At 40.0% G+C, this 144,179-nt stretch overlaps 1 long non-coding RNA gene across 1 annotated transcript; it reads left to right on the plus strand.

Moving 5' to 3' along the window:
* Positions 1 to 34,901: 34,901 nt before the first annotated feature.
* LOC140711565 (uncharacterized) lies at positions 34,902 to 103,552 on the plus strand. Its single transcript, XR_012092842.1, has 3 exons — positions 34,902 to 35,406; positions 53,761 to 53,889; positions 101,786 to 103,552. It is a non-coding gene; the product is annotated as an uncharacterized lncRNA (long non-coding RNA).
* Positions 103,553 to 144,179: the final 40,627 nt, after the last annotated feature.

Consider the following 144,179-nt stretch of genomic DNA (forward strand, 5'->3'; position numbering starts at 1 on the left):
TACCACAATCCACCAAGTCACTGGACTAACTACAGGTTTTCCTTACACGTGTGGGTTCCTAACCTTGCAAATACAGTCAGAAACTGAGGTGTGCCATAACGTTTCTTAACAATAGAAGACCCTTGTCCATATGCCAACCTAGAATCTGCTTTCCACGCTTGCTTTTTTCGGTGCTAGGAAGGGACTGAAGTTCTGAAATTCTCAGTTCTAGCATTGGAAGGTCAAAAGGCTTTGAGATTTTGGTTGGCAAAACTTTATTTTACCCTGTCACTCTGATAATTATCTAATTTATCTATTCTAGATAACTCATAACAGATTCCAAACAAAACTTTGAAGCCAAACCCAATTCTAAATCAATCAGTGCTCAAAGAAATTAGATTCTTTAGTACATACCCGCTTCACTTCTTCCTCAGTAGAAACAATTTCCAAATTACTGCCAAATAATTTGGTTTCAGAAATATCACTGTTAGGTTATGTCATGAGAATCAATGAGCAGCAAATGGGGATCACGTTAGAGATGCTATTTGAGTTAGACATGCACCTATAAGGTAAAACAATTTTAAAAGAAGGCTTTTAGCATTTACTTTGTGCTTAGAAACAAAATTCATACTCCAAAGGGGAAGAATTTAAATATGAATTCTCTCTACAATTAGGAAACTTTTAGCATTGTATCTTTCTGAAAAACATGTATCATTTGAAGCCATAAAGAGCTCTAACATCTTGGAAATATGAGACGTACAATTAACATGGTGAAAGCCAAGACATTCAAAGGCAACAATAACTAAAACTGAGACAACTGTCAGTACTCACTAATCACATAAATAGAAACACAATTTCTTAAGGCATTACTTCAAGTCACATAAGAACTTTTATGTGTAAATTTTAGTATTCTATGTAATTACAATGTAACTTAGCTAAGCTATATTTTAACCTGCTTCCAGAAAATTACATTTTGAAACCCGGGAGTAAAGTTTTTCCACCTCACCCTAACCTATGTGCTCCTGTAAGGCAAGCAGGAACCTCCCATCCATCTCACTGACCTCACTCTGAACCTAAAAGAGCTTAAGATGAGAGCACCCCATGCTCAAAGACTACTGGACCTTCCTCAAACTGTTAGCTGGGTAGGAGACCCCTTTCCTGCCATGCTATGTATGGTAGACCTAGATGAAAGATTTATTGTCTTAACTCAGAACTGGTGCTTGTCTTTGGCAACTTGATTGTGTTTGCAGAGAAGTTTGTGAAACGTGGGGCCCTTTCTCTTCCTAAGCTCTCATGGAAAAGTTTCATATATTGCACTACCAAGAAGTCTTATGGATTCAAAAGCTAGCCGGTGAGGGCTCTTTGCATCCCTCTTGACTGAAGTAGTGAGGGCCTCTCAGTAGCTTAGGTGCTGAGGGAGGAAAATAGAATCCTATGATCCCCTTCCCTACCTTTATCTTCCCATAATTACAACTTCAAATTCTCATATGGTAGGATTAAACTGCATACTTTCTTGGGGGAGATTTTTAAAAATTACTTACAGGTAAATGGTTTGCAGAAATAGAATGTCATGTATGACTTCAAAATATTTTTAAGAGTCTTTCATTTTTTGCCTTTGTCATTGACAGTGTGTGGGATCCTTTACTTTTGACTCACTTCTTAGAAGTTCTGCTCACTTCTGGGTCCTTAGATTGCAGTCTAGCTTCTGTCTGAAGTCAACAATGTCTCTTTTAAAACAACTGTAATAAGTCAAATTTTTTTCCATGGATGTGGAATTGGCAGGGGGGCCCAAAAAGCAGAGGGCAGTTCTCTTAAAAAGCAAGGCACATCCAGATTTTCCTGGTCGGAGTCCTTCTTTGGAAATTCTGTCTCCACTCTGTGTATGCTGGAGACAATTTACAGCAGTCAGTAAGACAGCCAGAAAAAGTTCAGGTTTTCTTTCCTAATATACACAGCATGATCACTTGGATAACTGAAGACTGTTTTTTCCTTTGGCCAAACTTGAACACGTAAGAAAATAAGTGGAATTTAAAAAAAATCGGTGACCCAAGTCAGCAATGAAAAACAGCTCTCAGGTGGCAGGTTGGCAGGCTGCCTTGTTCCAGGCGCCAAATATGGAGGGATTGACCAGGTGGCAGCTGCCAGACCATTCCCCAAAATGAGACAATCCAAAGAGTATGGTTTGATCTTGGGACCTGATTCTCTTCTCTAAGCTGCAGCACAGGCATAGTCGGCATGGGCTGCAAGATAGCTTTGGGAACATTGATTTCACCTTGGAATCGGCTCAATGCCAAACCATCTCGGAGTGCACCAGCAAAACCAGCCCCAATTTGCACTTCTTATCACATATTCTCCAAAGTTCTTCTGAATATTAAGCAAAAATTCATAAGACCCTTTTACGTCATGTGCCACTGTCTTTTCCATTGGGCCAGAAAGGGAAGTGTTTTCTGTTACAAAGTATAATTATGTGAATCGGATCAAATGACACTACTTATCCAAAGGCTATTGTCCCATAAATTGAAACATCCGGCACACTAATGAGAAACCAGAACTGAAGAGTTTTCAGTACCTAAAAATTGATATTACATGCTGCATGCACTGAAATTTATGAACTGAGATGAGACCCTGTGCCCTTGTTCAGAGCTTATGCTATAAACATAATTCTACTTGTTTCATTGGTTTGGAATATAAGGACAAAGGAAAGAGAGGAGCTAAAGAAGATAACTAGGCATTAACTGCTAGAATGTAAACTCCATGAGGGCAAAGACTTGCTCTGTTTGTTCACTGCCAAAGTCCCAGGACTTACATTAGTGTTGCTCACAGAGTGGGTGCTAAGTACTATCTGCTGTTAATTAATGAGAGCAAAGGAAAACATTGGCTTTTAGGGAAAGTCGGCTAGGGAATCATAGAAAAAAGAGGGAGAGGAAGCAGAAAGAGGGGACCTCATAAAGCACACTAGTCTAACAGTTTAAGGGAGCATCAAACAACTCTACTTACTTTGAAAGTGCTTGATGACATCGTTGTCTTATAGCTTAGATGATGGTGGTGATGGCATTTATTATCATAACCCTAAATCAAGACATCAAACTAAGTCAAAATGCATTCACCATCCTCTTTCCGAGGCACAGAAAAATGCAAAATATTTGAGAAGTATTTTCCAAAAATGTTTGTAAATGTTTTAAAATTTAAGTTTAAATTTTTACATTCACAACGTAAAATAAAACTTACCCAAAGACAGCAGATATAGCGAATTAAAATTATATCACCAAGGGCACCTATAGTACCTGTTACATCATTGACTTGTATATAGTGAAAAGGGCCACGCCCTCTGACACACCCCTAGTATTTTGTACATGTGGCCCTATGTAATATGGCTGACCTCTAAGAGGTGTGAACAGTGCTGTGTCCTACAAGGGACTGAAGGTTCCTCTGAACGTTGCATGTATGGAGCAAGTTCCTGAATTTCTTTGAACCAATGTGGGGATATCATATGATATCAAAAGCCAGAGGTCTAGAAATGGAGGAAATTCCCCCATGTTAAATCATAAGTTGAGCTGGTTTTGGTTTGGGCTTTGCTTTCTCTGATTAATGCTAATGATACTTGAAAGAAAATTTTGATAGAAAAATTTTTATGTTAAATCTAGTCAGGTGTGGTGGCTCATGCCTGTAATCCCAACACTTTGGGAGGCCAAGGCAGGTGGATCACAAGGTCAGGAGATCGAGACCATCCTGGCTAACATGGTGAAACCCCATCTCTACCAAAAACACAGAAAAATTAGCCAGGCGTGCTGGCGGGTGCCTGTAGTCCCAGCTAGCCTAGTCAGGAGGCTGAGGCAGAATGGTTTGAACTTGGGAGGTGGAGTTTGCAGCGAGCCGAGATCGCACCACTGTATTCCAGCTATCTCAAAAATAAAATATGATTTTGAATCCCTGGAAAGAATTAAGCAGAAATTAAAATCTGAAAACCCCCCTAGGTTCTGTCACAGAACACAGAGGGACAAATATGTGTGTATTGTCCTCAGTTTACCAATGAGTCTTGGTTTACTAACAGTTTAGGGGTATCTCAAAAAGTCAGTTGCAGGGCAATGTGAGGAGAAGCACAGTACTAAGACATGAGTTTTCCCTATATATTTCCTAAAACTATCCTTTGGAAAATCTGAAAAATCAAGCATTTGTCTGAAATTGGAGTGAAAGAATGAGTGAGCCTAGAGGACCCCTGTGGCTGAGTGGAGCAGCCTCTCCAGGCTTCAGTATTTCCATGGTAGGGAGGGGAGAGTAGGGACTAATTGGAAGCCATTTGTCTAGGAACCCAGAATGCTAGAAAAGAAAGTGACTGTGGGCATCTTGGAAGTGGGATCCTGTCACCTAACAAAGTGGGAGAGAAAGAGAAGGGTCTTGGTGCCAGGACCGTAAGGATGGCTGCAGGGATTGTAGGCCTCTGTTCCCTTACTCTGTCCAGTGCCTTCTTTCCTCAAGGGAAGTGCCTCACACCACTCCAATATGGCCCTGGAGGGGCCGAACTTGGTTTCTTTCTCTTCTAGTTTGAGATTTCCCAGAAGCAAACCCTGAGACAAGGATTTGAGTGCAAGCAGACACTGGAAAAAGAGTGGAGACCTGACCAGGACTAGAAAGAAATCCAGTAAATGCTGTGTCTTGAAGCTGGTTACCACTGGGAGCAAGGAGATCAAACCTGCTGGGAAAGCCTGGGGAGCAACAATGTGTAAAGCATGAGGCTGTCACTGGCCCAAATGAGGGTCAAGAAAGTTGGGGTCTTTGTACACCAACTCCCTGGTGGAGGGCTGATCCCAGGCACTTCTGGTCAACCTTGCAAACAGGCCAGACAGCAGAGCCATTAGGCAAAGAGACACAGGGGCCAACGCTTGAATGTGTGGCAGGTGATCATGAAAAGAGGAAAGGGTAGGGGATGATGATGGAGTACTGACAGCATCTGCTCCACCCACTCTCTTCCCCTGCTAGACACTGGGTCCACCAGAGCACAGGCGATTGGGCTGGCTTGGGCACATGACCCATGCAGTGCCAATGCAAGTCCTCTCGTTTCTGTGCATGAAAAGATGCTGTCTCACCACTGTGGTTGCTGAGTGAGACCATGTCAGGCTAGAGTTGCTGCTTATGCACCTTCCTTGGTCCCATTGGGAAGCTCAGTTGCAGGGGGAAAGAATGAGGCCAACAGACAAAAGAAAGATGGATAAACGAGAGAAAGAGAAGACAAATCACTACATTATTTTCATCTGAACCCTTGAATCCAGCTTTACCTGAAGCCACCTTCACATCTGTGTATCCTAAACATGAACCAATACATCCCTTTTGTCTTTTTGCTTAAGCTGGTTGTTATTGGTTACCAAAAGAGTTTGACCTAATATAGGGGTGAGTGTCTTCTGCCTTTTTCTTCCCCTACAACACACACAGAGGGGGAGTCTTGGTATATCACTGAATTACATACCTGGTAGAAAGCTGAGCCAGCTACCTCCTAATCATGTCATCTGAAAGTGGTTAAGTAGTGTATCCTGAATTGAAAACGGGTGGGCGGGGGATACAGGGACACTGCACTGTGACAATGAGTCCCCCAAGAAAGTTAAAGGATGCCCTGGAAAGGAATTGAGAGAACACCAGATTCCATTCTGAGTCAACGCAGAAAAAATAATTAGGGATTATATTCAATTCCCTGATTGTTGAGAGGACAGAACTGACATGGCCAGTAGGAAGGAATTCAGGAAGAGTAGAGCAAGGCCTTGAATCAGGCAGAAAGGGGGCAGGGCAGGAAGAACTGGGGTGCACCTTGCAGGGGGAGCACTTTTGTAGGACATGGAGATTCAGCCATAGGACAGCCAAGAGGCTACCCAGGGCCACAGCCCCAGAGACTGGCTGGGCATTCAAGGTACGTGGCACAGAGTAGGTGGCTGATTCTCTGTAGGTGTTGCTGTGCTTATTGGTGGAGGACACCAGAGTGCAAGGTGGCAGAGGATACCAACAGTATGAGCAGCTTTGGCAGAGCCCTGGACACAGGCTGCAACAGAGGTGAACACAGGGAAGGGGTCAGGGTGCACTGGTGAGACAAAGCCAGTTCTTACCACCTCCCAAAAGCCAATTTTTAAGTTTTCAGAAATTCTGAGAATGTCTGAAATTTTCTGTAACACAGTAATTACTATAATCAAACAGTTAAGTCATATTAAGAACAAAGCTCAAATACTTAAAACTCCTAATTATTTTACTATTCTCTGTAGTCTTGAGGTTATTTCTTTTGTATCTGCCTGGCAAAAATACTATATAACTGTGTGTGCTACTACTCATCTCTTAACTCTGTTTAGTGGCATTGTTATTGGTGGCTTGCCAAGATAAGAGTAGAGATTTTATTAGACATTAATAAGGGCTTAATTTATTGTTGATTGTTTAACATTTTTCATCACATCCTTAATTCTAATGTGAGTGAAGCTTTAAAAGCATGTTATGTCTGTAGTTTTTAACATTGTGGATGGCACAAAACACTGGCAGAATACTCTTCCAGTATTGGAAAGCCATAATCAGATTCATCCAGCAAAGACAGCACTCTCAAATCTAGTGGTGTGCTGGTAAATGGTTTACAATCGGCTCTCCCAAGAAAAACATATGTGCATATGTACATAACTTTAAATTTTACTGGTGTGAAGGTTATGTAGCTCACAGTTTAAGAAAAACAATAAAATACTTAATATTCTTCCATAAAGTCGATGCATCCTCACAGATTGCGTTTTGCTTTTTATGAACTCATATCTTTCTGTATTCAACCTACAGTATAACTATGTAACTATGCAAGTATGGTTTCTACGTGAATATTGACCATATTCTTCTCAGGTTGAGTATGATGAAAGTAAACCAACAAAGACATGTTTCAATACCACTAGATTTGGGATACGATACTCGTCTCTATCCAGTGTTCCCAGAGGGGTAGCAAAAGAAAGTCTGCTCAAAAAAGGAGCTTCATTTCTGCCCAGCAAGGAGTGAATGTCTTTGTAGCGTAGGAATAGTTACTTACAACAAGTATATGGAGACCATGATAGGTGACAGACCCCAGCAGCTGCAAGAACTGCAGCGAAGGTTAGCCTCCCACCCCACACCTTACATTTGCACATTCCCCTCCCTTGGATTTTTCTTTTGTGATTTTAATTCAAGTCACATGTGTAACTTGAGAACCTATAAATTACAAAGGGTCTTTCAAACAAAGTCGGTATGTAAATATAAAATATAACATTAAATCCCCATCATTAATATTGAAGAGTAAGTCAATATTTAATAAAAATCGCCTCAGGGGAATGTGCCTTCCCTGCCTGATTTTATGCCTTGCAGACTTATTCAATTATTATTTAATTACCTGGTTAAATGTCATGGCTTACAAAGCAGGGATTATATTAATAATAGCTTGAGGTTTATTTTAAACCAGCCCAACATTCGATAGAGCTGATTTTGTTTTACCCTCTCACAGAGCACAGAATTCACATTAGTCTTCTGCACCTGGTTTGGAGTGAATTGATTCTATTTAAGCTTTTTTCCCCCTCCTGCTTCCTCTTAAAAAATCTTCCTCCTGTATTTGTCATATTTTTCCAGTCTTTCAGCTATTCTCCACCCCACCTCTTCTTCTGCCCTCTGGGAGTCTTAATTCCACAGTAAATCAAATACCTTAACAAAGGATTGTGTCTGAAACCCAGAAATAGAAAATAGATGCCGGGTCACAGAGAACAATCTAGTTTCAAAAGAAGGTGCTGTACCACGCGGGGCAGCTTTCCAGCCAGCACCTTCTGACTGAATGGTTTGCTGTTGAATTCATCGCTATAAATTTGCTATAGCAACCGCTCTATCAGAAGGATTTGTTGGCACCTAGATGGACTTTATTTCTCTGACACTCGAAGAGGAGGATGAAGACAACATTTAATGAGAGGGACTGAGTGACATTAAATCGCTCTCCTTTCAGTTTTGTCATATTGGACCAACATTTGTGATATTTTGAGCATGGCCTTTTGTCAGCCCAAGAGCAGCAGAGGTGCTCTCTGGAGGGGAGTGAAGATGGGGAGCGGGAGCAGACCCGGGAGGGTTGGATGAGGCTGGGAGAACAGCTGAAACGTGGTGGACCACGCCGGCCTTTTGTTCTCCACCATCTGTGTGCTGTGGTTTTGGGAGTGGAGCCAAAGCTCCGTTACCTGTATTGTGCTCCTCGGAGCTGGGGCGCCGCCGTGGTCCTGCCTCAGATGCAGGGGCCTCTCATACAATGACAAGGCCATAATAGCCTGGCAAATAAACTATTTGAACATTTGGCTTTATGAATATTGAGCAAAATTCTTCAAATAAATTATGAAAATGACTCTAAGTGAACAGACATCTGAATCCCATCGCAAGCCTAGGGCCACTGATTTGTAATGCTAAGTATGATAATAGTTGTATAAATGGGGAATACTTTTCAAAATGACTGAGCTTCAAAACACTGCTGCACTAAAAGGGATATTACTTCTAGAGAAGAAATGGTCTGAGTAAATTCAAAAGAAAAAAGAAAAATGGGTAATAAATGATTGCTCTTAAGAACATTAATGCCTAGGATGTCTAACTATATGGCTGAATAGAATATATGCAAAACATGTACATATAGTGCCTTTTCAGATATTGAAAATAAAAATCAAATTATGTAGCCTTGAAAAATTATAATTTACAAAGCATCATATAGCCAGCCTTTCAGAAGGTCAGTTTGGCAATTTATCAAAACCTTTGAAATTGTGAATAATCTTTGACCAAGCAGTTTCACCTCTAGTAATTTGTCTTAAGGTAATAATTGACATATGCAAAGTCTTAGCAATAAGAAAGTTACAGTGTGTATAATAAGCCTTCAGAAAAGCTCTAAATGTAAACCATAGGGAACTATTTAAAATTATGGAATGTGCATGTACCAAAGTACTTTGTAATCATTAAAATGATGGCAGAAGTATATTTGATAAAATGGAAACAATAACAGTACTGAAGGGAAAAAAGCAGATTTCTATGGAAAACATATATGGCTAATTCCATTTTTAAAGAGTATGCATTTAAAAACCAATTGAGATTCAATAAAATACTAATGGCCATTATCTGCATGGAGTGGAATTATAGATGATTTTATTTTCTTATATTTTCTGGGTTTTCAACAATGAGTATTTTCCTGCTATGTCAAAATGTTGTAAAAGTATTGTACAAAGAAAATATACTCTTTACACATTTCTATTAATCACTTGGATAAGAATTACATAAGTTATTTTAGAGAAGGAAAATCCTGGCCAGACACTCCAACTTCATATGTCCTGATAAGCTCACATCTACTCTGGGAATTAATGGACACAGATGTCCAGGTTTTCTTAAATGCGGGCAGATGTGGTATCAAACCCCTATACTGGCAAGTCTTGGTTCTGAGATCCATAGTTCAACAACCCCCCCTGTTTTCTGGGAGAACCAGATTGCTAGAATCCGTGACACAGGATGGCAAGAATAAGGAGAAATGAAGGTAGTTCTGTAAATAGCAGAAAGTGTTGTAAATATAATGAAATCATGAAATAAGACTGGTTTTATAGCCGTCCTGTAGAAAACAGCCTCTCCAATGTATACTCCTATCCAATACGGTACAGAAATAGCCCAGTGAAGCTAGGCAGAGCCTCACCTTTGGACAGGAAGGACTACCTGGGGATGATAACCCTTACCTTCTTTCTGCCCATCCCCAGGAGGCAGGACTATTAGGACTCTGGTCCCCTTCTCTCATGTCTCTCCCACCCCAGCTCAGGCAGTCATTGGCACTCAATCAATCAACTGGAGTTTGCATTTAAACTGGGACCCAGTATCATTACAAAGGACCATACTCTTAATCTTCCTCCATTGCTCTGCACTATGACAATACAAGAGCCTGGAACACCTTTACAAATCAGGTATTTTAGAACTCAAAAGGCAGTGCATTTATTGCATTTATTCTAGGAATAAAAAATCATGTAATAGATTTATCCTAACTTGTCATAACCCCTGAAAAAGGAATATATAAGAAGCATTTTCTATACTTTGTTACATGTGCTTATATTAACCTTGGCAACACTTGAATAAACTTATTACATTAATAGAGTTACATGAATTTGATTTTAGAAAAATAATCTATTCTTGGAAGGGAAGTGTCATCACCTCCATGTAAACAATATTCCTCTGCACACAATGCCCTTTATTTTGGCAACGTGTCTTTCCTGCCATCTGCCTCAGGAAGCACTTGCCAGAGTTGCAATAATAATTGAGTTACAGAGGGAATTAGGTGTAATGGAGGGGAAGGAAATTGATTGCTTAATTTTTATTAACAGAAAGAGAATTGTGGCGCCCTGCTGTGAACCAAAATGAAACAGAGGAAAGATACAGAGAGATGACTCCAGGTGGCAGGAATGTTCCTGCACAAACAGGAGCAATCCTGCGGGGAGGGTGAGAAGACGCCAATGCTAACCTAGCTGAAAGAGGCAACTGGAAGGGGGGAAGCAAGGGGGATAAGTAGCCCTGGCTGAGCTGATGTGGCTTTGCACACTGAAGGAAGGACACTGACACTTGGAGACCATTCACTTCTGCTGGGAGGAGTAGTTGAGCTCTTACTGCATTCTGCCTGTCTGAATGTCAAGGACCATATCTTTGCCAGGCTGGGGCATGTGTGCATGAGTGTATACAATGAGCGACTTCTGAGTTTTGCCCTCCCTGAATGTGACAGTGCCACCGAGGGAACTGAACAACTATAAAGCCCTAGATGGATTAATGGAGGTCGTTCAGACTTCACCAGAAATAGACTGCATCCTCTGGGCAATTGTGTCCTGGCCAGTGAATAGCACAGGCTGCTGGAGCTGAGTTGGACCCCCTTCTGATCCTGGAGGGAGCCCCACTCCACCTTCCTATGAAGTCAGTTTCCTTCCTCTCAGGGTAGCTGCTGGCTCCGATAACCTGCGTGTGCCTCCCTAGAACTCGGTGTAAGCTGGATATCAGTTTCACATGTTTGGTCTGCGGGATGTAGGAAGGAAGTGGACCTCCTGGATATCGGGTGAGACGAGCAATTGGCTTGGGGAGAGAGGCTCAGATGGTATCGCAGGATCGTTCAGTGTACTTAAGCCTATGCCACACTGTCAACTGCACACAGAATGTGGCTGTGTTTGGTCCTCCGTTGAGATGCACGGGCTTGAGTGTGGAGTAGAACTGAGGCAGTGCCTCCAGCCCCTAAGGATTCCCATCCCCTGAGCTCCCTCCTGGCAGACACAATTCTGGGTAGCAAATTCCTGGGCTTTTCAACTGAGAGCTATATAAGCAGATTCTCAACACAATTGTGAACAGACATGTTTGCTAAAGAAAAGGCCGTAAATCACAATTTGCCCTCCCACAGGAGAAAAACAGGAAAGAAGCATACAGCTGTATTCTGTATTTACTAATGAGGATAATTTGTGTATGTTTAAATTATAACTTGGGGGAGAATCTGATAAAGTGGAGCCCAGCAATGCAGCAAGGTAGATAATATCTATAAAATGGGATAGGAGGAAGTTATACAAATTGGACACATGCATGTGATACACTAATAGATAAAAGTAATGCTTTCGAAGTCTAAATACGTGAAAATCTTCATGATATGAAAGTTAAGAGGATTTAAACTGCTAGCATACAGTATGAACCCAGTTAAACTAAGTGAAACAAAGATAAACATAGGTGGAAAAAAAAATGTTAACACAGGCTAAGTGTGGATGATGGGATTATGAATTTTGTTTTCCTCCATGCATTTCTGATAATCCAATTTTTCTAAAAAGATCATGTGTTAAGGGTCAGCAAACGTTTAATGCCATTAGGTCAGAATTTTTTTATTACCAATTTTTGGAAAATTGTAAAGAGCAATGAAAAAATGTACTAGATTGCAATAGTTTCAAATCTGTAGTTCTGTTTCACGTAGTTACCTGTATGATTCAGATATGATTAGGCTTCCTGGGGCCTCAGTTTATAGTGTTCTTCCTTGTACTCTGTGACTATCAGGTTCTCCAGTTTAGTCCGTTTCCTTTGGTTTTCTGAACATGATCAGGTATGCAACTGGATATTTTCCAAAGACTAATGACCTTTAGAACATTTATTTAGGTAGTTCTTACTTACAAACCATGCCATGACTTAAAATATGTAGTTTAAAATGCTGGCCATTCAAGGTTGCCTTCAGCTAAGCCTTCCCCGAAATGTTTACTGTAGAGAACAACATTGAATTTGTGGTTATAGAGTTTTACCTCAAAATGTAATCTACAGACCCCAAGATTCCCATCTTCCAACTGTGTCATGAAATTTGAGTGATCTAGGCCATTAATTATACTGTTCCTAATTGTCTCGAAGACTTCTGATTGTAATGTAGACTTCCCTGTGGGGCAGAGACCAAGATTCTTGGCCTCCAGAAGACATTGTGCTCCCACGAGTTTTTAGTAGTATCTCACCGCATGAGCGGACCCATATCCCTTCCCACCTAAGCTTCTCAATGTGGACGGTAGTTATGTGAAGTAAAATTGGCATCATGGGCTTCCTAGGACTCACTGACTTTACCTGCTAACTCAAAGCATCCACAAATGTCCCCCAGTTAAGTCCAGCTTAATCCAGGACAGAGGCGATCGTTCTCAAGTCCTAATTACTCAGCACCTAGGGTGACACTTCATCAAAAACTTTTTAAAGTCAAGGTATATGACTACTCATAGTACCACAAAATGGAAACCCCCATGTGCATCAGCTGAAGAATGGATAAATAAAAATTGCCATTTTCACACAAACAGCAAGGAGACTGATAGCAAGGAGAATGAATGATCTACAGCTCTGTGCAATACCTTGGATGCCTTCCACAAACATGATACTGTGTGGAGAAATCAGAACACATAGGTATTAGCTTACTTATATATTATAGTGTACTTATAAAGCACAAAAACAACCAAAGCTAATTATGGTGATGGAAGTCAGGATAGTGATCATTTTTGTGGATGGGGAGCAAAGAGGGACTTCTGGGTAGTGTTAATGTTTTGTTTCTCAGGCTGGGTGCTGGTTAGTACAAGTGTGTTCAATTTGTGGAAAAAAAGTCTTCAAGTTCCATACTTAGAATATATATACTTTATATATACACATGTATATTAAATATATACAACATATGCAATAACCTAAGATTGGGAAGTGGAGGTTGGACCGGAGCAGGTGCCACAAATCTGGTTCTTCCATAGAACACTTGGCTCCAACTCTGCAGGGTTTCCCTGCAGCTTGTGGTGGCGACCATTTTGGATGATGGAGCATTTTCTACCAAAGAGCAGAAGCTTCACTTGCAGGCCTCTTTCATTCTCCAGCACTGGGCAGGGCTCACCACCCTCAGATTACGTCAAACAGGAGTTTGGTGAGCACTTTCAGAGACAACTGCCTGAGTAAGTGGACAAACGCAGGAGAAGGTACTGATTGTCTATACAACAAGACTCCCTGTGGTTTCCTGGGCTACAGAGGCTTGCTGCCCTGTAAGCATCAGCCCCTGTCATTGGTACCTTCCCTCTTGGCTTTGGAGCTAGACTCAGCCTAATTTAAATTCCAGTTTTCCTACTTACAAGCTTTGTGACCCCAAGAAGGCCATTTACTCCAGGCCCAATATCTCTAAGATGGTGATAATATTATTAGGAGTGCTTGGCCCATGAGATGCTCAATCTACACGATGCTCAAACCAATAGTAGCTCTTAGTACTATTATCCCCATTCCCTTTCCCCGTCAGAAAGTGATCTTTCTGGCCCGAAGAGCCGAGTATATGGTCTCACAGAAAAGCTGGCTGTCAGGAGGTCAGGGAAATTAGAATGTACCTTCCTTTTTTGCAGTGAGCTATGAGGGAAAATGACCCAGGCTCTAAAATCTAAAGAATGATCCCAGGACTTCTCCCCAGAAAACAAAAGCCAAAGCCCAGGGAAAAGTAGTATTTTGGGACAATGGATACAGACTTGCGAGTCACTGGCTTCCTTGGGCTTCTCCCTTATGCGATAGACTCATGAGAGACAGCGGCATGTTACCATGAGCGACTCTGAGAGACAACCACAGGCATTGTCTGTCAGGGTGCCCATATCTATGTTGAGGAGGGTAGCAATGAGCCCCCGACATTCTCAGAGAACAGTTGAATAATTATACTACAGTTAGATGCAACCGAAGCCAGCTGTACATTTGCCTAGGAGGAGAATGGAGAGAGGCCTTTGCAGAAAGGAGATCTTGGAGCCGAATGCTGGGCCAGACAGCCATGCCATGAGCTCACTGTCTTTGGCAACCCATAGAAACAGGGTTCCAAAAACAGCAGCTGCCAGGAAGCTCTGCAGGAAGCAGCACCACCCACAGCATCAGGAAAAAGCCAAGAGGGTCAGGGTGGGCCCAGGGCAGGATCCTCAGCCTTGGTGCAGTCAGGACACCCTCTGATCACTTGCCTTGTGCTTCCTTTGGGTCTGAAGATGCCCAGAGCAGCGCTTGACTGTAACTTGCAGAAGGAGCAAAACTTGCTTCATATTACTTAATTATGAAGCAGAAAGTGCTAACATTAAAATCTCTTCTACTTTAATAAGATACTAGGGTCATTAATAGTAATCTCCCTTCTCCAAAATCTTGAATACATGAAGTGATTGCATTGGAAGGGGACTTGATTGCTCGCATCTGATCTTGCATTGTATAGATGTGGAAATGAAAATGTGATTAATTGCACCCAGTTGAATAGCAGAGAGGGTGGCAGGAAAGGGACTCAAATCCAAAGTGATTACTGGTCAAGTTTATACTCTATAATCCCCCACTGCCTCTTTCTCACTTAGCAAATAAAACACCTACAATTAAGTCATCAATTTCAGGGATAAAATGTCCTCAGCGCAAATGGGACCTCCAACCATGGTGGGCCGAGGGAGAAACAGAGCTGGCTCAACCAGTCCCTTTCCGTCCCAGTTGGGGCACATTATTTTACCTCTTGGTGCCTCCACTCGAAAGCAAATATGCCCTTCAACCATAGAAGAATAACTCGAGGATTAATAAGCTAATGCAGAGGGCGATGAACACTGCTTCATGGTGTGTGGCTTTGTGAGTGAACTAAATCAACATCAGCAGGCACTGCAACCACGGAACATGAACCCTGATGAGATAATTTCCTTCTTCACCGAGAAGGCCCTCCAACCTAATGAAAAGCTATAGATCCCTCCTGGAGACAGCACAGTCCACAAAAACGCTATAGCACTTATAAAATTTGTAGTGACTCTGTACACATTTACTAAGAACATTCCTTCTCCCCACCCTACCCCATTATTCAGAATAACATGGCATAGTTATTAAGCCCTATTATGTGTCAGGCACTCTCCTGAGGGATTTACCTGCATTTTCTCATCTAATTCTCCCCAGAGTCCTGTTAGGGAGGTAGTATTTTTATTGCCATTATACAAATAACAAAACGGAGGAAGTGTAAGCAACTTCCCCAGATAACAGAGTTGCTAAGTGGTGGCGCCTGAATGTGAGCTCAGGTTAAGCCTGAGCTCCCAACCAGGACATTCTACTGCTTGCTGTCCCATCCCCTTTCAGCACCATCAGTTATTCTCCTTATCAGGGTAATGACTGCCAGCTAGAAAAGTGGAGGCCTCAAATCCAACAGCAGGGGTTTGAAGATGGCCTTCATGTTTTCACATTTTTAAAAAGCTGAATGGAAGGGCAAGAGGGAAGATAAACTTAACAAAATATTGATAACACAAGTGCATGGGAGGATAGTGCAAAGGAATAGCTCAGGAGTTTTGAAATTCATATCCTGTTTAGAACCAATATACTTCAAGCATATTTCATGGTATTAAAGTTATAGAACATAAAATTCAATCACTCTTGTGAACAATTGGATGAAATGAACACAAACACAGCATATTCCCTGAACAAACATTCCCCACATGGTGTGGTTCCTGTGGAAACAATAAAAATAATCCAATTTAGTTATGCACAGTTCACCTTCCCCTGCCTGTTATTAGTGCTTCTGCAATGAGGGAAGTAGGGAAAGGAAACTAATAAACTGCCAACATAGAACCACATCTGGTCCCCTGTGAGGACCAATTCTCTCTCTCATCTACAATTTCCACCTGTACCTCTTATTATAGACATCTAACCTCCCTTAATCTACTGAGGTCCCTCGCCACTAATCCTGTGATTCATTTCCATTCCATAGCCTAGTGCATAAAATAGATGCTTAAAAAGATATTTGCTGATTGATCTGGCCTGTTTTTGTTTAGCATTTGTGAATTCATAAAAGGACTCTTGGTCCAGGAAAAATGGCAGAAGCTCGAAGCTGAAAACTAGAGGTTCTAAGTGAATGTCCTACATTCTAGTGAGAGGTAGGCATCTCCCTGCAGGTTTTACCAATAGCTGACAGGGCAACTCCTGTTAACACCAGTCAAGAATCCCTACCCGGACCATAAAACAGACTGGAAAGAGAGAGAGTTTGCTGGAAACCTACATTTTATGGGGCAAGAGTGTTTAACAGGGGGAATGAATTTCTTTCCTGAAGTGGGGAGTAGGAGAGCACCAAGAGAATCATTTTGAGAGACTTTGGTGTACCTACAGGAAGGGGTTGCTGGCATTTCATATCCCGCATGGGACATTTGCTTACTGAGGAGTTGGATGCCCCACCTTTGTGCCATCATAACAGGACAAAAAGACTTGGAGAGAGATGCCAGGTGGGAGGAGGGGGCATTGGTGAAGCTCTCTACCCTCCTCCTGTCATGTGAGGTTCGTGGGGATCTCAGGGGCACACAGCAGAAGGGAGCTGAACTTGACCTGTATTGTCAGTCTCTTATCTAAGAGGATTGCCTGCTGTCCAGGGCATTTCAGCAGCAAAGAGCTAATGAGAAGACCAGTTGTGCTGAGAGCTAAAAGTGGCCAAGCTGGAGCTAGGTCTTACACGTCACAAAAAGGCCTCCCAGTCTTCTGTAGAACTCACTGTGCAACTCCATCACAGAGCCAGCCTCTAGACACTGGCCATGGAGACAACTGTGACAAACCAGTTCTTCCATTTCTACCCCAACTGGGATGCATTGCAATTCAGTTCTGATGCTCATCACCTGGAGTTGGTATCAGAATCTACAGGTTTGAGGATATGGTCCCCAATAAGACTTCTTTCACTTCAGATGTCAGTTGCACGTGGGGTCCCCAGGCCACTCACATTTTTTATCCACTAGTTACAAATTAGGTTCTCACAACTCCCTCAGGTTTGATAACTTACTAGAATGTCTCACATAACTAAAGGGCTGTACTTACCATTACAGTCTTATTAGAAAGGATACATATAGGGCAAATTCCGAGAGAAAGTGTAGTCAGGACATATCACCCTCCAGGCACATGATGATACTCTAGTTATAGCTATTTATGTCAGGCACATTAATGTGTGTTTACCAATTAGGAAGCTCCATTAAGCATCAGTGTCCAGATTTCCTATTGGAGTTTCATTACTAGATACAACTGCTTAAGTCATTGACCAAGTGATTTAACTGAATCTCCACCTCCTCTCACCTTCCTGGAGGTCAGGTGGTCTAAAGTTCCATTTCTGTAGCAATGTGGTGGGGGTCTCTGGTGACCAGATCTCTTATCCCAAAGCTATCTAGGGACCCATCAGAGTCACCTCATTAGCATAACAGATCTTCCTATCACTCAGGAAATTCCAAGGATTTGTGAAACTGCCAGGAAGTGGGGACAAAGAGAAATATTCCCCATTATACCACACCAGTTGTAGCCAGAGAAATAGCCACACCAACCAGAGATGACTGTGACCTTACATAAGTAATTAGCAAGACTTTTCAAAAAAAACTCCTTCCCTGTCCCCAAACTAGAACCAGAACTAGACAAGGAAGAAGAGGGTGGTCTGTAAATGGGTGCATCTCCATTCTAAGACTCTTAAGCCATAGGTCTAGTCTGGACTGAATCAAAGACTGATATTTAAACTGAGCCCAACTACATTTTAATAACGGAAAAAGACCCAAAAGTTATGAGATTTTTTCCCCCACCATATGATTAAGTGATAGGAAAGTAGGATTTGACAGCATGGTTGAGGGCAGGAGCTAGAAAGGTAAAATGGCTTCACGTTTAAACCATACTCAGTTTAACACTCACTAATAGCCATTTATAGCTGCTAGGATGGCTAACATAAAAAAGATGGAAAACATCGTGTTGGCAAGGATGTGGAACTGCCAGAACTCTCATACACTTCTGGAGAGTGCAAATTGCTACAATCACTTTGAAAATACTTTTGGCAGCATCTGTAAAAGCTGAAGATATGCATACCACATGAACCAGCCATTCCACCTGTATGGATGTACCCAAAAGATACCCATTCATATGTTTATACAGAAGACATGTACTACAATACTCATAGCAACACTATCAATAATAACCCCCAATTGAAGAGAATCCAAATGACCATCAGTAGTAGAATGGATAAAGGATAAACTGTGGCATGTTCATAAACGGAATACTACACAGCAATGAGAACAAATAATCCAAGGCTACACGCGACAATGTGAATGCATCCCACGAACATAATATTGAGACAGAGAAATCCAGTCACCAAAGAGTACCTGCTAATAGGCAAAACATATCTATGTTGTTGGAGACAGGATAGTGACCTGAAAGGTGGGAGTTAGCAAAAAGGAAAGGAATAGGATAGAGGCTTCTGGAGGGTTGGGTGCTGGACACCGGGGTGAGTTCCATCTGTGAAAGTGATTTTTACACTTTTCTGTACATAAATAATAACAATTGTTTTTAAAAGGAAAGAGAAACTAAAAGGGGAAGTTGCTGAGAAGACATTTTCTACTGAATCTGAAGCAGGAGATCTCTGGGGGTCTGCAGTAGCTCCAGGGACTTGCTACTCCATTTCTTTCACATGTACTGCATGGCCTTCCTCATAAAAGCCTGTGAATATCTGCATCTTTCTCCTTTTACTTCTCCCTAGCCTATTTCTTGAGCACTTGGTAGCCCCAATTTTTTAGGGGATCTTAGTTCATTTATCTTGGCTAATTGTCAATGTTTCTAGAAACAGTTTCTTGTTGGTCATTAGGGATCAGGACACTGCTTATCAAAGGCAGGGACTCTAAGAATGAGGCAGTTTCAGCTTAAAAGGGGATGTTGGGTATGGCGATCCTTACAAAGCAGTCTCTAGTGTGCCCAATATACTTGCCCACCTCACACGGTGATGTAAGTTTCTAAGAATATCATGGATGGAAATAAAGGCTAGCAGTTGTACTTTTCTATATTCACTGATGGAAAAATTAGACTTATGCAAAATTTCTACATAGTCAGTGAATCTTTGTATATTGTCTGTTGAGAGACGATCATTAGTCTGTTGTGTTTCTGAACATCTTGTAGGCAGAAGAATTGGCAACTTTTTTAATGGACTATTTCAAGGATGATGGTATAGCAATCAAGTCCTGAGGATACAGTGTTCCCTCTGGAGCAAGGGGCAGAGTTGTTTGTAGCCCACTATGAGGACTCAAGTTTCCTTCCTTCAAGAGAAATCTTGACAATACCTCTCCTGAAAAACAATTTACTGCATGTGCACGTGTCACCTGGCCCTTATTACCTCACCCCTGTGGGACTTACAGCTTAGGGAACTGACACAGGAAAATGACACTCAAGCTATAGCTATTTATAGAAGCAACAAAATGTCTTTTGTCTCTGAACCAGGAGTCTTACGTCCTCTGGCAGCACCATGAAACTGTGGCAGGCTAAATTATCATTTTGCAAGTTGGGTAAAATCTCAGATCCTTTATCATTCTTGATATCATCATGCTTCCATGTGCATACATTGGAAAAATAATGCATCTGTCTATAGATAACATTGGCAGGCAGGGGGAATTGCAAAAACCCACTTACAGCATTCTTTCCTCTGGCCTGGATATAACCATATATTTTATATTTTTTCTGTGCATCAGTACTTTAAACTTTTTCAGTGTCAATTACTTCCATCAGCTTACCCTCAGGTGAGACCTGCGCAACCATGCTACAATCCACCCCACTGTACCTTTTGTACAGCATCTGCCAGGGCAGTCAACATTGTTTATATGTCCTCAGCTGATCATTCACCATACATCTCTAATCTTTCTGCAGAACTCCACCAACTGCTGCTCTGCTCTAACTTTGATTCTTTTTTCATTAACATTGTGCAATTTGTCTTTTTGTCATCTCAATTTACTGGTTTGTCCCTTTCTCTAATCTGTTAAACGTAAGCTATATTTAACCTTACCTTTCAGTGCCCAGGCTTCTCTTTACAGCTTCTCTGTAGAGGGGCTCATTGGGTGCTTTTCCCAGATAATGTAATGTTATTTGGAATGACACCTATGGGCCTTCTATAGGTGTCACTTAATTCTCCACTCCCGTTGACAAGAGATCTCTGATTTCTTGCTGATCAGTTTTAACATTGTGGTCATGTATTCTTATTTCCTTATGAGAACCAAGAGCCATCCTCACTTTTCATGTGATAACCAGTGTGCAGTTCTAACAATGGAGAGTACTTACTGGTTTTCCCAAACCCCTGACTCCTACTTTATTGCGGACCCTTTAGTATTTCCTAATAACGTCTCAGGTTATTTTTAAAGTGCATCATTTGTTACTGAGGTTCTCTTCCATACCTTTTCTTTTTTTTCTGTTCCAGCTATAATTGTCCTAAATTTCTCACTAGGCAAAAAAGGTGACAGTATCAGAAATGGTGTTTTACCTTCCCCTCAAAATGAGTAATTAATCTAATTATACTCAGTATGGGCTGGCCTAATGCTTCTGAAGTAGTTTCAGTTTGAACATTTTTTGAGTCAATTTTTTCATATACATAACAGCCTTTTCCAACAAAAGATAAAGCTTTCATATAACTTCCATGTCTTAGACTTGCCTTACAGTCCTGTAGGAATTAGTAATAGATTTATAAAATTAGAAATGATATCTGAGACTTCAAGAGTTGATATGGGCCTTTCCTTGCCTACCACCTCAGTAATATTTAACTGCTGTCAACCCCTATACATTTGAAATTCTCCCCTCAGGAAGTTAGCTTAATTTGCTGATGGGCTTAAGAGACCTGGCTGCAGTGCATGCTGGGACTCAGGCAAGCTGAGTCTGAGCTGAGCTCTGGAGTCCCGCAAGTCTGGAGTCCTGTGTTGGACTAATATATACTCAAGGGTAAAAATTAAGTCTAGTCCTTGGTAGCTGGCCAGTCTGTTGCACAGGGTTAAGCTGGGGATGCAGACTGCAAAGCTCCAGTTAGGCTCATGATGTGCTTCCTATTTATGCCGTGTGGTATGGAAACTGCTGCTAGGGTTTCTTACCGGAACATTTGTCTCAAGTGTACTTTTTAGGTGACTTTTAGCAGAAGATACATTCATGAAAATAGGTATAAATGACATTAATTTGGGGCCCAAATTTGAAAACACATTTCTCCACTCATGTTTCAATATCTTTGAGTATTCCATGTCTCTGAGGTTCATCTTTAACTAAAATCATTAGTAACTGGCTTTTACTATGATCTTATGGTACACGGGATCCCATTACAACGTACTGAATCTCAAAGTAACCAAGCATTTATCCTGAGAGAAAGGTGGAAGAATTTTCATATATTCTCTTGGGGTTTCTTGTGTCTAAATTTCCGGTGTCCAAGACTTCTTATAATTTCCTTTCCATTGTGCAGCTGAGTTATAGCGGGGCCTTGAAAGATGTCTTTTGTTGGAAAGTCCTATGGATACACAAAAAGCCTCATTAAAGTCAGGCTGTAGAAATCTGAATTACTGAAGAGAGTGAGTCACCTAGAGCAGCATGATGCTGTGATATCTCCATCATGCTGGGGACACCATTACAGTGGCATTGCATCTCCTTATCTCACTCCTCAGCGGTTAGGAACCTCTTGTCTTCCATAGATCCTTCTGCAACTCTGGGCAACTGTGGTAATTACTGAGATAGTCTGGGAGAGCTGGCAATGAAAATGCCATCCTTGAAATGTGCCCTGATGACACATCACGAATTGGTAGTGATAAAGTAGCATATTTGCATTTCAAAATGGAACATTGTGTTTGTAACTTTTAGCAGAATATACATTTTTTAATGTTAATTTTTTTTCATGTGGAAAACAACAAAGGAATGACCTTTTTCCTCCATTTTGGGGACAAAGTACCCATCAAAAATATTCTACTAAATTGATTCAACTCATTTGAAGGCAAATAAAGGAGCATCCCATAGTTATTTGATTACTATCTATGATATGCTCTTATGAAATAGTTTCAGAAACAAAAAAAAGTTAATGAGTACTATTAAGTCAATAAATATGATAAATAAGTGCAAACATTTCTTACTAGACATGAGAAACTAATAATGTGGATAATATGCTAGCAAGAGTTGCAGAGTGAATATTCCATTTTTCCATCACTGTAGATATTGAAAAAGAACTGAATCATTAAGTGTCTTCTCTTGGGAATTATATCTGGTCTGGAGTACATAGTCAATAAATATTTGTTGAATAAACCTAGAATGGGAAGCAAATAAATGTCCTCCTCAATTATGACAACAAATCACAACTTCTGATCTTAAATACTAACTTCCATGCCAATCTCTTTGCCATGCCCCTAAGACTGTCATTGAGAAGGAATACCAAGGACTGCCCCATCGCTGAGCTCAGCACAATGGAGAGGAAGGGGCTATTCTAGGGAATTTTTTGAGGCGAAATAGTGGCAAGATTTGAACCCAAGAAAGGTCAAAGATAAGCACAAGTAGAGTAGATAATTTTGTCCTCGCATAGTTGTGGTGACACTGAGTTTTGTCTGCATCAGTTTAAGTTAGAAAGGAATTTGTAACCAAACACGGATTCTAGTTCATGCCAGGAAGGTGAATCCTGGCAAACTCTGGACATCAAATTTTGTTTTTAGCACTGAGTTCTACTAAAACCAATGCCATGTTAAATCCTAACCCTGTGGTTGTAGGATTCTTATATTGTGAACTGATTCTAGGATGTAATAAGTGGCTGTCTTATGAGTTATAAAACTGGACATATTGCGTAGGCTTGGCCATTTTATTCAAATCAAGGTTATAAAGCAAGTATAAATAAACCCTGTTATAAGATGACATCTTTCTGCTTACAACTATGTTTTTAGTTATTTACTCGATGATGATGGGTTTTCCTAATCCAGGTACACTTCTTATGCTCTTTCCTTGTGATAAACAATTTACTTGTGCAAGGTAGTTGGCTTCATATTAGGGTATTTTCTGTGGTCATTAATATGTGACTGGGCCATGCCATACTTGATCTCATTATCTTGCCCTCCTCAGGACAAAGTTTTAACCAAAAACTTGGGCCAACTGAACTAATTGCTGTTTCATGTCTACCAAAGATTCCAGGCAATAATTAAATAGCTCAGTGAAATATGTAGCTTCTCATACTCAGCGGCTGAGGATACAACTTAAAGAATTAATTGTCATAGTCAATTCCTTAATTTATTTTTATTTTCAAGGGCCAGTCCTTTCAGCAGCTGTGTCAATAACTAAAATACTTACCAGAGATGTGGCTCCCGGAGATTCTTCTGTCCCTCTGATGAAGGGTCTATGAACAAGCTGGTAGATCTGGGATGGAGCAGAGGTATAAAGCAAAGAATTTGCATTTGAGAATTATTTAAACTTTGAATAATCTGGAGATTCTTCATTTGAAGAACATAGAGCAAGGAATGCTCTATATTTTTCTTAAGGATGCAGTTTTCAGAGGGCATTGTATTCTACTTCTGTTCTTCCATATGCATCACACACTCAAAGCCTAGAGGGACCAGGCAGGTGATGTTAACCAGTTGAAGCTGAGGAGGGGCTGTGGCAAACTATAGAACCAGAAAGCTCATGTTCATCTGAAGAGGCATCCTGACCTCAGATCCAGGCAGCAGTCTGGTTTACTATAACCAGATTGTTCACTGATCAAAAAGCTAGGAATCTTTTTAATCAAATCACCCGAGTTTTAAATGCTAGTAAATAATTCAAGAACATTTTAAATGCTCTATGGGCCAAATAAAACATGAGTATAGAATAGATTCAGCCCATGGGCCACCAGCTTGCAACCTCCGACTTAACATGTCCTTGTAATTTCTGCTGACACCCACGTTTCACTCTTTTTCAGACTTGCTGTAAGTTGCTATTTAGTGTGAAGAAAATGAAACGTATTGTTACCATGGTAGCCTAAGCATTTTCAATAATGAGTAGAGATGATTTATATTTAAACAATGTGGATGTGGAATGATATAGAACTCATAAGTTAAAAATATACCAAATTACTATTTTTCTTCGGAAAAGCAAGCTACTCTGCTTTAATTCTATCCTATATAGAATCAGTCTTAGAAACATTTTTGATTCAATAAAATCAGAAACTGTATAGCATTTTCCCTTTAATTTTAAGCCCTGTGTATATCTAAAGGAAATACAATATATCAATTTCTGGTTCATTTACATTAAATCATTAAAATGTTTTATATAACCCTTTTGATGTCTAAGATGCTTTTGGAAGTCTTTCAAAAAAATGTTCTAATCCTTTTCCCCTGTAGTCATATTTTGACCAAAATAAAAGTTCAAACACCAGAGGATTCTACTTCTAGGCTATAACTCAGAACTTGCAGAGTCTGTGAATTCTGCACTATAACCCCAAACTTGCAGATTCTGTGAATTCTACACAGATAAAAAATAATAATCTTTCTCTAATTATCACTGTCTTCATTTATTCCATCCCAGAGAAATGATGAAATAAATTCATCAAGTAAAGAATTCCACTTATTCATCATAAGACATAGAATCTATCCATTTGAAGTATGGCTCTGAGTTGAGGTCAAAGTCTTAGATTCTTAAAATAGAATGAACTTGGTCATACAGCTCAGCTACTGCTAGCTGTTCCTCTGAACGCACATATAACTAGGCCTGAAAAGATGTGCCATATGGGAAAGAAATACATATTTATGAGATGATTCTTTATGCAGAGAGGACATGCATTGCTGTATGCTCATATTCAAGCAGACAAAATAGATCTTCTGTGAGAGATGGAGCTATCCCCACATTACCAAGAGCTGTCACTTAAAATACAATTTTGATTAATGTCATTTGCAAATTGAATACTGACTTTGGTTCTTTTCCTTCCAACAGGAAATGCAGATCTGTAGGGATACAGACAAAGAACATATGTAAACCCTTGGGAACGGACAATGATGAAATGACCCCAAACATGATTATTCCTTGCTACTTCCTGAAATCTGTTCCTCAAATCCCCAAACTAACAGTTCCCTGAATTTATGGTTCACAAAAGTGTTCAAGGGTTTTCAGACCCTTCGCCTGGCTCCACAGAAAGTGCGGAAGGGAGGGATTTTAAAGATGTGCACAAAGTGGGTCAGCCAAGGTTCACTTCTTGAGATCTTCCAGATATTTATTAGGAGTTCATGGGAGGGGATGTTCATTTCTGTAGACACAGGATGGATTTTTCAAAATGTAAAGTGCAGGTACTTTTAAGTCTATGGCTAGACTGAGAGAAGCATGTCTGCTGACGATGGGATTGTTCAGATGTAGCCTGTCTAGTTTACCCAGAGGCCACCAAGCAAAGCTGGAGGAGCAGTGGGAGGCATGCCAGGAAGTTGACATTGAAGGGACTTTCCCGGGCTCCAGAGGCAACAATCAGGTGAGTCCATCCTCTCCATAAGGAGGGTGATGCTAACCAACTAGAAGCTTGGGGAGTGTGGGCTAGCGTGGGCCAGCCCAGCATCAAGGGGAGAAGGCCATTCTAGGGGAGCATGTGAAATATGTGCACCTTGATGCCATCATGCTTGCTTCCTAGGCTTTTAATGGGGCCAAGTCTACTTATAAACACTCAGTTGGATAATTAGCAAATGTTTATTTGCTATTGTGTGTGTAAAGCACTATGCTAGACACTAGGGCCATCCAGTGCAACCTGGCTAGGGTTGTTTTGTTTTGCCCTTCCACCACCTATCCTGATACGTTATGTCTGTCTACATATAGCAAGAAAAAACAAATGTGTGCTCTTTTCTTTCCAGGATCTCTTCTTTGTGGTCCTTTTCCTAAATCAGTCAGAGGTATATGCATTCTTTGGAGAAAAATTTAAATTGTTATAAAAAGAGACAAAAATTTGTTTCTCTTTAAATTTCCCAAATCAGCTGTTTTGCCCTCTTATTAAATTGAGGTATGACATGCCTACAGTGAGTGCACTAATCTCAAGCATATGATTCAGTGGATTTTTGCAAATGTATATACCCATACAACCACCACCCAGATCAAGATATAAACATTCCCACAAACTCCAGAAGGCTCACTTGGCCCCTTCCCAGTCAACACCCAGCCACTCTGGAGAGTAACTTCTATCCTAACATCTATCACTGTAGAAAAATTCGTCTGTTCCTGAACTTCATATAAATACAATCTTACAGGATGTACTTTTTTTTATTGGTTTCTTTCATTTGACATAACATCTTTTAGATTTATCTATTTGGAGCAGTAGTTCATGTTTTTAGTGATGTGTAGTATTTCATTGTATAAATATGTCACTATTTATCATGGTACTGTTGATGGATATTTAAGTTATTTCCAGTTCTGACTCTTATGAATAAAGCTTCTGTGGGCATTTTTGTGAATGTTTTTGTTTTGAGGTAAATGTTTTTTCTTTTTTGGTGTAAGTCTAGGAAAACAATGTATGTTTAGTTCAAGTAGATGTTCCAAGCAGTTTTCCAAAGTGATTGTACCATTTTCTACTCCCACCAGTGATATGTGAGCCTTCAGTTACTCCCAACCTTTCCAAAAATTGGTTTTGTCTATCTTTTAAAAATTATAGTGTCCTGGTAAGTGTGTAATAGTATTTCATTGTAGTTTTAATTTATATTATCCTGATGACTAATGTTGAACAATTTCCATATGGTTACTTAACCATATATATATATATAATATATATATAAAACAATATATATTATAACTATTATGTATATTATATAATTATATATATTATAAATATATGGTTAAGTAACCATATGGAAATTGTATATATGGAAATATATATTATATATGGTATATATATATACCTCTAAGTAAGTATATATACCTTACTTATAGATGGTATATATATACACCTCTAAGTAAGCTTCTAAGGCTAAGGGCCTCTCTTTACCTTCTTTGTAATTTGTAAATCATTATATATATATATATGTGTGCACGTGTGTGTGTAAATATATACACACACATATGTATATAACTATATACATATATATATGTAATGCAGTACCTGTTCAAGAATATATTCATTTCTTTTTCCTATTGATTCATAGGAGTTCTTTATCATGAATGTCCGTCTTTCAATAAGCATATATACTGTAAAAAAATACTTTTCCAGTCTGCAGCTTGCCTTTTTACTTGTGCCTTTTGATGAACATAAGTTCTTAATTTTAGTGAAATCCAATTTATTATTAGCATTGTATTTTATGGCTGGTTCTCTTTGTGTCCCAATTTTTAAAAATTGTTGCTTGTCTCATGGTTATACAGATACTCTTCCATGTTTTCTTTTAGAATGCTTAACTTATTTCACATTCAAGGCTATTGTCCATCCTGAATTAATATTTAAGTATAATGTGAGGTTGGGGTTAAGGTTAATTTTTTATATGGATATCTAATTATTTCTACATGACATAAAAAAGATCCTTTTCTTATTGTGCCTCTCATACGTCAAGTGACTATACACACACACACACACACACACACATATATATATATATGGATCCGACTCTGAAAATATCTCAAGAGAAATATTTGATGTGCAGTTTTGGTCTTACAAAGTAAGCTCTTGCAGCCTTTACCAGAAACAGTTGTTTTTGGAAACCAACTTTTTTTATTTGTTAGAATCAGGTTTTCTCAAGAGGAAAAGCCTTTGAGAACTGAAAGGAAACTGAATGGTGTGTTAGGTTGGAATTAGACGGTAAAGGGAGGTTCTTAGCCCTAGAGGCTTACTGGACTGTGGGTGGGAAGAGGGAGGAGAGTTGGATATGGGGCACATGCAGCCAAAGACTGGGAGATTGTTCTGAGGGAAGCACTATGTAGGGAGAAGAGTTGGCACGGAGAGGGAGAATCACAAGAACTGCATGGGAATCAGGTGCTTGTTTGTGAATGTGAAATATCTGCGCTGTTCCAGGGAAGACGGTCCACCACCAATGCTGAAGAGCCACATGAGCCATGAACAATGTGAGGGCTTTTCCCTGACTACTACTTGCAAATCGCCTACATACTTATCGCGAAACACAAATGACAACCCAAGCCCCCAAGATCTTCTGAAACTTGAACATTCTCCTTTATATGGGCCCAATATATGGAGAGTATTGTAAAAGTCATACCTTCTGGCAGTTTTGTGGCCATTAAGACAGTGGCAAGGGGAAATTTTTCAGACTTTTACTGTGATGGGACTAGATATTGGTGACACCTATCTCCGTTAAACTATGTTCAGCCTCCTGCACTTGAGGAAGAGAATCACCTCCATCACTAGGCATTTTACAAATCAACGGGAGAAGTACTACATAGCGTTTATCAATATTCAGTAACGTCCTTGCCCTTCTAAGCCTATTCCCTTGTTTCACATAACTGGATGCTGAGAAACTACATTTCCCAGACATCTTTGCCAGCAGAGTTCTGGTTCACATTCATCCAACAAAAGGCACTGATGTGAGATTTAGATGGCAGAAGAGAACAAGCCATCATGACTCCCCATCAGGCAGCAATAGGTGGACTTATGGTAGATGTGAGGTTTGTCATGGCTTCCAGGTGAGTTCTATGATCTATCTGTTTTCGAACTGCCAGAGGCACTTAATAATTTCCTGAAAGGCTGCAGAGGCTCTTTGTGACTTTTACTTCCCCGAGTCCTAATTGCACATAATTACATGCTTCCTAATGGGCACATAATTCCCTGAATTAAATTCTTTCCTGCTAAAATATCTAGAATGACTTTCTGATTTTCTGACCAAACCCTGACTGATTTAGGAGGTCACTCTCTTTAAAAAGTTTCTTTAGTGAGCTGATCCAATCCATTATTCAACTTACCAATTAAATGTTATACACATGAAGAGTACAACTATTGGGTGGATGGTTGTAAATCAGTTTGTCCACCTTTAGTCTTGCCATTGGCAGCTATTCCTTCATCACACCTGATTTTGTCCACACAACAAATATTGATTGAATGGATCAATAAAAATTTGAGGGGGCTTAGTATGGTAGAGCATAGAATTTGGAGTCAGAAGCTTTTAATATAAGTTTTAACTCTACTACTTATAAACTCTGATCTCAGATGAGTTATTAAGGTTTATATGTCAGATAAAATAAAAGCCTCTGTTTTGTCTGTCACAGGATTTAGTGAGATAGTGAATGTACTGTCTTACAATTACAACATGTTACAATTTAGCTAATAGAAATGTCATCTATTTTTATTGTTAATGAACACTCTTAGAAAGGCTAGCATTTCAATTGTGGTATGGATCACTACTGTGAAGTGAATACCTTCTCTGTAATAAAAACTAATAGCTAGCACTTGTTAAAGGCTAAGCACTATTCTAAATTCCTTAAATATATGAAATCATTTAATTCCCACAATAACTCACTAAGAACTATTTATCCCTTTTTAATAGATGAGGAAACTGAGGCACAGAGAAGTTAAGTAATTTGGTCAACACCAAATAGCTCATAAAAATGTGGGGACAGGATTTGAACCCAGACAGCCTGGCTTAGAGAGTCTGTGCTCTCAGCCACTAAGGGAAATTTGGAAATTGGAAGAATGTAAAAGGAAAAGTTGAGATAGTTCAACTCCCCTCTAATAATGTTTAATTCAACAAGAAGACAAAGAGCCAGTCAATATCAGCTGTCAGTCCGCATTCTTGCTCTTGACATTGGCATGGAAAGTGACCATGGAGAACCGGCTATGAGCAGCAGCAGCTGTGGAGTAAATGGGTGGGGAAAGTAGAGCATGGTGTGGAAAGGGCCAGAAAGCACAGAATGTGCTCAGACCCAGCCAGTAACAGTACAAAGCCTAAGCCAGGTTGTGATCAAAACTCTAAGGCAGACATTGCAGCAGCTATGCTTGGTGACATCACTGTATTCTTAGTGCCCATCTTCATGTGGCCATGCTGAGTGGAGACCCTGTACCACATCCAGGAGAGGTACCATACCCAGCAACCTGTTCCCTGGGATGCTGGGAATGTGGGAGCAGTAGCTTTAGGTCACTGGCCTCATCTCAAATTGGCATCTGGTGCTGGAGTCCTTGCCTACTCACCATCTCAGCCAACAGAGATAGTAGCTGCCTTCCTTCAAGCTTTTTCCCACATCCATCATAATCTTCTGCTTATAATTCTGCTTTGTTCCTTCCCCCAGAAGAGCAATAAGAGATGGAGAAACACTTTCACCTCAGTACTAGGGAATAAACAACTCTTATGAAAGCCTCCCAGTCCTTTGAAAAAATATTTACTAAGTTTCTTACAGTAACTAAAATTACAAAATAGAATGATTGGGTTGAAAATGGACAAGTCTGGAGACAGACTTGGTTTGGGGGAAGGAAATGAGTGAATATGGTATCAGTCATTGTGCTTTAGGTGAAGGCAGAAGGACTGTCGGGTGTGTGGCCTAGAGTTTGTATATCCAAGGTTTAGCAGAGATCAAGGCTGAAGAGACCGATTTGAGCATCACTTTTTGTAAGAGTGTTAGTTGAAACTATAGGAGAAGATAAATCTTAAGGACAAGATAGTAGCTGGCAAACCCAAAGTATCAAAGACGAAGTCTAGGCAACTCTTTTCCTAGCTCTCTAAACATTCCAGTAGAAGCTCTCCTTGGAGCTGATGGGACAAGGTGGTACTCAAAGACGTCAACTTACAATGTTCTAGTCTACTATTATTTTTCATAGCTCTCTTGGGATGCTGTTTAAATCAAGATTTGGGAAATTGGAGTAAATGTGGAATAAATAGCTTTTTAAAAGATCCACACCAACATATTGTTGTATTTTATGTACTGTATTATTCATTCCCTGGCCTTTTAAATTATTTGTTCAGAACAGTAACCTCACATGTATGTCATTTTTCACCAATTTACAACTTAAAAATTTATCTCTATATATAATGGAAAATATATACCTTAATTTTTCAAAATGTTACCCCAATACACTAGGATTTTCTCTATTTGTGCTCCTAGAGTAGAAGTCTTATAAGTACTGTAGAATGAACTTCTGAATGACATTCGTACAGCCAACAAACATATGGTAAAAAAGCTCAACATCACTGATAATTGGAGAAATGCAAATCAAAACCAAAAGGAGATACCATCTCATGCCAGTCAGAATGGTGATTAATAAAATGTCAAGAAACATATGCTGGTGAGGTAGCAGAGAAAAAGGAATGCTTTTCCACTGTTTGCAGTTCAACCATTAGTTCAACCACTGTGGAAGACAGTGTGATGATTCCTCAAAGGTCTAGAAGCAGAAGCACCATTTGACCCAGCAATCCCATTACTAGGTATACACCCAACAGATTATAAATCATTCTATTATAAAGATACATGCACACATATGTTCATAGTAGCACTAGTCATGATAGCAAAGACATGGAATCAACCCAAATGCCCATCAATGATAGACTGGACAAAGAAAGCATGGTACGTATACACCATGGAATACTATGCAGCCATAGAAAGGAATGAGATCATGTCCTTTGCAGGGACATGGATGGAATTGGAAGGCATTATCCCCAACAAATAGGAACAGAAAACCAAATTCCACATGTTCTCACTTATAAGTGGGAGCTGAACAATGAGAACACATGGACACATAGGTGGAACAACACACAATGGGGCAAAGGGAGGGAGAGCATCAGGAAAAATAGCTAATGGATGTTGGGCTTAATACCTAAGTGATGGGTTGATTTGTGGGGCAAATCACTGTGGGACTCGTTTACCTCTAACAAACCCACACATCCTGCACATGTACCCTGGAACATAAAAGTTGATGAGGGGAAAAAATGAGTGAACTTCTGAAGTTTGTTACCTCACTGATGTAGATTAAGGAAAATGCTTACACGAATTCATTTTTAGTGTCTTGACTGGGCTAAAATCTTAGTTTACTAAATATGTATTTGATCTTGAGAAGTGCTGAATATCAATACCTCACCCTTTTCTGCCCCCATCCCACCTCACTCCTACTCCCAAATCTACTGGTAGCGATGGATCAACTTGGAGGCAAGTTCCTGCCTGAACCATGTCCTCAATGAGATTCAAATGTGTGCAAACATATTTAGAAAGGTGAGGTGGTGGGGGGTGCATGGGTAGAGGGGAGAAAGAGTAGATTCCTCAAGGGAAAATTCAACATATGGAATTAAAAGGATAAATATGGCTTGACCAGCCAGACTCAGCCACAGAGTCAGCCTGCTGTTTGGAGTGGAGTTGGGATTTCTGGAACACACAGCATGGTATCTGGGTATGGAATCCTCACATCCCTGCTGCCTTGGTGGCATTTCTCCATTCCTTGAAGAATAGGGGCTGGGAGTGTGAACTGACAGGTGTTACAATCAACCTGGCAATAATCTGAGGCCCAAGGAGCCATGCTGTGGGACACACCCATCTGAAGGTGACATAGAAGCAGTGAATATTTTCCTTTCTAATTTACACGAGACTGTGAGGTTGTCAGGGTCCTGTGGTGACTGATGGTGCTGGTGGCCAGAGTGAATTAGCTGAACCTGGGCCAGGCAGAGGCCCTTTGGAAGGGGTCCAGGTCAAAGGGAAGAATGTGGTTTAGGGAGACAGAATCTGCAGGAGACTGCAACTACTGCAAACAGAGGCCAAGGCAGTTGGTGGAGGTCAGGGCTGTGGTGGGAGAGGTAGCAGAGGCCCTTTGGGGCCGAACTTGGCTAGCAGAGGCAGTGACAGGCAGCACTCCTAAGGTGACTCACAGATGGATGAAAATGACTCTTTGGGAAGTTCCATATGTATATGGGGGACCTTGCAAGGTGCTGTAAGAACAGTTGGGGGCTTGGTGTTTCCAAAATATGTGCAGTAGTGGTCATGCCGTTTCATTCAAATCTATAGATGCAGACTGGGATGTTGAGGATGTTTGCGGTATAAATGTGTGAATCATAGAACAGTTGGAAAGCAGTCATTTACTTATTTTAACAATACATACATTTTAGAAATCTTTATATGTTAGCAATTACACACACATATTCCAACAGTGCAGAGCCTGCAATTAAATGCAAAAGCATTTGCAATTAATCATAAATTACTTACATATTAATGGATGGTTTTAAGATAATTGAGCAGTTTGTCCTCAAGCATTTTAACATTTAAACCCACTCCTTACCTCCCTCTAATCTTATTTGCACTGTTAATTTGCTTAGCAAATATTCTCTGCTAATGTCATTTTTGTGTGTGCTCCTGCATTATGCAACTATAAGGACTTAAGCTCTGCTCCAGGGTAAATGCCAGACAACTGGAAACCAAAGGAAGGTGTGTGTGTGGGTGTGTGTGTGTTGGGGGGGTGCATGTGGCTCACCGTTTTCTTAGAAGAGACAGGATGGCCATTGTATTCGTTAGGATTCTCCAGAAAAACAGAATCAATAGGAGACGTTATACACACACACACATACACACACACACACACACACACACACACACACAGAGAGAGAGAGAGAGAGAGCTATTATGAGGAATCAGCTCACATGATTGTGAAGGCTAAGAAGTCCCACTGTCTGCTGTTTGCTAGCTGGAGATGTGGGAAAGTTGGTAGTACAACTCAGATTCAGTCTGAAGGCCAAGAAACCAAGAGAGCAGATGGTATAGATCCCAGTCTGAGGGCAGGAAAAGATGAGATGTCCCAGCTCAAGCAGGCGGGCTGGGAGAAGAAAGGTGCAAATTTCTCCCTTCTCTGACTTTTGTTCTCCTCGGGTGCTCAGTGGAATGGATGGTGCTCACACACACTAAGGGAGAGCAATCTACTGAGTCCACTGATTCAAATGCTAAACTCATATGGAAACAGCCTCACAGACATACCCAGAAATAAGGTTTAATCTGGGCACCTATGATTCAGTCAAGGTGATACATACAATTAACCATTACATCCATCTAACATGGGCTGGCAAGGCATTGGTTAAATGAGGGCACAGCCCATGTTGGGGAGGAATGGAATCCTCCTGACTAGCCAAGGGCTTTAATCTTTAGTTCTCAACTCTGGCAGCACATCAAAATCACTATGGAGTGATTCGTGAATATGTCTGGGCCTGTGCCAGGAGCCGTGTGACAATCCTGCCTGGTCAGCCACAAAGTTCAATGCTTCCTTCCTGGGTAACCTGCCACCAGGAGCACATGGCACAGTAAGGCTTGGAAGAAGGTGAAGCAAGGAAATCACCAGGCATTCTTCACTGTTTACCTCTCACTCAATGTTATGACAATTTTGGCGTGCTGGCTACTTCGTATTTCTGTTTATGAAAAAAGGAAGTCTGATTCTGCCAAACAGGAAGAGTCATAATTGTGTTATTGGTGGAGGGTCTTGACTGCAACGTGTCCGGGTTCTTGGCGTTCTGAACAAAGAACTGGAGGAAAGAAACAAAGCAACCAAAGAATGAAGCAACAAGAGCACAGACTTGTGGAAACGAAAGTATACCCCACAGAGTGGGAGTACGCGCACCAGCAGCTCCAGAGCACTGGTTACAGAATGTTCTGGGGTTTACATACCCTTTCGAGGTTTCCCAGTAGTTAGTTGGTTTACAGCCTATGTAAATGAAGGAGTGGCACACAACCAGTCTAATGGGTTGTGGAAGGTGACCAGTCAGAGACTGAAGTGAAGTGACGAAGTAATACCCTATGCAGATGTCTGGTTGCAGGAGGGGGGACCAAGCAGAGGTACTGGCCATTTCTCATCTGCAATGCAGAAAGCAGTGGGGCTTGCAAAGGGGAACAGCCTCTGTTCTTTTGTTACTTAAGCATGGAAAGTTGGAGTTTTCCTTTTGATTCATTTCTAGGAAGTCGACACAAATTGGCCTTAGGTTTCCTGCCTCCAGACCCTATTCTCCAGCCTCAATTGCACCTCATCAATGTCATTTTCATTTTTGATGATGAAAGCTGGTTACCTTGTGGAGAGAGAAGTCATAGGGAGGTCATGTCCATGGAGCATGGCCTTAAATGGACCTATTTCTTGAAGTCTCCAGATCTGTTTGGAACTTCGAAATTATTCAAGAAAAGGTGTGTCATCAGCAGAAGACTGAGCAATTTTACCTCATGGTATCTTGAGTAGAAATGTAACCTAGAAAAGTTTGTTGAAAATCCTCCTGGCTGATGGTCATTTCTTGGAATCCTGAGTCTTACACTTGCTACCTAATAAAAAGAAGGCAGATTCTTCTCAGCAATGTTTGTTGTTGTTGTTGTTGTTGTTGTTGTTTTTTGACACAGAATTGGGAGTAACTGGGGAGAAATATAAAAGGTCTGAGAGTAGGTAAGGCTGGTGGAGAAATTGAGTGGTATTTCAATCAAGAAAAGGGAGGGAACAGCTACATATGAGAAAATGAAGAAAACAAAATGTTTACATTTCCTCTGTATTGAAATATTATGTTCTATTATCCCTTTTGTGGTATTCAAGAAGTTCAAGTACAGATCTTGAATACCTTTGGCTGGACTTGCTTTATTGGCTACAGCTCTGCATTAAGACTGGTCTAGTAGGGTCAAAGATTTATGAAAAGCTCTTCAGACTGTCTCTCAACCAAACCAATCCATGCACTCCATAGATTTGTTTTTCTGGTCAATTATTTAGCCCTCAAGGGAATTTTTATACTCATAAAGTGCAAAAAGTCATTTCAGATCCCTCTTCTCATGAAAGGGAGGGAAGTAGAAGGGGAGGGAGAAAGAAGATAGAGAGGGAAATATGGAGGCAGAGAGAAAAACAAAACGATGAGGTTTTGACTTCCCTTAAGCCACTAGGCTGGAGTGCAGTGGCATGATCTTGGCTAACTGCAGCCTTGACCTCCCAGGCTCAAGCAATCCTCTCACCTCAGCTTCCCAAGTAGCTGGGACCACACGTGCATGCCACCACACCTGGCGCATATTTTTATTTTTATTTTTTGTAGAGACAGGGTTTTGCCATGTTGTCTGGGCTAGTCTTGAACTCCTGAGCCTAAGTGATCACCCACCTCAGCCTCCTAAAGTGCTGGGATTATAGCCATGAGCGACCATGCCCGGCCACAACCAGTTTTAAGAGTTCTGGACAAGAATTAAGCTGGAATTCCCTAAAGCATCTGTTGTATGTAATGAATTAGCTGTCTCTTATACATTTAGATTACTATTACTCATCCTTCAGAAAATTGAGAAAATAGTCAAAAAAATGTTTCTGTGTTCTATGGTTCAGATGATAAATATTATCTTGAAAAAGCCTAGTTTAGATCAGAGTTTCTTGACAGTGACACTATTGACAATTTGGGCCAGATAATTATTTGTTGTGGAGGTTGCTCTGTGCATTGTAGGATGTTTAGCAGCATCCCTGGAGTCTACCCACTAGATGCCAGTATCTCCCTCTCCTCCCTCTCCTCCCTCTCCTCCCTCTCCTCCCTCTCCTCCCTCTCCTCCCTCTCCTCCCTCTCCTCCCTCTCCTCCCTCTCCTCCCTCTCCTCCCTCTCCTCCCTCTCCTCCCTCTCCTCCCTCTCCTCCCTCTCCTCCCTCTCCTCCCTCTCCTCCCTCTCCTCCCCATAATCATAACCAAAAATTTCTCTAGATTTTGCCAAATGTCCCCTGGGTGGCAAAATTCCCCTTAGTTGAGAACCAGTAGTCTAAATCCTTGCTATTTAGTGTCTATCAGCTTGAGCATCTCCTGCAAGCTTGTTGAAATTCTGGAATCTCACGGCCCACCTAGACCTTCTATATCATAGTTGGCATTTAAACAAACTCCCCATATGATGTGCATACACACCAAAGCCTGAGAGGCGCTCCCAATTTCACAAAGGCCTGCTTGATTGAGCCCTGTTGAGAATCTATCATGAGCATATTAAAACACAGAAGTATAACAAATTTGCTTTAAAGATCTTAATTGGCTTCTATTTGCAATTCTAGAATCAGGCCACATTCTATAAAATGATTATTCCCATGAGCTGAGCAGAGGAGGAAGGCTTTATAGACAGAAAAAGGCAGAGGAAAGCAGAAACAGAGAAAGGAAAATCAGACTGGTTATTTCAAAGTTACTTTCCTTGTATGGTTTAAACAGAGGGGACTTCCTTAGCTTGCTGGCTGAGGTGAACTGGGCCCCTTAAGATTGGTTGCTATGACTCTCCTGGCCTTTTCTTTTTTTCTTTTTTTTTTTTTTTTTTTTTGAAAACTGGCCCGTTTCAGAGTTCAGTTGGATTAGGTGGCACCTAGCATGAGTGACTCCATTTCCATTTGGTCTGATTTGCGGGAGCCTAGTGTAGGAGGCTAGTCCAAACCATGGCCTCTTATAAATTTCATTTAACAAGCAAGATATTTTGGCATGCTCTGGGGATAAACTGATAGACATAATCCCAGGTCTAACTGAGTAAGTCTGCACTTGTTCAGCTAAGCTAAATGTATTATATGATTATTCTCACACATGTCCATATGATCAAATAATATGTAGCCAAAAATTATGCAGATCTACATTTATTTACATGTATTGATGTTCATAACATATCTTGTTAAGTGAAAAAGCAGATTGCAAAATAGTATATATCACACAATATGATCTGTTTTGCAGACACAAATTAATTCAAATTATATGTACATAAGAAATCTATCAGTGTATATAAACATTTTTAGCATATCTTGGAGAAAGATTATTGTTGATTTTTATCTTAAAATGTTTTCAGCATTTTTCTGAATTTTTACAATGAACGCATATTATTTTTATATCTAGAAAAGACAATTTCTTCAATTTTGCAAAAGATGGACTTATCAGCTACATCTGCTCTATCTAATAGTCTGTTCTCATAATAGAGGTCCAAGATTTATAAAATATGTCTACACTATTCCTTTTCTGGCTGAAATCCACCCATTTTTTTCACCCAGAGAACAGGATCAGAACTGAGAGTAGATATGATTCTCTGATAGTCCCTGTGCTGGGGGCCCCTATACTCTCTGTGATGGGGTAGGGGTGGGGGTTCAGAATGCTATAACATTCAATGTTATGGTTAGAGCTGGGGTGGGGCAGAGGTCAGATCGTGATTCACCAATCCCATTTTCTCCTGGGCACAGAGCTGGGCTACATTTCCTAGATGACTTTGTGGTTCAGTTTGGTCTTGTGACTAAAAGAATGTGAACAGAAGTAATACATGACACCCCACTCCTGGTCCTTAATACCTCAGGATGTGATTTGCTGTGCTGTTTCCCGTATGCTGGGTGGATACAGAAAGTTCATGTGGACAGATGGCAGAGTCAAGGGGAAGGACCCTGGGCCCCTGTCTCACATGCTGATGGAGAGCATATTTTGAACTTTATATAAGCAAGAAATAATAAACCTTGATCACATTTGAGCCGTTACACATTTAGGGTTTTTTTTTGTTATGGACCACTTACATTCAGTTTTGAATGAAGTACTGTTGCTGTGCAGAGGAAAGAGAACAGGAAGTAATTAGTACAGAAGCAGTAGCCTCTGAAGGAGGACTAGTTTGAATAAGCCAAATCACATTTAACTAGAGTCTTACAACTAGGCTTATGAGAGCGTTTATTGGCACAGATGATATAAATGGAAAAGGCCAGATACTTGGGCTCTGTCTAATAACCTCTTAATGAAGAGTAAATTAAAATGCGATGTTTCTTTCCTAGAAAGATGGTCTCTAGCAGGAATTTGAGTTCATTGGTCACTCAGCAGAGCTACACTGTCATTATAGCATCAGGCTATGGGCAAAGGGCTATCGAGCAACCATCAGAGGCCTGAGTTTTCTTGCTTTTGCTTGAACGTAATAGCTCATCAATTTGACATTGTATTAGGTTGAAACTTGGCACCAGGCTTGTCAGCCCAGATGTGAAATTTTATTGTCAAACAAACAAAATGTTTTTAAATGTTCCAGGGATCTCAAGTTGTTGGGGTTTAAAGTTTCTTTTATTGAAAAATTAAGCCAATAGATAGGAGCTTCAATATAAAACATAAAATTTTGCAAACAGTTACTACTTTAGAAAAATATACGACTCTGTATCCACTCAAGAGCCTTTGAAATAACAGCCAATAACAAGAAAAAAAATATAGACATTAATAAACTGTTTGGGTGGGCCTGTATATGTTCTTTTCCTTCCTGTCTCTCCACTAAACTGAAATCTTAATGTTGAATAACAAACCTTGACCTACAAATAATTTCTCTATTTTTTTCATGGTTTCCTTTCTTGGCCTTTTAGGAGGCAGGAAAGTAGCACAGTTTGGATGATATCTTGACAACCAACATTTCCCTTTGGATGAGAAAAACAACTGTTATTCTAACAGGAGATGACTTCTGTGCTAATACTTCTGAACAATGCCATGCCCACTTGAAGGTGTGAAATTCAGCATTACAGGGTATTATGTTAGCCAAAAGCCAGGATGAAGCAGAGAATCTAACACTTTGGAGGAAAGAGCTACCTTGCCAGAACCAGAGAACACTCAGGCCATCTAACAGCTTCAATGATTTAACATTGTAAAAATGAAGGACAGGGTGGGTATGGACGATGTCCTAAGGGAAACAAAAAGAATGGTGTTAAAATCTGGCTAACTCTCAGAAGGCACAGCACAAGTGAGTTCTAAATCCCTCCTGGAGCATAAGCAGAGACAATGCTATTGACAAGCATGACTGCTCCAGGAGGGTGACTCAGGCCCCTGGAAGTCCATTGAAGGACCACCGGGGGAGCCAAGACCACCCCTGGAGGACCACTGAGTTGGTGGGTAACTGGGAGCCCAGAGGTAACACTCCTTTTATTGCATGAAAGACACGATGATACTTATAACCCATTCTGGGAGTCTACAGGGCTCAATAAGTTCTTGTGCATAGGCACTGAGAAGTATGGGTAAAAGGCTAAAAGTATATTATTCCTGGCTGGGAATGTTCCCTGTAAAATTCCTTATAATTATAGTGCCACCCTTGTAGATATAGACCACAGTGAGGTTCTGAGCTGTATCATAAACTTCTTACCACCCAATAAACCTCCTCTCTTGGCTTTTTCTCCTTGAAGCATGTTCTTTTACCCCAAAACTTTCTATACCCTGGCCTACTAATTTCAGTGGGAGTCTCAGACAGCTAAAGCAGGATGAAGACCAATAAAACATCAAGTGTAACCACTTTATCTTACAGAGTAGGATGTGAGGTTCAGAGGAATGGCATCGTATAGGCTCTGAGATGCAAATAACACTCCCCAAATCACCTGAATAACTCCTGGGCTCAGCCCTTTTTGAGTGTTTTTCAGAACAGTGGCGCCTCATGGCCTGTGTCTGCCATGCAGTTAAAGTACAATAACATGGACATTTTCCCAATCTCAATCTCTCTCTCACTTACACATGTACAGTGTTAATGAGTTGAATTTCCTCAGTAAGGAGTTTGTGTATTTGTGGGCATGTGTTTAAACTCTTGTTTTCTGTTAATATTGGCCAGGATAATCATTTAGCAAAACCATAGTACTTAGTTATTTTTAGTTTAAAACATCAATGACTCTCACGGCTTTCCAGAGCTCATGGGAAGCCATGCTTCCTGGTCTTCTGCTACCTGAACATGTTTAGAATCTCTGCACTCCCCCAGGCTTCCTGTCCCTGGATTTGGGCATATAGAGAGCATTTTGGCTTGGCATGAAGAAGAGACACTAAGACTCAGGATGCATGAGTGTTGCTTCAGGAGCAGGTTACACATGATTTATTGGGCCATTCTCCTGGGCTCTTCACAGAATCCAGCTCCATCTGGCATCCTCAGGGAGTGAAGCTTTGGGAGAGCTGAGAGGCATTGTCCTTATTTTTCCAAAATGCACTATTAACAGCAGCAACAGTGTAGTTACCCTCAACAGCTTCTTTCACAGTAGATGTTGACAAAGCAAAGCTGCAGTAGAAGACAAAAGCTGTGGATATCTCATGGTGGCTGTTGACTAACTCACAAGTGGGCTTGAGATCTATGTAGGCTGATCTTCAACAACTTCAATAAGTATTTGTGTGTGCACGGTGGAGATGGGGTAACAGGAGTGGGTGGTTGGCTTCATTTAAGGAATGAGATGCTAAAGAGCCTGCAGACGGGCAAAAACACAGGGGCTTTGGGTTATTAATGTTAACCGTAGCTCATTGTTAGTTGCTAGCTGGGCTGGTGAAGCCTGGGATATGCAAATAACATAAAGTTAACACTTTGATCAGAGATTACATTCTCTTGTTGGCACAGAATAGTATTCGAGGGACTGCAAGTGCTATAATTCATCCCTACAAACCCAACTTATTGTAAAGAGTGACATGAGCTCCAAAACACTTTAGTCCAATGAATATATGCAAAAATAATATTTTGGTGTATTGCAAAACACTCCAGGTTTAAATTCTGGCTCTTTTTGCTGTGTGATTTGGGCCAAATTATTAACCTCTCTGATCCTCAATTTACCACCTGTTAAATGGGCATAATAATACCAAACTCAGAGTTTATGGGGGGATCATTTAATCAAATATTTACTGAGACCAAATATGGGTGAGGCACTGGACACAGAATGACGAATACAAAGACCGTTCCTTCACTTATGAAGTATATCTTCTGGTGAAACATAAGAAATAACATAAAAACTGTATTAGCACAATACTTTGAAATAAAGGGTGCTGAATAGACAGCACTTTCATTACTATTTGCCATTGTTAATATTTCCATTTGAGCTTTCATGCCTAGGAGATAGGAGTTTCACAATGGCAAGGCAAGGAACTGTATTCATTTTGTGCATAGCTAAATAGCACATAGTAGGCAATCACAAAATATTTGCTGAATGGATGAGTCCAAATGTTTCGCATAGTTTCTAACAAGCTTAGTTCCTGCCTAAGTAAACATGTTTTGGATTGCAAATGCATATGTTCCCAATGTGTTGCAGAGGGCTGATTTGTTAAAATATTTGCCTCTGAAATATTCGCCTTAAAATATTTCTATACACATACACCTATGTACATATTTATACTTAACTACCCAGTTCAGCAATTGATGAGCTATATCTTCCCTGAGCTCTAGTAAGCTCTACAACTAGGCAGAATCCCCAGCTCAAACTTAGATGTGCTCTCAGTGAGTGTGCCCTCCACGTGAGCTCCAGAGTTGAGAGTGTTCTGTAATGTGTGTGGTTCCCTCCACTGTGACCTCTCTCTAGTCATTCATTTTGTGTTCTGGGGGAAGAGTTCTGACCCCACATGAGTGACAAAAGAGGCACAAGTTCTGGAGCCATAGCTGCCACATTGAAGCAAAGAGTATTCTACTAGATGGTGAAATGCAAGTTTTGTGGAAGCCCAAGTTGCCTTCAGGGCAACGGGTGGTAGAAGTGGAAAGAAAAGAACAGTCTGGTAAAAGTCATTAGACATTTTACAAGCAAAATATCACAGCAGTTGGGGGTCTGAATAATTGTAGACCTGGTCTTCAGAGACCATGGCCAGAGGCATGCCACACCTTCAAGAGATTTGAAGCAATGAAAGGATCATTACAGATGGACGAGAAAAATCTCTCGCCATAGGTATGATGCTCTAGTGGGCAATATAGTGTTGATTGCTTACTGCTCCAGCATTTTGGAATACAACCCCATTTCTCAAATCCTTAGTTGAGAAAAGACTCATGTTAGCTTAAACCAGGAAAGAATTTACTCAATAATGCTTCCCAAAACCCAAGGGCAAGCATGCAGTGAATCTCAAAATAAACTAGAATCTGAGAGACACAGATTCTGAATCTTCTATCTCTCATCTTAAAAGGTCTTGTTTCTTCTCTTTTTATACTTTGGCTTCCTCTGCTTCCCTGGACACACCTTTGAAAATATAACCAATAATGATGTCTATCCCCCTGGAGAAGACTAGATCTCTCTCCACTTCATTCCCTCTTCCTAAGAAATATTCCTACTGGCGCAACCTGACCCAGTGACTATTGGGCCCAACCTGGGCCCATTGACTGTGGCCAGGCTTGATTCATATCTTACAACCATGGCCACCAGGCACCATGGTGGGGGATGAAGGGAGAGCAGTTTCCAAAAAAGGCTAGGGTTAGGATGAGGTAAGTTGCTGGACACATAATCCAATAGGTTTTCAGTATGGTTCCTGATTAAGGACATGGCCTGTAAAATATACCAGATCTTCCGTAGGCCCTTAGTTGGATATAAATACAAGTCAAAGTAGACAGAAGGGGGCCTCATGGTTCGAGATCTGGGTTTGTGTTGCTGCTTTGTGGCCTGAGGCATAGTCCCCTCTCTGGACATCTGTTTCCTCTTCTGAAACATGAAATTGCATTAAGCCAGTTCTACATAAATATCAAAAACCTTATTAAAATTCTAATGTTTATAACTCATTGACAATAAGACTACTCAGGTTAAACTTAATTAGAAATGGTCTTTATCTTTTATTGAAGTTATAACAACTGACGTTTCAGGTGAGAAGTTCTGATGGGGTGATATTAATGTCTCTGAATACTAAAAGTTAGCGAGAGTAAATTCATGACTAACTCATCAATGCAGTTTTGTGGACAAACTCCTGCAAAATAGAATCCATTCAGGGGTGAATAATAATAACAATAATAGCTACCATGTTCTTAGCCAGCAATAGCATTGGCTGTCTGCCAGGCTCTGTGCTAAGACTTCATTTAGTTGTCACAGTAATACTGTAAGGTACATACTATTTTTAATCCCTGTTTTACAGATTTAAGAAAACTGAGCTTTGGCTTAGAAAGGCTGTCCAGTAAGAATGTGGCTGGACCAAGTTTCAAACCCATTTCTATTGAAAAAGGTTGAAAACAATTGCATTAGCTGATCTCTGCCTCTTAAACTAAATGTGATGAAATTAATAAATTATACAATTATACAATGATGTGTGTGTGTATTATATACTTTTCTTTCATCTCTGATACACCACACATTCAATGCATGTGTCAGAAAGGTATAGGTGTATATTAATGTTTAAATATTACCTATTCCCTTGTCTGAAAAGCATGACAGTGTTTCAATCACAGAGCCAGGCGCATGCAGGGAATTTTGCAAGCACAAGCTCAACTATATGAGAGTGCAAAGTTAAGTTTTTATTGGCCTGAGTATGGTGATTCAAGCCTTGATGTTTTACTACTTGGGCCATGTGGTCTGGGAGGTGCTGTTGTAGGGTGTGGGGGTCTGTGACTGCTCACGTGTGCACACGTGTGTGTGTGCATGGCTGGGTGTTTTCCAGAGTGGAACAAGAAGGATTAACTTTCAGCGTTTGGCTCACCCTAACCTATAGCAGATGGGCACTGGCTTTAAGTTCTCATAAAGTCAACCCTAGAGACTTGTTAAATAATTTATCCTCAACTTTGGAAGAGCAAAGGAAATAAGGTGATTAAGAAAAATGGAAAGCCACATGATAATGTGCCATTGATGGAGTGGGGTTGTCTTTCACTGTGGTACATGGTGAATGTAGCAGCGAATGAATTTGGAAAGTAGTGGGGAGAGAGTCAGACCTGGTTGGGGGAGCCCTTGGAGCAGACAGCTCCTGACTTTATCCCCAGCAGCTGCAGCAGAGAAAGTGAGAAAACCTCCATTCTTTACCCAGGGAATGGCCCCAACTTTAAGACATATTGAACCATGCTAATTTTAAGGCCTCCCAATATAACCATTTTATTTCATCCAGCTGTGGGGCCTGACTTTGGACTGGAAAGGACAGCCAGCAAAAGAGGTAGGCCAGAGCTGGAAAAATAAATCCACAGGATGCCTGTCAGTACCTGGTTTTAAGTTGGGGGTGTGGGAGCTGTAGCAAAGTCACATGGGTGATTTAACATAGACCACCACCTCCTGCTGGCTTTCAATGACCTCCTTTCCTGTTCCCCACTGTCAGCAGCTGGAGAAGTAAAAGTCCTTCAAGCTTCAGTCATGAAGCTCTCCTACTTTCAGTACCTTTTGATAAGATGACATAAGCATAGCTCACTCATTAAACAGTCACTCATCCATTGAAGCAACTTTAAGGAGGCAGGGCTAGTCAGGATCCATGGTTGCAAACAACACGCTATTTCTAGTTAATTTAAGCAGAAAAGGAAATTATTGGAAGGAGATGGAATAACTTGCAAAACCGAGAATGTGCACAGAGAACCAAGCTTGGGCAATGTCCAGGTGCCAAGGGAGTCCAGGTGCTAGAAACACAGCCAAGGTCATGCCACAGAAGGGTCTGGATGTCGCTGCAACTGCCCCTGAAATCCCCACCAGTAAGCAATCTTAAGATGTTGCTGGTACCGCCAGAATTTTAAGTACCCCATATTTCCCTGTATCACCTGCTTCAGATTTAAAATCCAGGGCAGTGGCATCCAACCCCACTCGCCAGGGGCCAGGTTAGTTAGGTTACCTTTTGTGGTAAGCCTTACCTTCAACATGTCTTGGGGTGGCCTAGAGGTGTAGTTCAGATGCTGGAAAGGCAAAACTGCTAAATATTCACAACAGAGCTTTCTCTAAAATTGAGAATTTCTTCTTTCCAGAGAAAGATAAGGAAAGATGACCGGACATAGAGGTTCATGCATATAATTCCAGCACTTTGGGAGGCCAAGGCAGGCAGATCACTTGAGGCCAGGAGTTTGAGACCAGCCTGGCCAACATGGTGAAACCCCATCTCTACTAAAAATACAAAAATTAGCCAGGTGTGGTGGCATTTGCTTGTAATCACAGCTACTCAGGAGGCTGAGGCACAGGAATCACTTGAACCTGGGAGGTGGAGGTTGCAGTGAGCTGAGATCAAGCCACCGCACTCCAGCCTGGGCGATGCAGCAAAACTTCATCTCAAAACAAAAAAAAAGAGGAGTTCCTCTTAATACACTGTTGATGGGAATGTAAATTAGTATAGTCATTATGGAAAACTATGGAGGTTCTTAAAAATTAAAATATAGCTATCATATAATCCAGTGATCCTACTACTGGATATTTATCCAAAGGAAATGAAAACAATACGTCAAAGAGACACCTGCACTCCCAAGTTTATTGCAGCACTATTTACGATAGCCAAGATAAAGAATCAACTTCCGCATCCATCAACAGATGGATGGATAAAAAATGTGGTGTATCTATAGTACGGAATACTACTTAGTCATAAAAAATAATGAAATCCTGTCTTTTGCAGCAACATGGATGAACCTCATGTTAAGTGAAAGAAGTCAGGCACAGAAAGACAAATACCATATAATGTCACTCATGGAATCTTAAAAAGTTGATCTCATAGAAATACAGACTAGAATAGTGGTTACCAGAGCTTAGGAGTATAATAGGGAGGGGATGATGGGAAGAGATTGATCAAGTACAAAATTACAGTTAGATAGGAGAAATTTTGGTGTTCTATAGCACAGATGGGTGACTGTAGTAAACAATAGTATACTGTATATTTTAAAATAGAAGAGAGGATTCCAAATGTTCCCACCACAAAGAATTGATTAATGTTTGAGGTGATGGATATGCTTAACTACTATGATTTGATCATTACACAATGTATGTATGTATTGAAACATCACACTGTATCCCATAAATAGGTACAATTATCATGTGTCAATTAGAAACAAAATAACTTTAGCTGGGTGTAGTGGCATACACCTGTAATCCCAGCTACTCAGGAGGCTTAGGTGGAAGGATTGCTTGAACCCAGGAGTTCCAGATCAGTCTGAGCAACATAGTAACACCCTATCTCAAAAACAAAATTAACAAAAAGCTGAAATAATTTTTTAAAATTTTTTTAAAAAGAATAAGTTCCCAATATCATAATGCACTTAAAGACTAATTCATACAGATGGTTTGCATTTCATACCCTCCATGAGGTTTAGATTTCTCTGACCTAAGTTCAAAGGAGAATTTGTTCTGATGTTCCTTGTCCAAGGAAAGTTAATGTGAAGGTCTCCTGACACCTGCAGAGATGGGCCTTGTTGCTGTGACAGCCTTTGAAAGAGGGAAGGATGCAAGAGGTGGAAGCATTATACGCCTGTAAAATAATGGTCCACTCCTTACAAGTACCCTGAACGATTTGATCCTATGAAGAAAATAATCAAGGATTTGTTTCTTTAATTCCTCACAAGGTATGGCATGAGTTAGGCTGGAGAGTTACAGGCAGAGCCCAGGTGCGGTCTGTTTGGCCTCTCTACTCAACAGGTATTGATACCAAATCTACGTCGGCCAAGATAGGCCCTCAGATCCACTCCTTCCACCACTTTACAGGGCAGTAATTCCCAGGTGTTTGCCAGGTTCATGTCATCCATTACTATCTTCTGGGAAGCGCTGAGGAGATAGGGGACAGAAACTGCCCTAGGAATTGGAGACTCTGCCCCAGGTGAGAAATGTGATTCTGGGTACAACACCAGGCCTTTCTGGGCCTTGAATTTAGGGGTGAAAGAAAAAACCTTGCAGTTTTAAAATTAATCAAAGGACTGTGGATTTTTAAAATACAAAGTAGCTTCAGCAGTGGCTAAAAACCTTGGTAGCCCGAAAGGGAATAAGGGGACTCTGAGAGCATTATCCTTTGAGGCTCAAAGTGTCTTGTCTCTAGGATAAATACAGATTTGTTCCCAATTGTTGGAGTGTTCTGACGTGACAAGCACCCAGTGCTGCTCACTTGAGGGTAATTAAATTTGTGGAGGCATTTCTTCTCGCTCAGCCAAAGGACCTAATATATCATAAGATGGTCCTTATAAAATAAGCATGCCAAATGCCCTGATTTAATAACAAAGATGAAAATCCAATGGGATCTACTGAAACAAGGAAGCTTCATGTATGACTAAGTGCAGGATGAAGGGAGGGTAGGCACAGTTCATTGGTCTGAAGATCATGGAGGACAATAAGCAAGAGCAGCTCCCCTTCCTCACCATCCACACCCCTACATTGCCACTAAGCCCCTCAAAGTTAGACCATCAACTTGTTTAGGAATACTCCCAGGATCGACAAATGGATGTGATTCTATCAAGAACATCTGTCTCCTTATCTTTAGCAGGGGCTCTGGTGTTTGTTCAGCATTGTGACAAATCATTGGATGATTGACTCAAGTATTCAATTTGTCCTGTAGCAAGAGCCAATTTCTCTGAGTCCTTTTTTGAACTGTTTTAAGAAAACAGTGGCAGAAAAACTTAGTATTTCAACCCATACTCGTGTTTGGCAGAACCTGTCCTTTGAATCACTCAAGGCTTTTCCCCAGGGCAAGAAATTCAGGGTTCTCCTCTTTGGAAACTGGATGACGGGGAGTAGGTCAGGGAGTCAGGGCTGGGAGCAGGCAGAAGCAGACCCTCCCGCTGGCGTCTGGAGACACTTTCTCGTTGGTCAGGGGTCATCATGAGCTTACCCCAGCAGTGATGCTATCATCCCTATACCCATGGATCTCTTGGACCAGTACTTATTTTAGATGCTCCATCCCTTGAACTCATTAAAAAAAAAAAAAATCTTGTAGTTATACATATTTACTTTTGGTTTGAAGAGCAGGGCTACTACTTGTTCTGGTGGCAGGCTCTTTGTTCTATTCCCCTTCTCATGTTAATTATTAGACATTACTTGTGTAAAAATATTGGTAGGGGTTCAGTTTCTACTGATACAGCAGACTACCTATTCTGAAAAACATTCCTACTACAAAATACCTGGAAATGCTAGGGAAAATGCAACAAACAAGAAAGTTGGGGAAATCCCAAGCTACCAAAAATGGAGAGGGAAATAGAAACCCGAGTGGTAAGCAGGTGTTGAGGCCATGCTGTCCTGAGGGTGTTGTACAATTTGGGTGCCCTTGGGTTTTAACTATGCAGGAGACAGGGTCTGTGCCAGGTGGGGAGGTGAAACTGAGATCTGTCAAAACCTGGGACTTTTGAAGTCAAAGCACAGATTAAAGGGGAAAACGGTGTATTGAAAAAGGGAGAGGACAAGAAAACATGAATGACTATATGGATTTTGAGTGGTGAAAAAAGGACTTTCTGGAAAATTTGCAGCCTTGTGCTTGTCATTCTTTGGTTTTGAGGTCTGAATTTACAGCACCTGCATGATTGAAAATGCCCCAAGTAGAGAAGGGCTCTGGGACATTTGGCTGGAACCAGTGCAAATCCTGTGAAGAATGGAATCACCTCTAAGCCCTAGAGTTTCATTAAAAAAAAATCGGAGACAAAAAACAATTAGTGTTAGTGAAAGCAAGAGACACAGATTGTTATTTAGGCTGCCCTATGAGCCACCCCACTCCAGAACTGTAAGCAAGAAATATTTGTTGTTTGTAAGCCACCCAGTCTGTGGCATTTTGTTGTAACAGACTAAGACATTTGCTTTATATAAAATGGCCAATATCGTACTTTCTTTGCTCAAACTTTATCTGGATAATATCTTATATGTGACTAGCAACATACAGTCTATAAAGCCCTTTTACATACATTAATCTCATTCTCCATGATCCTATTAGTAGAATTAGATAAATTGAACCCATTCTGCTACTGAAAAAACCTGAGGGTTAGAGAGGCTGAGTGTTTAACCCTATTAGTAGTAAACGATAGAGCAAAAAATCAGTAGGTCTTTAAGTCTGAGTGCTGTGACCTTTCCAATCTGGCAGCCCACTTCATTCATAGACAAGCAACGTTTTTAGAGACTAGGTCTTGTTCTGTTGCCCAGCTGGAGAGCAGTGGTGTGATCTTGGCTCACTACAGCCTCTGCCTTCTAGGCTCAAGTGATCCTCATGCCTCAGCCTTCCAGGTAACTGGGACTACAGGCATATGCCACTACACCCTGATAGTTTTTAAATTATTTTTTTTGGCCATGTGTGGTGGCTCACGCCTGTAATCCCAGGACTTTGGGAGGCCAAGGTGGGTGGATCACAAGGTCAGGAGATCGAGACAATCCTGGCTAACACGGTGAAATCCCGTCTCTACTAAAAATACAAATTTTTTTTTTTTTTTTTTTTTTTTTGTGGAGACAAGGTCTCACTATATTGCCCAGGCTGGTCTTAAGCTTGTGAACTTAAGCAATCTGCCCACCTTGGCATCCCAAAATGCTGGATTATAGGCTGGGTGACAAGCAACCTATATTGAGCTAGGACCGAGGGCTGGGGATACTGTACTGCTTGGGATGCTTACTGTGTCATGGGAGATCATACAAGAGCCAGCAGGGGGATAAGTAGTAAAGCTAAGAAGCCTTGTGGGGGCAGGTAGGAGAGACACCTAACCCAGAATTGGGAGGCTTGTAAAAGACTTCTCAAGACCCAGATCTCTCATGCCATCCTCTTCCAACGTAAGCCATAGCAGCTCCTCCAGACCTCTCTGAAAGCACCCCAGGCCAAAAATGACCTCTTCATTCTCCCAATAACTTCTGTCTCCACTTATTTTAATCCAGGCACAGGAATTCTGGTGTTCTGATTTCAGAAAGCCACAAAGACCAAGGACTCTCCTGGAGGGTGTTGATTCGCACTGCTATAAGTTGCTGCAGGGACCTACAGATGCTGAAATGGAAGGATGACCAGAGGGGAGAGGAGGAGAGAACTGCAAAAGAAAGGATTGACTGTGACAGGGAGGCACGACTTTGCCCGCCCTTCCTTCTCTCATTCTCAGGTCAGACTCTTCAAGCAGCACAAGGGGCTGTGGGGTCAACTTGTAATCTGCTCTCTGATTGGAGGAGAAAATGTGGAAAAATTTGCAGAATAAAGGAAATTTGTCTTGGGTGCCCTCTTTCTCCCCTTTCTGGATCTTTCTATCCACTATACACTGAGTGAAGCTATTTTGCAGACCAAATAGGTTAGGGCTATACTAGAGAGCTAGAAGAGGCTAAGGGGCTGGAGAATAGAGGAAGTTAGAGAGGCATAGAGGGCTCATCTCCTTCCCCATCCCACCAAACCACCCCGAGAAAACACCAGAACCATTCTCCAGTCCAACTTCTGTAGACCTCCAGTTCTGCCCGGAACTCACCTCCAGAGAACTAGGAAGGCAGGAGGAAAAGAGGGGAGGAAAAGTTCCACTACAGTATAATTTTTAAGTAAATATTTTTAATAAAACCCTTTAAATATATCTCAGTGTTCCAGTTTAAATCATCTCTTAAAACTGAAATTTAGGTGATAAAATTATCACTGAACTAAGTCCTTCCATTTTCCATAAGGCAATTTCTTTTAGGGTTACAGGGTTTTAAGTTATAGGATGTTTTCAGCACTGCTTGCAGTTAAAACACAATTTTATTTGACAGCTTGAAAAACATTTCATATAGTTCAAATATTATTCAAAGAAGTCTGTGGAATGAGTGAGTGTTAGGAAAGGCTGGGGCGGTGGGGCAAGGGAAAAAGGAAGTCTCCACAGATGCCTCTGAGAAATCTGGAAAAACATGAGTGGGACAGGGTAGCACAGACCTTTAGAGGTAGAAGGAGTTGCCTGAGAGAGAGAGAAGCCTTCTGAGAAAAGAAGGTACAGCCCATGGGAGCTGAAGCCAAGTCCTAGCCGTCAAGAGGGAAGAGCCATTCTAGGCACAGCCCTGAGCTCTGCTCCTAGTGGAGCCTACTGGACTCGGTGTGGGAGGACAATGTGACCAGGAAATAAAAAAGAAGAGGTTTTTCTCCTCAACTCTGGACAATAAAGGGGCTCAGGCAGTCCTGCTGTGAGAGCACTCCAACCGAGTGGGACACAGAATGAAGCATAAGACAACACACGGTGCCACGAAGCATGCTTGTGGGGTGGAGGGCATGACCTGGCAGGGGAAAATGAAGGGGCCCAGTAGGAGGCGGCAGAGTTTGGTAACACCCATTGACACAGACCAAAATATTGAAGGAGCACTTCACAGAGCCCTTTCTGGACAAGTGGGAGCAAGAGGTGGTGGAATTGGGGTAATGACTGTTTATGTACCCTTAGGCTTGGGAGGCCTTGGAGACACACCTCACTGTATGCCTCTAGTCCTGCCTCCAACCACTGTCGCCTGACTTTTTCATAGGGATGGCAGGCAAGCCTCAGAAGAATATTATCCTTAACCCTCTGCACCTAAATCTTTCCTGCCTCTAAGCTCCTGCCTCTAATGCCCTATTCCATTCCGTGCTCTCCCATGGGAAAGAGCTCTCACCCAAGCCGACTTTATCAGAATCGCACACACACTCAAAGCTTATGAATATACAGATTATAAATTGATTCAAACCAAAAGTTCTTTAAGGGCATTGTATTATCAGTGCCCTTAACAATGGGGAAAGATCATATCTGCATAGAGATGTTGTGTTTAAACCCACTGTTACACACATCTCATTCGGTCTACATAACAAGCCAGTGAGGTAAGCATGGAGTGTGAAAGCCTGAAATAAAACTAAATGTAAGTACAGCCGGGTAGTTGAAAATCCCTTTGTCTGGGGGTCTCAAGCTCCCTCTGACAACTACCAGCTTCTTAGCTGAGCCAGCCTCACTCCTCCTGTGGGCCAAACTGAGTAGTGATGTGAGATCTTATCAGTTCTGAAAGGGAAAGAAGTTAAATTCTCGTGGCCTTCTGGAGAGGATCAAGTGTTTTGCCTTCTACCTAGAGAGTCGATTCTTCTTGACAAGGGGATGAACTCATGAGCTAATGTAAGGAACCAGTCCTTACAGACTCGGTGTGTTTTGAATTGTGTTTGTGAGGTTTGTTTTAAGATGTGTCTACCTGCCACGGTGACATATGCCAGTGCATCTGTGCTGAGGCAGCCCTTTTAAGAAAATTCCTCCTGAAAAGGGCCTTAAAATGTGGCAGCTAGCCTTTGGCCTTACATTGAAGACACACCTCACTGTATGCCTCTAGTCCTGCCTGCAACCTCTGTCGCCTGACTTTTTCACAGGGATGGCAGGCAAGCCTCAGAAGAATATTATCCTTAACCCTCTGCACCTAAATCTTTCCTGAAGTGAGATGGGTCGAATTCCACAATCTCTAATATCCCTTCCTTGCACATTAATTCTGTAATGCAATGGAGCTGAGTCTTCGTGAGACTTCCCAGGAAGGGTCCCTTTGGGCAAAGAATGAGATGCTGAAAACCTCAGGAAGCCCGGAGATTGACTTACCTATCTGTTGTAGTCACCAGAATTTCTCCTCCTACTGCAACCCCATTTATTAAATGCCTTTCAGTGTCAATGGGCTGTGATAGGGGGACCCATTTTGTGGTTTTGGAGCTCTAGTCGTGACTTCCTTTCACAGGCTTGGCTGCATCTCTCATCCATTCACTCAGTACCCATTTCTTTTTTTCTTTTTTTGAGTCTTGCTCTGTCACCCAGGCTGGAGTGCAATGGCGCCATCTCAGCTCACTGCAACCTCCACCTCTCAGATTCAAGCAATTCTGCCTCAGCCTCCCAAGTATCTGGGATTAGAGGTGCCTGCCACCATGCCCAGCTAATTTTTTTGTATTTTTAGTAGAGACAGGGTTTTGCCATGTTGGTCAGGCTGGTCTCAAACTCCTGACCTCAGGTGATCCACCCACCTTGGCCTCCCAAAGTGCTGGGATTACAGGCATGAATGCCTGGCCTCAGTGCCATTTCTTGGAGTAACTGTGTCCCATGCACCAACTACTACTAACTAAATACTAATATTTCATGTGTGTCAAATGGCAGCTACTGTGCTAAACATTTTACATATGGCATCTCCAACTCTTCCCAATAATCTACAAGACGGTTATTATTAATATCCCCCATTTAATAGGTGAGAAAACAGAGGCTGAGGGAACTTGGAAGAAACACAGGAACAAGGGTCCCACATTAGACAGTCTGACTCCAGAGATCAAGAGCTTGGCTGCTCTTGATCCACTGTATGGGCTCTGGGAAATCCAAGGTGTGTAAAACATGGTCCCTACTCTCATGAACTCATGATTTAGAGGAGGCAGAATTGTAAAATAAGCATAATGAAATATAAGTGTTATCCTAAAGGAATGTGCCCTTAATACAGCATGGGAGGCAGGATCTGCCTACCTGGCTGGGATGGATGAAAATTGGGGAAGATGATTGGTGATCAGAGGAAACCGACTTTCCAAGCTGAGACACAAACTTCATTTCCTCTCATATTTTCTCCAATAGAGACATAACAGACAATCATTTAAGCTTTAACAGACTCACATCCTTTGTAGCACAAGTGAACCCTCATGGCAAGACAGTCATGAGCCACTCCCAAGAACTTGGAAATGAAGAATTTGTAAGATCTTGCCCCTGGTGAGAGAAAGGATCAGATATAAGAATTCAAATGAAAATACACAATGTCCACATGACTCTGACTCCCTTGCAGGGCAAAGTCTATCTGAAAATGTTAACATAGCTACACAAGGGACACTCAGGCCAGAGAAGGACAGCTGTCTGCCATGCTTGATGATCTCAGACTGAAGGTTACTGCTGCCCCATTTAGCACCGCTTAGGAGAGAAGATGCCCTTTGAAGGCAAAGCTAGAATCCCAATGCGTTTACATACATCTGGCTGTCAATTCCTGAGGATGATGTTAAACATTCCCATTGTAGAATAAACTCCCCTGTTTCTGATCCCATAACTTTGCTTCCCTGGCCCTTGTCTATAAGGAAAGAGTGCTTTGGCCAGCCAATCTGTATGCAGGCTTAGGCCTGACAATGATATTTCTAAGTGCAAAATAATAAATTGGCCTTCTAGCTATATACACCAGCTATGTGAGAAACCTGAGGCCCAGAGAGGTACTACAAATTCTCAAGAATTCATTTTGTAACCCTTCTTAAGCTATCATATCAACGTAAGATATCACCACAGCCAGCTCTCCCATTTCACCCCTCCACTAGATTGCACAGAGCCCCTGTCTATATAAACAATTTGATTTTAACATATTTATTAAACATTCATAGGCTTATGTGATATACTGTGATTTATTAATGGAGATTTGGAAAAAAGTAGAAAAGAGGCTCTTATGCATTTGCTTATCATTCAATAAGTGCAGGTGAAGATTCTTGATAGTATCCAGACGCCATCTCTTCCTGCTCAAGTCTAGGGACTAAACCATCTCCTTATGTTCTTTATTGTCAAATGCACTGTTTCTGGCTAATTTCATGTCTGCCACCACAAGAAAGAGGTAGCACTGCCGTTATTACTGACAGTGCTGTGACTTCGGAACCTGTTTGTATTGAAACAATATAGATCTGCTCGCCTCTGCAGTTCCCTAGAGGTGTTGATGTAACATCGTTTACCTCTTTCTCCATGACACTGCATCATTCATCAAGCAGTTTGTAAATACTGGCTTTTGGCGACACTCTCAAATGTTGTTACTGGGTGTCATTAATGATGATCACAAATGTAGAAAAATGTGAACAATTCATTTTCTGGTCATGTTAATTTTGCCATTTAGAATTTTGTAGCATGAATGTAGAATAGCACATCTCCCAAGAAGAGCCTTTCTTAAACTCTTTAGGCCATATGACATTTCAATATTGACTGTACTCTTGCCTTCCACGTGCCTCCATCAGTAGTGAAGTTGAGTAAAGGGCCCTGGGAAGCTAGAATACTGGTCTATTCAAACAAAGGATGTCCACTTATCTGGTAGAAATTAAGATCCATCAGGGAGGGCATGTGGTTAACACATCTTTCTGAGACAAGAGAGGATATTAATTGGAAAGGTCCATTAGCATCATGGAATAAAGGCCCTCCCTGCAGGCCCTATAGAAACAGGAGTAACCATGCCTAGAAGACTTCCTGACATGTGGCACAGAGCCTGTGGTGCAGTGGGATGACTGTCTGGGGTGCCAGCAGGAAACTTGCTGCTACCCTTGCCACCTTGGGGTGAAATCCTTTTAGACTACGCAGATATCCTATTTCTCATTAAAACTTTAATTCTCTAGTTTTAGTATCCACTGATAGTTTTATAAATCTATTATTTTTCTCTGTTAATTGGCATTCAAGCTAAAGAAGGGCTTTTCCTTTTTACCAATTGTTTATCTACTTACATCAGTATGGTATGGAATCGAGAGTTTTATTTTATTCACTCGGTTAGAGTGTACTATGATCACTTATTTTGAGCCCAAATTGTCCCAGATTTAAGAAACAAGGATTTTTCATAAAATGTCTTACTCTAAGAAGCTGTGTGACCTGGAGCAGGTCATTTTGCTTTTTGAATCCCATTTTCTCACTTTGCATAATGAGAGAGTTGCACTAGAAAATCTTTCTTTTTCTATGTGTAGGTCTAAAAGAACCAAGATTCATCGTTTTACCTCTCTTCCTTTCCTGAAAAGGCTTTTAAAACGTGTTGGTTTTTGTTTTGTGAGTATTTTTTACTTGCATTTAAAAGAATCATTCAAATAGGCCATAATAGTGGTTACTTAGTCTAAAGCAACACATGACTAATTCATTTATTTCCTAACATGGGGGGAAGGAGGCGTAGAGCATGGCCTTTTGTATCAAAAAGGATGGAATAACTTGACGACCCCTGACCTCAGCAGGTAATATTTGCTGCTTCCTCTGACAATAGCCCTTCTCAGTTGGGCCATTGTTCTGAAAACTAATGGCCAGAGAGGAAGCAATTCTCACCCACCTCGTAATCTTCCCTCATCTCCCCCATAGTTTATTTCCTTACCTACTGAGATGCCCAACATCTAAAATGCGGAGATTCTCTTTCACTTACATGACTTTATGACCTGGACAGATTTGATTGTGTTCATGAGAATGGGCAGGATGATTGGTGATTTGGAGAGGAAGAAGTTGCATGTGAGTTCTATTGTGTGTTTCCCACTGACTCTTAGGGGCAAGCACAACTGCATGGTTAGGGTGTTATGTATGTTGTGTATATGTGCAAACATCCTCAAACACAGGTTCTGGAAGAAACATCATTTAATAACTCAAATTTTTCATTTCTGCTTATTTAAAAATTTTAGATACTCTGGAATGTCCATTGCTATTTAATTGAGCTATAAGTTTATTCTTTCTTCGCAGTGCTGATGAAACTATCAGGAACATTTTGAAATTAGAACCAAGGCCAAGGGAACAAAAGTAACAAAAATGAGGAGCATTTACATGATGTGTTTTAAAAGGGTTTCCTTTAGTCACTTACTGTCATGTATTTCTGGCAGTTTTGCATTCTCATTATTCTAACTCAAAGCCAAGTCAATAATAGAACAGACCAAATGGAAAGAGTTTGTTCTTTTTGTTCTAAATATTTCTATCAGCTTCCTAGTACAATATTAATCTCATGGTCAAAATAGGTCTCACCTCACCTTTCCAAAGGCTACAATTTGGGTAAGATTATGTATAGACCCTTAACAGTATTTCCAGGCAAAAATAAGCCCACTACAAATTTTCCTTCAACCAGATTCCCTACTATTTAAAAATACAGATATTTTATGTTTGCTAACATCTCTAGTCATCTCTTTCTTTGAGGAATTCCACAGAGAAAGTCTACGTTGACCTAAATATCAGTTCTTCAGAGTTTAGAGTGACCCCACTACAAAGCAGAAACCGAAACCACATCTTAAAAGGTTAAGAAGAGAGCAAACAGTTTCTACTCCACTTACTCAGCATATTTGTGCCGCAGATCTGGTTGTGCCGGCAATCTGCAATCAACTTTTTGAATGAAGAAGTTTCTAGAGTGTAATGACCCTGAGGAAATGAGTTATTCTTGTTACCAATCGGAGACAGTTGCCATTCATACTAGAGAAGAAAGCAGATCTACTGCAGGGCATGAAATTAAAATTTCCAGGTAGCAGCAAGTAATTGATACCGTGGGGTGACCTTTGCCCACGGCAGCCAATTTCAATCTGTAGACAACAGCAATAGGACCCACTACCCTCAGTGACCCCTACAAGCTGAGCCCGAAAAACAACACGCTCGAGTAACTTCGATGTCTTTCTCATAAATACTCCCCATTTTCCTTAGCTTTGTTCTCTCAGGCTTTGTTGTAATTCAGATGTCCCTAATGGTCTCATACATTTTTTATGAAATTATTAATTTATCCACCTGAGACACTAAGTGGGAATCAGATTTATCAACTTACTCTGTAGTTCAGGGTTTGAGTTATTTGTTTTTAGACACACAACATTGCTTTTTCTGGGTTTTTGGATCCTACCTTTAAACATTTTATCATCAGAATAACTTTTGGAAAATAGAAAAAGCCCAAATAAGCCACATCAGTTTTGGTTGTTTGTTGTTGTTGTTGTTGTTGTTTTTCCCCTGTACTGACTACTCATTTATATATTCAAAAATTAATTGGTTTCTTCTGGAGTGTGGCAGAGCATCTATCACCAAGAATGAATTTTAGGATGAGTATTGAATTTATTTAAATAACAGGTTACAATGGGAAAGGCAACCAACAGAAAATAAATCATGTGCCTGTCTTTTGGAATTGCTGAAAAACAAAATCATTCTAGAAATTCACTCCTTAACCTATCGCTAGTCCTGAAATTCTTGACATTGGGTATGCAATAACTTCTAAATTAGGATTATTTGGTTCAAAGCTCCAGACCTTTCTAAATGCCTTAGGTAAGGAAAGTGTACTGAAAGTCCTAATGTAACAATTTTGGGACATAAATTATGTTACAGCAAAGAGCAGACCAAAAGATCACAGTTCCTTGAGCCAATTTAGATTTTAATCAGATTTTTCATCCCAACTTTAATTAAAGTGTTTGACTTAGAAAAATGACTATTAGTAAAACTGACTGCCAGTAAAGCAAAAAAGAAAAATTAATTGGAAAAAAATGTACCCTGACTGCTATGAAGATTCATAGCATATGTTATAGAAGAGAGTGGAAGAATGCTTTAATGAACTAGTATAACATATAGTAGTATTTCTCTTCCTAGACATATAGAAAATTATGTCATATTTTTCTCCTTAGATGCTGACATAAGTGAAAATAACAGAAAACGCCTTTTTAAAAAATTCAAAATCCAACAATAACCTCTAAATTATAGGCTGTAGTTTGTCATTAACTTCTTCTGCCAGGTTTGATTAGGCTAATTCCCATTGCTATGAATCAGTCAACTAATATTTGTTGAATCTTTACTTGCCTGGGCACTAGGAGGATTATTGAAGTATCAAACATAGTCCTGCTCTTGGAGAGCTTATAGTCATATTGAGGAAAAAATGGGAAAAGGCTAAGGCAGTCAGATCTCAAGCCTGAGAAACTGGGTGGTACATCCTTGCCATAAAAGTTGAGATAAGGGAGCATGTCCCTGGTTACATTAACTCCTCAAGCATCTATGAGGGTGAGAGATTGAGAGACGGACAGGATTTGGACAGGTGCAGAAGAGGTAAGAGTTGTTCCAATGGGGAGGGGACAGTTGGGCAGGCTTAGGCAGGGGATGAGGAGCCAAGCCTGACCAAAATGGAGAGTTTGTATGGGGTAGCAGAGCACAGGAGTTAGGCTGAACAGGACCTTATGCACCAGACCAGAGGCATTGATGTCAGATATGATGTACCTAATATGTAAGTGTTATTGCTGTCTATGCTTTGTGCATTTACATTCTTTCTCTGCTGTATTGCCTCTTTCCTATGGGCCCTTGGGGTCTAGTGGTAAGAGGATGCAATTTTTAAAAAGAGCAGCCTGGTGGTCTTATGCAGATTGCATTGTCTGAAGGAGACTGACAGCAGTGAGGCCATGGCCATGGTCAGTGTCCTGTCTGGCGTGAGGAGGCCTATTTGGACTGGGATTGATGCAACAATGAGGGATGCAAAAAGGAGAACCCAGATCACCTTCATTCAACAAACAGTACTGAAATCTTTTATGGGCTAGTCCTGGAGATTTAGAAAAACATAATGAGTATGACTTGATGAGGAAGGGGCAACTCATGGTCAGGTTGGCTCCAACCAACAAAAACACAATGCCAGGACTCTAGGAAGCACAGATGTATGCTCTGTGATGCCAGGCTTGAGATGGCACAGACTGGCATGGGAGGCAGATGTGGTAAGCAAGCCTTCACTCAGTAGATTACATTTAGCTGGGCTTTGAAGGATAAGTCTAATTTTGCCAGACAGAGAAGAAAAGGAGTGGATGGAAATCAATTAAACTCAAGGCAACAAAGTAAAGACAGAAATTTAAGATTTGAAATAAAGGACCAGTACTGTCTTCTATGACTCATTTCTGGAATTTTCTAAAGGGAGTGGGGAGGAGAAGGGATTACATTGGGGGTATCCAATCTCTTGCCTTTCCTGAGCCATATTGAAAGAATTGTCTGGGGCCACACATAAAATACACTAATAATAACTAATGAGCTAAAAAACAAAAACAAAAAACTGCTAATGTTTTAAGAAAGTTTATGAATTTGTGTTGGGCCACATTCAAAGCTGTCCCGGGCCATGGGCCATGTATTGGACAAGCTTGTACTACATACTTCAGCAAACCAAAACATATAGAGATAAAAAGAAATACGACCTAGAATTGTCTGGGAAATTTTAGGATATATTTTTACAGGGATTCCCTGGGGAAAGAGAGGGACAAGCCTAGGCAAAGTTGAGTGCTTTGTAGGAAGTATAATCACAGGAAAGCAAGAGTGAGAGTATATTAGTCTTTTCACAACTGCTATAAAGAACTGCCTGAAACTGGGTAATTGATAAAGAAAAGAGGTTTAATTGACTCACAGTTCTGCATGGCTGGGGAGGCCTCAGGAAACTTACAATCATGGTGGAAGAGAAATCAGGGTTGTCTTACGTGGCAACAGGAAAGAGAGTGAGCAAAGGGAGAAGAGCCCTTTATAAAACCATCAGCTCTCATGAGAACTCATTCCCTATTACAAGAACAGCATGGGGGAAACTGCCCCTATGATCTAATCACCTCCCACCAGGTCCCTCCCTCAACACCTGGGGATTACAGTTCAAGATAAGATTTGAGTGGGGACACAAAGTATGACCATATCAGAGAGGAAGGGAAGTAAAGAAAGAATGGAAACAGGAAGCCAATGCAAGGATGTGAGTGATGGCTTCGGCCACTGTGCCACAATAAGCCACAAAGTGACAGCCAGTTGCTTCACAGGTGCAGATGTCTCTGGACAAGCTTGTATGGAAAGCCATACTTCAGAACAATGCATCAGAAGGATAAATGGAGAGAAAGCCTGCTGATTCCCTCTTGTCTTCTCTTTCCCATTTACCAACATGAACCCCATGGAAGTTAATCCTCCTGTAGTTCTGGGTTGGTCACCTGGCCCCTTTTGGCAGCAGACCTCTGGGGGAAGCAGACCCTGTAGGTCTGCTATGGAGTGGCCTTTTATGAGATCAGAAGTGAGGGAAGAGCTGAAGACAACACAGGAGGAACCTTGAGGTTCTGCACAGAATCCTTCCTCTCTCAACTGCTGGCCAAGGGGACAGGTGAGGCCAGGAGAATCTGAGGCAGCCCATAGGACGCATCTTACATGTGATGTATTATTACTACAAGTATATCTCATAATAATTGTGGTCAATGCTTTCTTCTCAAGAAATTTCCAGACCCATTGTTTCTTTTGATTTCTCCATTCTGTATCCTTATTGTGCCTCATTCTTAAGCTGTTCTGTAACAAAGGCAACAAGAGGCAAGAAAGAGAAAACTCATGTTGGTGAATGCTGTCACTTAGAAGTTCACTGGCAAAACTGGTTAAGCAAGATAAAGGTGAATAAAGACAGTTGGCATTAAATTGAAGGATGGGGGAGAAGTAAGTTCCTGATGATGTTTGCTTAAGCTTGGTTTTCAGAAAAATCTTTTCTTTTCATGGAGGAGGTGGAGGGGATTGTGCTGAGTGTGTCCATTTCCCTGAAACTTGATCCTCTACTCAGAAGAAGGGCAGGAAGCGGGGGCAAGATTGACTAAGAAGAAACACATCAGCAATGTGAAATACAAATGTTAAATCTATGTCATGGGGAAATCGTGCACGAGGCAGCCCAAAGATGTCTAGGGCTGAAATAACAACTATTTTCTATCACAGCCTCATCTGACAAATTTCTAAATCTTAAAACAACTTTAGGAGCAACACTTTGAAACAAAAGAGATGAAAACAAAACAATGCTTTGAGTTTATATATATAAATGGTCTAGGTAACAACTGGCCCAAAAAAGCGATCACAAGCCTTCCCTGGAAGATTGCTCTTAAACTTGGAAATTATGCTATTATCACCAATTGACTGGAAGCTTCAGGTCCATCTGAACTGTGACTCTGCTGGTCGGCTCCTAATTAACCTCTGTCCTGCTGACTGTATAATTCAGCAGGGGCCTGCAGACTCTCCGCTTTTAAGTTAACTGAGGCCATCTGCTCATTCAAGCTAATCCTGATAGTGCCTTAACAGGAATGAAAAGGAAAAGATTAGATGTACCTGGAGCTACAAATGAGAAAGCTGTGTGGGTGGAAAAAGAGGAACCATTATTTTCCCCTTTTGTCTGTTTGAGGCCCCTATTTTTTATGCTGTGCAGTGTAACTAATTAGAAGAAAGAACTCTGAATGCTCCTTCTTATCATGCTTGTAGTCAAACAACCAATTTGATTAATTTTTTTGTCTAAACAGATTTGGTATCGTATGAAATTTTTACCTGATATTTATACCCTTTTTCAAAATCCAATCATTCTCATACAACCTTTACACTCCTTGATATGTCTCTCGATTACTTTTAAATGGACTTACTTTGAAGAAAGAAAATAGCTATTTTAGCCTTGTTGAAGCAACAATATTGTGGAATTACAATTTTAATGGGCTTTGTATATGTATGAGTTTGTGCATGTCATCTTTAAAATTTACAATCTCATATCATCCAATCTTTTAGATGCTTGGAGAATAATAAAGTATGGATGTGACACTTTTCAATTAGAGCACTGAAACAATAAAATGGAACCACAGCATCACATTCTACACTTCTGCACATATACAGGACTCTAAACCGGTTGGTTGGTTTGTTTTTAAAAGGGAAACCATGCAATAATTGCCACCTGTCATGAATTTTAATATTTCTATATGCCAAGAAGCACTCTCTATATAAATCTCTATATATATATTTTATATAAGTTCTATTCTTCTAGTAAACCTATGAATAACCAATAAAAAAAAGTCCTGTACTGTATAAAATCATCCCATGTTCTATAGTCTGTGACAGGGTTCAACTGGATTTTTTGATTGGCTAATATGGAGGGAGTAGAAGAGAGCTCTTTGATGTGTGGCCTCAGTCCAAAGGGTTTATATCACTGAATCCCCAGCCTTACTATTCCTCATTCCTTGGAGATCCAATTGAGACAGAAGAGTTCCCTTGAACCCCTTACGGGACTTGCAGCAGGGGTGTGGCTCATTTACCCAGCCACCCTTTGCTCAAACCCCTCCCTGGTGGGAGGGGGAGCATGCGAGTGAGTGGGTGCAGGAGCTGGGGCAAGTGCTTTTAGGCTCCAACCCCATGGCAATGCCTAGGGTGTGTTACAATTAATGTTCCTTTAGCAGTTGCTGTCCACAGAGAGCTAAGTGTTAACCAGCTCAATAAAGAGTCAGGGTGACAGCCTTTTATACCCTGCCTTCTTGGTACCCAGGTTCTTGTCCAGCATTCAGGAAGAATCAGGTCACATGGATTTGAAGGATACGTAGATTTTGAGTGGTGGAGGTGTGGCTCTCAGCAGGATAGGGATTTGAAAGAGGATGGAGTGGGAAGATAATCTTCCCCTGGAGTTCAGCCGTCCTGGGCTGAATTCCTCTCCAACTGTCCCCAGCCGAATTCCTCTCCACATTCAGACACGTCTTCCCTCCTTCTCTGCCACACCACTCTGCTCCTTTGCCAGTGGAGTTTGGGGTTTTTATGGGCACAGGATCAGGGGTGGGGCAGGCTAGGGTGGTTTTGTAAAAAAGCAACATTTGGGTGGGAAAACAGGGATAACTGTTCTAATTTAGCGCCACAGTTTCCAGGCTTGAGGGTGGGTCTTTGCCAGGGAACTGCTCTCTTCTACCCAGGTATTTCCCTGCCTCCTGTCTGTATCGGAATCACTGAGCATGGCACACTGGGGATGTTGTACAGATAAATCAGAACAACCTGGGTAGACATGGCCCAGACAAAACTCACATTTCCTTCCACTTCTCTCTGTTGGGAAGTTTGCCCTATTTCACTCTCTTGAAAGACTGATCTGTAGACAATCTAGATTCATATCAGGTAGGTAGATAAATAAGAGTGCATAAAAATAAACTATGCTTTAGACTCAGGGCAAGAAAATAAAATGAGTTCCACTTTGAGGATGGTGGAATGAGAAGCTCCATGGAACCATACCCTAGCAAAACAACCTGAACTAGTGAAAACTGTCTGTAAAGCAACCATTTAAAGTCTCTGGAAATTGTTGTTGGGTCATACAGCAAATTAAGAAATATTAAGCAAGAGTCTGCGGCACTTCAGCCATAATTCCGCTCTCTAAGCTCCACTCTGGGTGGGTGCAGCCAAGAAGCAGCAGCTCCCTCTTCCCTCAGCTCCAACTCAAGGGATACAGTGTTTCACCAAGAGGCAGTAGCCACCAGCGTATCTCATCTCTTTTAGCTCCAAGGTACTAAATTTCTGGCAAATGCAGCCAAAAGTTTGCCCTCTTCCTTCCCACAACCCCTACTCATAAGGCAGAGGTTCTGCTTCAGGCATGGCAATCCAAGGATACTGGAGCCCTAATTTCTCTGGCCTCAGCTTGCTCATAGGATGGAGATTTCATGCTGGGAAGGGCAAGCTAAGAAGACTAGAGGCCACTGCCCCTGCCCCACACTCTGCTCATAAGGCAGGTGTATCACCCTCATCCTATTTCTAGAGCAGTAGCTCAGAGAGCTCAGAAATTTTACCCAAGAGAGAAGGGAGACCACAAAAACAGAGACCTCTGAAGCTCTCCCCAAAGAAACTGACTTTATTTGAAGCAGAGTGAGAAGTTCAAGCCTAAGGATTGAACTTAGGAAAACAATGGATATTTTGGTGGCAAGCAACTAAAAACCAGTTGGTAGCTCTGAGAGCAGCCAACTAAATTGCGGGCCTAAGTTTACCAGAGAGAAGAAGGGAAAGAAGTAGTTGAGCAAAGCCTTCCTAGGGTTAGAACAAACCTCAAAACTCCAAGGGGACTAGATATATTAATAGGATCAGACTGTGGCGCAATTTATGCCCCAGGCATGCTCAAAAACAATAGTGCAGTTGGCCAGCAATTAGAGGAAACTGTCAGCTGAGTGGGATACAGATATTTTCATAGATCAGGAAACAGATATTTTCATAGATCAGGAAACAAGACAGAGCCCTGCTTAACCTACTGTCATCCTAGGCTTACCCTGTGCGTGACCAAGTCTCTACCCTCTAAGAAAAAACATTATAAGCTTCACATTTAGTGGGAAATATATTTCACTAAAATGGACCAGCCCAAGAAACAAGCAGACAACATCAAAAACAAGCCCCCAAAAAGGGAAAGGCAATTGGTATCCAAAGTTGCTACAGCATATTACCTAAAATGTCCAATTTTCATCAAAAATGTATGAGACGTGAAAGAAAAACCTAAGTGTGACCCATGCACAGGGAGCAAAGCAAGCAACAGAAACTCCTCGTGAGAGGGAGATGTTGAATTTCACAGAAGAAATGCTTCAATACACCACAGGAAACCTCGCTTTTAAATGTCAATGTAGGTATAATGACAATGTCTCCTTAAATACAGAATATTAATAAAGAGATAAAAATAACTTTAAAAGTATAAATTATTTAAAATTATTTTGTAAGGGTAATCTGTCTTTTCTGACCCATTTATTCAGTCATTTATTTATATCAGTATGGACTCATGGATATTTAACACTTTGTATTATGATCCAACACTGTTTTATTTTATTGCTCTAATTTTTCCAGCTTTGGCCTTTGGGAGCTATTTCAGTTGGCTCCTAGATCCCTTTGATATGCCCCTATGAATGTAGGGTTTGGTAAGTTTTACACCTGTTTTTGTTGTTGTTTGTTTTATTAAGCACTTCTCTTCTTTCTGGCACTACAAGATGCCCCAGGCTCATCTCATATTTCCTGTCCCAGTCCTAAAATCAGCCATTTTTCTAAGGACCCCTGGATCTTTTGATTGGAGAATGTTCTTAGAAGCTATGATCACAGCACTTGCTTTGCTTTGGTGCTTCTTTTTAAAGTGATGAAAATGTTCTAAAATTGTGGGGATGGTCACACAACTCTGAATATGCTAAAAAGCACTGAATTGTACCCTCTAAGTGGGAAAATTGGCATGTGAATCTCAACAATGTTCTTATAAAAAGGGAAAAAAGAATCTGAGAGTGTACCCTATTTCACAAAGCAAAGGGAAAAATATATAGACAAAACGTGTACATAATAATCAATCTTTTGCCAGTTAGAACCAAGCATGTGGCCCCAAGGTGGCCATCAGGAATACATTCACATTTGGAATATCATCGATATACCAGGAATTTCTGCCTACAAATAAAAGTCTTAAAAACTTTTTAGAGAAAGTTAGGACAGGATGTGGTATCTCGCACCTGTAATCCCAGTGCTTTGGGAGGCCAAGGCAGGGGTGGGGGGATCACTTGAGGCCAGGAATTCAAGGCCAGCCTGGGCAAACATAATGAGATCCCCATCTCTACAAAAAGTTAATATAAGCCAGGCATGGTGTCACATACCTGTAGTCCCAGTTAAGAGGCTGAGGTGAAAGGATTGCTTGAGCCCAGGAGTCAGAGGCTACAATAAGCTATAATCATGTCATGGCACTCCAGCCTGAGTGACAAAGCGAGACCCTGTCTGGGGGTGGGGGGCGGGGGGGAAGAAAAAACAATTAGGGTGTCCCAAATAATTCAAATTATATATTTTCTTAGGGCATTGGGGAATCTTATATGTGGCATTATTTAATTAGAGCTCTGAAACAATAGACTGGAAAGAACAATAGATCAAAAACTCCTACATTCCTGGAAATACTTGGGAGTCTAAACTAGCTTATTCATCTTTTATGGGAAACATTGCAGTGGTTTCTAGGCAGCTGCTATGAACTTTTAAAGCTTTCTGGCTGGCAAGAAGCCCCCTCCACTTACTGTACTGAAACAAAGACCTAGGGCCATATTGTACTTCTAAAGCTGTTAGAAAACGTCAGGCTAAACAGGTGTAAGTGTTGCTTGTTTCCCGAATGCACTCAGAAGCCCAGTACTCCCCTGTGCCTTGGGTGGGAGACTATTCATTGGTATGGAAAAGTGCAGAGGAAAGAAAGAGATGATTCCGAACCAGGTAGTTGTGTAGCCATCTCTGGTGTATATTATCACAGTTCTCAGATGCCCTACTGACCTCTATTCTTGTCCTCAGTTTATAACTTGTTCAAGAGCCTATGCATATTCTTGACTAAATGAATATATGCATAGATATAAGCATAATTATGTATAAAGAATTAGCTAAGAACATATGCAAACACATACAAATGTGGTAAGAGACTGTAATATAATGATTAAGGGTATCTCCTTAGAGTTAAACTTAGTAGATCCGAAACCTGGCTCTTCATATACCAGCATGGGACCATGTACTTCCTACATCTGTGCCTTTAGTTTCCTCATCTATAAATGGGGAAGAAAATAATGCCTCCCTCTGGAATCATTATAACCATTACATGAAATACCGAGTAAAGTGTTTGACATACAGCAAACATACGATGTTAGCATTATGTGTGTCTACTTATTCATTGGTGATAGAATCCACAGGATCCATTTCAATTGTATATGCTATGCCTAGAGAAAAACACTTCTGAGATAATCTCTTCATTGCTTAATATTTCCTCTAAAGAGTATTTTTAAAAAATATTCACTTCATTCTGATTACAAAAGTCAGTCATACTCAAGCTGGGCACGGTGGCTTGTGTCTCTAATTCCAGAGACTTGGGAGGCTGAGGCAGGAGGATCCCTTGAGGCCAGGAGTTTGAGACCAGCTTGGGCAACACAGCGAGACCTTGTCTTTACAAAATTTTGTTAAAGTTAGCCAGCATGGTGGTGCATGCTTGTTGTTCCAGTTACTCAGGAGGCCGAGGCTGAGGATCACTTGAGCCCAGGAGATTGAGGCTGCGGTGAGCTAAGATCACACCGTTGCACTCCAGCCTGGGTGACAGAACCAGATCCTGTCTCAAAAATAATAGTAATAGTAAAGTCAATCATGCTCAAAGAGAACACTTGGAAATAAAAGATTTAAGGTGGCTGTGCACGGTGGCTCAAGCTTGTAACCCCAGCACTTTGGGAGGCCGAGTTAGTCAGATCACAAGGTCAGGAGATCGAGACCAACCTGGCTAACACGGTGAAACCTTGTCTCTACTAAAAGTACAAAAACATTATCTGAGTGTGGTGGCACATGCCTGTAGTCCCAGCTACACAGGAGGCTGAGGCAGGAGAATTGCTTGAAACCAGGAGGTGGAGGTTGCAGTGAGCCGAGATTGCCCCACTGCACTCCAGCCTGGGCAACAGAGTGAGACTCCATCTCAAAAAAGAAATCAATAAATAAAGACTTAACGAAAACTAAAATTACCATTATTCTATCAGTCAAGCATAAGTAATAAAAATTCACATTTTATGTATTCTTTCCTATATTTTTTCTATACATTTTAACCTGCTTGGGATCATACTATTTATATAGTTTGTAGGTCTTCTTTGTACAGAGGATTATGAAATTATTTATAAGCTTCTCATTAGATATGACGTATTGACCACACTTGTTCATATCCTCTCCCTTCTAAAACCCATTTAAAATGAGAATAAAGGAGTTTAAAACATACAATTATAGGGACAAAGAATTAGAGATGGACAACAGCAAGTAAGACTGCATACATTTTTAGGAGCTCATGGAGAAGCGATGTTAAGATTTTTCAGAGCAGAGGGTACAACCCCAAGGTCTGCAGTGGTAGACAGCCCAAGAATGACTATTTCACCCTACAGAACTCAGGAAGGCCCAGGCAGCAGGTATTACTGAGGGTTGCAATAAGATGCAGAACCAAATGCAGGAGGACTGGTTCATGTCTTATCGTGAAACTAGCTGGATTCTCAGCCCCCTCCTCTCCCGCAGGAAACCTGAAGTTTAGTCTCTAAATAAATTGAACCAAAGAAAATCTGGACTCAGAGAAACCAAACACAGAAGAGAAGGAGGAGAAAGAAACCTGGACATAAATTCAGGAGAATTAAGTGAAATTCTAGGTATGAATTAGAAGAACCCTCCCTAGCTCTTTTCCTTCTGCTTCAAAATGCTAACGACTAAATCTATACTCCCCGCCCCCTGCAAAAACAAATAAAAAATGTCCCTGGAGAAAACTTCAGATACTGATATTTGATGGTCTCCCAACAACAACAACAACAACAAAAGAAGCCATCTTGTTACCACATAATCTCCAGTTAAGGAATGACGTGTCTAGCATACACACACAGGGCTTCCAACAAGGTTTTTAGTAGTTAACTCTTAAAAATGAACAGAAAACCAGAGATAATTGAACGAGGGAAATCCTCTGTGGAAGACGCTGCTAATGTTCTTCTCTCTTCCTGGACACTCCACTAGAGTACATTGTCCAGCCCCTTACATGTAGGTGAGGCCATAATGCTGGTTCTTCCCAATGGAATGTGAGCAGAGTCATTGGTGTCATTTCTGGGCCTAGCAGTTTAAATGCAAATGTACTTTTTTCACTTTGAGAAGATATGGCATCTGCAAACACAAATAGGAAGTAAGGTATAAGGAAGTAAGGGATAAGAACAATCAAGAACAGAAGGTCTTGGAAATTAGAAAAATGAGGGCTGAACGCGAAATTCAACAGAAGCATTCTACCATGAAGTCAGGAGACTCTCCCAGAAAGTAGAATTAAAAGGCAAATAAATAGAAGACAAAGAAAAGACAAGAAAGTTGGAACATCAAATAAGTCCAATGCTTAATTAAGTACACTTCCAGGAAAATAGAAAATTTTTAAAGAAATAATGAAAAAATGAGTCACCAGATTTAAGAGGATCATAAAATTTCCAGCACAATGAAGGCAAACATACCCAGGCCAAAAACATTGTTATGAAACTTGAGAACACTGGGAATGAAAAGAAAAAAGCACCCATGGAGAAAGGGAACAGATCAGGAATGATATTTACATCAGACTTCACAACATCAATATCTGGAGGTAGACTATATTGAAGGATTTCAAAATTCTGAGAGGAAATTATTTTCTACATATTCTATAACCATGAGAATGGAATAAACATTTAGACATGCATTGCTTCCAAATACTTACCTTCCTTGCACCCTTTCTTAGGAACTGCTAGAGGTTGCTCTTTACCAATATGAAGGACTAATCGAGAAAAAAGAAAATGTGATCTAAGAGACCCAACACAAGTCCCTGGCAAAGGGAAGTGCCAGGTGGACAGCTGCCCCTCAGGCTGAAAGGGCCCTGGGTACAGAGCAGGCGGATGAAGGACAGGGAGACAGGGAAGGGGTCTCCCAGGGAAAAATGAACTGGTATCTAATATTCGGGGTGTTTGGAAAATAATTGAAAGATGTGGGTTTTTTTGTTTTTTAAGAGATGAGGTCTTGCTCTGTCACTCAAGGTGAAGTGCAGTGGCACCATCATGACACACTGCAGCCTTGAACTCCTGGGCTCCAGCGCTCCTCTAGTCCTAGTGCTCCAAGCAGCTAAGGCTACAGGCACACACCACCATGCCTGACTAGTTTTTAATGATTTTATGTAAAGATGTGGTCTCACTATGTTGCCCAGGCTAGTCTCCAACTCCTGACCTCAAGGGATCCTCCCATCTTGGCCTCCCAAAGTGCTGGCATTACAGGCATAAGCTACCAGGCTCGGCCTAGAATTTAATTTTTAAGTACATCAACAGGCACATGGCAAATTTAGCAAAATAATGTCAATGTAATAATTAACTCAGAAAAACAAATGTTCCACAAATAAGCAAATGTAAACATAGTTTCTTATGTGGTTTACTAACAAACAATATTTACATAGTAATAATAATGTAAACATTGTCTTTTACTTAAATGAATAATTGTGACATAATTATTCAGAGAATTAAGGAAGGGGATGTCATGGGAAAAAAGATTAAAGAGAGCTAAATCTTTGTCTAGCATAATAGAAAGACAAGAATTAAGCTTCAGATTAGTAAACCAAGAGACAGCACTCTTGGTTTTAGAAATACGAATGTTTCTGATAGTAGAGACTCAGGAGAGTTGTAAGTGTCTGCCTCTGGGGGTGGGATAAACTGGGAGGGAGGAAGGATGGAGCAGGAAGGTGCTGGGGGTTGCTATGAGACTTTGAATGCAATTGAATTTTTAAAATATGTGTATTAAATTTTAAAATTTAAAAAGTATTCATGAAGTTTAACAGCTGCATAATATCTTATAGGGTGAACTAATTTATATCCATATTTCTTTATTGACAGATATTTAGGTTGTAACTACAATGTATTTGTTACACATAGAACCTTTACTACAGTTTGGGTTATTTCCTTAGAGTTGCTACAAGTTGAATAATGAGAAAAAGACCGCATGATAAGATGTTGTTTTATTTATGTATTTCCTTTTATTTCTTCTTATATGTAAAATTATTTTATAAAATTGGGCTGCTGATCTTCACTTAGAGTGGGGTGTGGAAATACCCATCTTACTGTGCTATTTTAATATTCTTATTTATAAAAGTGAATTTAATAAACTGAAAAATGGTAACACTTGATTAAGTTCTGTTTATTTTATTAATACTGAGTTTGCCAATTGTGTTTCCTCCTCTGAGTTTTCTGTTCATTTCCTTTACCTATCGGTTTTTGGAAAGTTAGTGTTTTGACTATCAAATTGTGTGACCCCTCTAAATTTGTTTAAAGCTCCAAATATTTCTTTCAGTTTATTGTATTCATATTGGTTTTCTTTATACTATTCTTGATATGAAGATATTTTAACCTTTTTTGCAAGAAAATCTCTAATGTTTTCTTATTTTTCTATCACTTTTAAATGTAGCAATCCAGATGTTTGAAAAGTATAATATATTTATTTGCATTTGATTTGAGCCAATTCCCTAAATTTGGCCACCCTCCCCACAATAGCCATTCAGTTATTGCAGGACCACTTTCTCCCCAATTGATTTAAGATAGCACCTTTGTCAAATATTAAATTCTGGAGTATATTGGGGCCTGTTTTTGAACTACCTCTTGTCAGTCATTGATCTATAGCTCTAATTTTGCGTCAACGCCATACTGCTTTAATAGTTATAGTTCTATGATATATATTTAAGATAAATACCCCACTATTTTTTTTGCAGGGGGTGGGCAGGAGGAGAGACATTGGTTTTAGAGGACTGGGATCATCTTCCTCCACAGTTCATAACACACTATGTTATGTTTCGGAAGAATCTCGTTTTACTTCTTTGTTCCGTAGTACCTCCACCTTCCCACACTGAAATCTCCTACTTCCTCCATAAGCAACAATTCTAACGTGCTTGATATCTATAATTTTCTTTATATGTGCTTGTAAAACACATATTTATGCACTGTTGTTTTATGTACGTTTTACTTTTCAATATGGGAAATTTTTTAAAATATCCAAAGAAAACAATAGCTAAATGAATAATAAATACCCCTGTACTTATCTCTTTTTTCTATATTCTTTCACTCAGCCTAATAATGTCTGAGATTTAGCCACACTGCATATTTCAGTGGTTTATTCTTTTATTGATGAAAAGCATTTCAATTATGGTTACTACAATTTGTTTAGCCATTCTCCATTTATTGAATATTTGGGCTGCTTCCAGGTTTTTGCTATTGTGAGTAAAGCTGCTATGTTCATTCTTGCACAAAGGTTTGCAGATCTGTTTTCATTTCTCTTGGATAAAAACCTAGGAATAGAATTACTGGGCCAAAGTTAGGTAGATGTATGTTTAAAGAAATTTTCAAACCTTTTTAAAAGTGATCATATCATTTTATATACCCGCTGGATAGTGGTGTATCTAGAGTATTTGACACCTGAAGTAGATAATTTTTAGCATTCTTTTCTTCTATATAACAAAATTATTTTCAGTAACATTCATGTAGTAATCAGTGGTAATCATTATTTTATTGATTCATTCTTAAGTTTTAAATGACCAGTTCATTGAAAAAGAAAACAAAGTTCAATTTTTAAAGTGTTATTCAAATATATAGTTCATGCAGGAATTAAAATTTTCACATATCTAAGCAGAAACATACCTTGCAATTTGCACTCTATTTCTGTTTTAAATTTTAAACACAAATGAAAATTCCAAGTGGTCACATAAAATGACAGAATTAAAGTAACTAAAGTTCTGTTATTTTGACTTTACTCACTGTGCTTTCATTGTTTATTTCAATCTACTGTTTAAATGCAGGCATATGTAGCGGGCTGCAGACTAAAATTGTGCTTTGAAGGCAGCTGAAAAGATTCCAAACCTTAAGAGGCTCATTCTCTAAACACATGTAGCTGAATCTGAATGTGTAGAGACTGGCTGTATAACCGGGAGTAACTGGACTTCCGTGCAATATGCAGTGATTATTAAAGGACAGATAATAAAATGTGCTAATCTGATGCTTACATATACATTATTAAAATTCAAGAGTAACCTCAACAACTGTTTAGGTTTTCCTTAGACCAACAAAAAGACATTTTTCAGAGAGAAGTATTTTATCACTAATATTGTTTAGAATTGCCAGCATATGTTGATAATAAAAAGCAGACTGACTTATAATTGGGTTTATTATTGTTTTTAAATTCTCTGAAGGCAACGTACCCACCTCCTAACAACCTTTGCTCTGGATGACCACTTCCTCCCCCTCACCCTGGATTCATCGCTGCCACCAGCGTTGTATAAAAGTATGGGACATTCCACAGCCTTGTTGACATTTGGCATTGTCAGTCTTTTAAAACTGTAGACATTCTAGTGGGTGTATGGTATATCATTGTGGTTTTAACTTGCATTTCCCTATGATTAATGACATTAAACACTTTCCTATGTACTTCCTGGTCATACAAATTGTATTCTTTGCATCTATGAGTGTGCCTATCTCAGATAACTCATGTGAGTGGAACTAGGCAGTATTTTTCCTTCTGTGAGTGGTTCATTTCACTTAGCATAAAGTCCCCCAGATTCATTCATGTCATCACAAATTCAGGATTACTTTCTTTTTTAAGACTGAATAATATTTCCATTATATATATACACCATGTTTTCTTTATCCATTCATCCGTCTGTGGACACTCAGGTTGTTTCTGCATCTTGGCTATTGTGAATAGTGCCACCATGATGATGGGAGAACAGATTGAGATCCTGATTTCACTTCTTTTGGATACATACCCAGAAGTGGGATTGCTGGATCACATGATACCACTATTTGAGTTTTTCATGCCAAGCATCCTTGCATTCCTTGTATTAACAACATTTGATTACAATGCTACTTTTTATGCATGGCTGGATTTCTATCTTATTTAGAATTTTTTTGTATCTATATTCACAAGTTAAATAGGCCTGTGTTTCTTTTTCCATGTTGTTCTTATCTGCTGTTGGAACCAAGATTATATTAGGCTTATAAAACAAGCTGGAGTAAGGAAAAATGTAAGAAAAGCCTTCAACATCTTGTAATAATAGAAAATAAGAAAGTTCTTGAGAAAGGATGGGCGGAGGGGGGCATTGTTGCAAAGGGCACAGGAGCCAAATTGAAAGAGATCCCAGTGGCCAAAACTGAAACAACTTGAGCAACAAAATATTTAACAGCAGTATTGGATTATAACCCATAGAATAAAATAAATGTCCATGGGGCCATGCTGATATTAAGTAATTAATTCATGGAAGAAAAAAGATGGCTTTTTAAAAAAATAGAATTCTAATAAATATTAGAAGAAATGAGGGAAATAGAATATCACCATTAGAATACCACAGTAATCATTACTGCAGGCAAGATCAACCAATGAATGTTAAAACTAGTGGGCAAAACGTTAAGGAGAAACAGTATTTGCACAACCTCAAAATATCTTCCCCCAAATCTTTAGTAATTACAAAGGGAAAGATAGAGCTTTACAGTGGAGACACCTGGTAGACATCGCCAAAAGATTGTTAACATCAGTAACAAGACATATAAACGTAATGTCCCCCTTAATCTGTAGGTTAGTTAGTGGCATTGTATGGATGCTTTAGTTTCTATAATTGTGCTATAATTATGCAAGATTTTTAACATTTGAGAAAGCTAGCTAAAGAGTATAAGCAGTTCTGTTTTTGTAAACTTTCTGTGTCTAAAATTATTTCAATATAAAAATTCAATTAAAGATTGCAAAAGAAAAAATTTACAATTAATATATACCTTTGTTTAGATTAGAAAACTTGTTCTTTTCATACTTTGCAAATACTTTCTGGAACAACTTATGTAAATCATCAATTAACTGAGCTTTTAAAAATACAATAGCAACCCAACTGTATAGCTCTCTGGACTGGGGATTCTGAAAGAAAAGTGCTTTACTGTCATTTCTTAATACTTTAATATTTCATTCTTTCATACTTATTGGTTCATGCGAGTTTTCTATTATACTGATTTTGGCAATATTGTATTTTCAAAAATGTATACATTTCACTAAGTTCAAATTTAGTCATTTTGGTTTTTTTAAAAAAAAAACTTGTGTCTTCTCTAGAAATTTCTCCCATTCCATACTTGGTTTACTTGCATATTTTTTCTTGATTTATTCACTCTAGAAGCCTGTCTATATTGTGAATATTTTTAAAGAGATAACTTTGGACTTAGTTAACCTCTGTGTCATTTGCAGGTGTGGGTATAGATACATGCACTATTTTACACATTATATATTTATCTTTATTTCTTTTTTTCTTGTTTCTTTGAATGTTCTGTTGCTTTCTCTGTACCTTGAGTTAAATCCTTAGCTAAGTGTTGTTTTTAACCATTTTTATTTTCCAATAAATGTATTTCAAGCTGTATATACAATGACCTGCTTTATCTGTGTTCCTTTAAACTCTTGGAAAGAAGTAACATTGTTAGAAGGCAAAATTTTTTTATATAGAAATTCACCAAATTTTGAGATATGAAAAAAGGAGAGAGGCATGAATGTCCTTCATCAAGTGCTCCTCCCAGTAGTGTTGTGGCTGCCCTGATAAAACCAGGACATCAGTGCCCTGAGTGGAGGTTGTTTCTAGGGCATTAGGGTAGGGAGATTTATACAGAGGCCACGTGGGAAAGCAGAATTTTGTTTCTCCAATCTGTCCTCTAACAATTGCCACTGGTTGCTCTGTGTCCAGCCTGCAGCCATCTCACCTACCCCAGCCCTACACAGACACGCATACACAGAGAGGCACACACACACAGACACAGAGTCACCAAAGACACACAGACACACATTCAGACACACTATGTGACACACAGTCACACAGACACACAAAGATGCACACATTCAGAGACACAAAGAAGCACATAGACACAGAGAGACACAAAGATGCACACAGACACAGAAATACAAAGAAGCACATAGAGACACAGACATACAGACACACACATGCAGAGATAGACACACACACATACAGAAACACACACATATAGAGACACACAAGGACACATTCAGATACATGCAGAGACACAGACACACATACAAAGACACACACACATACACAGGTTTCACTCCCGACAGGGGTCTCACTTTTGTTTGGCTCCTTGCTTTCTTCTTTCTTCCAATAGTTTCCCTCGGGTTGCTACTGGGCATGGTGGCAGCAGGCCATGCGAATCCACCATCTTAACAGGAGCCAGAAATGTTCTTCATTTTCCACAGTTTTTAGTTGTTTGTTCTTTATACCTGACAATTTAAAATAACTTTGTCAGTTTCTTCCAAAAATCCTCACTAGGGTGTTAGTCATACTTGCCTTATGACTACACGTTAACTTGTGAATAACTGACATAATTTTGACAGGCAATATTGCCATTCAGCCATCAAGTACCTGGGATATTCCATTATTTTATCTCTCAATAAAGCATTATTTCATTTAGGTTTCACACATTTCTTGTTGAGGGTTTCTAGTTATTTTGTGTCTTTTACTGGTATTGAGTGTGGTATATATTTCCATTTTATTTTATATCTAATAAATGCTGATCTCTCAAAGTCTATTGACATTTGCAGGCACGTTGACTATTCAGTGGCTCCACATCATCTACAAATTCTAATGATAATAGGAAATGGGTTTTAAAATATCCTCTCAAACAAGTGAAAATTATAATCTACTTTCTTTTCACAGTAATGAGAAGGAAAACTTGTATTTGAGGCTTTGTTATTTTCTTGGAGTATATGGTCATTATATTTTTCTCATAAATGTAACACATGGTGGAAACCAGAGGGAAATTTGGAAGGTTGAGAGAGGGGCGTTACAGTACTGAGTGATATCCTCTGTATTTTTGTGTGAACACACACACACATACACACACCTCTACTTATTAGGAGATGGCTTATGTCTGGAAAGTTCTCACAACTAAGTTTTAGGTATAACTAGACATATCCAGCAGTCTGATAGACGGTCAAAATATGTAATATTGTGTTTGTTTACTGAGGTGGTTTGAAGGACCAGTCTTGAAGAGTTTTCTTGGATCTTAAGGGAGATCTCTTAGGGACAAAGGAGCCAGATGTGACTAATTCATCTGGTAACAAAACCTTAGTGGAACCTGGGTGATCCAGAGTCCAGAATCATGTCAGTCACCCAAATCTGTCCCCAGCCCAAGTCCCTGCATGCACCTTTAGGTCCTATGAAGAGAAAAAGCTACATATTTCCCAACAACTCTAGGATGTGGGCACCAGAAACATGACTCAGAGGCTCTAGCAGGGGACAATCCCAGAGAAGCGCAGTGTTCTCCCTGCCTGCCACCTATGACCACACCGGACTCCAAGGGGGGCTCCCTGAGCTACAGTGATGCCTGCAGGCCATCAGCCTCCTCCAAGAGTGTGAGCACATGTGGGACACGCCTTGGGGATTCCAAGTGGCATGTAGGCAATATTGGGGAAACCTGGGTATCCTAGGTGAGTAGTAGGGAAAAGAGCCAGTGCAATCTGAGTTTTTAATATTCATGTGAGGCCTGAGAAATCTTGGATAACTTGTGTATATATATTTGTTTTTACCCTAGAATTTGGATCATACTTTACATTTTGATGCACTAACCCATTTTTAAAAATATTCTACAAATACATAAAGATTGAAGGAGACCTGGCACAGTGGCTCATGCCTCTAATCCCAGCAGTTTGGGAGGCCAAGGTGGGCGGATTGGCTGAGGTCAGGAGTTTAAGACTAGCCTGGCCAACATGGTGAAACTCTGTCTCTACTAAAAATACAAAAATTAGCCGGGTGTGGTGGTGCACGCCTGTAGTTCCAGCTACTCAGGAGGCTGAGGCAGGAGAATTGCTTGAACCCAGGAAACAGAGGTTGCAGTGAGCCAAAATTGTGCCACTGCACTCCAGCCTGGGTGACAGAGCAAGACTCCATCTCAAAAAAATTAAAAATAAAATATTGAAGGAACACTTTTTTATTTCAAAATACTTAGAACCACTTTATTGGTTGTCCAATTTTGAAAGTTACCTCAATAGGTAATGAAACGTACTCCAGAACTTTGACAAAATTCTAACTATATCAGGCTCTTAAAAGTGAAATTTGCAAAGCAAGGTGTTCTTTAACTTCTAGTGGATATCCTGTGAATTTAAAACATTATTTTTAAATGGGAATAATCCCAATATTTATTATCTTACCAGGAAGGAGGATTCTGGAATCTGAGGGGGCTCATTTTACACCACTTTTACATTCCTCAGCCCTGGCAGGCTGACAACCACCTCGGTTTTAAAATGATAAAATGTACATACTGTGACTGGACTTCAAAGAGTCGCTTCTCTCTAATACACACACAAACACACACATTCGTAAGTATGTATAATATATACACAATCTATATACAATTATATATAATATACTCAAATATATATGCATGCGTTATATAGAGAGAGGAATAGAGAGTGGGGATTGTGAAACAGGAGTAAGCCTCTGATCTACCATCTAACCTTCAAGCCAGACCTTTGTTTTAGCACCTATTTGTGTACAGTTGATCCTCATTACTCATAGATTCTGTATTTGCAAATTCACTTACTAGCTAAAATGTATTTGTAACCCCTAAATCAATACAGCACACTTGCGGTCATTTGCAGACAAGCACAGAGTGATGAAAAATTTGAGTCACTCACTGGTTTCCAGTGAGGCTCCCATTTCCAGCTGGGTTCAGAAAAGGGGATGCTCTGGCTTCTTGTTTCAGCTTCTATGCAGAGCGGACAAGGACAGAGATCGGGGGCAGTGCAGTGCCGTGTAAGAGGGCTTCAATTCTGGGGCAAGTGCATGGTGCGCACATGTTAGTGGGGGCCTCAGGTAACTCACTTCTGAACCTCATCTTTTTTGTGAAATAAGGAAAATAGAACCTACCAGGAAGAGCTGTTTTTAAGATTTAAGATTATAATCTATGTGAGATATATATGAGCACGTATAGTCATCCCTCGTTCCCCGTATCCATGGAGGATAGGTTCCAGGACTTCCCCACAGATGACTAAGTCCCTGGTATAAAAATGGTGTAGTTACATATAACCTATGCATGTGCTTTTATATACTTTAAATCATCTCTAGGTTACTTATAATACCTAATACAACGTAAGTGCTATGTAAATAGTTGTATTTTAAAATATGTACTTTTATGTTGTATTTTTTACTTTTTAAAAATATTTTCAATCCTCGGTTGAATCTGTAGATGCAGAACATGGGGATGTGAAACCCATGGATACAGAGGGCCAACTCTATATTGTGTGTATTTATAAATACAGACAGAGATATTGTAGATTTCCCCTGAGAGAAATGGCTCGGTATTTGCTAATTCAGTATTTGCACCAACTTCATAGAACATAACCACTACAAATAATGAGAATCTACTCAATCTTTAAGATATTATTTAAGTTGTTTGATTTATGCTTTAGAAACATTGCATCATACTGTATGAAACCTTTTAAAAAAAATTTTTCCCACAGTATTATTTGTGAGATTCTACAAAATGTGCATAGTCCTAATTCATTCATTTTTCCTGCTGTATAGTACTCCACTGTCACAATGTATTCGCATACTTGCTTATTAATGGCCTTTGAACTGTTCAGATATAGTATTTTGGGTCTTACAGTGTGTTATGACCATTATTGTAGATGTGCCAGAAGTTACCTAGGGGATATGTCCGACAAGAGAGTTATGGGTTAGTTAATAATGCCAAATCATTTCCCAGTGTTGTAGAACCAAAGAAGAAACATGCTCCAGAGCATATAAGAAATTCCTTTGTCTGTTTCCTCATCAGCACTGGATATTATCAAACTTCCCAATTGTTTCCCAATCTGTTAGATGTAAAATAGGATCTCATTTGGGTTTTAATTTGCATTTCCTGCCTACTAATCAGTTATATATACATTTTTTAAGTATATATTAATCACTTGCATTTCCTTTACCCTAAGATGTCTATTTCTGTCATTTATACAAATTTTTTCCTGAGCTATTTTTCTCTCATTGATTTCCTACCTTTATTCTTTACTCTTCACACTAAACTCTTGTTGGTTTATGTATTGGAAATCTCTTTTCCAAGTTTGAAGTTTGTCTCTCTGCTTTCTTTATGATATTAGATAAACAGAAGTTTCTAACTTTAGTCTTATTATTCTTTATTTGAATGGTCCCAGCCCTTTATTAGGTTTTCCCATTCTGCCCATTCTGTATAATTACAACACGGAAATGCCAACACAGACCAAGACATACCTCCAAGGTACTCCCCAGGAACGAACTGGAAGGCAGCCCTCTGGTGGAGAGGCCATCACAGTCTCACTGCTCAGACAGAAGAAAAACTTGACCTAACTTACCAGAATGACCGAAAAATATACTTTACTTCAGAAAACTTTTTTTCAATCAGATTAGCAAACCCAGTTGTGTAGCTACCTTTAATGACCGCCCCCAAACCATCCTGTTCATCAGCTGATTTAGCTTCCTGGACCGGCTTTCTCATTCAGCATTGCCCCTGCCACTCTATTTCTTGCCTTTCTGCCACTCCGTCCAATCCATTTTCTTGGGGCTTTACTGACAAGGAATAAACTGGTGACTGTAGCTCTTCTCACATTTTAAAGTCTCCCTTAGCATTGTCATTCCCATAGGCCTGTCAACGTTCAGTTTCCCAGTTCTGAGGGGAAAAGCAACGTTCTTCTTCACACTTATGTAATCCTAATTTCCAGTAATTCTTCACGTGGGTGTGTTTTTTTAAAAAGATTATTTTAAGTGCCGACTTAAGATTTTCCTAGAATTTATAAGCAAGCTGCGCTATAATATAAAAAGGAGCTGGGAAGTTTGGCAGGCCAGAGGGAGAGTTTCCTTAAAAAACAAATAAACAGCCCCTCACATGTGATTGCCTCTTCCCTTTCGCAGTGTGACTTGCTGAGGCAAGTGTGAAGCCCAGCTTGAGACTGTTCCTACCGCAGGACACCTCAAGAGCTTCTATCTGCCATCTACACACAGGTGGGCAGATGAGTGTTCCCTTAACATTGGAAAGTCCCTCCAGGTTTCTAGACTGCACAGGTTTGAGAACAGCTTGGCACATAGTACCAGAGATGCTGAGAAAGGGGAAAAAATGGTTCAAAGAACCAGTTCGCCGTCTCCCAGTAAACCCCCATCTGAGGGGATGCTTCCCTTCAGCCTGTCCGGGAGGTAGTGTTTTTAGAGGCACAGCTCATGTTTTCCTGAAGAATAGATCTTCCCTCATCCTCCAATATGCTCTCCCTCTGGAAACTCTTATTTGTGGTCTGATGTGTTGAAACAATAAACATGGTTGCACGGCTGGGAGCGTGGGGGAAGGAGGGGTGTAGGATACGAAAGGGGTTTCCCAGCTTTGTGTGAGAAGTGAAAAGGAGGCGGCAGCTTTTGTAGACCAATTCGAGCCCTTTTCTTCCTGCCAGAGTGCAAGTGCCAGCTGAGGCCCGACACCTTTTTTTATTGTGTGAAGACAGGAAAGAGATCTCTCAATTATCTTCAAATTAACTGCCTCTTGCCATTATCTGCTCCCTGAGGACCAATCAGAGTGTGTGTTTGAAAAAACTGGGAGTCAGCCTACCACTTCATCCACTCTCTGGGACCCCTTCCTGCCTACCCCCTCCCACACACACACCCAGCCAAAATCATCTGTGCTGCCATTTCTCATGACAAACTTTAATGCTTTAATTAGGAGGCATCTGCGTGTCCACTCTTCACAAACACCATATGGTGCTCAGTGCGAAATATGTTTCATTTTCATGAAGGCAAAGCCTTAGGAAAGGGTAGCGTTTTGAATATCAATTGTTGTTTCCACATTGGGTGAAGAATAAACTCCCTGTGCTTCAAAAGAGACCATGGTGTTGAAAAAAAATGAAGGGGTTTGTTCTCTACCTGGCAAAACTTGGAGGAAAAGATGTGTTACGTTAGAACAAAGCAGAATTTTACTTTTAAGGCTCAGAAATTCAGAGCCTTTTAGAAGTGCATTCCAAGAATCTTCTAAACATTCTAAAGATTTAAGATAAGAGATGTGCTGGACTAAAGTTTCAGATTTTAAGTAGAATGGTAAAATAGCCATCTCTTTCACATTGAATTGTTAGAAAATGTAGGACCCAGTCTTAGAATGCTGACAAGGCACCCACTTAGCAAAGCATTCTGCCTATACTTAGGAGGATAGCTTTTCAAGTGCATACTTTATAGGGAAAATTAGCTACTTTGCTTTTTTGACAGCCATAGACTGACTTAAGAAATATGGCCCAATGGGATATAGTCTTTGAATTTGTTTTCTTTTCAAATACTGCATCCTTGGAATAACAAATCTAAGTTTTTCAAAGTTCACATTTTTTTTTCTAAAATTCAAGGGCTTCAAGGAGGCCAAGTTTCAGAATCTTTTTCTCTAGTGAGGAACAGGCCAAATTCCAACATGGGCCGTTTCCTGCTGTTATGCAAATCACTCAACATGCAAATGATTAAATAATTAAACCATTATGCTGTTTAAATAAGCCATGTATATTTTCTTCATTTCTCAGACCAGCTACCACTCTTTTGTTGCAGCAATAGGAGAGGGTTAGGAAAAGTCCCTGTGGAGAGTGAGGGATTGGACCAGAAAGGGCTACAATTAGTCATTTTTGTTTAAAATAAATAAAGCAGTTGATGCTATGGAGTGAACACCAATCCCCTGTCCCCAAATGAGAGGACTGGTTTCTTTCTTCCTTGTCACCAGGACCCCTGTTCCTTGCTCTGGCCTGGTGTCAGTCACCTCAGTTTTCTGTTAGACTGACTACATAATTATGAGCTACCACATGTGGCTTCTGAGACACAACTTTAATTATCCAAACTCTAGCACACAACAGACTCTGAATTGAGTGAACAAAAGCCTATTAGAAGGTGATCCCCTGTGGCCACATTGTAATTATTGTCAGGGGCCATGGTGGCTATGGAATTATCTCTGCAATATCTCGCTAACCTTCTATGCTAGAGTCACGTGAATGATGATTTGTGCCATAATCTCATTTCCTTTAATGGTGTGACACAGAAAATAAAGGGGCGGTGGGAGGGTGGGGTAGGGGGGCGCTGCCTGGCTCTGGCACGAAACTCAATTCAGAAGGCCACCACAGATGTGCAAACACAGCACATCCAGCAATTATTGCTATGATAGCCTCTGTCCTCACACCCAGCAAGCAAGGAGCTGGGAACAGTGGGGCGTTACTGCTCGTGAAGCTAGCAACTGAGGCACCCAGCAAGAGCAGCAAAGGCCCCTGGAGAAGAAAATAAATAAGAACCACCCAGTGACGTGGCTTCTTTTCCAAAGATTTTCATAAATGCATACAGGATTATTCCACTGCAACAGAAAGTTAAAAGACACTGCCATGATGCTCATGGGCCTTTTCTTTACCTACAAATGCTTTACCCCCACGAGCTGCTCATATTTTATTCTTTGGACTCCTTGAGTAGTACATTTTGCAATTCAATCCAGGTTTTTAACTTCTTCACAATGTGCAGTAGACTGGTCAGCTTCTGTTCAGAACCCTCAAATCAGCTTGATCACGCAACTGTTAATGAAACATGGAAAGAAAAAGTATTAGGTTCAAAAACTGCTATTTCAATTGCTTATTGTTGTTGTTTGGAAATCGAGTCTTGCTGTGTCACCCAATCTGAAGGGCAGTGGTGCGATTCCGGCTCAATGCAACCTCCGCCTCCCAGGGTCAAGTGATTCTCCTGCCTCAGCCTCCTGAGTAGTTGGGATTACAGGCGCATGCTGCCACGCCTGGCTAATATTTTTGTATTTTAGTAGAGATAGGGTTTCACTGTGTTGTCCAGGCTGGTCTTGAACTCCTGAGCTCAGGCAATCGCCCACCTCGGCCTCCCAAAATGCTGGGATTACAGGCTTGAGCCACCGTGCCCAGCCCTTCAATTGCTTCTTTAACAAAATTGCTTTACTGATTTTCTTTGCATTTTATTGGCTGGACAGATAATTTAAACACAGCATAGCCTTCTACATTACAAACATAGGAAAATTCTGGTTTGTAACCATAGAACTGAATGACTAAATGGTATCATCATATTATCACAATACTTTTTTCTTCCCTGCAGTTCTAATATTTTTCTCAGACCTAACATGTTTTTGGAAGATGTACTTGAACAAACTTACCTCCGCCCCAAACCAGCTTCTCTTCATGACTTATCTGTCTATCATTGCTTCCAAATTGGCAAACAGAGGCATTCAAGGACACGCATAATGTGGAAATTCAGTGTATGAATTTCATTTATTTTCCCTTACTTCCACATGCCACATAAGCTTTCTAAACTAAATGCTAATTGTTCCTGATTTCCCACCTTGCTGGGTTAGTGTGCTCTGTTCCCTCCTACAGAAATGTTCTTATTTCCCATCCCACCCCGATCCCATCCTATGCATCTCCTGGACAATCTCAAGTATGGCTTACCTCTGCTTGTTTTCCAAGGGGCTGTAGTTCCCACCTTCTAGGAACCTAAACAGCATTTTCTTTAGCATGTTCACCTCTCTCAGCACTTACTACCTCATTCCACCATGCATCATAATCATCTGGGTGTTTCTCTATGTCTCTTTCCAGAGAGTAAGCTCCTAAAGGCAGAGATGAGGAATTACTCGTCGGTTATGCATTCATTCAACCATCTATCCATGCAATAGTTATTTGTCCATTTTTGGCCCAAAAACATTTATTGAGCATCTGTTAAATACGAGGGATTGTTTCAGGCAATGAGGATCCAAGGTTAAGAAAGACTGGGACACATTTCTCACAGTCCCTATCATCAGGAACTTAGTTGAGTAGAAAGAAATATCTACAGTATCATTTAGAGTGTCTGTTTAGAAAGGAGTGATCCTCAGTGAAGCCATAGCGAGCTCAGTGCCAAAAATTCGTGGCAGTTCCTCCTATTTGTTAAATTTGGTCAGAGGTAAACTGAGTAAGCGCAATTCCCCCCAAACTCATATTTGAATGTGAATAGCTTTACCTATTACCTAAATGTGCTAAGATGTGTTATTCATGATGATTCCTAAACTGGACATTTTCAGGGATATATAGCTTCAGCAATTCCTATCATTTAAAAGACAAAAGACCCAGCAAAAACTCTTCATGCATAAAACCTTCAGAGATGCTTTCTGGAAGCACATCCGGTAACATGAGTTGGAAGGTAGCAAGGAGTAGGGGAGGGGAAGCTTTAATAACTGCTCATTGAGAATATTCTGGTCCCTTTCTTTCGGCTGGAAACTCCAATATCATTTTTGATGTCAGACCAGGGAAGGCTTCGCAGAGGGAGGTACCCTTTGATCTGCATCAGAATGATCAAAGTTCATCTAAAATATCCATGGTAGGAAAAGTAAGTTGCTGGATTAATATCACCACTTTGCCTCATGCTCTCTTTCATCTCTATCCTTAGTCTCTACAAAATAAGGGTTATCTGTTTTTTAAAATTGCTTTGATATCTTATTGTTTTACACAATTCTTCCTACTGAAATTTAAAGCTGCAGATTGAAAAAAAATGCAATATAAAAGCTGGAGTTTAGTTAGTAGTAATGTTAACTAAATTGACTTCTTGGTTTCGATGTATGTACCACACGTCCTATGTAAAGGGAAATTGGATGAAAGGTACAGTGTTTCTCTGCGTTAGCTTTGCAACTTTTTTGTAAATCTAAAATTATTCCAAAATAAAAATGTATATAAACAATAAACAAATATACCTCTCCTAAGCAGTCAATGATAAACAGGAATGTTTGTTCTGTTTCCAAATATCATTTGGAAACAGGAGACAAATATGCCTCCCCCTTACCCCATATCAGTCCCCATTTATGGTCTCATACATTCTTTCCTCAAGCTGATCTGATGATGCAAAGCATGGGCCCACTCACCCCATCTGTAACCTCTTGAGCTCTTGAACTCTCTGAATGCAATTATAGGTCAAAGTCTTCTTGATTGGATTGGAAGAAGTGGCCCAAGTGACATTTTGCCTTGAGGCGCTAATAGTGACATAGGCTATCCCTGGGGTTCTGACCACAGCTCTATCATTAGCCAGCTACCATTATTTTGTTAATCTAATGCATGGTTCCATAGGAAATAACAGAGTAAAGGCTTATTAAAGGTGAAGGCTTCATCCATTAAAATGTTCTTTGTCCTTAATGAAAGTCAGTAGAAGACGGATTGTAGGAGGAAATCTCGCTTTATGCTCACCCATATGTCTTAATTAATCACCACGTCAAGCAAGTCCTCAGACTGGATTTGTGTTTGCCCTTATTCTTTAAAAGTTGTTGGAGCAGAGGTTACTGAAACAATCTCAGTGCACTCTGCCATCAGAAAACTGTGTACTGTACAGCATCCTCCAACATATGTATTTGAATTTATTTTCTGAAATATTTTCAAGTATGCTTTTCTTTTAATCTCTAATTTCACTAAAACTTTTAGATTTGCACTGTCCAATATGGTAGCCACCAGTTACATATGGTTATTGAACACTTAAAATATGGCTAGAATAAATTGAGAGATGCTGTAAGTATAGTTGGCTCACTGGATTTCAAAGACTTCGTACAAAAAAAGTAAAATCTCATTGATAGTTTTTGTATTGATTATGAGTTAAAATTATAATATTCTTAATGTATTGAGTTAAATAAAATGTATTAGATTGTATTTCACCTGCTTCTTTTTCCTTTTCTTGATGTGGCTAGTAGAAAATGTGGAATTGCCTATGTGACCCAAATTATATTTTTGTCAGTTAACATTTCCTTAGAGGATCCAGCAAAAAATGTTTAGTGACTGCCTGGAACTACCTACCTTCTTCAAAAATCTATTTTAGACCTGACCTACAGGCAATGGGGATGTGGTACAAAGTGATCTTCCTTCATTCTCCATGACATAGTAAGTTACTAAAACTAGACCTAACTGTTCCACTTGGCTCACAGTTAAAAAAAAAAAAATTATGTAATTGGGAATCTACATGCCACTAAACTCTTACAGGATCAGGAGCTATTTTAGGCATTGGAGATGCATACGAGATATCATCTCTCTATAGGCCATTGGTCCTTTTCCTTGCTTGATCCTTTCTTTCCTCCTACCTCCCCGGATATTTACCACCTACTTTGACAGCTTCTTCTAATGTCTCTCCAAATGATCTTTATCTTTTATAATAGAGCCTCTGCAGCTTGACTGCGAACTTCTTGAAGACAAAGCCTATAGTTTAATCATTGCCCTGTGTTGCTCCCTCTAAGGACCAGGCACTTAACGAGTTGCTCAATTTATATGTATCAAAGGAATAATAAGGATAATAATAGGATCATTTATTCAACACTAATATACGTCTGATCTTTTTTACAGATGCTTTCCCTGTATTCTCTCATGGAACTATTAGGTAGATACAAAATCACCTATATTTTACATTTGAGGAAATAGGCATAGATAGACAATAAAACTTACTAGTTCTCACACAGGTAGCAAGTAATACAGCTGGATTAAAATCCAGGCAATTCTCCTTATATAATCAGCATGGTGTGGGGGTGGGCAGAGGGAGGTGGCATTAAGCAGTTTAAAGGTTGACTTGATAAGGTGGAGTTCCATGCTCAGCCTGTGGTGAAAGCATAGAAAGGGTGAAACTGGTTCTGGAGACTCCTTTCAATAAGAGCACTGGTCCCTAGAAATAAAAAGCCACGTTCCAGCCTTTCCATCTGCTACTCTCATTCTGGAAAAATGGTTGGGTGAACACTAAGTTATTTAATGTAGATAACAATCTGTCCCACACATCCACACACCAAAAACACATGTATATGGCCTGTTCTGGTGCAGCTGCTTAACATGGCAGCCCCATCCTCTGGAGTGAGAACAGGCTGAGGCCTCCACCTATGCCTGTGCCCAGAGTGCTAACTGGCCAGCTCATCCAGGCAAGCTCAAATCTTAATCACTGTGACTGGGGAGAGTCATGTCATTCATTGTTCTTGGGGAACATTATGACTTGAGCTGTTTCTTGCAGCTGTGGGTTGATATTTCCACGGTCTACTTGACAACTTGCAACAGGACATCTGGTGAAAAAAACAATGATAACAGACACATGGCATTACTGAAACTCTCTTCTTCTAAAGAGTTAGAGGCAAAGGGTGTGTAGTGGTGGAGGGAGAAGGAGACCTAGGGAGGGTCAGGGTAAGAGGCAGACAGTGAGCATCAGGTGAAATGGTAAAACGTCCATTGAGGGTCACAGGTGATATGATTCTAGTTCTGGCTCTGATGTCAATTACTTTTATGACCTTAATTCACCTTACCTCAGAGTGTGTTGTTCATCATTAGATTAATGAGGTGATTTTGTCCCTAGAATTCATCAAAGAAACTACAATGGCATAGTAAATGCTATTGTAAACATATTTCCATTTTCTAAAAAAAGGGCAAGTGCATAAACTGAATTGCCCCCTGCTAATCCTCTTTCCTGTGAATAGTACATGGAGCATGTTACTGCCAGGAAACACATTAGAAGCAGTATAAACTCAGAGCAAGTAGTACATACATGTTTATACTTCAACCAGCCAACATAAGGCATTAACATGAAAGTTGGGTCAAGTTTCTAAACTGTAGAAATGTCTTCCTGGCTCTTGAGGTACAGTGTGAAACAGTCTCCCAAATGATTATGGGTCTGTAGGAGCTTGGCTTGTCATTTATAACAGCAGTTTTTGAAAATTTATTTCTCCAGTAGCAATTAAATTTTATACTGTACAACTTTTATGAGATATTTTCTGCTTGTAGCTGAATCCTATTAACCATAGAACACAAAAAGACTTTATCCCTCACAAGATCTAATCCCTCACAAGATCTGAAATAAGAACACAATGCAGCTGTCCCAAACTTTTAAAACATTGCTTGTAAGTAGCATGTATACAATAATTTCTTTCCTGTCTACATAAAGTTTCTGGTGAGTATACATTTCTAGGTCTCATGCGAATACAGATGAGTTTAGAGAACACATAATATGAAGCACTACATTTGAATTGTCTGGGATATTGAGTTCTTTCACAAAGCATTGCTATTTGTAGATGTTAACATTTGTCTAATATTAGATGTGTCTTTCTAATTTTAAATAGTAAGCCCTTTGGGCATCAACCATGACTAATTGTATCTTTTGAAGAGTACTTAGTGCATGGTTGGTGCTCAATAAATGTTAAATAATGACAATACTAACAATATCATATTTTTTGAGCACATTGAGCGGAGACTGCTCCTAAATATGTTTCTGTGGACAGCTCAGTGTATTGTTGGCAGGCAAACAACATGGAATGATAACAACACCAAATGGTCCTCTTTTATTTTTCCAGAAATAAAAGGGGAATTTAGTGACACTTAAGCTGATTTTAGGGTTTGTAGGAGGTAGATAATGGCTTCCCAAAGATGTCTGTGTTCTAATCCTTGGAGCCTTTAAGTATGTTAGGCTACAGGACTGTCGATGGAATGAAGTTTGCTAATCAACTGGCTTTGAGATGGGAAGAGGAGCCTGGACTATCTAGGTGGAATCAATGCAGTCACAAGGGTTCTATGAATAAAATAGATACAGATAGAAGAATCAGACGGATCGAAGAGAGATTTGAAAATGGTGCCCTACTGGCTCTGACAATGAAAGGAGGTGTCATGAGCTAAGGAATGCACGTGGCTTCTAGAAGCTGAAAGACGATTATCCCAGAGCCTCCAGAAGGAACACAGTCCTGCTGACACCTTGATTTTAGGACTTCTGATCTTCAGAACTATAAGATAAAAAATGTGTGGTGTTTTAAACCACTAATTTTGTGATAATTTGTTATAGCTACAATACAAAAGGAATACAAGGTCTTATTAGCATAGACATATGGACTATCATTGATAGTGGTTTTATGTGCTCTGAGTACAACTTGGAATATTTCTCAGTATCATGTCAAAAAAGACAACAGGAAAATAATCAGAACACAAAAATCTCAGATTTCTAAGACTGTTATTCAGAAGTGTGTACATGAATGATGGAAGCCTACCTAGGAGAAAATGTGGGTAGTTATTTAAGGCCTGTGAAGTTGTGATTTTTTTCGTTTTTTGAAAGTCCCTTTCATGCTGTCCTAAGAGTTTTAACAATATAGTTCATGAAAAAGAAAAATATCATTTTTTAAGAAATGTACATGTGGACTAGTATTTTCAGACAGATACACTTCCCAAAAGCTATGTGATCACATGTAGTTCTTAGAGAATGTTTTTCCAAATCTGCAACTTCTGCCTGTACTTTTTCCAAAAATTTAACTTGCTCCAAGAAAGAGAACATGCCTGTATCTCCCAAAGCCCTTCTCTGGTCTATATAAGAGAAAGGCCAACTGCTCACACATCTTGAATCTTACTCTGGATCCTAGCAGCAGTGGTAAGGCTTTCCTAGAGCAACAAACAAAGGGGATATATTCTTCGGGCACCGGAAACCCCTAGGACTGCAGTCTTCCCAGCTGTAGGGGCATTTTGGCCCACACCTGGATGTTCTAAATTCAGATCTATGGTGGAACAGTTTGATAGAATAATGACTGTTTTTACTACTTTTCTTCTTCTGCCCCCCAGCTATGGTCAGAATACCTCACTCCCAAGGAAGAGTCCCAGGACCCCAAACCAAAAAGCACAGAAAAATACTGAACTCCAGAAACAGCTTTTCCCCCACCCCATATTTAAATAAAAGTTATAATGTTCAGCTATTCTCAAAGTCTTCCCTGGAATGTCACGACCCTAGAAAGAAAAATACTAATAGTCAAAATAGTATAGACTTCTGTGTTTAGTCAAAATAGTATAGACTTCTGTGTTTATTCTTTCTTCTGCATTACTATGATTTTCAAAATACACTAGAAAATTCTTGGATAAATTTAATTTTTTCACATTGGATGTATATGGTTAATAAGATATCTAAAATATATTTTATCAAATTATATCATGAGCTATATATCCCAACTGTGGTCAATTTTTGTCTTATTTCATCTAATGTTAAATATTTTCTATCTCATATTTCCAAAAATAATTATATGCTAGCTGCCAAATAATTAGCTTCTATTAGTATATACTTTTCTCTTTCATTAAATATAAGGGTGAATGTCTAATGAAATTAATATAGCTATTTTTTGATACATGATTCTACCTTTTCTCCCACAACTAAAAATCAGAGTTTAAGACACACATGCACATACGTTTACCAAAAAGTATGACAATTACCAATAAATTTTTGGAACTGCTTGTGTCATATATAACTTATTATCTTACAAATTACCTTGCATTATTATCAACTAGAACAGCATAAGGCTGGGCGCGGTGGCTCATGCCTGTAATCCCAGCACTTTGGGAGGCCGAGGTGGGCAGATCACAAGGTCAGGAGTTCAAGACCAGCCTGGCCAATATGGTGAAACCCCGTCTCCACTAAAAATACAAAAATCAGCCATGTGTGGTGGCGGGCCCCTGTAATCCCAGCTATTCAGGAGAATCACTTGAACCCAGGAGGTGGAGGTTGCAGTGAACTGAGATTGCACCAATGCACTCTAGCCTGGGCAACAAAGCGAGATTCCATCTTTAAAGAAAAAAAAAAGCATATTTATCATTTATCATTCTGTATTTACATTATAAAAATGAGCTAATTATATTTGTCATCATTTTAACCTTGAGCTGACTTGTCTTACAAGATGCATTTCATAATTTATCTCTCTTTAGATCTTATAATACTTGATAAAATATATTAATATGTTTATTGAAAATTGAAGTCATAATTTTTTTGACAGGAAGTAATTCTAATTTGGCTAATTTGTTTGAATGTTAATTTGGACTTTGCCAATTAGAGTTCATGACCAACATTTCCCATAATTAAATGAGTTGTATCTTCAGCTTCTGGGAAAAAAATTGTATTTAAAGCATAAGAAAAGAACATTTAGCAGAAAAAGATAGTATTGGCAAAAATAAAATCAGTAATATATTCCTAACTTAAAAATATATATATATAGTTAAATAGAGTGCCCATAAGTGAAAGAATAAAAGTTTAGGCCAGGTATAATGGCTCGAGGGCTCACACTTGTAATCTCAGCACTTTGGGAGGCCAAGGAAAGAGGATAGCTTGAGTCCAGGAGTTCAAGACCAGCTGGGCAACATAGGGAGAACTCATCTCTACTAAAAATATAAATTTAAAACAAAATTAGCTGGGTGTAGTGGCATGCACCTGTAGTCCTAGCTACTTGGAAAGTTGAGGGGAAAGGATCACTTGACCCCAGGAATTCAAGGCTGCAATGAATTATAACTATGCCACTGCACTTCAGCCTAGGCAACAGAGGGAGGACCTGTCTCAAAAAGTTCAACTGATGATCATTTAATAAATCCTGGTATGTTTTTGATATACAGGACTTAGCAGAAATTGAGACAGCAGATGGCTATAATGCCAAACTATTTTGCAAGCAAAGTGGTTTCCAATTCCTTGATTTGAACAGAACTGAAGCAGTACCTAACAAAGTTGTCAGCTAAATTATCCCTAAATATAAATTTTGATGATAGATCATTATGTGATTTTTTTTTTTTTTTTTTCGCTCAGGAAAAGTTCAAAGAAGTGAAATGCGATGAAGTTCTTCATGAAGAAAACTTCTCAGGCGCAGTGGCTCATGCCTGTAATCCCAGCACTTTGGGAGGCCGAGGCAGACAGATCACCTTAGATAAGGAGTTCAAGAGCAGCCTGGCCAACATGGTGAAACCTCGTCTCTACTGAAAATACAAAAATTAGCCAGGCATGATGATGCAAGCCTGTAATCCCAGCTACTAGGGAGGCTGGGGCAGGAGAATCGCTTGAACCTGAGATTCGGAGGTTGCAGTGAGCCAAGATGGTGCCATTGTACTCCAGCCTGGGCGACAGAGAAAGACTCCATCTCCAAAAAAAAAAAAAAAAGAAGAAGAAAAGAAAATTTCTCAATGTTTCCATTTATAAAACTAAAAAATAGAAATAAGTCACAGAACACATGAAACTACTTAAAAAACAAAAGTTCTGCTCCATTTATTTGATTAGAAGCCACAAATGCTTAAAATGTTTTCTCTTTGTGTCAATTAAATTATTTATATAAAACTATGTTATATGTTAGGTTGTTTTGATCAATTGAATACTTATAATAAGTATAATAAAAAGTGAACCTGAAAGGCATTTTTAACCTCTAGAGCAGGTCTGTTCAGTAGAATGTCCTGCATCAATACTAATGTTTTCTATCTGTATCAATACATCAACTACTGACGAGCCACTGTGGCTATCGGGCACTTGTGGCTAATATGGGGAAACTAAATTTTTAACTTTATTTCATTTTAGTTCATTTAAATTTAGATAGCAACAGGTGCTAGAAGCTACCTACCATATTGGGATAGTGCAGATTACAGCCTTATGAATACAGAGAATAAAGCAAATCTCCAGTTCATATGCATATTTTTCTTGTATGTATGCAAAATGTATGATAGGGGAATTGGTAAAAGAGTTTAAAGACTACTATATTTTTACATAAAAATACATGATATACATTTACATTAAATCTTGTATGGGTAATAGGATGAAAATCTAGATTCAAGGGGGCAAAAAGATTTAAATTTTCCAAATGTCAGAGTAGATCATGCTCATCTGTTTTCTAACTGGATCATGTGAATATTAAATCTTTATAGTATTTAGATTCTTTGGACACAGTTAAAAGAAGAATGCAGCAGGCTTTTTTAATGTCAGTATTTATCATGTATAAGGATTATATCCTTAATGTTCACATTTCAATGATTCTAAGGGACATAATACTTTTCATTTTAACATCTGTTAAGTTGGGGTATATCTTACAAAAATGATAAGCATTTATTTTTTCTTAGCTGTTCATAATACTATGAAACAAATATAGTATCTTGCAATCAATGGACTATTCTATGGGCTGTGACATTTAAACTTAAGATATAAATTTTAGATATCGATTTGAAAATGTGTAGGGGTACATAGTTCTTAAAAATTCTGCAACTATGTGAGCAAAAACATTTGTAGACCAAGGATGTAGATCACTTCCTGTTGAAGTTCAGCGTTCTCATCACAGCTTCTTTGCCTGCACAGAAGACAGAGTTGCCTAAGCGTGTCGAGAAGGGGTTGGGAATTGGAACGTGATCATGTAAGAATGTGGGCATCTCAAGAGTGTAAGCACAGAGTGCTCAGCACAGCCTGGTCTCAGGAACTGGAAAATTCATCTTCCCAGGCCTCTCATCATTTCTTATGGGCAATAAACTTTCTCCTCTTCGGTTTTCTCTTATATCTGTCCCCACTTTCCTGATTCTTTTAGCAGAAAGCTTTCTCCATTCATCCATCAAGACCCAGATGATGGCCTCAGCCCTGAGTCTATACAACCTTCCAGTTCCACAGCCCACAGCTGGCTGTTCTCAATTACTCACTATTCCCAAACCAAAGAGAGGGTTCTGATTTTTTCCAGCTCAGATAAGATGTCCACTCCTGATCTAAATAGTTGGGGCTTGGATGGGAACACCATTTATGTAACACAAACAACACTGAGGGAGGTGATTCGTGGGTGGAAGCAGTTCCTGAAGATGAGAGCTGTGAGTAGGAAGGCAGCCACAAACATAGCAACGAGGGACAGCAGTTTCAATAGCTGACATCAACATTGTTCCTGCAATTGCTAGGCACCATGCTAATGGCTTCAAATAGATTAACTCATTTAATCCTCAACACAACCCTAGGAATGAGGTTTAATATCCACATATTACAGATGAGGAAACTGGGGCACAAAATGTTTAATTGACCAAGGTCAAACATTTGACAAGTGCCAGAGCCTGGATTCAAACCCATCGAGCTAAACTGCCTCAGCAATTTCATCTCTTTGTCTAGAGACTTGCTTATGACAACAGCACTAAGTATAGAATATTCTGTAGTAAATAGTGGCTAATAGGGAAACATGGTAGCAACCAAATTTTGGTAGCAACCAAAATTTATCACATGACTAAAAGCCATTGGATATTTTGGAAATTAGGAGGCAAGGAGAGAGGAACTATAGCATTTTTAATACCTACTTCACTCCAGGCACTTTGTATATATCACATTTTATACACACTATAGTAGAAAGAAGTAAGTATTAAAACCTCATTTTACTATTTGAAGGAACTGAAGGTCAGAGGATTGAGTAACTTACCCATGGTGCCATAGCTAAGAAGCAACAGAGTCAGAGTCCTGACTCAGGGCTGACACCCAGGCCTATAGATTTTCCTCTACATCCCTCTGTCAGATTAGTGTCAAGTTAAATAAGGTGACATGCAAGACAGAGAACAATTCAGTCAATCATGAAATAAACCAAAATGAGAGTCAACTTCCTCAAAGCAAAGTCATTTTTAAAATTCACTTACAGATGTGTGCTTGATTAGCCTGACTAAATATATTTACTCTCTATCTTTTTGCCTCTACAAGCACCAGTCTAGCTGTTCCTTAATTCTGCTGCATGGATTGAAGTTTCTACTGAAACAAGGAACAGGTTTGTCCAATTCTTCCCTAAGACATGACTGCAGGATAAAGTTTATTTTTGCTCTGCCCTTCCTTGTAGCTGGCTCTTTGCCTGTTGATTTAAAATGAATTTTCAGGGGCTCACAGAACAAAAAGAAGTTTAACTCTTAAAAATTAATGACAAAGGCAGGAACAGATCTTTTTAAAATACCTTGTTTAATATTGGTACACTGTGAGGGGTTAACAAATGAGAAGTAGGTCCTGTTAGTCTCTTATCATGCTAAGAAACCATCTTGCCATACTCAGCTTGGTAGTCACTGCAGATAGAATGTGTCATCTGTGAATGGAATAGGCACAAACCATTTGAACTCAAGGTACTCCAAAAGCATTTTTTGAGTTTACTTACATGTTGTTTTTTTTATTTGTTCAATCTTGCATTCACTCAGCTCATAATGCACCTGCTCAGCTGTAATTGAGATGGAGATGTCTAACCAATAAAGGCAAGACAGGAATTCAGAGCACGGGGTTTAAATGTAAAATCAAAAATAGTGGGGCCCATGTGTGTGAATGAGCCAGAGGAGAGTTGGCATCTGGCCAACTGGACTCCCAGTGCAACTGCCTCAGTGGGGAAGCAGCGTGTGCGTGGCAGGGTATACTATGTGCCAGATGCTATGCAAGTCTTCCCCTGTGTCATCTCATTGAGTGTCCCCTTCACAGCAACGCTTTGAGGGAGGACTTTGTAAGCCATGTGTTCCAGGTGAGGAAACTGAAGCTAAGAGAAGGTAAGTAAACTGAGGGGGTTACACAGCTAGCAAGTGGCTTGGCTATAAGTCAAAATCAGCCCTGAATAACTCCAAAAACCACATTCCTTCTACTTCACCATGAGACCTTGCACTGATACAACCCTCAGGGGCTCCTCAGAGGAACAAGCAACTAAGAATTATTCATCAAAACTTCCTAGAAGAACCCCTGCTTATAGTGTGTTACACTGTGTTTCATTAGCAGAGCTGCATCTCATTCCTGGCCTCCCTGCTTCTAGGGCCAGACATCACTGTGTTTACTCCCTTACTAAGACCCAATTTCCTATACAATAATATTCTAGGGCCTTACCCTGTGTAGCAGAGGAAAGGCTTTCAGGGGACTTGAGACTCACTGAAAGAACTAGGTTTTGTAGGAGGCCAAGAAGGGTCAAGTCAAAGTTATAGGAGAAAAATTAACCTGAGAAAGGGGGAGGGAACTTTTTCTTCTGGGCTATGAAAGAAAGATGAGAAAACAAATTTAAAGCCAGACTCTGGGAGGTGAAGTGTTCTTAGAAAGGAATCTCATACGAGAGATATTATGTATGAAAAACCTTTCAAAAAGATGCTACACAGACATAGGATCTTTGGGCATCTGCCAAGAGTCATAAAAGAAAATCTGGCTCAAGAGATGAAAGTAACATTCTGTAATAATGAGAATACTCACCATGCTGGGCTCCTGTGCTGTGGAAACACTCATTCCAAAGTAATGTTCATGTGTGGGACCCTGAGATACACCACCCAGACCTCCCTGAAATAAGAGCTTGTTGTCCCAGCTGCTGGGAGTCTGTCAACGGACAGCCTTCAGCTGCCACCCCTTCAGGCAAGCTGCCTTGCTCAGTATCAAGCCCCTCCTGGGCAGCCCATATCTAGTGACTAGGTAGCTTTGGAGTAAGAAGACCTTGCCATCTGGCTCAACTCTGGCAAGACTATTCTAGCTCAAGAGCTCTCATGAGCTCGGCCAGGCTGTCACTGGGCCTGGACCACATTTCAACTTCTTCCTCTACCCAGTTCTGCCTTAGTCTCTTCCTGCAGCAGGCATAGATCCCAAGGACCCTCCTTATAAATATCCTGCACACTAGATTCTATCTCAGAGCCTGCTTCTGTGGCAGCCCAACCTGCAGTAGTACTTTTTATAAGCAAGGGGCCAAGGGCAAAATAGAAAACTCGTGTCCCCCTAAGTCCATTCAGACTATCATAAGACAGCACAAAAGTACTCCCTCTCGGGCTTGGGTAACTGCTTAAGCAGGTCTTTTAGCTGAGTTATTACCAAATCAGCCTCTCATACTGCAATATTCTTATTTTCAAAGAACTCACATGATTTATTCTTATTTGTAAAACTTTGTGAGATTAGGCTGTTTCATCTTTACACATATTCACTTAACAAGATTTAGTAAACACCTACCCAGGCACTGTACTAAGAACCGAGGGAGTGGAAATGAAAAAGTACCAGCCATTACCAGGCTCCCTGATGAGTAGATGGCACGAACTCCAAAACACATGAGACATACAGTGGAAGCCTGAACACAATCTTTTGTGAGTCCACATGATGGCATAATTTGGAGTTTCAAGATGGCAGAAGAAGAGGCCAGAATACACAAACTATTGCCTTCACTGCAGGCATTTGACCATAGTAATGAGCAATACAGACCCCGGAGCGAGACTATGTGAGTTTGAATCCTGCCTTCATCATCTTCTACTTCTCCCTAGGTAAGATATGACAGCCTCTGTGGGTCTCAATTTGCTCCTCTATAAGATAGCAGTTATATTTATATAAACCAAAAGTACCTGAGACAGGTCTCAATCTGTTTAGAAAGTTGATTTTGCCAAGGTTAAGGACACACTCATGACACATCCTCAGGAGGTCCTGACATGTGCCCAAGGTGGTGGGGTCCATACAGCTTGGTTCTACACATTTTAAGGAGATATGAGACATCAATCCATACATGTAAGATGTACATTGGTTAAGTCCAGAAAGGCAGCACAGCTTGAAGTGGGAGCTTCCAGGTCATAGGTAGATTTAAAGAGTTTCTAACTGGCAATTGGTTGAAAGAGTTATTATCAATAGAAAAGAATATCTGGGTACAATAAGAGGTCATGGAGACCAAGGTTTTGTCACACAGATGAAACCTCCAGGTAGCAGGCTTCAGAGAGAATAAACTGTAAATGTTTCTTATCAAACTTAGAGTCCGTTCTACCAGTAATTCCAAAAGGGAGGAGGGCATAATGAGGCAAGTCCAGCTCCCGTTTCCCATCATAGCCTGAACTTGTTCTTCAGGTTAACTTTGGAACGCCCTTGGCCAAGAGGAAGGGTTCATTCAGATGGTTGGGGGGCCTTAGAATTTTAATTTTGGTTTACATTAGTCAGCTTGGGCTACCACAACAATCTACCATAGACTGAATGCCTTAAATAATGAATAATTATATCTCACTGTTCTGGAGACTGGGAAGTTCAAAATCAAGGTGATCACCAACTTGATCCCCCAGTGAGAAATTCTTCTGACTTTCACATGGCTGGCTTTTCCCTGTGTCCTCACATGGCAGAGACAGGAGAGGGAAGCAAGTTGTCTGGAGCCTCTTCTTACAGGGGCCCTAATCCCATTATGAGGACCCCACCCTCATGGCTTTATCTAAACCTAATTGCCTTCCCAAAGGCCCATCCCCAAATATCACTACACTGGGTGTTAAGACATCAACATAATGATTTCTACAGGGGTGGGGAGGCACAATTCAGTCCATAGCAACAGGACAAATAGTGTTTTCCTCATAGATTGTTGAGTCTTAAATGAGCCAGTATATATAGCGTGCCTAGAACAGTGGCTGCCACATATTAAATGCACTATTTGTAAGTGCTGGCTGTTAATTACTAAAGCCACATAAGCTGAGTCAAAAACTGGGAAAGGTCAAGTGTGTCAAGGCCTCCCTTGCTGGGGTGTAGTTCCTTGGGGTCATATTGCTTCTCAATGGAAAGGAGAAAAATGAGCTTATTCCTGAGAATTAAGAATGGGCCTATTTTCATGCAAATATTGGCTTAGAGAGCCCCTTTGCAATCAATTATTACTAAGGTGAAAATCCTGAACCTCTCTACTCTCTACGCTTTCATACCTTCACTCTGCATTCTCATCTTTCACTTGTGATCAAATGCCTAACAATCTCAGAAACATGTCCACTTAGGGGATTACTCTTGTTAAAGAGTATTTAGCTTTTAATCCCACAAGGCACAAGCAGTTTGAAATATAAGACATCATAGAAAAAGAAGTATTTAGCAGGGTTAATCTAGAGGTGAGAGGTGAAAAGGGGTGAAATGGAATCCAAAGGAAACCCATCTCAATGAAAACATGAGTTTTAAGAGGGGCAAGCAATGGTTAATTTTTTCAGCCTATCAGTAGCTCTAGAATGGTGTACAAAAATAATGTCTTACTCAGCTCCCATACCTTCTTCACCTACATAGAGCTTCAGCATATTTTCTACTGAAGGCAGGCTGCTGGATTAAGTTCTGCATTCAGGAGAGGTGGCATTAATGTCCGTGGTTAAGCAAACAGATTGCAAAATCCTTTAGGCTGGAAGAACTGGGTCCTTCATCCCGTTTTTAATTCTTAAGTCTCATTCCTTGCTTGTTTCGTTTAGGCTGCTGAACTCATTGGCAATTGTTGACAACTTGACTGTTTTGATTGTTTCCATCCTAGACATTTCCATTGTTAGACTATAAAGTTGACAGCCCAAATCCTAAAATCCCTAGTTGGCCCATTCAGTCTATTTATCTCCTGCTTAGTTCTCCTTTAGAAGGAATGAAGCAAGATGTTGTAATTATAATGGTGATGATGAAAAAGTGTGAACATACACTGTCAATAGGGGTGTGGAAGGCACAGGCACTCTCATACATTTTATAAAATAAGAGCTTTATTGAGATAGAATTCACATATCATAAATTAATCCTTTTAAAATATAAAATTCAGTAGGGTTTAACATATCTGTAGTTGTAGGAGCATCACCACTATCTGAATTCAGAACATTTTCATCACACCAAAATGAAATCCTGCACCCAATACCAGTTACTCTTTAGCTCCTTCCTTCCCCCAACCCCTGGTGACCATTAATCTATTTCTGTATGGATTTGCCTATGCTAGATGTGTCATTATATAGGAATCATATATATTCTGTGGTCTTTTGTGGCCTTCTTTCCCTTAATATTCTCAAGGCCTCGTATATTCTTGATAGAGTATAAATTGGCTTGATATTTGAAGAAAATGTGTCAATATCAATCAGAACTTAAAGTGCATGTACTCAGAAATTTAATATCCAGGAATTAATCTTTCAGAAATACTTCCACAGACATAAAAATAGTTATACAAAGACATTTATTGCATCATTGACAAAAATTGGAAAAACTCTAAATTCCATCAGTTAGAGAGGCCTGGTTGAACAGACTGTGGTTCACCTCTGTAGTGGAGTGCTATGCATTCATGCACACATTCAATCAGTCCTGTATGGAATGGTGTGGAATGATCTCCGGAATTTATTGATAAGTGAACGTAAGGGAACATGACAAGGTACAGAGTGGTGTGTGAAGTTCTCTGTAAAAATATGTATATATTATGTTTATGTGTGTGTATGCATTTACGTGCGTGTGGAGTGTCGGGGACAGAGAAACGGTACAAGAATATCTATCACTGGTAGGAAACCTAAAAATGCACTAGCAGTGGTTATCTCCAGGGAGGGAAAATGGGGGTCTGGAGACAGGGAGCAGAAGAGAGAGAGGGTATTGTTTGAAATTTACTTACCACGTACACAGATTCTGAACATTTTAAATAGAGATGTATATTCGGCAGCCACAAGGCCATATTAGGGTCTGGGGACCACACAGGGAACCCCACAGCCTCTTCCCTGCAGGGTTTTGTGGTCAGTCACAGTGGGGAATGACACGCCTGTAAAGACCAGCTTCAGTGAAGCATAAAGATCTATAATTTGAAGCTCAAAAATTTCTGTTCTTATCTTGCCAGAGGCCTGTTGTCACCTGCACAGCATTTCTACCTGCCCATGAAAGGCAGACATATGCACTTTGATGTCAAAGACCAACCGGAAAGGTAACTTCAGAGATGCTCACCCAACCTCCCCCTGTGTACTGCCTCTCTTCAATGCTCCTGACCTCATCGTACCTTTTGGGAGTGGTTCTGTGTCTGTTTCCACCACTGACTCCTTTGAAGAGGATCGTCAGCCTTGGGTCTGGAATGTAGCCCATTATCTTAATGTTCCCCTTGACCTTTGGTGGAAACACTGCCATTTCCTGTCCTGTTTCCTCATCTTCTCTCATCTGCCTAAACACTGACCCCAAGTGGGAGAGAAGATACAGTCCAGTTCTTCGCCTTGACACTGTTCTCTGCGAAGTCAGAGTCACTTTCAGTCTTGATTTTAACCAGAGCTTATTTCCTCCCACCAGTGTTGGGATGAAAGTCAAAGATGAAGTGAAAGACAGATTGTGTAACTTTTATTTTTAAAAGGGTGTTTAATTTTGGAAGGTATGATTAATATTTCAATACTGCTTATAATGGCTTCATTTATTTTTTTTCAGCCAATAAGAAGTGAGAAATCCTTTCTCCATAGCCAAAAATCTCATATAATTCCTCCCCAGCAATACAGAAGTCTCTCTGTTGCTACCTAGAGTAAAAATGTCAATACACATCATGTATTAAAATTCACCTGTATTTTCTCAACACGTTTTCAATATCTCTCCAAATTGCTTTAGTAATCTCTGGCATCAAGAACTGGTGAGAGTATGTGGCATTTTCCTTCCTGTTTGAGTAACACCTATTAAGAGAGGTAGCAATTAAATCATAATTTTTAAACCTTAAGGGAAGCTATTGCAGTATTGCTAAGAACATTCAGTTACCAGTATGTCAGCTAACACCTACACCCACTGCGATTAGTGATGAAACAAATTTTATGGACCTTAGAAAACCAAACCTCTCCTTAAAAAAAAAAAAAAAAAAAAAAAAAAAAAACCATCCGATGAGTAAACAGTCCTGTTCACACATGTATATGAGATGTCATCCTTTCTCTGCAGTTATAGCGCTCTGCCTTGCCAATGCTGCTGAGCACTGACTCACTCACAGGGCATTTGGAAGGTGGGCGATTTGTTCCTGCAGCATCATTGCACTCCAAATGTGCTGAGAATGGATGCAGCCTCCGATGCTGCCATGCCAGCTGCAGCTTAGACCAGAGGGATCAGCAGAGGCTATTGTCCATTCCTCAGCAATGCACTTGACCTTGAGAGCTATATAGAATGAAAGGAAACCCACTAAAGCCAACTTCATGTCTTAAGATTTATACCCTTTTTAGAGATCCCACCCCTAGAACATAATTCAGGTCCAAATCCTCTTCTCCTTTCTAACTGCCACTGCCTTGGAGTAGTGGACTTATCTCCAGCTGCGAATTTTAGAGTCACCTGGGGCGAGACAGGGGGCAGACGTTAAAACATACCAGTGTCAAGGTCCCATCCCAGAGACTCTAAATTAATTAGTCTGTGTCGTGCCTGAAATGAGTGCTTTTTAATACCTCCCTAGGTGTTTCTGAAGTACAGATAGGACTGGAAACCACTGGAGTCCAGCACAAGCCTTTCTCACTTCTTACCTAGTTTATGGCAAATGACTCCTGAATGCCCTTCATCTTTTGTGCCTGAGGCTAATCACCTTAATGTGTTATAATGATTGAATTATTTTTATATTAATCCATGTTTGATGTAGAGCAATGAGAAAATAAAAATGAGCAGAATGAAAACTACAAACTATAATCAGAAAAATGATACAATATTTTATCTTTTCTACTGGATTTTTTATGTACATAAAATAAGTATTTTCAAAAATGATATCCTGCTACAATCCTCTGTAATCTCTTATTCTTTGTTAACAATATATTATGGGAAAATCTCCATGTCAGTAAGTATAGATTCATATTCTTTTTAATGGCTACATAGCATCTGAGTGGGTGGCCTTTGTGTTTTTTAACCAATCTTTTGTTTCAGGGTTAGGCATTTACATGTTTTGTGGGGTTTTGTTGTTTGGGTTTTTGTTTTGTTTTTTATTTCTTTTTGTATTTTGTTTAGCCATTACAAACAACATTGAAATGAGCCATTTGGGGGGAAAAAACCCATTTTTGTGAGTTGGCCAACTTCCTTAGGATATATTCCTAAAAATAAATTTGTTAAATCAGTGTATCTATTCATTTTTAAGAATTCTGACACCTGTTACAAATTGGTCTTCTGAACCACTCATATATAGGTAGTACTTAAGAGTCTGTTCTTCTAGTCCTTCACTAACCCTGGCATTATTGGTTTTGTTTTTTTTTTAATATATTTGTTTAATATGGTAAGTAAAGAATGATATCTACCTATTTTAATTTGTTTAGATTCCTAGTGAGTTTGAACATTTTTCATCTGTTGTTTTTTGGGGGAAACTTCTGAATATCTCCTTTTGCAAATATTTTATTCGTGTTCTATAAGGCATTTTCTTTTTTTTATTTGTATGTATGAGTCATTTGTATATCAAGGCTATTGAATATCCCCCAATTTGTCATTTTTAACTTTTTAAAAACTTTTATCCTTTTAACTTTAGTGGTTTTGTGGTTTACTTTTAAATCTTTATATATTCAAATCTATCCCTCTTTTCTGTGTGGTTTTAACTTTACGATGCCATACGTTGAAAGCTTTTCCCCAAGTTAAAAGTATATACTTACCTATGTGTTTTTTTCTAGTACTTTTATGGTTTTATTTTTTATGTAATTAAATCTTTGTGGCTAACTTTTAAAGTACAAATATGTTCATGCCACTCCCTTCCTAAGTCCTTCGCTGTCTCACCATTGCCTGTGTGATACAGTTCAAGTGTCCTCATGCCCCACACATTATCTGGTCACCCTTTAGCTTGCATGTCCCTCTCATGTTTGCTCATAGAGCTCTTTTTTTCTCTGCAATACTTTTTCCTCTGCAATACACTATGAGTCTTTTTCTCCATCTACAAATAGGCTATTACTTCAAGTTCCATGAAAATAGAGACCATGACTGCTTTGATAATCTCAACACCCAACATAGTATCTGGAAGAAAATATATACTCAATTCTTTTAAAAGAATGAATAAAACATTACCTCCCCTGGGAACCTACCTCCAATGTCTCTGGGCAGAATCTGTCCTTTTTCTATTGTATTCCTAAAACACATCATTCTGATCACTGTTATATGATGTCATCATATTGTATTATAAATCATTGAATCTTTGCCTAATCAATCAGACTCAACTCATATTTTTATCCCTTGCTCTTTAGCAAGGTTGGGACATGCAGTGGGTACTCCATCCATGCTATTGAACTCAGATGAATGAATTCTGATGAGGTCTCCCTGGCTTGCAGTCCTGCCTTGACAAGTCCTTGTATTAAGAAGTAAAGACCTTGACAGTCTGTAAAAAGATAACTAAATAATTAGGTAACAATACATGTGCCCAAGTAAAATCTACACTCATTAATATGGGGATAAAATAGTACACAATAAAAACAGTGACTCAGAGTAATAGTGAAGCCATGATAGTAATGCCTTCTGGCACCTGCTTCTGGGGCTATCCATTATGTCATTAAGAATCAGAGCATCAATCTGGCCCAGAGCCCTATCCCTGAATACATTAAAATTTTTAAAAAGACCTTCCAGAATTAGTAGAGAATAATAGTAAACTAACCAACTAACTTTTCTCCAAGAATGTTGTAGCTAAGCATTACTATGCTTCCTTTCAACAGGCAGTGAGAATTGAATTACTCATACTGTTCTCCTTGGCTGCCTTTAACTTAGGGGTTTGATATGGTTTTTTCCTGGCCTTCAACTTTTTTTCTCCTTTTAAAATATTTTTACAGCTTTATGATATGCCTGCCTTTCATTACAAGGCACCTCAAATCCCTTTAGACAGTGGAATTTCTATTATAAATAATAAAAAAATTTCCTTTGCCTCAATTCCCTCTGTCCCAAGTGCTCAATGCATGAACGACATAAACTGAGGCTTTAAGAAATAGGATTTCAGCCCTTAGAGAAAGCTGTATTACAAATTGGTTCCACTTCATAGCTTAGAACAAAATTGGAGTTTTCTTTGGATGACATCAATGATCATAATCTCTGACATTTAACTGACCTTGGGCATGTCATTTTACCACTTCAAGTTTCAGTTTTCTTATCTGCAAAGCAACAATGCGGGTGGGTTCCTTCCCACCACTGTATCTAATCATCTTTTCCAGAAAGACAGGGACAAAAGGACCACCCAGGCAGGACAGGGAAAGGAATCTCCCCTTCTATCTGGCCTCGTAACCCTACCTTCTGTCAGTGACTGCTGCAGATAAAGGGTAGGGGAGGCAATCCCAGCCACATACCACCCCAGGGCTGCTCTGCCCTTCATAGCAGCTCCCCACAGAGAAGCTGGATGATGAGCTGACCAAGTGTCCTGACTGGACTGCTGTTGATGACTTTGTGCTTTCATTTGTGTGCCCAAGAGGCTACTAGCAATAAGTTAATTTGGTGCTCCTACAAAGGAAAGTCTTTTGCTTTTCTTTCTCGACTATATCTTAGGTTTTAATTAATTAATATGGGGCTTAAGAGCAGACGTGTTTTGGACCTTGGAGCCTGTTTACCCTCACCTTACCCAAGGGGCACTGTGGACCCAGGCTAGACCCTGCCAAAGAGTTTTCTGTATCTAGGAGACAAAGCATACCCTGTAGCCTTCAGAAGGGCTGTGTTATCCCAAGCCCACCCAAGAGCCTGCAAAGAGTGTACTAGCAGGACTGGAAACTTTCATCTCCTAGCTTTCTCTAAGAAGCGGGCAAGCTCTCCTCTTCACACTGTGGCCTAGGTCTGATCAAAGGTGATAGAGAAGGCAGCTTTCCCTTCCACATCTGACCAACAAAAGCAGCCCAGGTAGGGGAAGAATGGAAGTGAGTATCGCAGTGGTTCCTCAGCTCACCTCACACCTTCCAGATAAGTCAGTGACACATGCCATAGGGCTCACTATATTTTGAGGCCCTCCCATAGCTCCAGAAGTCAGTCCATTCTACCAGACTGTACTCAGGACAAAGGAGGCAGCCCAGCCCAGGTACTTAAGTAGACACAGCATTTGGCCTCAAGGTTAAGAGTATAGGCAGTGGTCCTAAACTGCCTTTTTTTTGTAGCCCGGTTATGGTAACTTGAGTGAAATTGTTTAACCTCTCCCTATCTCAGTTTCTTCATCAGAGAAAGGGTGCTGCTGTGATAGTTGGTACATATGGAGTATACAAAACAGTACCTGGCAGGGAATAAGTTCCGTAAAAGTTAATCATTTTATATACATCAAATAAGACCATTCTACCACCTTTGTCCCCCTAGCTGAAGCTCATAGAACGATTCACATTGATATTCATGCTTAAGCCCTAAGCCTATTTTGTTCTTCTAAGACTTCCTTTGGTGGTGTACATTTTTATTATATCTGCTGGAATAACAATGCTGATGGTTGGTGGGGTTTGGAGGGAGAATAGAGAGGGAGGGAGAAATAACATTAACTGCCTAAGACATTTCTCTGAAAGAACACATGAATATTGAATGATGACTTGATTTTACTAATAAACACATAATTATTGCCTTGCATCAAGGGTGAGGTTGACTTAAATCATCAAGACTTGAGAATGAACTCATAATCAGAAAACGCAGACTATTAAGTTTTGTATGCTTGCTTGTTTTTGCATATATCTAACCCAAATCTTGTGTTATTTCAAATGGTGCTATATTTGACTATGCTTGTAAATTGAATAACATCAATATGCAAAACTGATTCACTTTTTTTTTCCTAGGGAGAATATAATCTCCCAAAGCCAGTCCATTGGTTATGTGACTTGATTTTTTTTCTTAATCAAGAAATTTGGATAAGCTTGGTGATTCTAAAGGATTGATTACTACAAATAACCCACTTACGCTTAACTAGGTCTTGAACCATGAATGCATGAACTTTAATTTGCAAGCCTCTTTCTCCACCACTAGCCATGGTTAGAGATGTTATGGAGGAAGGATGAGTAAAACTCCAAGCTATTAAGGAGGAAAAAGAGGCCACTTAGTTGATTAATCATTATAGAAGTCTCCATCACATTCAGCCTGGGAGATTTCCTTCATTCACACAAATGCCTGCCACTTTCTGCACCCAAGAGTTGTGTCATCCACCAGGCACACTAGAAATGTGGCTAGTGCTACCGAGCACCTGACGTTTTAATCTGGTTTAATTTTAATTTAAATTCAAATAGCACATGTAGCTAGTGGCTACTGTATTGCACAGTACAGGCAAAAGAACATTTCCACTCAAATCTTCATGATGATACAATGAGCGTTAAGAAATCCTTGATAATAAAAGACAAAAGCTGCAAATGTTATAGGTCAATAGTCTCTCCACAAATCTTTATTAATTTTTAAGTTTTAAAAATATCACCCCAAATATGGTTCAGTGTGCCTTCAACCTCTTCAAGGTCCTAAGAAATATTGAGGAAAGAGATAAGCATAGGAGAGAATTTTTCTTTTCTTTTCAATTCTCAGATGTTAGACCTACAATTCTCAGATGTTAGACTGACTTCCCATGACTGACTTTTAGATCAAAGTATCCAAAAATGAATATGCAAATACATTGTCAATGATTTCAATTCAGGAAGAAGCTGCTCCAAGATCTCATTATTCTGAATGACATGAAAGAATCACGTACACGTTGCTCATTTCCTATCTCATTCTTTTCTGGTGTAGAACTGCAAATCCCATTAGCAGATTTTCCTTCAGCCCTCTGAACAATCAGTGAGTGACTCACACTGTAGAACATCTTTGCTGCTGAATTACTTTGAAAGGCAGAAGTTGGAACAGTGGCAGGGATAGGCTGAAGATGACAGGAATACCTAACATGTGCCTCGTTTGCAAATTTTCATTTCAGTCATTTAAAAAGTAATTAAGGAAAGGAAAGAGGATCCTGATAAGATAGAATTCAATTCCCCCCTTTTAATGGATTCGGAGAATGAAGAAACATAAAGATAATCCATCATCACATTCCTGCCATCACCAGAGTTGTCTGTTTCAAAGAGCCTCTATTTCCTTCACCAGGAGGACACAGACCTTTGTGCACTCATTTGGGTGTCAAAAAATGCAAAAATGATGAAACTACAGAATTGGAAACAGCAACTCTCAGATCAGAGCTGAAAATGGCTGCTCTGTGTTCTGTGGGTCTTTGCTTCTTGTGAGTTGAGACACCTGTCACAAAACTATGTGGCTGTGGGTGGCCCTATTTGTAGGATTGCTAAGCCATCTGACCCTAGATAAACCTTGGTGCTTTTTAAGAGTCAGCTTAGGTGCTGGACCGAATGGTGAAAAATTGCTTCCTGACTAATTGATGAGCCAGGGTGCTTTGATGTTACAAGTGTGGTTGCAGCTTAATGCGTCCGTACATGAGGAACACTGTATCATCAGCGGGATGTGGCAAACCACTCCTCAACTGCTTACCAAGAGGCAAACCATCAATAATGAGATGGTTTGGAAGCTGAGGTCATGAGTCATTCACGTAGATGCCAGGTAGAGGCTGGTCCTAGGCCCCCAGCGACACTGATATAAAAGTGTTTATAAGCATGTATTTTAGGACAGTTTTACAAAATAACAGAAATCATTCATTGAGCCCTTGGTGTGTTTTTAAACCAATTGTGAAACCCTGGTATGAGGGATGAAACGGCTTTGTGTTTGGTTTTTGGCTTTATCAATTTCCAATGACATTATCTTTAACCTCGCCACAACCATTTTTGATGGGTTGAAGTATTTTTTTTCTCTTCCCCAGATGAAAGAACCAAGACTTGGAGAGGTTAAAATTCCCACCCAAGATCATGCATTTAAAAAGTGAGAAAACCAGTCCTCAAATTTAGATCTTTCTGACCCCAGAGCCTGTGATTTTTCTGTTTCACTACGGCCAGTTGCAGAGAGATGCTTATCTCAGCTTTTTTCCAGCATGATGTATCTGAAGGACAAGAGGAAGAATTTCAAAAATATCTCCAATTTTCTTGCCTTAGAGTCCCTACCAAAAAAAAAAAAAAAAAACAAGAAGAGACAACCAAAAGTCAAAGATAAGAGCCCTGAAAGAATCTGCTATGAAGAATGGCCTTGTATTTACTCAGTTCGTAAAGGAACTGAACTGGAGTCCTCATTAGTTGGGTGTGTCCTATGTAAACCAATTGTTAAACCCTAGTATGAGGGATGAAACGGCTTTGTGTTCGGTTTTTGGCTTTATCAGTTTCTGATGACTATTTACAAAAATTACAAATATGTAAACATTTTTCTACAGCAATTCATCTTTCAGAAAAGTAACCTACAGGTATACTTGTATATGTACTAAAGTATGAATGTACAAGGTTGTTCCTTGGAGCGTTTTGTAGTAGTAAAAAATAGGAAACAACCCAAGTTTCTATCAATAGAGAACTGATTCAATAAATTATAGGACATCCATACAAGAGAATACTATACAACTATAAAGAATGAAAAAGCCTCCTGTAAAACTATACAGAAAGAGCTCTAGGATGTATAGTTAATTGGACAAAGGAAGGTATTAAATGTTGTTTATTACATGGTAACTTTTGTGTAAAAGAAGGAAGAAGAAAAGAAGCTCATGCTTCCTGATAGAACATAAAGAGACTATGGAAGAAACTAAGAATAGTGGTTACCATGGCGCTGGAAAGAAAGAGCATGGCAGATGAGGGACAAGGATGGTATGGAGTGTTTTACCCTTTTTGGATTTTCAAAGATGCAAATGTAATAGTATTCAAGGAATAAATCAAAAGATGAAAATGGCAAGTCCTATGGTAAAAGATACATTCTCTGAGAACATATTCACAGCAGGGCTGTGCTTTCTTCTCTAATGAAGAACACCAGACTCTCAAGCCAATGGCCAGGGTCAAAATGCTTACTTTGCCACTTCCTAAAGGTGCTAAATTTTCTAAGCCTCAGTTTTCTCATTTTAATTAAAAAAGAGGAAATAATATCACTGTTTTGAGGGCTGACCAAAATAATGTGAAAAAATGTACAGTTAACCTTAAAATCTCTTCCAATACATGGTTGTGTCACTCCAAGACAGTGAACTCAAGGCCTGGGGAGATAGGCCTTGCTAAACATGAACCAGAGCTCCAGAGAACCCTCCTTCCTCCTCTTTTGGCCTTGAATTTTGCTAAGAAGCCTTGTCAGAATGGACTTGAGACCCTTACAAGTGCCTCTCCTGTATCTTCCATCGCAGTGATGCAGCCAGCCTTAGTGCCTAATATCCAGATGAACCCATCTTCCCTCCTGGCCATTGTCTTACTTTATCCTGTGAGTGATCCTGGTAGTAAAGAAAATCAATGTCTGATTCTAAATCCCAGGAGACCAGATTTTTATCTGGACACAGGTATCTCAAAATTATCAGTCCTAAATGATAGCGGTGATGATTGCACAGCTTCCAGGAAACAAAGCCAGAGGTGGTCATTGACCAAATGGATGTTACACAACTGCAAACTGATGCATTGTGGCTTTGCTTTTCCATCATGAGATAGGAGATGGAAGATAATATCTTCAAGACTGCATTTGGATTTCTGAAGATAAAATTCCTAGGCCTAGTTGCCTGTTTTGGCTGTCCCTTCTGGCATACACTGCCACCTAAGGGCTTGCAGCTTAGCTCTTTTGTAGGGGCTTTGCTCCTGCAACATGGCCCCCTTAGGTTTGCTGATGGCCTTTCTCCTCAACAGTAACACATTCCCAGGGGGATACTTCCTGCCCTTCCAGCACAGATTAGCATTTTAGCAGTTAAATTTGTCTGAGTTTTCCCTCTGTCCACTCTCCTAAATCTAGATAATTCCCTTCTCTCCCCTGCTACACAGGAACAGTCTTCACTTTCTGATAACTAAAGCTCCCATCCTCTCCTTCCTTTTTATTTCCATTGCCTTTTCTGTTTTTTCAATATTGACAGAAGTTTCCTCTATCCTGATTTGAACAAAACAATGCCTAAGACTTGGTTACTTCAAGCAGCTAAAGTACCCCAGGGTACAAACCTCTTCCTGTCTCTTAAGAAATGAGGGAGAGCTGAACCATGGCTCCTCCCAGTGCCTGCTGCTTTGCTCCTTCTCCTCCTCCGTTCCACAGACTCTGAAACCTAGGACACCTGCAACTTTACCTGCTCATCAGCTATGGAGTCAGGCCTCACACTGCCCAGTTGTGCTGGACACTCTCTGTCCTTGTTCAGACTGTGCCCTGACAACTCTGAAATGGGCTTTCTTTAAGCATTTCCACTGAAAGAAAATTTTAAAGACAAGCTGATGTGGAAGCAGTTATTTATCAGCTCTGATGACTAATGTGCAAGTCACTCCATTCTAAACAATAAAGTCTCCAATTTGTACATCTGACTTAGACCAAAAAGTTTGATTGTTTTAATCCTTCATAATTGCTAACATAGTGCCAAGCACTATTTGAAGTACTGGTCTCAGGTCCAGTTCCCCAGCAGAGCTTGAGCCAGGGACTCTGTGCAAGGGAAGGAATAATTTTATGGAGGGGAAACCAGGAAAGGTATGAGAGAAGCAGGACAGGGAAAGAAGATAAACGAAGTATGGTTTCAGCAGTCTAGCCTCAGCCTGATCCTATGGGAGTTCTGGCCAGTGGATTGTACTACAGTGTTTAGTCCTCCAGAAGCAGGGGTGCTGGCTCTTATCACCCTGAGCCAGTAGTTCATTAGCTATGGGCCACTTGCAGTAGTGGGTGCTGGGAGAGTACATAACAAGCATCCCCCTCAAGACAGCACCTGTCAGCCAGGGGCAAGCCTCTTGAGAAGAGTGCAGGTATGAGGTTTTTTTGGTTTTTGTTTTTTTGTTTGTTTTGTTTTGTTTTTGACATGAAGTCTTGCTCTGTCATCCAGGCTGGAGTACAGTGGTGCAATCTTGGCTCACTGCAACCTCTACCTCCTGGGTTCAAGCAATTCTCCTGCCTCAGCCTCCTGAGTAGCTGGGACTGCAGGTGTGTGCCACCACGACTGGCTAACTTCTGTATTTTTAATAGAGATGGGGCTTCTCCATGTTGCCCAGGCTAGTCTCAAACTGCTGACCTCAAATGATCCACGCACCTCGGCCTCCCAAAGTGCTGGGATTGCAGGCATGAGCCACCATGCCTGGCCAGGTCTGAGTCTTTAGTGGCCCAAACCCTCAGCAGATGGGCGATGGGTATCTGCATGGAGTAGCCACAGTGTCTGTTGCAGCACTCTGCCTACGTTAAATTATCTAGTGACCACACCGTTTCAGGTAGATTACTATTTTATAATCCCCATATTACAGAAGAGGAATCCGAGACAGTGGGACAGCAAGGATATTGATGAAGGTCACACAGAGCTGTGATTTAAACCAGTCTGACTCTAGCATCTGTGTGTATCCTGCATACGAACCTGCTCTTCACATTGGAAGATGTGAAGCAGCATAAATGGGCAAACTCTTTTCCTTACATACTCACCAGGTCACTTTGGTTAGTGGTCACATCTACTCAGGCAAAATGTCACGAGCAGATATTAAATATTTTTTATTACTGCAACATTGACCAACATGAATACTTTTGAAAATAAAGATTTGATAGTAATATTATTACACCAAAAACATGCAATAATATGTATTATTCCCTCTCTAATTTTAAAGCACAGTTCATTCTCTGTATTTTATTAAATCTATATTTCTCATAAATGTCCATGAATATTATTTTAAAGGCTGAAACAAAAATGAAAGACAGTAGGAAATAAACTCTTCATATTCATGTTATAAAAAAGTTTTGATTTGGTTTGCCAGATTCGGTATGAATCTGGCAGCACATCAAAAGCTTATCCACTATTATCAAATCTGCTTCATCCCTGGGATGCAAGGCCAATTTAACATACACAAATCAATAAATGTAATCCATTACATAAACAGAACCACTGACAAAAATCACATGATTATCTCAATAGATGCAGAAGAGGCCTTTGATAAACCACTTTATGTTAAAAACTGTCAAACTAGTTATTGATGGAACGTATCTCAAAATGATAAGAGCTATTTATGACAAACCCACGGCCAATATCACACTGAATGGGCAAAAGCTGGAAGCATTCCCTTTGAAAACCAGCACAAGACAAGGATGCCCTCTCTTACCACTCCTATTGAACATATAGTATTGGAAGTTCTGGCCAGGGCAATCAGGCAAGAGAAAGAAATAAAGGGTATTCAAATAGGAAGAGAGGAAGTCAAATTGTCTCTGTTTGCAGATGATATGATTGTATATTTAGAAAACCTCATCGTCTCAGCCCCAAAACTCCTTAAGCTGATATGCAACTTCAGCAAAGTCTCAGGATACAAAATCAATGTGCAAAAATCACAAGCATTCCTATACACCAATAACAGACAAACAGCCAAATAATGAGTGAACTCCCATTCACAATTGCTACAAAGAGAATAAAAGACCTAGGAATACAACTTAGAAGGGATGTGAAGAACATTTTCAAGAAGAACTACAAACCACTGCTCAAGGAAATAAGAGAACACAAATGGGAAAACATTCCATGCTCATGGATAAGAAGAATCAATATTGTGAAAAGTAATTTATAGATTCAATGCTATCCCCAATAAGCTACCATTGACTTTCTTCACAGAATTAGAAAAAACTACTTTAAAATTCATATGGAACCAAAAAATAGCCCAAGTCTATCCTAAGCAAAAAGAACAAAGCTGGAGGCATCATGCTACCTGACTTCAAACTATACTACAAGGCTACAGTAACCAAAACAGCATGGTACTGGTACCAAAATAGATATATAGACCAATGGAACAGAACAGAAGCCTCAGAAATAACACCACACATCTACAAACATCTGATCTTTGACAAACCTGACAAAAACAAGAAATGGGGAAAGAATTCCCTATTTAATAAATGGTGTTGGGAAAACTGGCTGGCCATATGCAGAAAACTGAAACTGGATCCCTTCCATACACCTTATACAAAAATTAATTCAAGATGGATTAAAGACGTAAACATAAAACCATAAAAATCCTAGAAGAAAACTTAGGCAATACCATTCAGGACACAGGCAGGAGCAAAGACTTCATGACTAAAACACAAAAAGCAATGGCAACAAAAGTCAAACTTGACAAATGGGATCTAATGGAACTAAAGAGCTTCTGCACAGCAAAAGAAACTATCATCAGAGTGAATAGGCCACCTACAGAATGGGAGAAATTTTTTGTAATCTATCCATCTGACAAAGGGCTAATATCCAGAATCTACAAAGAACTTAAATTTACAAGAAAAATACAACCCCATCAAAAAGTAGGTGAAGGATATGAACAGACACTTCTCAAAAGAAGACATTTATGCGGCCAAGAAACATGAAAAAAAGCTCATAATCACTGATCATTAGAGAAATGCAGATCAAAACCACAATGAGATACCATCTCACACCAGTTAGAATGGCAATCATTATAAAACCAAGAAACAACAGATGCTGGAGAAGATGTGAAGAAATAGGAGTGCTTTTACACTGTTGGTGGGAGTGTAAATTAGTTCAACCATTGTGAAAGACAGTGTGGTGATTCCTCAAGGATCTAGAACCAGAAATACTATTTGACCCAGAAATCCCATTACTGGCTATATACCCAAAGGATTATAAATCATTCTATAAAGATACATGTGCATGTATGTTTATTGTGGCACTGTTCACAATAGCAAAGACTTGGAATCAACCCAAATGTCCATCAATGATAGACTGGATAAAGAAAATGTGACACATATACACCATGGAATACTATGCAGCCATAAAAGGATGAGTTCATGTCCTTTGCGGGGACATGGATGAAACTGGAAACCATCATTCTCAGCAAACTAACACAGGAACAGAAAACCAAACACTGCATGTTCTCACTCATAGATGAGAGTCGAACAATGAACACATGGAGACAGGGCAGGGAACATCACACACACGGGCCTGTCACGGGAGTGGGGGGCTAGGGGAGGGATAGCATTAGCAGAAATACCTAATGTAGATGACAGGGTGGTGGGTACAGCAAATCATGGCACATGTACACCTATGTAACAAACCTACATGTTCTGCACATGTATCCCAGAAGTTAAAGTATAATAAAATGTTTTGAAACTATGCCTTAGAGCAGAAGTTTACGTCCCACTTGCCATCTTTATAATCGCGTTTGGTCATTTTCTTTCTCCTGATATCTTCAATTTAACATGAAAGATGAGACAGTTACAATTTTCAGTGCTGTGGTTGTGTAAATGTTATGGAACAGACCTTGATGTTTAAGAAAATGTTTTAAGAACAGATATTGAATATCTATGAAGGGTGCAGAACATGTTTCTGTCACTCATACTAATGATATGCTTTTTAAAAAGCATTAGCATGTGGAGCAATGCCAAGGTGAGATGAATAATGCTGTAATACTACCTAAAAATAAGATGAAATCTAGGAAACACATTTCGTCTATTTCCTATGCTTAGTCACAAAGCTAATCCCTCCCAAACAAATTTTTAGAAAAAACAAAAAGTGGGCTCTTTAAAACCCCAAAGCCTTCTATTCCAGACAGTTTTGTACTTTGTCTGTTTAGCATTATTCTTTGAGAGATAGACAATCTCTCTGGGAACCCCAGACCATGTGTTTCCTGTGGTGTCTTGGCTGAGCTCAGCAAAGCCTAGGATTTCACTAGGTGTTAGGTAGTAGGATCTACTGTGACGGTGTGGACTTCCCCTTAAGGGACCTATTAGTAGGTCAGAATACCTAGCAAACTTTCCTAAAAGTGGTCCCAGAGGAGCTAGAGAAGGTTAACCAGAGTCAGTGTGGCTATGAGGGACCAGCTGAAATAAAGCAGCTGAAAGCTCTCATGAGGACCTTAGCGTAGATAAGCAAAAGCCAGGAGGGGAAGGAGAGAAAAACTCTATTTTCTGACTCTCAGAAGGGAAGGAGGAAGTTGGCTAATTAAATTTGGGGACCCAGGTGAGGGAAAAGACTCCTTGATTTGGCTAACACAGGAAGGAAATAAATTTGCTGGAAAATTAGAATATTGAAACTCTAATTTAACTTTTGGACCTTTTTGAATGCTTGAAAGTGGAGAAGACTGGTCTTGGGGAAAAGGAGACACCTCTGTATTTGAGCATCTTAGAGAAGTGTTAGTGCCACCATGCTGTTTGCTTTACTGAAAGGAGAGTCTTGCTTGGACCTTGTCCAAGTCAGTTTCATTGCGAGAACACCCAGAGGACCTCATACAGAAGTGGCCCTTCAGCCCCAGAGCTATCTGTCCCAGCCTCTCCAACCTTCCCAGACCCGCAGCCTCACTCATCTCCTCTCTCTCTTACTACCTCTTTAATCCTTCCCTTCCCACTGGCTCCTTCCCCTTGGCCTATACACATGCACATCTCCAGACCCTGAAAAAAACAACCAAATCCTCCCAAGACCTTGTCTCCCTCTCAAGTTACTGTCCCATTTTCTTTCTGTCACCACTCACCACTTGCTTCCTCTACTTCCTCACCCCGGTTTACTTACTGACTCCCGGAAGCCTGGATCCTGCCCCACCATGGAAAGTGCACTCCTGAACGTCCCGAGCCACACATCCAACGGCTTCTCTTTCTTCCTTCTAAGTTTATGTCACAGTTAACTCTGCAAATCACTCCCTGCCAAAGTCTTCTCCTTTGTTGTTCTGGACACAGCATTCAGCTGCCTCCCCAGGACCTCCCAGACCATTCTTGCTGAGTTTTCTCTGCAGGCAACTTCTACCAACCACTTACATGTAGACACTCCCTAAGGTTCAGTTGCCTTCATCCTTCTCTCCTCACCCTGTGTGTTCTCCCTGATGAAGTCATCTGCTCTCCTGGGTTCCACAATCACTTCAGCGTGACACACTCAGATAATGAAAAATATTTAATATCTGCACAGCCTCAGCCTCTCTACTGAACCTCGGTTTGCAAAGCAAGCTACTAGATAACTTGTAGGCACCTCAAATTCAACAGGTACAAAACCAAGGTCACTATCTTCCTTGTTGAATCCTTTCTTTCCCTAAAATTACTTTCTCTTCTGCTGGCATCAGTACTCAGTCTCCGCTCCTTAGGGTAATCTTTGACTTGTTCCTCTCTCACCTACTACGTGTAATTTAATTTTAAAATTCTGATGATGTGTCCTCCATTTTCTCTTCCTAAGGCCTTCTTACCACTCCTACTGGCCTACGTTAGGCTTCCAGATGACCTCCTTATCACTTAAAGAATTTAATAAGTCTGCACAAACTCATCTTCCCATTCCTCATCACTTCCTCCAATCCATCTCTCACTCAGACATGAAGCATTAGGTCATCGAACTGATGACATTCTTCTCATGTTCAAAAATATTTCATGATCCCTGTCAGTTACAAAATAAGCCTGACCTCCTCTGCCTCAGCACCCAGTTAGTGGACTCAAGGTCTTCTAGAAACCAATGCCCAGCATTGCTTCCTGTCGCTCTTCCTTCCACACCTTATGCACCCTGCTATTCTGCTTGCTGAATATATTCTGCATTTCTGCATTGTTTCCTGACTTTTTAGTATTTTGTTTATGTGAAGACACTTACAGTTGCTGCCTGCTGAAATCCTACCCAGACTTCTAGGCTTCAATTAAAAACTACAGTACTTCCTCCATGAAGTCACTCCAGATAGTATCCTCCCCACTACAAGAAATTACTCTTTCCCTCCTCTATAAATAACCCCATAACTTTGACTTCTATTATAACAATGCTACTCAAACAGCCATAAAATAGCAGAACAGCATCACTGGAGTTTGCTAGAAATGTAAGATAATAGGCATGATCCCTGATCCAGTATCAGTCAGGATGGAGTCTAGGACTTGCGCTTTAACAAGTTTGCCAAATGATTCTGAGAGAGGCTTGTTTAACTATGACTGCATTCAAGCCTTTGCCCTAGAGTCACCTAATGTGTTTGAACGTGTCTTCCCACCTAGGCTGTGAACTTCTTGAGGGCAGGACTAAGCCATATTGTTTTTCATAGGAGCTTAATGCAAGCTTGTTGAGTAATCAAATGGTATCTTCATGTGGCCCTGGGTACTGCTTAAGTACTGTGGGTTCTGCAAAGAATTTGCTACACATCGGTAAAAGAATCAACCCTCCAGTTGCAGTTTATATATTTTATTTGTATTTCTTTCTTTGTTAGATTCAATGTCAGTGGTAGGAAGAGAGGAAAATATTTTATCTAATGTAAATGTCCAGGAAGAGTTTCCTGACCAACGTTTGACTTCATCTTGGCTCCCTACTGAGTGCAGAGGAAGAAAGTGAGTATATCAGACATTTATTGCCTACCAGACACTATGCTGTTTTTGTTTAACAAACATCATAACAACTTATGATTACTTCCATTTTAAAGATGAGTAAACTGAGGCTCATAGAAGCTAGGAGCTTCCCTATGATTGTGCAGCCAGAAGTCTGAGACTATAGGTCCCACTTGGAACTATCACACTAAATCCCGTCTATGGTTTCCTGCCTATTAAGTAGGGCTGGACTTTTCATGGAAGACTGAGGGGTCTCTGTGGGTCTCCTGAGACCATGCAGTTTCCCAGCCCAGTGGTTAAACCAGGTTTTACTGTGTCTCTATGAGCCCTGGCTTTGCTTTTGACCTTCTCAAGCACTAAAAACTCCCTGGCCACAATAGCATTTTCTTGCCAGTTTTCAGTAGACTCAAGGTCAAGGCAATTATCACCTGAGCAGAGCCTCCTGTCCTCAGACAGTAGTGAGAGGAGATATTCCTAGAACCTATTAAAATCTGCCTGGGGCATTCTGAGTCATGGGGCCTGTGAGTCAAGATCCCTCTGAATTGGAGTAGGCAGCAGGGCTGTTGGTTTTTATGGCAATGTACTCAGAACTCCTGGGGTTATGTTAATTGGCCTTTTAAGCCCTGGCAATCTCCAGTTTTGGCATGGGGATGGTTATTCACAATTGTCCCCCACATAAAGAGTGATTGATTTTGGACAAAGCCTGTGGTCTGGAAGGCTCTCCTTGCTGGATCCCAAAGCACCAAGGGCACACCCCATCTAGAGCTCTGGCCCAGGTTTTATAGCCTTGGACTTGAGAGTTGAATAAAAAGAAAAGTCAGACTCACAGTTCTCCTACAGGCTTTTCTCAGGCACAAGTTTTCCAGGGCACCAGGGAATAGACACGTGTTTGGAATTGGGAGCTCAGAAAGCTGGCTTAATCCCCAAACCTACTCCCAAGTTACCTTTATATTGTCTGGGGGAAGAGGAGAAGGCACTGAAGACGAGGAGGGGACAAGCGGATTACTCTACTTTGGTAGTTACTCCCACCTATAATCTAGAAAGAAAAACTCCAGCTGATGAGTGCTTTTACCACCATGCTTAAAGAGAAAGTTAACAGAAAAATATCAACGGTCTTCATTCTTCATTCATGCACTCAGTAACCATCCTTTCAGCACCTACTGAGTATCAGGTATTGTTCTGGGGGCTAAGTTACAAGGAAGACACCATGACCCCTGCCCTCAAGGAAATCCCAGTGTAACAGGACACCTGTATTAGTGACTCCCTAGTCCTTTGGAGTCATCCCCTGTCTTCAACTCAGTGACTCATAATCCCCAGAAGAAGTAGGAAGGAAACATCTTTGCAGCCTCAGGCCCAAGGCTCCTGGCTCAACTCCCACACCTGTAGGATCAGGCACAGAATAACACCTGGCCTCCTCTGGCTCCTCTCACAGGAGGCCCTCTGATGTCCTCTCCAGGCAGACACAGCCTTACATGTCCAGGTACCTCAGCCCTTCCTGAAGCCACCCTCAGTCTTAGCCAAGAGAAGTATTTGTTTCTCCCTGGCTCTGCTGAGCTCTTGCTCTAGCTCCATTAAAATCCCTCATTCTTTCTAGAAAGCCCAGCAGAAAAAATTACCTACTTGACAAATGTGTTCCCCATACCAGATGACAGAGTCTTAACCACAAGCCTGAGAGACTAGAAAATTCAAAAAAGTGATTAGGATCGGTCACATCCTTATTCTGAAACTCTCCCCTACAGACTTTAAGGACCAGAGAAACAAAAGAATCCCATTCACCTCCCCCTTATGCTGTCATCTCCCATCTGTGGGAATATGAGAGCGAGAGAAGCAGAGAAAGAATGGTGGTGGGCAGCCAGATTGAGGGAAAACGGTGGACCCCAGGCAGAAGAAAGCTTCCTGGCAAGTCCTCTGAGAGAACGCTCCGCTCCTCTCTCTGCTTCTGGGGACTGCCTGTGTGAAGGAGATAGGTCAGTAGGGTAAGCAGGAGCAGGCAGAGGACCTGTAAGGAGGGACAGATGAGAATAAAAGGAGAGTGTGAGGTGGGGCACCCCTACTGGCCTCCTCCAGTATTGCAGATACCTGCTGTCCCTCAGTACCAGGGACCAAGATGTGAGTCCTCCTTTAGCCCGACCTCTCTGGAGTGCACAACACCGGCAGGTGCTGTTCTTTTACTTCAAGATGGGCAATGGGGGCCAGGCATAGTGGCTTACACCTATAATCCCAACAATTTGGGAGGCTGAGGCAGGTGGATCATTTGAGGTCAAGAGTTCAAGACCAGGTTGGCCAATATGGTGAAACTCTGTATCTACTAAAATACAAAAATTAGCCGGGCATGGTGGCAGGTGCCTGTACTCCCAGCTACTCAGGAGGCTGAGGCAGGAGAATCGCTTGAACCTGGGAGGCAGAGATTGCAGTGAGCTGAGACCACACCACTGCACTCCAGCCTAGGAAACAGAGTGAGACTCCGTCTCAAAAAAAAAAAAAAAAAAAAAAAAAAAAAAAAGGCAGTGGAGTTTCTGGCTAAGAAGGGGACGAATGGATCCTAATTTTATGGTCCATGGGGGTAATTAGCCACGCACAGGACCAAAGAGCTAAGGTGTAAGTTATATCCAGATAAGCAAGCTCTGCCTTTTATGTTGGGAAGGAGAACCCCTTAGATATCTCTGATATGACATGGGAGGTGGTAAGGAAAGAAGTCAGTGCCAACAGCTGTGGGGCCTGGGGAGAAAATGAGATTCCAGTAGAAACAAGAATAATTGCCTCTCAAAAATGAGGGGCAGGAATAGGAAAGTGGGAGTCAAAACTCCTACAAGCTGGTTCTTTTCTTTTCTAGAACATAACAGCTGATTACATAGAAATATTTTTGCTATCTATCCTTACTTTTAAACTAGTTTGGTAAGTTTTTCACTTCAAGTAAAAAGTACAGCAGAGCCACTTTAAAATAACATCTACTAATTGCAGATATAGACAACATCCAATTACTTCCCCTGCTTCTGGCAGTATAACATCATCCATTATGTGCTGGTTTTTCTGTCTAATCTTCCCTCCCCGGATCCATTATCCACCTATGTCCACCCAACTCTGAGCTGGGGTTGGGGTATCTGATCCTTATGTTTGTGTATCACTGGGCCCCATTCCTCTGGCTTCCAGTTGGTTTCGGTCAAAGGGAGGCACCAGCAGGAAAGTGGAGGGCAAATGGTTCTTACCTTAAGTTGTCTTAAAAATCTCAGCTGAGAATTCTACCAGAGGTACAAGGAGGAGCTGGTACCATTCCTTCTGAAACTATTCCAATCAATAGAAAAAGAGGGAATCCTCCCTAACTCATTTTATGAGGCCAACATCATCCTGATACCAAAGCCTGGCAGAGACACAACAAAAAAAGAGAATTTTAGACCAATATCCCTGATGAACATCGATGCAAAAATCCTCAATAAAATACTGGCAAACCGGATTCAGCAGCACATCAAAAAGCTTATCCACCATGATCAAGTGGGCTTCATCCCTGGGATGCAAGGCTGGTTCAACATTCGCAAATCAATAAACATAATCCAGCATATAAACAGAACCAAAGACAAGAACCACATCATTATCTCAATAGATGCAGAAAAGGCTTTTGACAAAATTCAACAGCCCTTCATGCTAAAAACGCTCAACAAATTCGGTATTGATGGAACGTACCTCAAAATAATAAGAGCTATTTATGACAAACCCACAGCCAATATCATACTGAATGGGCAAAAACTGGAAAAATTCCCTTTGAAAACTGGCACAAGACAGGGATGCCCTCTCTCACCACTCCTATTCAACATAGTGTTGGAAGTTCTGGCTAGGGCAATCAGGCAAGAGAAAGAAATCAAGGGGATTCAGTTAGGAAAAGAAGAAGTCAAATTGTCCCTGTTTGCAGACGACATGATTGTATATTTAGAAAACCCCATTGTCTCAGCCCAAAATCTCCTTAAGCTGATCAGCAACTTCAGCAAAGTCTCAGGATACAAAATTAATGTGCAAAAATCACAAGCATTCTTATACACCAGTGACAGTCAAACAGAGAGCCAAATCAGGAATGAACTTCCATTCACAATTGCTTCAAAGAGAATAAAATACCTAGGAATCCAACTTACAAGGGATGTAAAGGACCTCTTCAAGGAGAACTACAAACCACTGCTCAGTGAAATCAAAGAGGACACAAACAAATGGAAGAACATACCATGCTCATGGATAGGAAGAATCAATATCGTGAAAATGGCCATACTGCCCAAGGTAATTTATAGATTCAATGCCATCCCCATCAAGCTACCAATGAGCTTCTTCACAGAATTGGAAAAAACTGCTTTAAAGTTCATATGGAACCAAAAAAGAGCCCGCATCTCCAAGACAATCCTAAGTCAAAAGAACAAAGCTGGAGGCATCACGCTACCTGACTTCAAACTATACTACAAGGCTACAGTAACCAAAACAGCATGGTACTGGTACCAAAACAGAGATATAGACCAATGGAACAGAACAGAGTCCTCAGAAATAATACCACACATCTACAGCCATCTGATCTTTGACAAACCTGAGAGAAACAAGAAATGGGGAAAGGATTCCCTATTTAATAAATGGTGCTGGGAAAACTGGCTAGCCATAAGTAGAAAGCTGAAACTGGATCCTTTCCTTACTCCTTATACGAAAATTAATTCAAGATGGATTAGAGACTTAAATGTTAGACCTAATACCATAAAAATCCTAGAGGAAAACCTAGGTAGTACCATTCAGGACATAGGCATGGGCAAAGACTTCATGTCTAAAACACCAAAAGCAACGGCAACAAAAGCCAAAATTGACAAATGGGATCTCATCAAACTAAAGAGCTTCTGCACAGCAAAAGAAACTACCATCAGAGTGAGCAGGCAACCTACAGAATGGGAGAAAATTTTTGCAATCTACTCATCTGACAAAGGGCTAATATCCAGAACCTACAAAGAACTCAAACAAATTTACAAGAAAAAAACAAACAACCCCATCCAAAAGTGGGCAAAGGATATGAACAGACATTTCTCAAAAGAAGACATTCATACAGCCAACAGACACATGAAAAAATGCTCATCATCACTGGCCATCAGAGAAATGCAAATCAAAACCACAATGAGATACCATCTCACACCAGTTAGAATGGCGATCATTAAAAAGTCAGGAAACAATGGGTGCTGGAGAGGATGTGGAGAAATAGGAACACTTTTACACTGTTGGTGGGATTGTAAACTAGTTCAACCATTATGGAAAACAGTATGGCGATTCCTCAAGGATCTAGAACTAGATGTACCATATGACCCAGCCATCCCATTACTGGGTATATACCCAAAGGATTATAAATTATGCTGCTATAAGGACACATGCACACGTATGTTTATTGCAGCACTATTCACAATAGCAAAGACTTGGAATCAACCCAAATGTCCATCAGTGACAGATTGGATTAAGAAAATGTGGCACATATACACCATGGAATACTATGCAGCCATAAAAAAGGATGAGTTTGTGTCCTTTGTAGGGACATGGATGCAGCTGGAAACCATCATTCTTAGCAAACTATCACAAGAACAGAAAACCAAACACCGCATGTTCTCACTCGTAGGTGGGAACTGAACAATGAGATCACCTGGACTCGGGAAGGGGAACATCACACACCGGGGCCTATCATGGGGAGGGGGGAGGGGGGAGGGATTGCATTGGGAGTTATACCTGATGTAAATGATGAGTTGATGGGTGCAGCACACCAACATGGCACAAGTATACATATGTAGCAAACCTGCACGTTGTGCACATGTACCCTACAACTTGAAGTTTAATAATAATAAATAAATTTAAAAAAAAAAAAAAAAAAAATCTCAGCTGAGACCGGGCACAGTGGCTCATGCCTGTAATCCCAGCACTTTGGTTGGGCAAAACAGGTGGATTACCTGGGGTCAGGAGTTCAAGACCAACCTGGCCAACATGGTGAAACCCTGTCTCTACTAAAAGTACCAAAATTACCCAGGTGTGGTGGCATGTACCCATAATCCCAGCTACTCAGGAAGCTGTGGCAGGAGAATCACTTGAACCCAGGAGGCAGAGGTTGCAGTGAGCCAAGATCACGCCACTGTATTCCAGCCTGGATGACAGAGTGACACTCTTTCTCAAAAGAAAAAAAAAACTCAGCTGAATGTGCCTCCTGGTCCCCCTGGTTCTTGCCAGGACCCTGTGTGACACACCACATTCTGTGCCAATGTCCTCCTGCCCAGCAACAATGCCATCCAACAATTCATCTAGTTGTTTGTGCCCCATAAACTGTTGGATGTCGTTGGTAGGGGGTTTGAGAGCTTGCCTTTGTAAACAAGGAGAATCTGCTTGAATGTTAAGGATGGCATCTTTATTGGTTATTGAAAAAAGAGGTTGGAAAATATCATGTAGGTGGAGTGGGGGATGAAGAAGGTCTTCTGTGTAAAAGTAAGAACACTTTCCAATTTGTTTCTTTCATATTTTTCATGAAGGTCTCATGTGCTGGATACTGTACTAGGTCCTGGGAATGCCAAGATTAGTGGGGGAGGAAGAAGTACAAGGAAATAGAGTATAGGAAGAGCTAGGTCAGAGATATGCATGAATCTGAGACAAATACAGAAGGGAGTAGCTAACTAGAGGACTAGGAAAGGCTGCCCAGAGGAGGTGATCTCCAATGTGAGCCTTAGTGGTGAGTGGGAATCAGTTAGGAGAGAGATGCCTGGAAGGGAAATTTCCAAACAAAGACATTCTAGGCATAGACAAACAGGTTCCCATGTACTTTCATACTCTGGGGTAACAACCTTTAGATTGAAAACCTATCTACACCAGTCGTTCTCACACAGCAACTGTGCATGGTGAAATCACATGGGGAACGTTTGCAACATACTGATGCCTGGGCATCCCTAGACTTACTCTCAAACAATAAAGTTAACCTTCAGGGTCACTCATTTGCACGAACTGTTTCCAAGGCTCTGGGATAGAAGGGACCACAGTGATGTGTTCATAAAGTCATACTTTTGTAAAAGTCGTAAAAGTAAGATATTTTGTTCTTCTTAACCAGGCCCTCAAACTGAATGCTCCTCAGGCCCCATAGACCTGGATCTGTCCCTGGACCTAGGTACTACACCAGCCCAAGTCAGAGTCTCTGGAGATGTGGCCTGGCCATCAGCACGTTTGGAAAGCTGCCTGGGTTTGAATTTAATGCGTGCCCAGAGTTGAAAACATTATACATTTTAAAAGCTGGAAGAGATCGCAGAGTCCTCAGTAAAATTCTCTCACTTTAAAGCTGAAGTAACCATAACCCAGGGAGGAGAAGTGATGGGCTGAAGGTCCCAAAAGTCGTTATTGAAGAACCAGGACCAATTTTCCCCAGCTCCAGATACATGCCCCTCCTGCTTAAATAGCTGGCTATTTCAGGAACAAATGCCAGATACCAAAACACATATGCCAGGGCTTGCCCTAGCTTTGTTCAAAATCTGGGTCTTCCAGCCCTGAGCCCATTAGCAATTTGTGGGGCTTGCTGAATCAAGGAGGCCCAGACAGGACTGCAGTGGGGGGCAGAGAAGGCAGGGGAGTGGAGGTGTGTGATGAGGGCCCTCAAAGGCTGGAATCAACGGGGAATGCCTTTGGCTAATCCAGCTGAAAGTCCCCAGGGTCAGAGAGAATAGGCACAAAATTATAGCTGTCCTAGCCAGAATCTCCCATGAGAGGCTTTTCCAGAGCTGGTTTTTACCACACTTGCCGTCTATGTAATTATCACCTGGGCAGAGCCTCCCCTTTTTCAGACAACTCTGTATTGTGAGAAGCCCATGGAACCCACTGAAATATGCCCAAGGGGCCCACTGAGTCATGCAAAACGTTTTACCCTCGGCCTGTAAAGCTATTCATTTCATCATAGTGCACTTCCCAATGTACTCGTAATTAGTCTTTAAAGACTTCAAAATGCCTTTTAAAGAAGTACTCCTGAATAAAAAATCGCTAGGGAAAATAGAAATCACAAAATGATTTAGGGAAACTAGAATAGCCCCATCTTGCCTAGGAACTAAAGTAGTCCCTGGGCATTTTCAGACAGGCCAGCTGGGGGCAGAGGGGACAACAGGAGGGATGGAACTCCAGGTCTCCAAGTCTGTGTGTGGAAGAGGGGGCAACTGGGGCTTTCACCCTTGGAAGGAGGCTGTGTTTAAAAGCCTATAGGAGGCACAAAAGTGTTTGAGTTACTGTAAGAGAGGAGTGAGGAGGAGGAATGCCCACACTAAGACACATGATGAAAAGCATCTCCCACCATCCTCCCACATAATGATGGCTGGATGTGGGGCAATGTCTCTTGGATACTAATTTGCTCTTTAAAATATAGAATTGGTATTACTACTACAATGTTGATGAGATACGGATATAACTAGTTCTGCCTTTACATACCTGAAGTTTCTGCTTCTTCCTACCCACCACAGCCATGCACCCCTGACTGCTCCTGATGGGTGTGTAGGTGATTTGGGCAGTGCCATGTTGCTGGGGGCCAGGCGTGGTTGGCCAGTTGTGGATCCAGCCCTGGATCTCTCAGCTCCCATAATGTTAGACTTATGTTCAGGAGGACAGATTCTTGCTCGTGTACATGGAGAAAGAGGATGAGAAACTGCTTCCCTCGAAAGACACTTTATAGGGATCTTCTATTCAACAGAGCGTAAAAATTTGAAAGAGGATCTCAGCCGTCAGGTGTTACCTGGCCTCCTGCCACAGATCCCTGATTTAATAAGTATTGATAGAATGATGGAGCCAAATGTTGGAATCCAAACAGGATGGATTTGAGGAGAAATCTGGAGTGCCCTAGCTTCAGAAAATTTATGGTCATCCTTGCTTCCTTGCTGTGGGAATAAATCAGTCTCAGGGGCATCTAAATTACATGTTTGCATTGTTACATCCTAACTGACAAAATATAAGTATCTACTTCAGTTTAGGAGCTATCATAAGAAGATTAAGACACAGCTCCCGTTCTTAAGAAACATCAGTCTAGACAGGGGAGAAAAAGAAACTCATGGGAAACAACCAGAGAGCACCAGAAGCTGCGTGTACTTGGACAAACCTTCACAATACGGGTGGGCTCAGAGAAAAGGGGGATGCTTGAAATCGCAACCCTGTCCTTACTTACGAGTGTCAAATGTGCTAATGTGTATAAAGATCTTCGACAGTGCCTGGCCGTTAGTGAGTCTTCAATAAGTGGCAGCCACTGTTGTTGCTATTGTTTCAAAGATTTGAGTCCAGGCCAAACATGCATTAAGGAAAGATTCCTCTCTTTCCCAGGGGTGCAGTGTTTGCCCCCAGCTTCCCCTTTTCTACTCTCTGATAATCTACAAGGAATAATTCAACTCCCCCTACCCCCACCAAAAAAATCCCTTAGTTCACATTTTCATTATCCTTCCCTCGGGTTATTGCAATAGCTTCCAAAGTGGTGTTCCTGCCTCTTGGACTAGATTCTCTATTTCCAAACCATTCTCTGCTTTGCCCAGAGAATGATGTTTCCAAAATGTAGATATGGTCTCTGCTTGAAAGCCTTGAATAACTTTCATTCCCTGCAAAGAAACAGTTACGTAAAACATGAAAGCTAAGGAACATGGACCCTGCTTCTCCCAGAAACAGTTATGTAAAACATGAAAGCTAAGGAACATGGACCCTGCTTCTCCCAGAAACAGTTATGTAAAACCTGAAAGCTAAGGAACATGGACCCTGCTTCTCCCTAACTGTTCTGTTGTCCCAGACTTCAAAAATAATAACAACTTAGTTTCCTAAACTTGCCACACTGTATGCTGGTTTTATGGTTCCTTATATTTGAATGCTAATCTCTCTGCTTTCATTCTCCACCCTGAATTCCGAGAGCTTCTGGGTAAATTCGATTTATTCTTCAAACTCCTTGCTATGGACTGAATATGCATGTCCTCCCCAAATTCATAGGTTGAAGCCCTTATCTCTCAAGTGACGGTATTTGGAGATGGGGCCTTTGGAAGGTAATTAGGTTTAGATGCAATTATGAGACACTAGTGCCCTTACAGGAAGAGCCAAGATATCTCTCTCTCTCTCTCTCTCTCTCTCTCTCTCTCTCTCTCTCTCTCTCTCTCTCTCTCTCTCTCTCTCTCTCTCTCTCTCTCTCTCTCTCTCTGCCATGTGAGGAAACAAGAAGAAGGTAGCCATCTGCAACCCTGGACTAAGGCCTTTGCCAGACATCAAATCTGCCAGCACCTTGGTTTTAGACTCCCCAGCCTCCAGAACTGTGAGAAATACATATTTGTTGTTTAAGCCATCCAGTCTATGGTATTTTGTCATAGCAGCCAAGACTAAGACACTCCTAAGTAACATCGGTCTCCAATGCCCTTCTTCCTTCATTTTTTCATTCATATATATCTTAACTGAGCATCAAGCATATAGCAGAGTTTTGCTGCATTCTAGGGATATAAAAACTATCTCTGGCAGGGCACGGTGGCTCACGCCTGTAATCCCAACACTTTGGAAGGCCGAGGTGGATGGATCACGAGGTCAGGAGATCCAGACCATCGTGGCTAACAGGCTGAAACCCCATCTCTACTGAAAATACACAAAATTAGCCGGGTGTGGTGGCGGGCGCCTGTAGTCCCAGCTACTCAGGAGGCTGAGGCCGGAGAATGGCACGAACCCTGGAGGCGGAGCTTGCAGTGAGCGGAGATCGCGCCACTGCGCTCTAGCCTGGGCGGCAGAGCCAGGTTCTGTCTCAAAAAAAAAAAAAAAAAAAAGAAAATCTATCTCTGCCCTCAAGATGTACTTAGTTTAGATAGAGAGACAGATAAATAAGGCTACAATTACAATAGGTTGCCACCACAGAATAGATGAGGGACAGCTAAACCAGACCAAGGATTGAAGAAGGGCTTTCCACGGGGGTGGTGCTGGAATTCAGACTTCCGTTATCTCAGGTGCTTTCTAGCCCCATCACATAAAGTTCATCACTCTTCTCACTACCAAGCTTCTCTGACTGTGTATGTGCTCTTACTGTCACCTCCTCTCTAGTTGTACTGTAATTTAATTATACATATGTCTTCCTGCTAGAATGAACTTTTAAGGGCAAAACACTATCTTACTCATCTCGGTATTCCCGAACACTGTTACAGTATCTAAAACGTAGTGGATACTTGGTTAACGTTTGATGATTAAATGGATAGAGTTTCACTCTGCCTTTTGGATGGATGGATGGGTGCTTAATAAACATTTCCAGTGTTTCGTTATCTGAGCAAAATTGAAACTTGGAAAGAACCCTTTAAATCACTTAAAATCTACATGACAAAGAAAAAATTAACCTAAACTTTATGTTAAAATGAAATTAAAATTATTAAAGTAAGTTCTTTTATAATACAAATTTAGATTATAGATAATTAGGTACTATTTTTAGAAATTGAGGGTGAAAATTTTTCAAAAAAAAATTTATCATAGCATCACTAAGGACATTGTAATTTCAGGTTGGATTATTGTACCATAAGTAAAAGGAATACTTTTGGAAAAAATATCGACAGTTTCACAACTTTTCAGTAGGGCCTCTCTTCATATTTTTATATGTAATACATTACATTTAAGTGTGTATTTGGCCAATTTCCCTTCTTTAGTTGATCACTTACAAAATTCTCTGGTGTCTTTGTCAATGGCTATGTGTGTTTTGAACAGCAGCTCAATATCACTTTCATCAATGTCTTAAAATTTTCAATCTTTTGCAAAATTTTATAGAGTATATAGTTTCACTTTGCCTTTTGTTTACTGAATTTTTTTTTTAGGTGTTTTCAACAATCAGTAGTAAGTGGTCCAGCAATAATAATGACCCAATGGACATGAACAAATCCAGTGATTCTCTGGTAATTTACAAAAAAATTATCAGAAAGCCAAAAGCTCTGACTTATACTGTTGGCCAACTGCCATAGTGTAAATACTGCACTATGGCCAATGTCAAGCTTTCAGTGTGATGTCACTGAATTGGGAGTTCGGAAAAGATCTGTATGTTGACTCTGAAAGTCCCTCTGAGCCAGCTTGAGCACACCATGGGCCAGGTACCTAGTGTTCAGCAGGAAGTGATGTTTGAGTGGTCACTAACTGTTAAATTGGTTCATTTTCTGGTGGATATGTCTATGCTATGATGACTTTTTTCCTTCTTTCTTTCTTTCTTTCTTTCTTTCTTTCTTTCTTTCTTTCTTTCTTTCTCTTTCTTTCTTTTTCTTTCTTTTTCTTTCTTCCTTCCTTCCTTCCTTCCTTCCTTCCTTCCTTCCTTCCTTCCTTCCTTCCTTCTTTCCTTCCTTCTTTCCTTCTTTCCTTTTTTGTTTTTTGAGACAGGGTCTGGCTCTGTTGCCCAGGCTGGAGTGCAGTGGCACATTCTCAGCTTACTGCAACCTCTGCCTCCTGAGCTAAAGTGATCCTCCCACCTCAGGCTCCCAAGTAACTGGGGCTACAGGCACACACTACCACACCTGCCTAATTTTTGTGTGTGTGTTTTTTTTTTTTTGGTAGAGATGGGGTTTCACCATGTTGTCCAGGCTGGTCTTGAACTCCTGAGCTCAAGCAATCTGCTGACCTTGACCTCCCAAATGTTAGGATTACAGGTGTGAGCCTCTGTGTCTGGCCTGACTTTTGTTTTTCGAGTAAGCCTTGAACCCAAAAGGATTCAAAAATTAGGAAACCCATGTACATCATTTAAAGCTTCCTAGTTGCCTTTAAAAAGGAAATAAAACCTTGGTAATATTCTGTAGTATCTCTAGAGGTAGACCCTGGTTCACTGATGTTTCCTGTGCCTTGGTGAATTATCTTGTTCCCAAACATAATACTCTTCCCAGACCGACCACCACTCCTATATTCAGGGTCTATAATAGCAAGATGCTCATGCCTTCTTAACACTATTCTTCCTAAAACCATCAGGAAACTGGAACTAAGCCTAAATTCTGTATTTCCCTTCCTCCTCTTGAAGCATGGAACCCCCTTGCAAATTGTTATGGACTGCATTGTTTCCCCACAAAATTTATATGTTGAAACTCTAACCCCCAGTGTGACTGTATTTGAGATAGGGCCTTTTAAGAGACAACTAAGATTAAGTAAGGTCCTGTGGGTGGGGCACTAATCCCACAGGACTGGTGTCCTTAGAAGAGGAAGAGACACCCAGCAGGTGTGCACACAGAGAAAAGGCCACATGCAGCAAGGATTATTTTATAAAATAAAATTGCGGCCATCTACCAGCCAGGGAGAGAGGCCTTTGGAGAACCAACCCTGATGGCACCTTGATCATGGACTTCTAGAATGCAGAAATGAGAGAAAAACAATTTCTATTGTTTAAGCCACCATGTCTGTGGTATTTTGCTATGGCAGCCTGAGCAGACTAATATACAAATGAATCACTGGAATACCTTTGACCAGCTCCTAATTCTTTATAGTAAATGCACAAACTAACAATGACCCTGGTATATGTGTGAATATGCTTACATATAGATATTTTGTATTATTCCAACCCTGTAATTTGGCATATAGGTTCCTTATTTAAAGATTGCTGAGAAGATTGACACTGGACAATCTGCAGATTATTATAACTTGATCTGCCAAGTTAAACTTGTCAGTCTCATTTTAAAATATTCATTTTTGGAATTGACATAATTAATATAAAATATTCTTGCACATACTATATTAAAGTCATATAATCAAAGATATGTAGGCTATTTAAAAAACAACCTTTCAGTTTGCTGAAGTGAACTTGGAATTTAAGATAACCCTGTCTCTACTCACTCTTATCTGTATGTTTCTCAAACAGGATGATGAGGGCAAATAACGAAATTGCCATTTTTTTCCCAAATGAAATGGGCCAAAGAATGAACATAATTTTATTTAAAATAGTTTTATTTGGCCCAAGCACACACTAATTCGAGTAATCTCGGACCTCACCAATACAGTTCTATTTGCCAGAACACCCCAGTCACTTCTACAAGGTTGCCAGTAAATCCAGATCACTGGTACCACCTGCAAACACACACAGGAAGCCCATAGTCGGAAGAAACTTAGATTTGGTTCTTAGATTTTAATTCCATCTCCATTTGCTGCTAACAAAGAACTAGTTAGTTGATATTCTGGGTTAGGTAATAGGCTCTCTCTGACTTTCAGAGCACCTTAGCTTATCTTCTCCATCCGACTTCACTCCTCCTCCTGTTCCACAGCCTCTTTGCACACAGCGCAGGAACAGGAATCTGAAGGGTTTGACTGGCCTCTGTGCCCTTGGTGCTCACTCTGATACTACTCCTTGAAACTTAATGAAAATATGACAAAGGTGATGAACAGTCAGTACTACCAAAGAGGAAATAGAAATGGCAGATAAAGAGGTGAAAGTACATTATGTCTCATGGGTCATTAAAAGAATGGCATATTAAAAAATAATATTTGCTACTTATCAAATTGACACATATTTAATACAATGATAGCCATTAAGATAAATAACCTTGGGTTCAACATCTCTGTCATTTATTATCTGATGTTACTGAACAGCAATTTTGCTTTATGTATTAAAAACCTTTAAAGTGTTCATTTGCCTTCTGTTTTTCAGCCAAGATGAAGTAAAAGGTATTGGATTGACTCTCCTGCCTGCCTGAAATTACAAAAAAGAAAAAGAAAAAATATGTTAAATAATGATTTTCAAGACACTAGACTGCAAGGAATGAAAGATGATTACCCGCTAAAAGATAGGAAACAAGTGAGGTAAACCCTACAATTGCTTAACTTACTGCCTTGAGAGTTCCTAGACCACGATACAGGGAGGGGAAACTCAAGTGGAGTCCAGAGGCTTCCTAGAGTTTAGGATGTGGAGCTGAGAGTATCAGAAACTCAAATTAAACTAGAGTTCTCTGAGCAAAGTACTGGAAAAGTAAGAGCTTCACAGAGATCCGCAGAAAGTCTTCCTTGAGTATTCAGCTGAGTGTTGATCAGAAAATACATGTGAGGAAACCACCAAAGACTGGAGAAAGAACCACCTAATAGGATTAGAGGTCAAAATTCCTGTCACACACTATTCAAGATAGCAAAGACAGAGCCAACCTAATGCTTATCAACAGTGATTTGGATAAAGAAGATGTGGTACATATATACCATGGAATACTATGCAGCCATAAAAATGAAATTATGTCTTTTGCAGCAACACAGATGCAGCTGGAGGCCATTATCCTAAGTGAACAGAAATGCGGAAACAGAAACCTTGAATACCACAGGTTCTCACTTATACGTGGGAGCTCAACATTGGGTACACATGGACATAAAGATGGGAACAACAGACACTGAGGACTACTAGAGGGAGGAGGGAGGAATGGGGGAAACGACTGAAAAACTACCTATTGGGTAGCATGCTCACTACCTAGGTGATGGGATCATTTATACCCCAAACCTCAGCATCACACAATATACCCATGCAACAAAGCTGCACATGTACCCCCTGAACCTAAAATAAATGTTGACAATTTTTTTAAAAACCAAACACTACACAGGGCTGGATATAGAGCATGTTCCCCCAGACAGATTTTTAAAACTTCACAATTGATTAAATAGCTACACAGAAGGATCTTGCCTCAGCAATGGAAAATAATAAGCCCTAGACTAAGCACTACTCACATCTTACATAACAAATCTTAAAATTAAGACTAAAAAGGATCCAATTGTTTCCTACTAAGTTAACTGCATCACAGAACAAAGTCTATGAATATTAATAGGAATATAAAAAATGTATCCAGCAAGACAAAATTTAAAATGTCCAGAATATCATAAAAAAGTCATGCAAAGAAGCAAGAAAATGGGATCCACAATGAGAATGAGCTATCAAAACTGACCCAGAACGGACACAGATGTTAGAATTATCAGACAAGGACATGAAAGCATTTATAACTATATTCCATACATTCAAGTAGGGACATAGAAGATTTCTTAAAGATCCAAATCACACTTCTAAATATAAAATTTATAATATCTGATATTTTAAAATACAGTAGATGGTATTGTGACAGATTTGATACTGCAGAAGAAAAAATTAGTGAATCTGAAGATATAGCAAGATAAAATAGTATAAGAAAATAGTTTTTTTAAAAAAATTAAAGCATCAGAAAGCTGTGTGACAACTTCAAGTAACCTCATATATGTATAATCAGAATCTCCAAAGTGGGAGTCAGGAGGGAGGGAAGTGCCAAAAAGTGTTTATAGAAATAATGGCCAAAATTTTACTGAATCTAATGAATATTACAACCCCCAAATTTCAAGAAGCCCAACAAACACCAAGCACAAGAATCAAGCACAAATAATGAAAACAGTGGGAAAAAAAAAAAATCTTCAAATCAGCAGGAGAAAAAGGACACATTATATACAGAGCAACAAAAGTAAGGATGATATCAGATTCCTTATCAGAAAACAGAACAGTGGAGCAATGTCTTTAAGTACTAAAAGAAAAAAAAGTTGTCAACATGAATTCTATACCCAGGAAAAAAATTTTTAATTGCTTAGTTAAAATACTTTTTTAGACGTACAAAAGCCAAAATAATTCATCACCATCAAACCCCAACTGAGAGAAATATTAAAGGATATCAATCAGATAGAAGAAAAATCAGATATCCCACAAACAAAATAAGAGAACCAAAACTACTTGGGTAAATATATAAACTGTTTTATTATGAACTAAGCATCTTTGATAACTCATTGCTTAAACAAAAATAACAAAGTGTGGTGTTTATAATGTATGTACAAGTACATGGTATGACAACAATACCACAGTAGTTGAGGGAGAAGGAATGGAAGTATGCCATTGTTAGATTCTCATAGTGTATATGAAGTCATACGATATCATTTGACAGTAGAGTGTGATAAATTAAAGATGTATGCTATATGCCCTAAAGCTACCGCTTAAATTTTTTTTAAAAATATAACTACTAAGTCAACAGAGGATGCAAAATAGAATCATTTATGATATTTAATACAAAAAATAAAATAAGATATAACAATGAGGAAAAAGGGAATGAAGAACAGATTGAAGAAATGAAAAGCAATAGCATGGTAAATTTAAACATAAAAACATAAGTAATCATTTTAAATGTAAATGGTCTGAATATTCCAATTAAAAGGCAGAGTGTTAGATTAGAATAAAAGAGCAAGACCCAACTCTGTACTGCTTATAGGAAACACACTTCAAATATAAAAGCACAAAGAGGTTAAGAGTGAAAATATGGAGGAAAAAAAAAAAAAAGATGTGTCATGGTAACAGTAATCAAAAGAAAGCTGGAATGGGCTATATTATGAAGTAGATTTCAGAGCAAAGAATATTACCAAGGATCAAGAAAGTCATTGTATAATTATAAAGAGACCGTTTCATGAGAAGAATCCCAAGAGTTAATGCACCTAATAACAGAGCTTTAAACTACATGAAGAAAAAACTGATAGAACTACAAGGAGAATTAAACAAGTCCACAATTATAGTCAGAGGTTTCAATATCCTCTTAATAATTGATGGGACAAGTGCATTTAAAATTCAGTAAAAATACAGAATATTTTAACAATATTATCAACCAACTTATTGACATTTATAGAACACTTCAACTTACAATGCTTTGCCTAGTTATACACAGAACATTTATCAAGATGGATAAGATATTCTAAGGCATAAAATAAGCCTCAATAAATTTTAAATGACTTAAGTTATACAAAATATGTACTCTGGCTACAATGGAATTAAATTGGATATCAATAGCAGAAACAGCTCTGAAAAATTCTGTATTTTAAATATGAAGTTGAGGTTCATAACAGATGTACAAGTAAGTTGTATGTTTTATATAATACAATTTTAAAGAAATTAGAAATAATTTTGAATTGAATGATAATTTTAAAAATGTAAAAATTTGTAGGATATTACTAAAGCAGAACTTGAGAGAAATGTATTGCACTAAGTGCCTTTATTTGAAAAGAAGAAAGTTAAGCTGCAGCGGCACACGCCTGTAGTTCCAGCTACTTGGGAGCTGAGATGGGAGGATACATTGAGCTCAGGTAGACTACAAGACCAGCCTGAGCAACATAGGCCAGGCCCAAGAAGAAAGTTCATAGATCTATTATCTTAGCTCTCACTATAAGAAGTTAGAAATAGAAGAGAAAATGAAACCCAAAATAACTAAAAGAATGGAAATAATAAAGATGACAGTAGAAATCAATAAAATAGAAAACAGGAAAAAAAAAAGTCAATAAAACAAAAAACTGGTTCTTTTGAGATTTACAAAATTGATAAATTTCTAGCCAGATGGAATAGGAAAAAAGGAGAGAAGACACACATATTACCAATATCAAGAACGAGAAAGGTGATATTACTACAGATTATATAAACATTAAAAGGATAATAAGGAAATATTGCAACTTTATGCCTACAAATCTGACAACTTGGATAAAATGTAAAAATTTATTGAAAGACACAAATGACCAAAACTCATTCAAGAAGAAATAGATAACCTGAATAGCCCTATATCCATTAAAGAAATTTAATTTGTACTTTAAAATTTTTCCCACAGAGAAAATTTCTATGCCCAAGTGGTTTCACTGGTACTAGAGCAAACATTTATGAAGAAATATCCACCCTGCATAAACTCCTCCAGAAAGCTGAAGAGAAAGGAACTCATTCTTCGAAACCAGCATTATCCCAATACGATCACACGAAGATATGGCAAAAAAACTAAAGAACAGTATCTCTCGTGAACATAGATACAAAAAATTCTAAACAAAATTTTAGTAAATTATTCCAAGAATATATATAAGGGATAATACATCATGACCAAGTAATATTTATCCAGGAATGCATGATAGGTTTAGCATTCAAAAATCAATTAATTTGCCCTATATGGTAGTTGATTGTAGGTATTGACTTGATTGTGTTAAGGGATACTTATACTCAGAGAGCTGGTAAAGCATTATAGCTGGGTGTGTCTGAGAGAGTGTTTCCAGAAGAGACCGACATTAGAATCAGTAGACTGAGTGAAGAAAATCTACCCTCACGCATTGTGAGCAGGCACCATCCAATAAGTTGAGGGCCCAGATAGGACAAAAAGTCAGAGGAAAAGCAAATTCATTTTTCTAAAGTTTCTTCTCCCTTGGACATCAGAACTCCAGGTACTCTGCCTTCGGACTCCAGGATTTGGAACTCTCCGTTTCTCAGGCATTTTGCCTCATTCTGAGAGTTATAGCATAGGCTCTCCTGTTTCTCAGGCCTTCAGACTTGGACTGAGCTACACCACTGACTTCCATGATTCTCCACCTTGCAGATGGCCAATTGAGGGGCTTCTCAGCTTCCATAATTGCATAAACCAATTCCCATACTGAATCCCCTCACACTGATCTGTACATATATATCTGGTTCATTCTATTTCTCTGGAGAACCCTGACTAATTCATCATATTAACAAACTAAAAAATAAGAATAAATTTGATCATCTTAATAAAGAAATGAAAAACATTTGACAAAATCCAACATCCATTCCTGATTTAAAAACAAAAAAACAAAAAAACAACCTCTTAGCAAAGTAAGAATCAATGGAAAGTTCCTCAACCTGGTAAGAGACATCTACAGAAACCCTACAACTAACCGTACGACTATATTTAATAGTGAAGATCCCCCTAAGATCAGAAATAAGACAGGGTTTTTGCCCTCATCACTTCAGGTAGACAATGTACTGGAGACCCTAGCCAGTGCAAGAAGTCAAGTAAAAAAAAAAAAAAAAAATGACATACGTATTGAAAAGGAAGCAATGTTGTCTTTATTCACAGATGAGATAATTGTCTGCATAGAATATACAGTGGATCTGCACAAGACCTACTTGAACTAACAAGTGCATTTAACAAGGTTAGAGATGATAAGAGCAACGTACAAAAAAGCAGTTGTATTTCTTTATATTAAACACAAAAAATCAGACATCAAAATTTTAAAACTTTACCACTTAAAATAGCATAAAAAATATGAAATACTTGGAAATAAATCCAACAAAAGATGTGAATAACCTAAACATAAAAAACTACAAAATATTGCTAAGGTAAATTTTAAAGGATCTAAATACATGAAAAGATATATCATTAAAAGTAATAGCAAAGGGAGCAGTTGCTTTTCCACCAACCCAATATTAGCATATCAGTGTTCCCCAAATTGGACTATAGATTCAACACAATTCAAATCAAAATCCCAGTACTATTTTTTATAAAAATTAACAAACTGACTCTCAAATTTGCATAGAAATACAAAGGACTTAACCTAAACAACTTTGAGAAAGAATGAAGTTGGAGAACAAACACTACCTGAATTCAAGGCTAATTACAAAGTTATACCAATCATGGCAATGTGGGATTCGCATCCAGATAGATAAACTATCAAGGGGATAGATACAGAGTTCAGAAATAGACACCCACAAAATGGGCAACGATTTCTGACAAAGGTGCAAAGGCAATTCAGTGGAGAAAAAATTGTATTTTCAACAAATATGCTGAAATAATTGGACATATATTTGCAAAAACTTGAAACTCAAGCACATCCAAAAATTTACCCAAAATATTTAAGAATTCAAAATGGATCACAGCCAAAGCTAAATAAAGACAGTTACATTCTCAGTTAGTACTTTGCCTGAGGTTATTTGCTTTGGGACAGGTGGGATAGAAGCTGTTCTTAAGCACCTGACCCCACAAAAAGACGGGAAGGCATAACCTACAAAGCCATGGGGCAGAATGGGAGGCATCACACTCCCTTCTAAGCAGGCTATATGGAAGGCTAAGGAGGCTCTAGTGTCTCTAGACACGAAGAATATTTTGCAGACTCAAGATCCCAGGAGACAGCCTACTGGGCAGGGAAGCAGGGCTCCTCTCACAGAGCACTCCTGCTCCCTGGAGGGATGACCACATGACTCCCTCAAGTCTCTGTGGCCAGGGCACATCCACAGTGCAGAACAGGAGAGGGTGAGTATGTGGGATCCTGGGCTACCTCAGATTCTCCCAGATGACTGCTGGAGAAGTCGAGGCAGCACTGGAGATCCATCCCACACTCTTCAGCTGGCAGGAAAATGTGAGCAAAGACACTAATTTTTAAGAGACCTCATGTGATCGTATAAATGGGTGAGGCAGACGGACTTTGGGTTACAAGGGCACCATAGAAAAAACTCTGGAAGAAAATAAATCATTTTCAGTTGCTATCTTTGAATGGTGGAGTTCCAGGTCATTTTCATTTTCTTTATAATTCCCATTGTATGTGGATGTTTTACACTAAATATGTAATTACCTTGATAGTCATAAAAAGCAATACGGCCATTTTTAATGTATTAAAAATCTCTGAAGCAAAATCAGATTTTAAAAGTTTTATAGCATATGGCCCCATTATTATGAAATACAAATTCATTATAAATGTATAGAAAAGGATGAGAGTAAATATACCAAAATATGAATGGAATGAGGATTTGAATGGTAGAATTGAGTACTTTTTTTCTCCATTTTGCTATTTTGGGTTCTATTTTCCTCATTTTGCTCCAGTGAGCACTTGTCACTTTTATAGTCAGGAAGATTGTAACGTTATTAAAAATGTGTATTAAATCTTGTAAAGAGAAATGAAGGCTGGCTGGATATGTAACTATATACAAGTCTGACTCTCTGTGATCTTACTTCTACTTGCAAAATGAGAAGGTTGAACTAGATACCTTTGAAAGGCCTTTTTACTATAAAATTTACTCGAAATTTTCAGAGATTACATGTGAAAAACTCTGGTTCTCTTATGTTTAAGCTTAAAAATAAAAATGCTACGAGGAGAGGTTTTTAATTGCTCCAAAAGCTCTTCCTTCCTCATACTGTCTACTGAGCCAGGCGTTGTGCCCTAGATTTTCTTCTTTCAAACTGAGTCCCTTATTGGTTCAGATGAGATTAATTCTGAAGTTCAAGATTGCTAGGTCTTCATGTTTATTTATAAGTTCCTTATTGAAGCACATAACTTGTACTTGCTCACACTGATGCAGCCTTTTTCATGCCATATTGCCCATAAATTATCTAAATACCAAGTTTCCAGATTGACTTTTATTCTCCTCTCCCCCATTAAGTCATTATATTAATCACTCCAACATTTTCCTTCATTGAGGGTATTGATGAATGGGAAGTAAATCATCTGCCAATTGCATATTCACCAAAATATGTAAGACTATTCCAGACTTCTTAAAAAAGTAGCCATCCAGAACTGCTCACTAGAAATACCAGGAGTCTGATTTCTTTTGAGTTACAGCAACAGATGTGCTGGACTCTCCCTGGAAAGGCTAACGTTCAAGTAATCACATTGGTGCACATGAATTGGATTTTATTAGTTGCCATTATTATTTATGGTTTGCTGAGGAGCACTGATGCGTAGCTCTTTGCAGACTCATGTCTTAGCTCATTTGCCATGGCAATACTGAGCCTAGGGTATATTTTTCCTTTTAAATATCTATTCCTTAAAGGCATCAATTCACAAGCTCAAAACCAAACAAGTCTGGAACAAATGTAGGATAAGATGTGATGTTTCCCTACCCCTGTTATGGTTGATGACCTCTTTTTGGAGGAGCACTTTTTTAATTATCTTTCCCAGATAGGTATCCTAGAGGACAATGGGACTCACTACACATTAATGTGGGAAGTATTGTGGCATCATAGTTACAAATGTGAGCCTTAGAGTCACACGGATCCCGATTAAATTCTGGCTCTGCCACTTACTGGCTATCATCTTCAGAAAGTTACTTAACCTTTCGGGGCTTCTCTTTGCTCAACTATAAAATGAAAATAACAACGATAGCTATCCCTTGGGTTTTTAATCAGGATTAAAAGACATAAGGTATTATCGTAGACCCCTTATGAGAGTGCTTAGAGCACAGATAATATCCAACAGATTTTCACAAGTGTGATTAAGGAGATTAAAAAAACAGGGCTGCTGCACAAGTTCACAGTGAATTGCAATTTTCTTTTACCTATTCCAGAGAGGTTATCTGACTTCCCCAGGCAGCTATTACAATATTTTGTGTCCATGGGTTACTTTTTTTCTAGGCAGGTCATTTTCATTGCTCACTGTGTTTTCTGCTATTGCTTGGACAAAGATCTCATACATTCCTTTGTTCTGTGTTCTCACTGCTGCTTAGTGTTCCCCTATGTTGACACGTCTCTGGACACAAATCGTGTTGATGAGCTAATGACTGAATGACCTAGCTTAACACAATAAGCTCTAAAAGCAGTTCTTTCACTTCCAAACATTGTAAAGCCCCTTTTCTGTAAAATGACAGTAAAAGAAAGAAAAGAGACTATATCACCTGTGTTAGTGGTAGGGAATAAAAGTCTGAGCATCCTCATGGCTGAAAAGAAAACCACAATAATAACACCTTGCATTTCCCTTTCCAGAGTGCTTCGCAAAAAATATTTTATTGTTTTTATAGAAAACCAGGGAGAGAAGCAGAGGTACACATACTTTAAGTGTATTTTATCAGCTAAGAGATGAAAGCCAAAAGGAGGCTAAGGAACATGTTTTCTTTTGCAGCTGGTCAGCTATTCAGAAACCAGTAGTTCACGGCACCATGAATCGCCGTCTCATTTAATCTCCTCAACCAGAGGCTTCCATTCGCAGTTTACTGGAGCTGCTTCTGATCATCCTCATCGTCATAACAACAGCAGCAATAACAACAATGACTAACATCACTGAATTCCTATATACCAGATGTTCTGAGTTTTTCACAGGTATTCATTCATTTCACTCATTGAATCCTTCCACAACCATATGAGATAGGTATAATTATTCCCATTATAATGAAGAAGAAAATGTGGTACAGCAGATCCTCAAATGTCATTTTATTATAACATTGAAGAAAAAAAGAAGGAAACAACTCTTCCCAGCTGGGGCCGCTGTCTGTGTGGGTTTTCTCCAGGTACTCCAGCTTCTTCCCACATCCTAAAGCTGTTGGCGTGCCTATGGGTCCCAGTCTGAGTATGCGTGTGTGCTTATGTTGGGGCGGGGCGGCCTGGCTCCTACCCTGTGCTCTAAACTTCTGGGATAAGCTCAGAGCCACCCATATGACCCTGAACTGGAAAAATTGAATAAATAATGACCTTACCTGTTTGTATTCATCTTTCTTAAATGTATGTATGGCTCACATTTATTTCAATGTTTAGTGTTAGAAGTGTTTTTCATTTTGAAATTTAGTGATGTTTTTGTAAACATAAATATGCTGCAGTAACTTAACTCTTATTTATATCAATTCATCTATGGTAAAATTGGTTTCCTTATCTGTTATTTTGCTTAATGTCAGTTTCCAAGAACCTATCTATGACATTAGGGGAGGACTTGCTGAACTTGTTAGGGGACACATAACTGGTGTATAGTGTGGAAGCCAAGGGCATGGGACTGGCAAAGATGACCCTGATGAGCAGCTCTCTGGACCCTCTGTCTCTTTCCCTTCATCCACCTTCTCATCCACGGCTCCCTGCCACTGTGAACTAAGAGCATGACGCTGTTCCAAAGGCAACTACTTCTGGGTCCATGAGTTGACACAGCTTTAAATGAAATAAATTTTAAAGGAAAAAAAAGTATGGGCATAGACCCAAACCTCAACTTCTTTTATCAAACTTCTGCCATTTCTTATCCATAGTCATGAGTGATTAGAAGAAAGATGAAGGCGCATAAACAAAGTTGGATCAACTTGAATAATAAAAGAACAACAACTTGGGGACCAGCTGTTCAATCTAATGCAGACTGCATGTTGAATCTCTAACAAACCAGACTTTCATCACACATTTAATATTAGAATTTTTCTCTCTCTCCATTATCAAATGGATGTGTCAGCTATCATAGAGTTGCACAGAAATCATCATAAGTATCGCTGTTCCATCATTAGGAGGCAGTCAAGCCTTCAATAAATTCATGCTAAGGTGAGAGAGGGAAAGGAGAATGACTCTATTTCATTGATAGTCACAGGTTGAAAGCTGATTAAAATCTAGAGTCATTGCCAAACCCTAACACCTGACATACATTTGTGA

This window comes from Chlorocebus sabaeus, chromosome 4 (genome assembly GCF_047675955.1).
Source record: "Chlorocebus sabaeus isolate Y175 chromosome 4, mChlSab1.0.hap1, whole genome shotgun sequence".
In the NCBI taxonomy this organism is placed as follows: domain Eukaryota; kingdom Metazoa; phylum Chordata; class Mammalia; order Primates; family Cercopithecidae; genus Chlorocebus; species Chlorocebus sabaeus.